The sequence below is a fragment of the Rhamphochromis longiceps genome, linkage group LG7 (genome assembly GCF_057381845.1).
Source record: "Rhamphochromis longiceps isolate RC_006_pf linkage group LG7, R_longiceps_female_GT1.1, whole genome shotgun sequence".
Lineage (NCBI taxonomy): Eukaryota > Metazoa > Chordata > Actinopteri > Cichliformes > Cichlidae > Rhamphochromis > Rhamphochromis longiceps.
Genome location: NC_140563.1, coordinates 41,811,356 through 41,942,660, shown reverse-complemented (window position 1 = coordinate 41,942,660; position 131,305 = coordinate 41,811,356). Strand labels below are relative to the sequence as shown.

The window sequence follows — 131,305 nt, the reverse complement described above, 5'->3', positions numbered from 1 at the left end:
ACTTACTATTTGTTGTTTACTGCTTGTTTTCAGACGTTTTCGCTCTATCTCCATGTAATTATGCACTTTATTCTCTTCATTTTAAGTAATTTATGCCCATGTTCTGATTAACAGGCTCTGTACAAACCATCATAATTCACTAATATTTATCAGTTTCCCTTCATATTAATCAGGTGTATTGTGGTAACACACACAAAAATTAAAGTCCAGAGCAACTTGTTCTCTTTGTAAGTACATTTTTTAAATAAAGCCTTCACTAATTATTTGATCATTTAATAGAAATCATATTGTCAGAGTGTATGTTTTTTTTCTCACCACCTAAGTAAATGGCGTTACAGTGCCTCAGGCTTTATTTTACCCTCAATGATAAGATTTTCATTTAATGATTAACACTAAAATTCTGCTGGTCTTTTCTCAGCTTAATGAAAGTGTTTCCACTCTTTTCTTCTGTCACGAACTTGTGCAAACTCTCTGACGACATTCATAAACAGAATGTGTAGATAAAGGGCAATTTTTGTTGGCAAAACTTCCTGGTTTCCTTTTTGTCTGTTTGTAGTCCTAGTGCCATTGACAAATCATGTTTCAGCAGGTTTTGGTTGATTGCAGATAAACAGTCTGTGGAAAGCAAATGAGGGGTGAAGTTCATTAGATACCTATCAGCTGTGTTCAGGTGATAATTTAGCTTTTTTAAATTTGTATTTATTTGTTTATTTATTGTCATTTGCAGACAATTACCAACTGACTGCTTATGCTAGACAGTCAGAAAATAGACAGTTGCCTTTGGAAGCTAAATCAAGAGACTGTCTGATGGGTTCCCATTGCATAGCATGACCTTGGGACTATGGTCTGTTAGCTTTTGCTTGCTCATCAATCTCACATTTCTACAGCAGTCTGAGTCAGATTGTTTCCAAAATCAGCATAAAATCCAACTTAAAATAAATCTACATAATCTTACAGGAGTAACAATATTTTATGTCTGCTCAAGGAAATGACAGGGGATTCAAACAGAGCAGAACTTCCCAGATGTGGGAACAATGAATCTCTGGTCATCAATGTTTTCTTTTGCTTTCCTTGGGAAGAGTTTTTAAGTTTCTTGTAAAAAAAGGAGAGGAAAAAAAGTTCCTTTCTTACATACAACGTATATGCTTTAGACCACAGCAACCTCGGACGGTGGAATTTTAAGTATTTTTTAACCTTTACTCAGATTTGAAGTTTACATAAAGACTTCAGCGAGAACCTTTCCAAAGGGAGATGATGATGCAGTTTGTGCTCCCCTTTCACTCCTCTCCTCTCCAGTTCCCACGCTGTCCTTTACCTGACTTACCACAATTTGAATCAAATCACTAGTGTCCAATTGGCTGCTGTGATCATGTGACCGGCATCAGCCCTAAAAGCACCGCCTATTGAGATTGGTCTAGGATTTTCCCATGGGAGCTGCATACAGAGCCAGTGCTGTGTGTGTGTTTGAGCACGTTAGGGGAAAAAGTCCCACCACCACCTCCACCACCACCTCCTCTCTGCTGTCCTCACTTTCTTTCCTCTTTTCTTTTTTTTCCCACCACATCCCGTCCTTTAAAACACAGTATCAGACTTTAGATGGCTTTGTTGTCCCAGCAAGGGACGTTCAGACTGTGAGAGTGCCTTAGATTCCCCGAAAAAACATGGAACAAAGGCCAGAGCAGCTCAGTGTAGTACCTGCCTAAAACTTTCTAGAGCTTTCAATTTAAAAAAAAATCTAAATTGTTTTAAAAAAAATTTTTATGAATTGCCAAATTCACTTTTGGTGGTCCTTTGATCATTAGTCACTCGTCTGGGTTTTAAGTAGAAGAGCCTAGTGGCATGCTAAAGCTAGTATTGAAATATTATTAGACATTGTACCAAAAAGCCCCCGACCTCCCAAAATATTTCCTCATTCCAGTTTAGTATAGCCAGTATTGTAGGGAGATTCTGATGATTTGCAGTAAGTGTCGAGCTTTTGCATCTTCACACCTTTTGTTTGAAAACCAAACAAGAAAATAAAGTCATGGTGTCTGACTAACCTGCAGAATAATGCCGTGTCTAAAACGAGCGTGTCCAAACGAGCAGAGTCAACTTTGTATGTTTTTGGCACCTTTTAAGGTTTCTTTATTGTGTATGTTTATTTACTGTGTGTCTGTCTGTGTTTTAAATACTGTCTGGCTTTAAGAATTTCGTTGTGTGACCGCACAGTGACAATAAAGAACCTTTTGAATTTTGTACTTGAAATGGTTTGATGAAGCCTATTCCCTGTGTGACAGCTGCATACCTGAAAATTCTGCTAGTTAAGTAATGATGTAGGATAAAGAAACACCAGCTGTCGGAGAGTCATTTTTCTTATCAGCACATCTGCTAATGTGACAAATTGAAAAAAGAAAATCACTTGTACTTAGCTCATTTGTCTAACAGAGCTCTGCAGGATCTCTGATTAATTATAGAATTATTTTCATCCAGGTTGCGTGTGTGTGAGACGATGTGCGTGTGTGCCTGCCCGTCCGTGGCTTAGCTTTGAGAGTTCAGAGCAGGTTCTGGCTTGCGCAACTCTGGGAAACTTTGAGCTGAGCAAATAGCTCGGTCTGTTTTCCTGGCTGCCGCCACAGTCGTATGTGTCAACCATGTGTATGTGCTGTTAGCATCTGTGTGCATGCGGTTTGTATGCTCAGTGTAGTGTAGCCTGTGCAAATTGTGAAGTATTTTATCTGTGCGGTTAATTTTTATCTGTGTGTGTGTGTGTGTGTGTGTGTGTGTGTGTGTGTGTGTGTGTGTGTGTGTGTGTGTGTGTGTGTGTGTGTGTGTGTGTGTGTGTGTGTGTGTGTGTGTGTTTTTGCATGTTACGTGGTTTTGTGTATGCGTGTAATTCAGCATACAAAGAGGAGTTCATGCATGCAGCCAGGGAGAAGTAAGCTTCATTCGCACAGACAAGACAGATGGTTACACCTCTACTATTCCCACACCTCCAGTGTTTCTTCCCCTCTTTTCCCTGCATGCCCTCTGTCACCACAAAGGCTAACACTGCTCTACATGTGCACACAAATGAGATGACTTGCTATTGTTTTGAGTGGGTGTATGGTCCTGAATTTTCCCAGGTGAAGAGAGGCAAACCTTAAGTGAACTAGTCAAGGAATGCTGTTTACTGGGCGGAGACCTGATGTATTGACAAGGCTTTTAGCACTGACATGCTGTCAGGATGTTTTACAGACAAATGTGTGCATGTGTCTGTCTTTGAGTTGGGGGCCGGCACACAAGAGGCCACTAATGTCTCTCCATTTATCAGGGAAGGACGTTATAATGCGAACACGTGAATGCTACTGAGGTGTTAACACTGTCTATACACACAAAGATCTGATCGTTCTGTAACACTTATGGCCTTTCACACCAAAGCAAGAACCTGAGAAAAATGTGTCTTTGCTGGTGTGCGAGTAGATCAACGCAAGTTATCAGACCTGTACTTTTCCCGTGTTTTAACATAGGTCTGCAACTTTGTGTTTTAAAGCCGGTTGTTAAGGTTAGCCATTTAAGAATTTACTGTGTACTCTGGTGGGTTTTTATTACTTTAGGTAAGGTGATGTTTTAAGTATTTTGGGTCATTACAATGTGAAGCCAACCTAGGTTGTAGTCTGTAATCATTATCCTGTGTCATATACTGGGTTAGGAGTGACATGGTACTGCACTGTACTTTTAGTTTATTTTTATGTCATCTGTCTGTATATTAAATGTATATCAACCTGTTAAGCCAAAAAAAAAAAAAAAAAGATCTAAATATCCTGACACCTAGAGTGAGGGGAGTAGATGTCTGTTATGTCTGTCATTTTTCTGTCAGAAATTGGCTCCACTTCTCTCAAAGGGAATAATCACTGTTAGTCAATAAAAAAAAAAGTTGTTTTTATTCAACCAGTTAATCAGATCTGTCAAGCTTCATTTACAAAGTATTTCTCATGCAGTGTAGTGCAGTTCCAGGTGTTTCTCAGATCACTGAGAAGCTGATTACAAGGCAATAACCATTAGTAATAAAGATGAATTCATATGTGATAATGAGCCATTTTAAATACTTAAAGACAAAACAGCAAGAAATAAATAAAAAATATAAATAGCTTATAATTGGAATAAAAGTGCAAATAACATTAAAGAAAAAATACACAGATAGAAAAATTTTAAATAGAGATAAGAAGATAAATAATTATAAAATAGAATCAAATGTACAATTTGAAAAAAAAAAACAGTCAGTGAATAAAAATAAAGTAATGTGATGGAAAGTAAACATCCAAAATGATAAAATGGTAAGAAAAAAAAGTTTGTGACATCAGTAGCACATGCTCAGTTAAAAGCCAGGCCTGTCTAGATAGGTAGGTCTATGTTTAAAGATTTCATGACTTCCACCTGCTCTCAGCTCCTCTGGCAGACTTTTCAGGTTGTGGAGGACCTGAGACCCTGTGCTGGTTCATATACACGAGTGAATCCATCAAGTAAAAGAAAATAATTTTGGAAATTGAGAGGCAGCCAGTGGATAGACTTCAGAACTGGTGTAATGTGCTTTGAATATTTCTCAATCAATTATAGGTGATGCAAAACATTTTTCTATCAGAGCATTACTGTAATCGAGCCTGCTACATAGCAAAGCATTTGTTTTTCTGCGTCACTCAGAGAGCCTATGGCCATAATTTTAGTTCCGTCCTGATTGTTGTCAACACATGTACATCTAAAGTGCTCAGTGATCCCTGGTTAGATGAGTGTGAGTCATACTGTGTCCTTAATCGCCACTATATGTTTTCTTTTTTTAACTGACATGTTGGTCAGAGCTCTCCTCCACCATCATAAAAATGTCAAATCCCTACAGCAGACACATTGTTCTCTATTGAATTTATTATGCGTGTTATTGTGTTGTTTTTGGAGATGGGTATGGAAATGTTAATGTCGTTTGTGGCGGCCGTTGCACTTTCTGACACATTTGCTCAGCCTACATTACACCCACTTAAATAACAGCAAAATGACAGCCGCCAGTCAGCTATCATGAAAATGAATATGAAAGTTTTTTTGTGATATTGTGCTAGTAAGGAGGTTTTTTTTGTCACGTCATCCATCAAGAATAAAGCTCAAAGCAAAAAAGATTTTTAATGGTGTCAGCATTTAGAGTACAAATGGCCACATTTGCAACAAGCTTGTAAACAGGCGAGAATATTTTCTTTTTTCCACATTTTTACATTTTTATATCTGCTGCTGGTGACTGTTTCTTTGTTTCTCCAGGCATGTAACAGTGATCAGTATGTGGCAGTGCCACGAGACGATATGGTCGGGATGCTTAAAAAGAAAGGTTTGTCAAACTCACACAGTATTATAGGAAAGGCTATACTTTCTAAAGCATTTAAGGATGAATCTACAGTCCATTATGTCTGCAGCTGTTTGTCTCACCATTGATAACCTCGCTTCCTTTTCCCTTTAAGAATAAAGAAATAATTTTTTTTTGTAGGACTCCTATCAGACCAGGACAACACTGACCTAATGCACCAGCAAGAGGAGAAGCACGATGACATTTTGACCCCAAAGCTCCCCAGGTATGCTCTTCAGTGTCGCTGGGCCTCCCTTTCAGGGCTGGACCCTGACACCCTGACCTTTCCCGGGGGCGCGCCTATTCAGCTTCACACCGTGCCCCCTACCCTCCTTCCAAGGATCCCTCTCTTCTACGTCTGCACCAGATGTGGCAAGGTGTTCTGGGAGGGCTCTCATTTTGGCCGTGTCCTCTCAATGTTTCAGGAGGTCTTGCACATTTCAGACGAGGACAATGAATCTGCTGCAGAGCCCATTACACCTGCTCAGCAGAATTGACTGTTGTAGAGTCAGTTTACATGAAGACTTTGGCATTCAGCTGTCTTATCCCGTAGGAACCCATGCCCCTCTGCACATGGAGGACAGTTCCTGTTCAAGTTTCAACACTGACTCTTCCATAGTTTTCCTGAAAGTAAAGTTGGGTCTGGGCTCTTAAAATACAGTAACATTTCCCCACATGTAATTAACTTTAAATAAATTAGTCAAAGTCAAATGGGAAACAATTCTTCTTTTTTTTATACACCTGGATCAACAGATTGCCTCTCAGTGAGCATTGAATGAAGGCTTTATTTTTGTTTTTAAGCCACCAATTTTTTTCAGATGGAAATATTTTGAAAATGTTTAAATATTTTGTATTTATAACAGTTTAAAAAATAATTTACATTTCAGACAGGCTATAGAGTGATCGCATTTAGACCTGACCATATTTGTTATAAACTGTACCTAAGAAATGGTTTGCATTGTAATACTTTGAAATCGAAAGAGTTAATTCTTTAAGAAAGTAAACATGTGCATCAATCCTAAGTTTGTTCCATTCAGCAGTTTATGAGGTCACATCCTGTGGAAACTGTTTTTTATTGTTTTGACTTGAACGCCCTGGTAGGTGGCGATAAGGTCAGTTCCTTGGCCGTTTTAGTACCCAGTGGTACGATACATTTTTATTCTCTGTGATTACATTCTTGTAATATTTAAATGTTTAAATGCGTGTTTCAATAAAGAGAGTTTTTTTTCCTCTCCTTTCTTAATGTGTAAGAATTTGCAGTTGTTTACTTTCACCAGATGTTTTTGTTTTCAATATGTTTCTAAATTCACAAAGCAGATGGTAAAGGACTGAGGGTGGACAGATTGATGGGATTATCCGAGCTTTAGTCGTGTCTGTCAGGTGTAGCATGTGTGTTGGGGTTTTTTTTTTTGTTTCGTTTTTTAGTGGGGTCACAGAGTAACCCGGCACATACCAGCAGAATCCCCTCACATTTTCTCATACTCCTTCCCACTGTGAATTTGTGTGATTCCAGACAATTAGATCTCCCAAAATGTTCAAATAGGTTTTGGAAACTGCAATTAAAGATTTTCTGATGTTTTTTTGCTGAGGAAAGTACATGAAGCTACACCAGAAGGCTTAGTTAGTCTTTTTACAGTCATACAATCTAAGAATCCCTAACTATAGCCAGATGTGCTCTTAATTTTACTGACAGTAATTTTCAAAGACGGGCCGTACTGTGAATCACTGAGGTAAATGTGTTTTCAGGAACAACGACAGCTGCAGAAGAAAAGTTGGAGGTTGGTATCTCAGGATGAAACTTGATGCTCCAGAACATGCGCGCTATAGCTTGGTTTATCATGCCATGAGTAACCACGCTGAGCTTTCAGATGTAAAGTGTTAAATTTGTGTTAGTTGAAACTCCTAGGACTTGACATGCTGGGAGTTTTCAGCGAGCTCAGCAGCCTAAATTTAACTGCAACAAATGCTGGAAATATACTCATGAGACACTTTATTAGGAACACCTTTCTAGTTTTGGATTGGACCCCTTTCGACTTTCAGAACTGTCTTAATTGTTCGTGACATGGATTCTACAAGGTGCTGGAATTCCATGGAGATTTTGCTCTATGCGAAAGCATCACATCCTAAAGGTGCTTGGATTGAGGATCTGGTGACTCTGGAGGCCATCTGAATACCGTGAACTCATTGACATGTTCAAGAGACCAATTTGAGCTTTTGGACATGTTAATGTGCTAGAAAAAGTGCACAAGATGATGAGTACACTGTGATCATGGCCAACAGCAATACTCAGATGTGACATTTAAACCACGGTCAGTTGGTACTAATGAGCCCAAAGTGTGACAGAAATACCCCCTGAACATTACCAGTTCATACAAGGCGGGATGGACCCGTGCTTGCATGCTGTTTACACCAAATTCTGACCCTACCATCCGAATGCCTCAGCAGAAATTGAAACTCATCAGCCAAAGTTTTTCCAGTCTTCTGTTGTCCATATTTGGTGTGAACATACAAATTGTACCCTCAATTTCCTGTATTTAGCTACAGAGTGGCACCCGTTCTGGTCTTGTGCTGCTGTAGACCATCTGCTTCATGTGGAGATGCTCTTCTGCATACTTTGGATGTGCCTTTCTATCAGCTCAATGCAGTTTGGTCATTCTGATACCAAAAAGGCCTTTTTGCTCAGAGAACTCACAGTCACTTTGTATTTTCTCTTTTTATTTTTTTACCCTTCTCTGGAAATCCTAGAGATGGTTATGTGGGAAAATCCAAGTAGGTCAGCATTTTTCTGAAATACTCAGGCTAACCCGTCTGGCACTAACAAAACCACATTCAGAGTCGCTTAAATTGCTTTTCTTCCCCATTCTGATGCTTGGTTTGACCTTCAGTGTGTCATCCTGATCGTCTCCATCCCTAAATGCACTGAGTTGCTGCCATGTGATTGGCTGATTAGATAGTTTCAGTTTAACAGGTATACCTTAAAAAAATTTCTGATGGTTTCTTTGGAAGCCTCGACCAGATGTCCCGTAACAGTCCTCTCTCAGATCCCCTAATTTCAGTTTTTTGGGGATTTAGTTTAGCTCACCTGGTTGAGCAGGTGACCATATGCTGCAAGGCTCAATGCACAAGTGCAGGTTTGATTCTGACCTAGACGCCTTTGCTACATATCTTCCACCATATTTCCTGTTTGAAAAATCTTCACTGTCCAATCAGATAAAGGCGAAAAGATTCACATAATTTAGAGAAAATTGACACTTTAGCTTTTCATGTGTGAATAACAGACCAGCTACATGACTTTAAAGGCCTGTGCAAAAATGTAGGCTTAGGGCTTTTGTTGCAGCAAGTAATCCTACACCATCCCTAATGCAGTCATCTGTAGGGACATTATAAGTGCCGTCACTTCTGAAGAATGTTACCAAAGTGGGTGTCTATGGCAGTGAGTGGGAAGTTAACCATTCATTGTTGTGAGTGCTGGGTGAGATGCTGGTCCACATCAGAATCTCCCTCCTCTGTGTCCTATGGGTGAATCTTATGGAAGAAAGTTAATATAGTTAACTAAAACTAAACCAAAAACTACATGAAAGAAATCATTTTAGACTGAAGATAAAACTAGACTTAATTTGTTAATTTGGTCACATTTGTCAAAACAAGAAGCCTGTGCACCTTTTAGTGCATGTGTTACTAAATCTGGGACGTCTAAGAAGGGACTTTGTGTCAAGTATTTGTTGTCACTGTTAATTTATTCTATTTTTCTGAGCATCTTAAAACAAATTATCCACGAGGTAAAGTCAAAAGTGAAATTTAATTTTTAAAAAGTAAGCTTAAAAATACTCTGTGGAAGCTACCTGAAGCTAAACTGAAGGTAAAAACACGTTGACACATTGCCAAACAGCATTTAATAGCAGGAATTTAATAGGTACGTTTGAAAGAGCTGTTTTTTTTTTTTTTATCAGTTTTTGTACTGCTTTCTCATAGAGGTTTTATTGGTGGTGTATATATGGGAAGGTCTGGACCTGTTCAAGCTACAGAAAAATTGCAACATGAAAATTAATTTGAAAGTCTAGTTCCCAAGAACAGTGCAATACTGATGAAAAGCGAAATGAAAATATTATCTGAGCATTTTATGCGTTTTCACATATGGAAACCAGCTCTAATAAATCATGTAAAACTTCACTTTAAGGTGTGGGGGGAAAGGGCTCGTGATAAACGCATAGCTGATGCTGCGTGAGACCTTCTCCAGAGGAAGCTGGATTAATCCACCTCTGTGACGTGTTAACAGTTTCGAAAAAGATCCACAATCAAGTGCTGCTGAACGAGACCGCTATGCTGGCAATGGTGTAGTTTAAAACGATAATAATATGACCTCTTCTTCTCGAGCCTCCTGGAGTCCAAGCATTTGTTGGCTTGTCGCCAAGCAGCCTGTGCAATAACTACAGTAACATTAAGCTTCCCCGAGGTGTATTTTATTGGTATGACTGAAGCAGACACCCTAACTTCCAAATAAACCCGGTGTGTGCTGTCCCGTCCTTGTCCGGGTGGTCGCAGCCCCTGCCTCTGCAGAGCGCGAGGTTTCTGCTGCAGCACCGTGTTATTTGATCCTTGCTCTTTCTTTGCTGGGAAGAAAAGCTCGCCTCTTTCCCACGCTCTGAGGACACGTGGTGCCCGGAATGAATTGGATGCAGAAGGCCCTCCCCTCCCGGTAAAACGTCACCCCTCTCGCTCTCTCTGTCTCTCTCTCTCTCTCTCTCTCTCTCTCTCTCTATTCTCATAAACTCAAGCACGCATGTTTTCAGGTATGAATGTAAAAACAGGTTTAAAAAAGAAATTATGTTTAAAAAAACCCCCAACTAAATTTAGATTTATGTTCCCTCCTGTTGTGTGATTTCCCCGTTTGGGCTCTTCTGCAACATGGAACCCAGAGGAGAGACTCCTCCCGGCTCGTCTGGCCCATTGCTGCCCCGGCGTCGGCGCCAAACTCGGGCACCGCGCAGCTACGAGGTCTTCGTTGCTCCTTTTGCGGTGCAGCACTTAAGCCTCTCTGTATTTCGGGGAGGGGGGTGTTATCTTGTTTATCATCGCACGAAAGCAGAGCAAAGACATGGCTGCACAAACAAAACCAGAACAGGCTTGCATTATCTCAATGCAACCGTTTTCCATTTAGGAGTTCTAGGAAAGCTGGCCTCATTGCACCCTCCGTGCCCAGCCGACCGCTCTTCATAGCTGTGCCCCCCACCAAAAAAAAAAACACCTAACAAAAAGTTTTTAAATTTTTAGTTATTTATTTAGTTGTTTTACCTGACGTCATATTAACTGAACGCGAGAAACTGGGGGGGGGGGAATCACAAGTATTTTATCTCAACTTACTCTGGCAACTTCCCAGGCACACATTACCACGAAAGATTCAAGAGAGAAGTGCATGTGTTGGGGAGGGTCTTCGGGGAGAAACTCATCCAATGGAAAACTTTTGGCTCCTGTAGTCTCTGCAAATGTTTTCCAAGTGTCCAGACGCATTGCAGCAAAAGCTCTGATAGCGGACAGATGTTCTTGATTTTCCAGAAATTGTTTTTCACCCTTCAGTAATCTGAGGAAAAAAATGCACACATGTACAGTAATGTGCAAACATTTTGCGCACTAAATGTAAAATGAGGAAAACAAACAAATACATAAATTCTTCACAATTCAGGAATTATGCAATAGAGCGTTTTCCAAGATATAATTATACCTTTGCAAGTGACGGACAACTTTATCCAAACGTTCTGGTTAATTGGCACAAGCCTTTTGTAGTTTGGGTTAAGTCTTTGCACAGCAAAAACACAAATAGGAAACAATTAAACCAACACTTGTATTTTTCTTAATTTATAATTTGAAAAACAACCCACAATCTAAATTTCCCCTCAATCTGATGGGATAGATTTGCTCTGCAAACGGCCATATGTACCCTCACTGACTAATTCAGTCATATACGGAGACAGCGAAGGGGAACACACGTCTGTTATTGCAGCCTACATCATCGACTTGACTTGGTTATTCACCACGTTTGAATACACCACATATGGGTGACTCAGAGCTGGCTTTGTTTTGGAGCATTTGCAGCTGTGGACCACTTGTAGGAGGTAAAAAAAAAAAGGCGCACAAATAGTCACCTGCACATGTCCCCAAAGACATTCTGAGTAGATGAAATTAGCTCGTTTTTGCTGTCATTTGAGCGTGACTGAAAGTCAGGTATCTCCATATCCATAAACATAGAAGAGAGTGGCCTAGAAGTCCTTTCTGAGTTGCTTCCAGAATATGCTGCAAAGTCAGCTTTACCTATATTGATAAAAAAAGGGACATATTTTCTTACATGTTCAGTGCAAGAATGTTCTCTTATGCCTAACTACACGATCCCTTAATCGTGTAACTAAACCCAATAAAATATTAGCCTGTTTCATATCCATACTGTGCATCATGCCGGCGTTAAAAGCCGGTTTGCACTAATGGAAGCAGTTAATGTGGTATGTGCAGCCGTGTAGGCTAACTGAAAGCACTACTCTGTGGTTATCTGTGGCTACTAAACTGTGACCCTCAGGTGCCTCATTCATGATTTTAAAGGACACCCTCCGGTCAGCTTAAAAGGGAGAGGAACGTCTGTATGCACCTAATAATCAGCCGCCTTTCCCAAGAATCGCTGTGTAGTCGTCTCCTTTAGATTAAACTGAGCAAGTCTGGGGCTTCATCTGTGGGACCTCTGTTGCTGTCTCTCCCACGGACTGCCGCTCCGACCCACAATAGCACGCTCATGCATGCAGATAGAGCCACAGACGTGCGCCAAATGTACAGTTCTGACTGTGGGAAAACCTGATAGTGCGAAAGCCGCCAAACCATCAGAGCGGAAAGCGGCTTGTAAAGTGTTACACAGATGACACGGAGAACGGGTCGCCAAACGGAGCAAACGGTCAGAGAAGGAAGCTGAGCTGCAGGTAGCCTACCTGGTGCGGTTTCTACATAACCCATTCTCTCCGTCTCTGCGTTTATCTAACCATCTGTGTCACCGTAACGCTTATTTATTTGTGCCGAGCCGTGTTTCTGTCAGTTAGTGGGATATCTATCGACACCTTTTTCTCTGCGCCACACACACACTCACAGGCGCCCAGTTCCCACGGTGGTGGGGGTAGCTGAGCGGCGGTGTCAGTCTGTGCAAAGCGTCACCTCTTTTCACTTGCAAAAAGGAAGTAGCGCGGGGCTTTTGTTATCTGAACTCTCACAGTCTAGTCATTTAAAAACAAGTGGACTATATCCGCCGTTTATGATTTAAACAGCCACCTATAATCTCCTCCTTTGAGGTGTTTTTATGCCGGTAGGTATGACGGCGACAATCCACCCGTTTGGGGTTTGTATTTAACTCTATGCCATTTGGTTTGGACGTAATATAGCGTACTTGTGTCGGCTTCTGGTAGAACGGCGTGTACAAATGTCTCCTTGTGCCTCAGTCTAGCATTTGGACGAATCTCATCTTCTTTCTTTGTTGTATTTCACATTTATCCACAAATTAACTGAGGCGTTTGTGTGGAGTCCCACACTCCGGAGAAAGTTGGAACACCAAAATCAACACATAGCCGTAATCCACTCCCTCTACGGAATAATTGTCATTATTTGGACGCTTAAAACCCCCAAATTCACAAGAAGTGATGCCAGTTTTTTCCCCCAGATTCAATATAGATTCACTTAACTGAGATTTAAAAAAAAAACAAAAAACAAAAAAACCCCATTTAACTTATACAATCCTCGATCCATGATAAGAAGTGAAATTCTATCGCCTTTCGAGAGATTTCACCTCCTTTGAAATTCGAAAGAAAATTAATATGAAGGTAAATGTAATAGACACTCCATTCTTTGAGATATTTTTTTGCGATTAAGACTCATTTGATGTTGTTTCTTAGTAACAATTTTCATCGAGCAGCAATTAATGATCAACTTTCACCGAGCAACACTTGTCAATTCCCTTCAGTGTCCAACACGCTGTCACTGACACCTGACTGACTTTTTGTCGCAAGTTCCTGCCGACGACAATCCAGTGGTGGACCTTTTACAGCGTGCCCGATTTCTCAGCAGTTTACAGCGCTGGCAGCACCGTGTCTGTGACTTTCAGTCCGCTTCACGGGGTGGGCTGCAGGAGATCGGATATAGAGATCACCGTAGGATTGCTGCGGGCGCCTTGTTTAATACTTTGCAGCAACATTTGGCTCCCCCTCGGAATACCACGCCCCCTCCCTACAGATTCACAGGACCCTCCCTCAAACCGAATCGGCAGCCTATAACCTCCCCGGATCTCCACCCATTCCTCCACAGTTGATTCTTTGGGAAGGTATTGTCATGCAAATGAAGGACGCGTAAAATATTCTCTCAGAGCGCAGCGGAGGGCAGAGACTCACACGGACCGCAAGGAGGACACAGATCGCGCCACTCGGTGGATTTCTATCGTTTGCGTCGCTAGGGACCCGTCTATCTGTCACAGGTAAGTCCCAAATCTGCAGCGGATTACAGTTCTCACATGTTTAGCGGTAAAATTCAACCAGTGTACCCGTGCGTAAACGTGTGCGCACGGTGGTTCCGCGCACTCATTCTTGGATGTGGCGGAATGTAGGGTCTCTCGCACTCTGTTGGTGAGGATTCTGGATTCATGCGGGCTCCTCTTGTCCTTTTTTGTCTTTCCCAGACACCCTGGCCACATGAGAAGCGACATATAGCCAGGGAACAGATCGAACCGTTCAAGGAAAACCGACGGGGATCCAACACACAGGAGGCTGCTCTGTGGAGATAGTGGCCATACTTCCAGTTTTCCCAAGTAAAGTCGGAGGTGTCTCTCTTCTCCATCCCCCTGTGCAGGCTACCTGCTGCTGCTACTGCTGCTACAGAAGGGGAACTATATTCTAAAGTCCCCTGGATCACTTGAGAGCACCCTTCTATTTTCTAGGGGATTTATGATCTCTCAAATATTTACACACCAAGTGTGCCATTTTCTCTCTTGTCCTTTTTGGGATATATGTACACACATATATATAAAGTGACCTTTTTCCGTTTTAGTGGGCTACTTTAAAGTGCCTTAGCTGGTTATAATCCAGTGTAACTGTGGCATTGCTACCAGACCAGAGACGCTCAACAGGGAGAAGACGATCATTATCAGCTTTAGAGTCCAGGCAGGATTACTTGTTCCCCACCCTCCAGCGAGTTGCAACCATGAGCCAGGCGGATGTGTCAACTTGCTCCGCGCCGCAAAGGGTTTTCCAGGAGGCGGTTAAGAAGGGCAACACCAAGGAGCTGCACTCTTTGCTGCAGAACATGACAAACTGCGAGTTCAACGTCAACTCCTTCGGGCCGGAAGGACAGACGGCCCTCCATCAGTCAGTAATTGACGGAAACCTGGAGCTGGTAAAACTGCTGGTGAAATTTGGTGCAGATATCAGACTGGCCAACCGGGAAGGGTGGAGCGCTTTACACATCGCCGCTTTCGGGGGCCACCAAGACATTGTGCTATACCTCATCACCAAGGCCAAGTATTCCTCTGGCGCCCGGTGATCAGACTCTGCTGTCAGGTAAAAAAGAAAAAAGGAAAAAGTAGAAAAATTAAAACAAACAAGCAAACAAATCAACTACAATTTAAATATAAAACTGCAACACAACACACGGGAAAGCCAGGCTCTTGTAAAAGCAAAATAAATAAATAAATAAAACAAAAAAACCAATAAAACAAACAAAAAACAACAACAAAAAAACAAAAACTGCCATTATTTACATAGTTGTGCCAAATCATATAAAAAAGGAGATAAAAAAAATAGGCCTGCACAATAATCTTTCCTCACTGTAAACCAAACGGGGTCCTCTCTGCACTCCCGAGTGAAGCACCGCATGGTTCATACACAGCGCCTCAACACGAATCTTTTAACAAAAGAAACCCATTTCCGTGAGTTTGTTGGTACTAAAGCTTTCCTCTTGAATGTTCGTATTAGATCGTGTCGTCCACTATAAAAGAAATCAAGTCTCTGTGTATCGCATGTGTGTGTTTGGACTCCAGAGAGCAGATGGCCCAGTTTTTTTCCCTGTCCCTTGAATAGTTTCTTTGTGGGAGCGCAGATTTGACCTGTTGCTCCTCATTGTTCTGTAAAACCCCCTTTTTAAGTTATTTTATATGAAACAGGCACTTGATGCTTTATGGCTGCATGCTGGAATATCTGAAAGGGAAGACACATGAACAAGAGAAGAAGGGTTGCCCTCTGTTGGTTACCAGAGGTCTTATTTTCTTTAATAAATTTTAGTGATTCTTCTTCATTCTTTTTTTTTTTTAACTCAAAGAGCGGCATTATGGCTATCCAACACATTTTCAGATGTGTAATCATTATGTAACAACAACTGACTTCATAATTGTTGTGAAGTACTGTACACAATAGCTTTACTTTGTTTCTGTTTCTTTTTTTTCTTTTTTTTTTTAAGGAAAAGAGCGATGAGAGCGCTCTGCAAGCAGATCTTGCCATGCTGGCGTCCAATTTTTCAGGCCAGTGCGACCACTTTGCCAATGGTCATTGTGTTACTAAAAACCGCTGCTTTCGCTTTGTATAAAAAAAGACGCATTTAATTTCACTTTATAATCTCCTTTCAGTATTTTATTAACATCCTAGTCATCACTGTGAAAGCAGGCTGGGGTTTTTTTTTTAATTTATGAAGGTACATTGAGAAGATGCATTTTTAAATATTTTGTGGTTCTTCTTAAAAACGATCTGTATTGTGTAAGGATATAATGGGTGACTCAAGCTGCTTCAGACTTTTTTGTGTAAACTGTCCCGTGTGGAGGTAAGACCTGCCACCCTCATCCTACTGGCCACAGTTCTAGATACCCCCACCCTCCAGTTATAGGCTGTCGACCCCTTCGGAGTGGACTTTCTCATCCTCCCATTAAAGTGACTCTGTTTGGTTGCCTTTTCCCAGCTACCTCGTCTGTAAAGTATTCTCAAGTCGTTCTGTTTTTCCTCACCACCGCCTTGTTTGGAGTCTGTGATCATCCGCATGCCGATGGGCTGTTTGTGTCTGCTAAAGTAACCTCACAGCCAGATGGACTTCAGTAAAGAAGATGCAATGAACCCATTTTTGCATCCTCCTTCGGGACAGTTTTCACACTACAACCAAACCAGTGCTGACAAGCAAAACATCATTTTGCCTTTTCTGCAAGAGAGTCTGTGGTTCTGTCTGTCTTTACACACACACACACACACACACACACACACACACACACACACACACACACACACACACACACGCACGCACGCACGCACGCACGCACACACACACGCACACACACACACACACACACACACACAGAGCCATTGTTGCATGTCTCCCCTATAATACTCCACTTTGCTCTCTCTCTCTGTGTCCTTATCAGCCTGTATGGTTGTTTTAGTTCCATTTATTTTCTCTCTTTTTTTTAGTCATACAAAAAATGGAATTGTATCGCATGACTTATAAATGCAGGGAGTTTTATTGCACAAAATCGGAGTCTTGAGCGCCCCCAGTGTTCGTATGGGGTAACTGCAAGAGCCAAGGCTTTGGAATAGTTACTACTACTGAGCAGGACCCTAATACTGTTGGACGATGAAGACTTAAAAATGATCAACAACACATGACTATTGCAGGATTTCACAGAAAAGGAAAATTAGGTCTCATAAATTTGCCTGCTGCATTTTGAAAGTCATGGCACCCTAACATTTGTAACGATGCTGCTTGTATGTTTCTTTTCTCGTTAATGTTGATGTTGTTATTTTATTATTATTATTTTTTGTTTGTTTTTAGAAAAAAAAATGCCTACTGCTCAAATGGCCAACAGAATTTTCACAGCAGCACTGGCTGACCTCATGAGAAGCTCTTGAGAAGGTGTGCACGAGTGTGTTTTCCCGTTAAGGTGTATGTGTTTATGTTTGTGTGTGTGCGTGTTGTGTGTGTCTTCTCATGAGGCACGTGTCCCATTTTCAACCTGGAACAACCGATAATTAACCGTAACAATAGTTCAACTACATTAAGGTATAGATTGGTATCAGGCAACAAATGAAATATGCATCGCTTGTCTTAAACTTGATTTTTTTTTTCTCTTTTGTTTGAATATTGCACTGATGACTGTTGTTGAAAAGTTGGCTTTTATGTGTCAACATTTAATTTTTTTTTCTGAATAGAAAAAAAAAGCAGACACAACAAAATACTATTGTATAAATATATGCTCCAGGTGATGATGTCCTAATGTGTGTATTACTTTGTGGAAAAAACATGATGTTTTTCAACAAAGACGTGTGTATCTCTGTGATTGGGTGTATGTATATATACATATGGATATATATATCGATGCTGAAGATGATGATATCTTGGGGCACTTTCTTTTCTGAAGTGCTGTCTTCCTGATTTTGTTTGAAAGGGGAATAATACATTTGATGGTAAGATCATTGTAACATAATAAAGAATTGCACGGTTGTGCAGTTATTTGGCTCGCTATGGTCATAACATTTATGACGTAAGGAGCCTGCTGCCGGATTGGTGTACACATTGAGATGATTTTTTTTCTATAAAAAAACAAAAAAGGAAAAAAAAGAAAGAGAAAAAAGAAAGAGAAAAAAGAATGAAAGAGTGCTGACTTCTTTGGGCCAACTTGTGTTTCTGGTCTTGCTTCATTGCAAGCAGGAGGAAACGGTTGATTTTTCATGTGTGATGCAGATGTTCCATCATCATGTCTGATTTTGGAGTTTTTTCGTGTGTTTGTTTGTATTCTTTTATTTTTGAACATTTGTAACACTGTGATGATGACATCATGTCATGTGGAGATGAGTGCTGTATTATTTTTGTACGTTTGTGTACAAGCCAGTAAAGAAATCATTAAACTTAAAATCCGCTGTGTATGCATACATTTCTTCCTTATGTCCCAAGCAAAAGCTACCCGCGCCCCCCTCTCTTCACATTTTTCATTGAAAAGATTGGTTTGGGAAACACCTCCCTCACCCCCACACTGCTCTCTCTCTCTCTCTCTCTCTCTCTCTCTCTCTCTCTCTCTCTCTCTCTCTCTCTCTCTCTCTCCCTCTTTCCCTCCCTGTCTTCCAAACAGGGCCCAACCCAGATGCCCATTCTCTCTTTTTGTCATTCATCTGGCCTCATCCTTTCACTGCCGGGATAAAGGAGCCCAGTGCATTGTGGGTAGGCTCAGTTTAAAGAAGGGTCCCCTCCCCTGTGTGTGTTGTGGGAGAGATGGTTTTATGTTACCCCCCCACACAAAAACGTTTCCAACACACTCTTCTCGTATGCTCTCTTCCTAATGATTAAGACCCAGGCTTTGCACCACACTTCAGCTCTCTGCTAACAACCAGGACTTTTGTGTGTGTTTGTTTTACCTTACTTAACAGTCTCTTACTCACTATTTATACTCCCTATCAAATTATCTTCTTCAAAGCAAAACTAATTGTGGAGTTAGACTTCTAAGAAGTAAGACAACTTCCAAGAAGTCCGACTTGCTTCAAAATCATCCACTTTGTTGAGGCATTTTCCATCTTTTTTGTGATTTTCTTGCAGCTTGTGTTCAAAATAATGTTGCATGAAATGGGCTTAAAAATGAATTGGCCATAAGTGTAAAAGGGGGAACTGTGCTATTCTGATATGTTGTCTCTTTTACAAGCAAAATGGTTATGAAAGAGTGTATTAGTGTGTGCATTATGCTCTGATTTCTATTTCAGTTTTTCTTTTTTGCATGTGTGCTTCATTTCATGTCAGCATTGGTTAAAATGCAAAATCTGTTTTTTCTCCTGTTCATTTGAGTGTTTGAGTGAGTCACATCAACATCAACATCTTTCTTAGAAATGATGACTCGCAACTGATATTGCATGGCTGTAAAGCGGTTGGTGGGAAAACAGAGGCAACGATACGTTTTTCAACATGTCAGACCTGTTCGTATTGCAACATTTTCTGGGTGTTGACCAGCTTCAACTGTAAACGTTTGAGTAAAAAGGGTTTCCCATGTGTTCGAAATAACGGTTGTGGTCTTAGAGTTGCAATTCTGAGAGGAAAAAAAAGCAGTAGTGTTATAAGCTTTTTACTGACAACTTTGTGCCATTGTTGAAGCAGCTGTTAAAATCGGTGTCTGCACCGCAGCTGAACCATAAATGACCTCAGCTCAAAGTTTCAGCACTGATCTGATGTATTTGAGTTCCTCTAGACACCAGCCCTTCTCTGTTGTGATCCCATGGCAGGCAGAGTGTGTTATCTCGCCTGCTGCTCGCTTGCACATTTCTCCCCAAGTCCCTGCCTCCCTCCCTCTCAGTCTCTCACTTCTGCAGGATGTTTTTGTTGAGCTGCGTTCCCATTGTTCACACACTGAGTTGGCTGGCCTCCCAGCGTTGATGCTGGCTGCTAGGCCCCCTAATAGGTTCTTCATGTGCCTTGGCTTTCCTTGCTCATCTTGGTCATTGCATGGAGAAGCTTGCATTAGTGAGCCAGACAACAGATTTTTGGAGGAATTTTTGCAGAGAAGGCAGAGAGGGAAATTGTGATGGATAAATTGTCGAGGGAATAACTGGAAGTCCAGAAAACATAGGGGAATCACATTAAAATTGCTTCACTAAAAAATAAACAGGCCACAGTGGTAAAGAAAAAAAAAAGGACAGCCTTGTGTCCTTTTGCTTGTATAGTTTTTGTATGAAACACATAGAGGAGACAGTGTTAAAAGCTGGTGGGGTGATGTTATAGCAGCTGCAAAAGTGCATCTGGGTGATTATTTGCCATCGCTATTCAAAAGCCCATTGTTCAGAGGCTCATAAAATATTCATATCTATGCTTCCACCCCTCATTTGAAGCGATGCACTTAATCTGAAACACGCAAGATTAACTGAACATCTTGTGATACATGTAAAATGCCATTTGACTGGTTTTGCAATGATAAATTCCTCTTTTTTTGTTTTGTTTAATCAGCACATGTTCAACATGTGTACAGTGTACACGAGAACTTCTGACTTCCTCAGAATACACTGATACAGGCTTGATTGCTCTCTGATTGGGTAGTAATGTACAACAAAGGGCTTCTCTGAATGAAACCTGTTGTATAATTAGGTTGAGAACACATATGAGGAACTTTTAAGAGTTACTGCAGGAGCACAATAACTCAGCCCTGTGTGACTGTCGAGCGATGACAGCCATACAAAGACAAACGCATTAAAATGTTTAATAGTGTTTCCACCATCTTGAATCAGACAACACAACATGTTGCAACTTAATTTCTTGTTGTCTACCCTGTGACAACAAATTGACTTCTTGCTCTATGCATAATCAGCATCAATTTTACTTGGCCAAGTTTGTGCACACAAACAAGGAATGTGACTCTCTGCACACAAAAAGAAACTTTTTAAACACAATTTTAAATGGACAGTTTATAAATAGGCAGCTCGACCCTGAAATAGCTGGAGACCTGATGGCTGAGTAACCATTACTGTTATGCTTCTTTGATATCTTCCACTTACTGTGATGTACTTGGTGCACCATAGTCTTAAGTTCTGCATAGACAAGTACGCGAGGTCAAAAAAAAGAAAAAGATGAAAATTGGCATCACTCAAACCGGAGTGGATCCCAGTGAACTTGCGGATAAAGAAATTATACCCAAGCCTTTACCCTTGCATCCAAATATTATCACCCCAGGCTCCAAAAACCTGCACAACAGCCATAATGCTAGAGTGGATGCCTAAAAATGGGACAAAGTCATGTTTATATCCATCTTTTATATACAGATATGTTTTTTTCTCAAATTGATGATGTAAAAAACTGATTCACCCTACCGTTTGCTCTATTTTTGGTCTGTCAGACAGTTTTTTTGGGCTGTACCTTCTTTACAGCTACAAGTTTAAAATAATTTTTAAAAAGTGAAGTCTCTTTGGTCTCCACACAGACTGTTTACTTGCATGCCACTGAAGCATACTAAATCAGGACTAGGACTCCAGGGGAAGCTACAAAAATGTCTTTTAAAGATAGATTCTAGATATTCATATGCAGATGCGTGTTTGTAGATACCCCTTAGTTTCTTAATGTGTCTGCTGTTTGGAGGAAGGACCCAGCATACAGAGATACTCTGTAGATACTGTATTCAGCCTGGATGGGTATTTCTCTAACAAGTAGGCTTGGTGATAAGATTGCTTATTGATTGCTTCCATCTCAGCTATTCTTACTTGTAACCATTATCATATTTTCATCCACTGTAAAACTATTATTGTGATATTTTTGATGTTTTTGATTTTTATATATATATATATATATATATATATATATATATATATATATATATATATATATATATATATATAGAGAGAGAGAGAGAGAGAGAGAAAGAGAGAGAGAGAGAAAGAGAGAGAATATCTTTTATAGCACACAATTCTTTGAACCACGGCCCACATGCAAGGAAATCAGCGCAGAGTCACAGATGACAGTGAGCTTTAAATCCTGCTGATACCGCACTTTCTTTCTCAAAACAAAAACACGCCTGTCGCTAAACTCAACCAGTGGACTCCCCCACCCTCGCCAAAGTCTGCCTGTGAGTAAGAAGTGGAGTAAAAGAAGTGAGAGAGAGTGAGGGAGAGAGACAGGTGGTCAGGCTGGTCTTTTCCTTGCCCTCCGCTCCTTTTTGAACTTTTCTTTCATTCTTCCAGTTCATTCTGTGCTTCTTTCCATAGCTCCAGTGACAAGGCTCTCCATTCACTGCCTCATTCTTCCACCCCTCCCTCCTCCCTCCATCTCCCTCACACACCCCGACCCTATCCCCTCCCTTCTTACTTCTTTGTCTAACTCATGGGGGCCTGCTTTAGCTACTATTCACCAGCCAGACGGGCCGCCATTGACTGGGCTCCCCCCACCCAATTCGCCTCCCGCCCCTCTGCAAAACACCCTCACACACATATGCACACAGCAACCTGGCCATTCTCCACCCTACGCCCTGTATCAGGCAGCTGCTATGCTAATAGGGAGGAAGGGATGGAGGGAGGGAGAGATGAGGAGGAGAGACAGAGCAGCCAGCCTATAGTAAAAGGACAGAGGGAGGGAGAGCAGGGAGATTGACCCCGCTCCACCATCTCCATAGCCATGCCAGAGCAGCAGCAGACCTCCTGTTACACAAAGGGAGTCCTCCCACCCTCCACCCCTCTGCCTTCACCCCTCTGTTCCCCTCTTTCTCATTTAAATCCATTTTATACCCCAGTGGTAAAGGGAGCTGTAAGTGCAGTATGTAAAGTAACCTTACTCCTGCCCTGCGGGCGTAACCATTCAGCACTCAAAACAGAGAGAACAGCCTCTGTGTGTGCTTGTGTGTGTGCGTGAGAGAGTGTGTGTCCATTCCCCTGCTTTGTTTAGGACTACAGCCCATACCTCCACACTGTGCTCACACACACACATGCACACGCTACCACCTGTCCTTTTAGTCTGGTTGCATCTCCCATTATAGTCAAGTAGTTGTAGACACATTAGAAACATGCATGCACTGGACTCACAAGAACAGAACGATTCCTATTTAGTGTAATTTATAGTCAGGTTGGCAACTGCTACTCCAGTCTGATACACCGACAAAGTTTCATGGCTATAATTTAACCTTATTTGAATTTTTGAGGGGCTGCTCAGATTTTAATCCACACACGGCTGAAACTACTTTTTTTTTTCAATATTAAGTTTGTCATGTATGACAAAGAAAATAAAAAGGGATACAATATCACACTCCAATTTTTGTAAAAAGAAAACAGGAAAAATGAAGACATTGTTAAAGTCTCTGAGACACAGGCAATGCCCATTTTTCACTGTTTCTGAATATTCAATACACAAACAAGTGATTGCTCATGTTGGGAAATAATTAGCACATTGATTGCTAAAGATAGCTGGAAGCAGAGAGTGTCTGAAAAGATCCTGAAAATGATTTTAAAAAATAGATTTATCTGCTAATTGATGCAATTCTAAATGAAATACACTGAGAGTGTTTTCTGACATTCTGCCTGCCACATTTACATCAGTGTGGTGGAACGTGTTGTAGTTATATAGCCACACTGAACAGAACAAAACACAGGGACGGACAATAGATGCAAGAGTCAAGTTCATGAAATCTTGACGAAAGTTTACCAACTATGAATAATGCACAGGTATTTCTAAAAAAAACATATATTACATTTGAAAATATAATTAAAATGAATTAAATAATGCTTCTCATATTTATTTTTCCAGGGGGCTTAAATATGTATGTCAGGAAACAAATGTAAATGTCGCTTAATCCGTGAGTTTTGTTTGTCACAGTGGCTGTAATGCTATGCAGCGGCCCTCCGCCTGTGTCGGCATGTTTGTGTGAGCTCAGCTTTTTTTTCCTGGTAGCATGTGCATGTCTTATTTGTTGTGTTTTGGTGGAGGGGGGAAAGGGGGGGGGGGTGTTGGCAAGAAGGCATTTCTCTCCCTCTCTGTACCTCCTGTTCTGTTATTTGCCCCTGTGCAGTGTGACCCTGTGCCCCATCACGGAGGCACGTCCCATTTGACATCTGCCTGTTTGCAGGAGGTGGGGTGGGGGGTGCCAGGGGTGGGTTGCCCATATGGAGCTTCAACCCACCCCCCCCCAAACTAGCCACACACACACACACACACACACACACACACACACACACACACACACACACACACACACACACACACACACACACACATACTTGCACTCCACCTCCAGCATCCTGTCTCCTGCTGCCTGCCCCATTTGACCCACCATGTACAGTTGAGGGTTTCTGTGTATAAAACCCCTATACCATAGTTTTGTTGTTGTTGTTTTTTTTCCTGTGCATAAATAGTTGTTTGTTGCTTTTTTTCATGATCTTACTGAAACAATAATCGCTATTGGTGCAAAAGTTAAGGCACTTTGCTTAGTGGACTTCCATCAAAAACGATTGACTTAACCTGATGCATCTTACCTTTATAAATATTACCTTTACCAGCTTCATTGTAGATCCCCAGTTAGTTACTTAGAGGATCCCATGCTTGTATCACCTCTGGAGTTGTCATCAGCTGACTCTTATTGACTTGCCAAGGATCAGTTAATGACTATTGAGTCTGGAAGGATGGATGGATAGTCCACATGTGTTCCATGAACAAGTGTACCAATTATCCTGTATGGATTACCCTCCTACACACCGATTCAGCTTGATGGATACACAATGAGGAGGCTGGTCACAGGACCAACTCTAGGCTAACAAGCTTGGTGGAGTTTAAATGGTCCTGTGTAACACTGTCAAAAACCGGCGCTGATATTGCACTCTGTGACAGCACTTGTTCTGTCAAGGTCTGCTGCCTTTGTTTAACAGGCCGTTTAAGATAATACCTCTTGTTATGGGCTTACAGTGAATTAGGCTGGTAACACATATTGTGATGCAGCTGGTGCAGCATTTTTCGCTATTACAGCACAGTAAATGAGAATTAAATGGTTTTGGAAATTAATCTCTATATACATTGGGCGAATTGTTACTTTCTAGGCTGATTGGGTGAATCCCATCCCATTTGAAAGCCACACAGATGGTGGATAAATCCAGTGTGGAAAAATGCATGCACTGTAGTTTTTATTCTGGGAACCAGTTAGCAAGTTCAGTAGTTAGCATGGGAAAGACAAAGATGTCGATGATAGTTCTTGAGCCATGCCTCATTTAAAAATTCATTTTGTCAGAAAAATGACAAATGACAAGTGATTCATTGACATATGTGCAAACATACACGGAAATACAGTACATAAGGCAAAAACAGAGTTTGTACAATGCTAGCAAGCTTGAAAGTCAATATGCTACGACCACCTTCATTCTCCAGCACATTTTGAACTCTCTTAGGCAGCTTTTTCTCAGTTTTTATTTAGTAGTCTTCAGGAATAGTTCGTCTTTAAGGACACTCAAAGTTCTTCTTTGGATATTGGCTGACTGTTGTTCCATTCTTTGTCAAGATGGTCCCACACTACTCCAAAAATGTCAAGCCATGGCTGAGTGTTCGACTGCATGTTTTCTTATATAGGTATGTTTTTACTGGCACTGTGTCATGGTGAAAAATGAAGTTTCCTACAGCTTGCTCTAATTTTTTTAAGTAGTCCCTATACATCATGCAGAAATATGGCAAGTTTCTTACTCCAATTGCTAATTTGGAATCACCTTGTTGGGACAAAAATCCTTTTTTTTATGTCTATCGAAATGTGTTGAATGTGTCCCATTCAAGAAATAGGATCAAAGTATGTATTTTTGTGACAGGCTGCTAACCTCTGTGCCATGTCTGAATAACTTTTTTTGTTTTTCAGCATACTGTCAGTAGACGAGGATCTTTGATTTGTCCACTACTGCAACTCTATAGCTCCTGGTTTTTTGTCAGTCACTAATGTTCCTGTATTTTTTTTTTTATCTTTGTAAAATCTTGCAATCATATTTTCAGTTTCCTTTATCAACTGTCAAGAAGCTGGAATACAGACATCATCGTCGACAGAACCCATAGGTACGTATTTCATCTCTGGCTCCTTTCATATGGGCAAAATACAGAATCACCAAAATCTGGGACTCTCCACCAGTTGCTCTTAGAACTGAAGCAGCTTCTCGGATGTGAGGTGAAATGTCTTCAAGGACGCTTTTCTTTCCAAGCTCCTTAGACTACGATGACCTGGATGACTGAGAACCTTCACAGACAATTACCAAAACTACTCCCAGTGCATTCATTGTTATATGCATGTGTGAATGGGTGAACGAGGTTTGTAGAAATGACTAGAAAAGAGCTATGAAAACTGGAGAATATTTAGCATAGGTATATAAATTTGTAAATAAATCTGGTGTTCACAGGTCAGTTTTTAACCATGGTCATGCAGCTGTTTTACTTTTGTTGCACTGTTTCTCTACAACCCCAACTGCAAAAAAGTTGTGTCATTGTGTCAACGATTTGCAAATCTCATAAACTCATATTTTATTCACAATAGAACACAGAAAACACATTAGATGTTTAAACTGAGACATTTTTACTGTTTCATGAAAAAAAATTAGCATGTTTTGAATTTGATGGCAACATGTCTCAAAAAGGCTGCAACAATGGAAACAAAAGCCTGGAAAAGTAAGTAGCACTAAGCATAAACAGTTAGAGGAACATTTCGCAACTAATTAGGTTAATTAGTAACAGGTCAGCAGTGTTGGGAAGGTTACTTTTTAAATGTATTTCACTACAGATTACAGAATACATGCCCCAAAATGTATTTTGTAACGTATTCCGTTACGTTACTTAATGACAGTAACGTATTCTGAATACTTTGGATTAGCTATTATATTATCGTACTACATGAATCTACTATTGTTGTGTGAATTTTTACTATTACTGAAGGTTACTCGCCATGCCAATACCGACTAGATTTTTAAATCTTAGTAACAGTAGGTGGACATTAGGTAAGGCTGCACTTTTTGCAGCGATCTCGTAGAGAAAACTATTCCGTGCATATATAAAACAGGTCAGCGGCTCCGAACCGTAGTAAAGGGACCTCTGGCTAATACGTCGGTTCCGTGTCGGGCTCGTAGCCGAAAACTAGCTTTACTTTGTTGTGTGGGTCAACTTTGCTTGCGAGAGACAGAGAGAGGCGTTGAAAGACTGCTCCAACGGAACTTATTGTTTTTGGAGGAAAACACGAACACAGAGTACAGTCGAGTCTTAATAACTTACAACTGGGCTCGTCAGACACTCTTCTTGGCTGCAGTGGTTATTATTATATTTACATGCTTCCAGCTCCCGTTTCTGCTCCGTGACAGCTCGTACTTTTCCTTTTTCTCCCTCCTCGCGCTCACAGACACATAACGGGTATGGCAGTCCATTCTCCCTGCAGCACGGACTACACTGCCCATGGGGCTACATTCTTTAGGGCTATGCCTGTAACACTCTGCCTATTGCCTTCATATTAAATCATTTTTGTGAATAATCTTTTTTAAAACATTTCTTCACGTCATTATGCGAGCCGCAAGTAGAGGTGACATGGAGATTGAGACAGACATTAGAGCCTCTTAATGCGTGTTTTGTTTGGGGCGTGGAAACCAAAAATAGAGAGGGCATAGCCGAACATATGAAACAGGAAAATACAGCTGTGTAATCCCTTTATTTCAGCAAAGTAACTGTATTCTGATTACCACCTTTTTAAATGGTAACCGTAATGGAGTACAGTTACTCATATTTTGTATTTTAAATACGTAACGGCGGTACATGTATTCCGTTACTCCCCAACACTGCAGGTAAGTAACATGATTGGGTATAAAAAGAGCTTATTAGAGAGGCAGAGTTTCTTAGAAGTTAAGATGGGCAAAAATTCAACAGGCTGGGAAAAAGGAAAAAAACCCCACCTCTGTTCACACACTGTGGAACAGTTCCAGTCATGTTCGTTAACTTAAAATTGTGAAGATTATATATACTGTATCATCTGCTACACATAATATCGCTCCAAAAATCTGGAGCAATTTCTGTGTGCGAGGGACGATGCCAAATAAATCAGTAACTAGATCAGGAAATCTGGGGCCTGATGTGCCACTGCATTAAAAACAAGGCATGATTCTGTCATGGAAATTATTGCCTGGGCTCAGGAACACTTCTAGAAATCACTGTCTGCTCCATCATGCAAAGAAGAAGAAGTCTTATGTGAACATAAGCCAGAAACATCACCATTGTCTCTGCTCATTTAAAATGGAGTGAGACAAAGAGGAAAACTGTTCTGTGGTTAGACAAATTGAAATTCTTTTTAGAAAATGTAGAAGCCATGAATGGCTTTTTGTCAGAGCTTAGTTCAAAAACATGCATCTCTGATGGTATAGGAGTGCATTAGTGTCTGTGGAATTGGCAGCTTACAGATATGGAAAGGCTCCATTGATGCTAAAAGGTATATACATGTTTTATAGTGACATTTGCACCCATCATAAAGACGTTTTTTTCAGGGAACGCCTTGCATATTTTAGCACAACAATGCTAAACTGCATACTGCATCTATCAACACAACATGGCTTCAAAGTAGATGAGTATGGGTGCTGAAGTGGCCTGCCTGCAGTCCAGACTTTTGGCCAACTGAAAACATTTAGAGCAACATGAAAAGAAAACCCAGGACTGCTGATGAGCTACAATCCTCAATCAGACAGGAATGGTAAAACATTCCTCTCCCAGATTCCAGTAACTAGCCGCTTCAGTTCCCAGATGTTTACGAGCTGATCTTTAAGGAAGAGCGGATGCTGCACAGTGGTAAACATGGCCCAAATTTCTGGAGACGTGTAGCTGCCTTCAGATTCAAAATGACCTTAGTTTTCTTAAATTTCACATTTCAGAATAACATTCAGGGGAGTCATTTGAACAACTTGCTTCTTGACAGTTTAATATGTCAGACTCCATCCAGAGTCCATATATATATTTCTGTATCTGTGTGTGTTTGTAAGCCTGTATGTATGCATCTATATGCATGTGTGCCTATGTATGTATATGTGTATCAGGGATTAATTATGGAGAATAAAGGTCTACTTGTACGCAGTGAAACTGTGGGTTTTGAAGTGAGATGGGAGATGATTTTCTGTTTGGCTGAGCAGGCTCAATGGTCCTATTCAACTAGCCCCCTTACTGCCCATTGTCCTACCACCACCAGCCCTTCACACACACACACACACACACACACACACACACACACACACACACACACACACACACACACACACACACACACACACACACGGCTGTAGTGGAATTGGAGAGGAGCCTGGGGGAGAAAGAGCGGTGAAGAGTTGGGGGATGAGGGAGGTCCAGCTGAAGCAGAGAGTGAAGTGAGTAGGTGCAAAGGAAGATTTCTGAATGAGGTACAGAAGTAGAAATAGTCTCATGATGCTTAAATTGTATCTCTGTAACACTCGCAAACTGTTATATATCAGTTGCTCTTGGATTTTATCCTTGTTTACACAATTTACCCTAATCAGCTGTCCTGACACATGGCTGCGAGCTGTCATCATTTGTTGTCACATTGGTATGTGGTCAGTTCTATCAATGTGTATATTTTAAAGACACAATTTGGAGCAGGTTAATATCCACTTTTCTCAGGTTAAGATTACATACACAATGAGCATGTCATACTCTAAGTTAGACCTCTTATCCAGTGGTTAACCAGTACTACATGACCCCTCCCAAAAAAGGCCCTCAGACAATACAAACACACGGTGGTCAGACAATAGTCTGGCAAGGAGAGAGAGGAACTCACACCCGTCAGGGGTTAATAATTGTCTGTCACTGGTTTGGAGCCTATTAGGACATTGATCTGACTGTGTCTTTTATGCCACCTGGGGAAAAGGAATGTGTCGGGTCTCCTATTGTGTCTGACTGTGTCTGGGAGAGCATCGAGTGGTCATACCCTCTGTGTGTGTGCGTGAGAGTCAAAGAGAGGTCAGTCAAAGTGGAATGGGCCAGAGCGTCACACTGTGCAGCGACAGTGGAGGGTTGGATATTCTTGAGGTCAGCTGGTCAAAGGTCATTCAGCCCTTATGTTGATTTCAAAGCAGAAATCACTGCATGTGGAAAATTGCATTTAAACATGTGAATACAATGCCATCATAGCAGGGATCGACACTGCAACTGACCAAGCAGGTTCTCTCATTTAGTTAGCAATAGCCAGGAAGTTAGCTAATGCTATGAAAAACCACCATTAGCAACCTGCATTTGGCTAACAGCGAACCTAATTGGATAATATATTTCTTATATTGCAAAAATTAATAATGACATACACTGACCAGCACATAAACACATGCATAAGCCCATTCAACATAACGCTCACTCTATCATCGAAGACATACAGCCTGAGCAGTTAAGTGCTAATAAAGACATGAGCACCTTTTGCAATAGCTTAACTTTTACACAAACAAATAACATCCACAAACCGAGTTTCAGTCGTAGCTTCTCCTGCTTGTTAGATAAATTCATCTCCTCCTCTTTTTGAAACATTATTTCATAATAAAATGTCTCAGTCAAACTCATTCCTTAATTCAGTTAAGCAATCGTTTACTTATCATAAGCAATGTCTGAGTAACCTGTAAACTTAGGAACAGTCACAATTTATTAGGAGTAGAGCCTTTAACACATAGTCTTTGTGGAGGATTGTGAAAACCAGGTGAGGAAGGAGAAACAAGGAAGGAGAAAAGTGTTAGTTGGAGGCAGTATAAAAATGCCACAAAACATGTCATTGTAAAATGACTGCATGTCAAAGAAAGCTGTTATAAATGCAAAATCCAAAATATTAAAGCATATGAATTAAAGCAAAGTTCTTACATGTTCAGTCAGCATTAACACTTTCACCAGACAGGCATATATGCATGTAGTAATTATGTTGAAGATAGTTTCTGTGTTCTATGTTTCTATGAGGCATTTGTCATACTGCTAAATAACATCTGGGAGATAGCACTGTGTTTTGGTTATGTTATATGAAATAAAAGAGATAAATAAATGAGATATGCTGAGCAATGTTTATAACTCTGTGAGTTAATATAGGTTTGGGGGACTGTAGGAAGACAAGCAAACCCTCCCCCCCCCCCCCAGTTCTGTCTTTTTGGGCAACCATCTGTTAGACCTCAGACTTAGTGAAAACACTCAGATGACACAGCTGGGGTTTAGAGGAGGGTATTTAAATGTTTGTGGCTGCCTGTTGGTTGGCCACGTAGTCAGAGTTGAACTTGAAGATGGAAAAAAAGGTGGTGAAGTTTTGGTTATAGGATAAGGGGAAGGCAAATATTGGTTATAGTTTGGATAAGATGTCCTCTGAAATGAAAATTAGGCAGTTTTGCATCCTCTGAAGTGAGAGAACGGCCGCTACGTGTGTGTGTGTGTGGAGGGGGTCCTCTGTTGGTAGGACAATGAGACAGTGGGAGCTGCAGCAGTTTGCTGAAAGATGACTCCTTTGCCGTCTTCCAAAATCACATTTCCTCCCACATCTGTCCTTCTTTTTGTCTCCTCATCCAAATGCTTTCTCTTTTGGGCAGCTTCTAACCCCCTTCTCTTCTTCTGCCGTCCCTCTTTGCTAAAAAATAATTGTGTGTTTCTCTTAGCAAACATTAGCTCATTTTAAGGTTTTAGCATAGGTTTTTATTATTTTTGGGGTAATAAATTTTAAATCTAGAATTCATGAGGACAGTTGGGTAGTACTGTGGGGCTCACTGTAACATAATCAGTGAGACTGAATCAATGTTTTGGTAATTAAAAATGACATTAGGCAAGAAAATCCCCCCAGCAGACTAGTAACTAGAAACTCAGAAAGGCTTTCAGTTAATATGAGGAACCAGCTGAATTGCAGTGGAAATTTCCTACCAAATTAGCTCAGACAATCTAACAGAAAGATTCCTGCATAATGAATTGAAGTTACTCCTATCTCTTTGTCTCTCCCATACTTCTGGAAAATAAACTGAAGCACAAAAATGTGTGATAAGCACTCTGAAATTACATTTGTGAATGCTCAAAAACAAAGCATTTGCCCCTTGGCAGGCTTATTTATGTTTGTGCTTATTTGGTAACTCTGGTCCAGGGAACACCAGGTGATCTGGCTTGGTACGGAAGGTCAGTTCTGTGATGTCACTTCCCCTTCCTCTCCGGATATTCCCAGCATTCTACTGCCAGCAGCCAGGAACTCTGGGAACTGAGAGCAGGAAGCCTGGCTCCTTTGGAAGAGTGAAAATTAAAAGAGGGCAAATAGCCTAGGATTAGTTGAGATATTATGTGATATTTCTGCAGCAGTGAATGACTCATAATTTTCTGCGAAATGTATTCAAATCTGTCTGAATGTAATTGAGATTGTGTGATATATCTGTGAAACACCAACAGAGAAATATTGCCCCCTCCTGGCTTTTCTTCATGTCTTTTTTGTCTGGATTATTTAGTCCTCATCCTTTTGAATGAGAGAGCACACCAAACCTTCTCCCCTTTAACTCCACCTAGTACATTAATCAAAGCCCACTATAGGCTATCTCAAAATACAGTGTAATAACAATGAAAGCATTAGAGGTTAAACTACTCTATAATACAGCTTAAGAATAAAAATAACTTTGCTGATCCCAAAGAGAAATTCATATGTTTGACATAGCTCGTCTGCTATTAACACGAGAGTTTAAAAGCCTGCTGGCTGTGGGTGCGAATGATTTCTCTGTTTTACAATGGTGAGAGAGGAGTCTTCCATTACTGATGTTTTTTGTTCCATCAAGATGCTGTAAAGTGTGTTATCAGAGTTATTCAAGATGGCATACACCCAGATAATAATGCGTAATTACAATGCAAGAAGTATATTGGGATACTCTGTAATACAGTTTGCACCCCTGATAATAAAGAAGTGAAGGTTAGGATTCTCTATAACAGAGCCTGCACATGGATAATAATGTGTAATTACAATTGAATGAAAAATTTATGGTGATAAAAATTAGACTGAAACAATTACATGATAAATGCCAGGAAATAGCCACTTAGGTCTGGGACTATATCATGAAGTGCTAATACACTATTCTTATCAAGGTCTAAGAATAGATCCTTTTATTACTGTAAGTATGCAAAACATCTATGTGACATGAAAATATCACATTCATATAAACTAGCACAGCCATGGCTATAATTATTAGCACATTATGGGATTAACAATGTAGGATCATACAATATAATTTATGGCCAGGATATTCTGAGGTCCATGCAATAAATAACAGAAGAATTTATTGATGATTGTTGTAGGGTGATCCTAATAGCATTTTCACCCTTACATGTCTCAAACAGTTTGTTTAATTATAATATTAGGAAACGTTTCTTATTTAGATTTGTTGATAGAGTCCCTGAGCACCGGAAAGTATACCATAAACATGCATACTGTGTCATTATTGATACTGTCACCAAGGAGAAGTATATTCTTTCAGCTGTAATCATTAGTGTATGCAATTCACATGTGTATGGTTGCATGTTGGTACTTTTTCTATGATGTTCACCGCAAAACACATTAAAGACTGTGCACAGTATTTGTTCTGTGAACCAGAAAGACTGCAACATCCGGAAGGAGGGAGGGGAACATGAGCATTTGGCTCTAAACCTTAAATGATGGGGACCTCTGCTGGTAACATTTCACATGATATTTTTTTGAGTAGGAAATACCACAAAGGCGTTATATTTTAGCACACAAAATTGTTTATAATGGTATTCATCTACCTGGTCTGTTCATTTTCACACATTGAGTCAGGGAAGGTGATTCAGTCTAAACTCTTAAGTGCTATAAAATTTTTGATTCAAGCAAAAATTCGAAACCACACAGAAAACACAGGTGTTGCTGTGATGTTATAACTGGTATTGCAAGAAGTAACAGTATGTGAATGTGTGTGTGAATGGGTGGATGACTGGATATGTAAAGCGCTTTGGGGTCCTTAGGGACTAGTAAAGCGCTGTATAAATACAGGCCATTTACCATTTACCAGTAACAAACAAGAAGCAACTGAAAAACTTTTTTTTTTTTATTGGTGATAACGCTGCTGAGACAAAGCCATATTTTGTTACTGTGGTGGTTTGTGTCGTATCCCTTTATGTTGACTGAGCAGCAGTGGTTCCTCATCTCAGTCAGTTTGCCTTGAGGAGCCCTTCATCTGTTAAAAAAAAGCATATATACATTGTTTGGACCAGCATGTATGGGGAACTTGATGCATTTGCAGGAATTGATTCAAACTGAGCTGTAACTTTTACTTGTATTTATCATGCATCAACAGTTTTTCCAGTGAGCAGAAGTGTTTTCCTTTATAGGTTTGCAAACTGGGATCGTGGCTCTGTTGCATGACCCAATTTGGGCTATTAGTTGTTGAACAAAAGACATAAGAGCATATTTTTCTGGAAACCTTAGTGAAATCATAATTTTTCTTTGGAAGCAGTAAGGGTGTAATTAGTTTTTTCACAGGTCTGCACAGAGTCCTGTGAAAAACCTTACTCACACGATTGTAATTTGTCCCTCCATAAAAATATCTTAAAAAAAAAAAAAAAATTCAACACAACGACAACAAATTAAAACTCTTCACACTTCTTGCTAATGATGTCATGTAAGTAACATTAGTCAATCAGTCCATCGTCACAGAATGGCATTGGTTGAGTTGAAGCTCAATATCAACAAACAATCAGAGAGAGATAGAGAAGGGCTGTTTATAAGAGGAGGAGGAGTAAGTTCATGCCTAACAACAGTAATTCCAAATGACATTTGAGCAGCTGTGACAGACTGTGTTCTTGCTCATGGAATGGCAACCAGATTGAAAAATGCCCCTTTCTGCAATCAATGTTTATGTTTTCCAGCACAAACACCCATTAAAGTGGCCCCTTTCACATTTTTTCTCATACAACATAATGTTCCCATTTAATCATTATAATTACACTGCATGAGAAACATGTGAAAGAAGCCACTTCCATGAGTAAATCCTAAGATGCAAGACGACCGGAGCTACGTGTTGTTAACATTGTTGTTTTTCCTTTTCTTTTCTTTTCTTTTCTTTTCTTTTCTTTTCTTTTCTTTTCTTTTCTTTTCTTTTCTTTTCTTTTCTTTTCTTTCCTTTTTTTTTGATGTAGTAGCATAATAGCAGTAATGTTTTTTTTCCGACTGGCCGTGTGTGTGTGTACGATCACTGGTTAAAACTGTTTTGATGTGATGATGTGGTTTAGCCATAAGGGTTAGAGGTTGTTTTTTTTTTTTTTTAAATGTTGTTTGAAAATTGGGTTTTGTGTTTACATATGAAGAAAAAACAAGGCTGGGAGATTTTTTTTTAAGTGCCTCAGCCATGGACTTGGAATCTGTGGGATTTCTATGAGATAAATGTGTCTTTGTGTTTATTTGCATCCTGCCACAGTTCTGCTCTGTTATACTTGTTTTATTTTCGCACCATCTTTCATCACCCCGCAGTACTCCTCACACTCTGCCTTGCTGTAGAACTTGTTGCCGTTGGCCTGGCAGAAGCCGCTTTTGTAGGCCACACACAGACCAGCGGTGGAGTCAAAAACCCAGATGGGAGGCTTCCCTGTGCAGGGCTGAGCATCCATAGGCAGACGGCACACAGCTGAAATGACAAAAGAGATACACACAATATAATATAGGTAATATTCATTCGTGGTGTGCCACAAGAGTCTCAAGTAGAACATGAATTGCACTTTGTAAAACAGTTGCAGTCCCTTTCTCTGTGGCTGTTATAAGGAGCCTCATTGAAAACAAACACAGTAGCTTCTCATAGAAAATAAGTGTTCTTCCGTTTACGCGTCATTTGGAAACCCCAGCTGAATCCATAATTAAATGTTGGACCAAACCCCCCAAAACCTGAATTTGCACGTGTGTTGCACGGACATCTATGCACATTAGCAAATGTCATGTTGTGTTTGTTTTTTCTTACCTTCGGTGCGGCAACTCTGCAAACAGTCCCTTTCATTTTCAAAGTTGTTCTGATTGCCCAAACATCCTCCATACTTGAAGAGCTCGCAGTTCATTGAAGAGGAGTTGTAGTAGTAACGCACGTGGATCCCGAAACACGGTCCTGTGTCTGGTGCTGCTTTACAGGCCTCTGTGGGAACAGCGAGGGAATATACATATGCATAAGAAAATATACAACATCAGAATCAGAACTTGATATTTGGCATAAACTGATATCCTACCAGTCCCATTGAACATAGCTGTATCATCACCAGAGCCCTCCACATCTGGAGCCAAAGAAGGCACTGCATTTCTCCTCACACGCTGTTTAACACAGACACACAGACTCAGAGATACAAAAATGACTCAACCACAAATAATCTGCATTATACTGATAAAATGATCTCCTATAATGTAACGTCTCACATGGATTATATGATGGCCTTGTAATTCATTTATGATGAATTCTACCATAAAACTCAAACTCCTGAGTACAAAGGACAACAGATGTTCTTTCATGCATTTTAAAGGAAATACAATTAAAGCATATGCATAAAATATTCAATGTTAAATAGATTGTAATACCTGAGGCTCAGGCTGAGCTGTGGCTGTTGCCACCTCCTCTCCAGGAACACAGTCACCTGCAGATCAAGTGAAGTAGTGTCATTTGTTCATATACTTCATCTATAGCCTAAAATGTCGTGTTAAGATGTTATGAATAACAGTTCCATTCTTCAAGTTTTTTATTTTATTGTGTGTGTGTGTGTGTGTGTGTGTGTGTGTGTGTGTGTGTGTGTGTGTGTGTGTGTGTGTGTGTGTGTGTGTGTGAGCCTGGATTTTCATGTCTTTTGTAAAGAGGTAGAACATACGCAAGGAAAGAAACCATGAAGATAGAGTGTAGATCTGGGTTGATTTCTTTAAAAAGTAAGAACTAGAGTACTGATCTCGGAGGAAGACTGTACGCTTATCACTCCATTTTAGAAGAGTGTTAGCGTGTGTGATAATCTGTCTATGTGTGTGTCTGTATGTGTGGGCTGTACCTTTGTTCTCTTTAATGATAATATTGGCATCACTCATTCCCTGGTCTTTAACCAGTCTTTTAAAGTCATCCAGGACAGTGTTTCTCACAGTCATAGTTCGACCTGAAGAACACAATCATTTGGAAAATAAAAACCTTAAAATGGCATTAAGACTTCAGGACTTCACCTAATAGTCACTATAACAACAATCAAGTGTATACTTAAGGACTGTCAAATGAATCCATTTTGGTTTACATTTTTAGGAAGCGTTTACTCACTGTAAAGCTTAACTGAGGTGGTCTTATTGCCTGATAACTTCTGCTTGCTCATTATTACTATGGCGTACTCATTGTAGTTTGTGTGAACCACGTATGCATCCACGTCTGCCCCCCACTCTGTGAGAGGGAGAGTACAGGGAGAGTCATAATATCGAAAAATCCGCTGTACAAAAGCTCACGTACAGCATTATTTACACAGATTAGAGACATACTTGCAACATGATAGAAGAATCGTCCTGGTGTGGTGGTCAGCTCATAATCCTCAATCCTCTCCATACATGTTCCTCGTCTTAACACACACACACACACACACACACACACACACACACACACACACACACACACACACACACACACACACACACACACACACACACACACAAAGAGGGGGGTTTAGAATATACTGGAGTTAAAAGCAGTTAATGTGTAGAGAGACTCATTTGAGGAAACGTTTAATACATCAGTGAGCAGATCGCATTAATGTTACAGCTGCTACTGGTATTTTACAGCTTGATAGCTTCTTTTACAGCAGATTCTCAGAATTTGGTAGCTTTCACAAATAAAATTCATCCAGCAAAATTAAATATTATGTTTGTTTTTTTTGCCAGATTTCTCTTAAATTTTGGTTAATCCAGTTTCCCTCAATATGTCTGCTAGAATGTTTAGAATGAGTACATTAGCAAAAACAAACAACAAAAAACATTTTTTGTAAAAACCCACACAGCTTGAAGGGAACACAATAGTGGACATTGTGTTTTGCTGTCAGAAATACATGCTTGCTGTACATTACTGTTTGTGTCCGCACACCCATGCGTTTTCTACTAACCTCAGTGAAGTTCGAGTCACCTTGAGTTTGCCTTCATTATCACCTCTCTGAAGTACCAGTTTTCCGATGGCTGCACCTGACTTATAACGTTGCATATAGGGACATGTGGATGCAATGGCAATATCATGCCATGTTCCCAAATACTGTCAGGAGAGGTAAACAAAAGGAAGATTTTCACAAATTGATATAAAACTCACAGACTGCTTAACCAAACATCTGGTATAAAAATAAAGATGTTACAAATATAGATTATTAAAAAAGTATATAGTTAAATGTTGTTTTAATGCTGGGTTTAAAGCAAAACGTCAACTTTAATTAAACTATTTTAAGTTTGTTTTAAAAATACAAGTTTGGAGAGGTCCTTGTGTTCTACATCTAAAGGAAACGTTTACTTTGGACGTTCTCAGTCCTGAGAATACAAGTGATTTGAAGCAGTCGTTTGACTGGATCATAAAGGATGTTTTGCAATGAGAAATAGATAAATATTACCTTAGGCTTGCTCTGTCATAGTTATCTATGAGCACTCAGTGGATTCATACCCGACCTTTGCACTGTGCAACTAACAGCTCTAGTTTCCATTATAAAAGCCCTCAGCATATAATCCTCATATTTTTAGGTTTCCTCTGCTTGAGATTAAGGCTTAAAGAAATTTTCAGTAAACACTAAAAGAAATAAAATGTTAGAATTTAAATACACAGGAAAAGGGCATACCAGCATCTCCTGCTTTTAACTTTTTGCATTTAACACTTCTCAGAATTATGCAATATGCACAATGTTAAAGAATATTAACCAGAGCGCAGAACTCGAGCACTTACCTGGGTTAAATCAAAGTTTTCCTGTGTGGGGTAAAGCGGGTCTGTGAGTACAGGGAGCCCCTCGAGGCTCCAGGTCCATCCCAGGACCAGCAGAGTAATCACAGTCGCTGCTTTCTGCATCTCACCAGCTTGTCTGTCCACGCGTTGGTAACAATGTCCCCTAAGTATAAAACATCAAAACAGCCCCCTCTCACCTCTTGATTAGGAGACAGTGCATTGAACTGCTATGGGCTATGTTTGCCGGGTCACCCTCATGTACCCAGCCCCCCCACAGCTGAGTAAAAAATAAACAAGTAAAAGAGCAAAGTTCAGATTTTGTGTATCTCACCTGACCACTGCAATGCAAACAAATCAATACTTGTCATGATTGGAGGGACTAATGAGTAACAATAGCATACTAGTTCATCCTAATGTGTATAAGTTATAGAAGTTATCTTTTCTGAACTACAGAGCCCACAATGCTTTGGGCGCATATACAAAAAGTTACGTATCTTGGCGAGTGAGCTGCCGTCTACAGCTCCACCCTTGTAATACCTAAATAACTATTGGTAGCTCAAGCTTGCACTTTGTACCAGTGGATGTACAGACCAGGACCCCAGCTCAAGATCACACTGGAACCTGAAAAATGTTATAATATTATTCACAGACAGGTTAGAGAGCAAAGAGGACCAGATGTGACTGGATAGTAGGTTAGCCAGAATCACATTTCTGAGGGCTTGGATTGGACTGATGTATGATTCCAGACATGTGTAAATTGTAACATTATAAAGTTACTAAATTGTAACTTTATAATGTGAAACCATGATGTTGGAGTAAATTTACAAGGTATCCACATGCATGCATGATTCTGTTTCAGCTCTCTCCCTCCATGTCCCGTTGGGGAGCGGTGCAGCCCATTTTGAAAATGATTCCTTGGGGCAGTGAAACATACAGGAAACATTTGTACATGAGATATTTTATTACCGTACACTTGCCATTTGGTGCTTTTTTTTTCTCAAATAGCATGGTCGCTTTATTTGAAATAATATTGGCAATAAAATATTATCTTTAAATAAATATTTGTCACATCTCTTAAACTTGCACAAATGCATATGATAAATAATTGTGGAAAGTATTAGCACACCATGCCATATATAGCAGGTGGTGCAGCTTTAAAAGGGCCTTAAAAGTTAAAGTCCTTTTTTTGTATTTAAACTTGTTTCACACATTAAAAAACAATTTGCATTTTGGACTATGTACCAGCTGTATATTAAAATATATAGCAAATATATATTTATTAAAACGCTCAAATTTGACAGAAACACAACATCCTTATTGCATTTTTTTTACATTTACATATTTTTATTTATATTAACAGTTAACAAGAGAGTGGAGGCAAAGTCGAGTGGGTGATTTGTGACAGATGGATAGCAGCAAGAGTAAAAGGAAGGTTTAAACGCTGGTAGTCATACCCGGTATGATGTTTGGTTTGGAGACAGTGGCACTGACAAAAAGACCTCGAGGTCTGCCAGCTCGAGGTTGAGCTCAAGGTGGTAGAGCTGAAGATGCTCAGGTTTTTATTGGGATTGACCAGAATAGAAAGGATTAGAAACGTGTACCACAGAGGGACAGCTCAGGTAGAGCAGTTCAGAAATAAAGTTAGAGTGGTAAGGCTGAGACGGTTTAGATATAAGCAAAGGAAGTATAGTGGATATACTTGGCAAAGGATGTTGAACGTGTAGCTGCCAGGCAGGAGTGAAAGAGGAGATCCATGGATATAGTGAAGGAGGACATGCAGAGGATTTATCTGACAGAGGAGGATGGTAAGGATAGGGTCAGATGGTAACAGTGAACTCTTCTTGGGGATGTGTCGTACGTGGAACCGCGTTTCTATTTAACCCTTTGGGAACAATAACCTGAAATAATGACATACAAGGTATTAAAATGCATTAAAGACTCATCACTTTAACATAGTTATAAATCTTGGGTTTTACAGTGTTATATGTTAGTGTGTTAGTGTGAAGCATGCACCTGAGTAGGTGTCTCTGTCATCTTTTCACCTGGAACACACTCACCTGTAAAGGCAGAAGGATTAGAGTTGATGACTTTCTAAAATGCAGTTAGTAATAGAAAACACTAAACATGCAAAACACAACCATGAAGATAATATTCAATAACAGGAGGGAAAAATCAATAACAGCAAGGGTGTCAAACATGGCTATCCCAGCGGGCAAATCTGTTCTGCTTGGGGGGGGGGGGGGGGCGACGATGACTATATTACAACAAATCAGAGGGTTCGCTCAGGTTGAACAGCATGTAAAGATGATTTGGACATGTGCAGAGGATAGTGAATATACTGGGCAAAAAATGTTAAAGATGGAGATGACGAGTGTAAACTCATCAATAGTTCTCAGGGAGAGTGTGCACCTTTGTCCTGATTCATGATGACAGCATCGTCTCTCATTCCATGCTCTCTGACCACTGTTTTAAAGTGATCCAGCACAGCGGGGCCTGCTTCCACAGTCCGACCTGAAGAGGACAGATTTTCTTTAGTATTTTATAACACTGACTGTTCATACTCTGTTAAATACTGGAAGGAAACAGAAAGGCAGTGTTAGAATCAGCACATTTAAAGTTCCTAAAATCTCTGTGAGAACAACAAATTTCTATGTTTTTATAATTTTATATTGAAAAACATTAAATAGTTCCAAATTAAAAGGCTAAATGTGAGATCTCATGATTTGAACAAGATTACAGTCAGATATAGAGACAATTAGATTTTATACAGTAGCCTCAGAAGCTTTGCAAGTTTTACCTGCTTTAAGTACACTGGATTAGGTGTTGGGAATATGAAGTCTATTATTAGCTTACTCATAATTAATATTGATTGATAAATTAAAGTACCTGACCCTTGTTTTAATTCAGACACAAAGAAATGCACTGCTAAAAAAAAATCAACACAGATATCTTGATAAATCAAAGGTAAAATGGCTGATGATCCAACAGTGGTCACTCACTGTAAAGTTTGGCTATGGTGGTTTTATTTCCTGATGGTTTCTCTGTGCTCAGCAGAAGCATTACAGCATACTCATCATAGGTGGTATGAACCACAAAGGCATCAACGTCGGCCCCGAGCCCTGTAGAAAATAAAGTGTTAACGCATCAGGTTTTCTGAGTATTATTTTAGCATCATGAGAATGTTTTTATTGTACACATGTCACAGGAAGGATGTACTATATATGCAGGAAAGCAGAAAACATACTTGCAGTGTGGTAGAAGAATCGCCCTGGAGTGTCCGTCAAACTGTAATCTGTTGAAGTCTCCGTACACAAGCTGTTCCTATATGCAGACACAAACACATGAAAGGTTATATTGAGTGTAGCATACTCATCCACTCCATGAGAAACAGCATGTGGGTGAATCTGACCTGAAAGCAGTGGCTGTCATGGTGAAGTTCTCCTCAGATGCAACATGTTTCAGCTCAAGTGCAACAATGACAGGGTTTCCCCTCTTACGCTGCATATAATGAGGGCAGGTAGACACCACTGCCACCTCATACCACTTTCCCATAAACTGCGAGGAACACGGCATGACATAAAACAGAACAGATACTAATATTATAAAATGGACCAGTCAAAACAAAACAGAACAGCTTAAAAATGTCATGAGCGCAGTTTTGAATTCTGTCAAGGAGTGTGCAGATGTGAGGGAGTAAAGTTTAGGTATTGCATAAGAGAAGGACCTGGCACCCAGATGAACACTGCAGGAAGTTTAAGTTTGGAGGAGATCAGTGAAATATGCAGGGCAGAGCCTGTGAAGAACTTCAAATGTTAATAGTCATGTTTTTAGGGTGAATTCATGGCAGTACAGGGAGCCAGTGTACTGTGGATGAATCAGCAGGGGTGTGACATGTTTAGCTGACTTCTGGATAAGCTGATGTTTCTCAGGAATTTGTGCCAAGATTGCTGAAGTCAAGGCGTGGTGCGACAAGACTCATAATTACTGTACATTAAAACATGTGGATTGACGTGCAGCAATAAAAACAACCTCAGATATTATTGAATGAAAAGAAGTGATAAACTTTGTTGTTGGGTGGGGTGGGAAATAACTAAAGAAATTTCATTTTTTAGTATTTTATCCACTCACCTGCTCCAGATCAAAGTTCTCCTGGGTCAGGGTAAAATTTTTTGGCTCCACAGGAGATACCTGGAAGGTCACGAGGGCCCACCCCATTACCAGCACAGACACAGGCCTGACCGCTCCCTGCATTTTGTTAGCCTGCCTGTCCAACCTGTCTCTTTCTGTCACCTCCCAGAAACTTTTGTCTGCTGCCTTTCTGGGTCAAACGGACACCCTGTGTATGTGGCTTTTGTGAATCCCCTCTCAAAACACAACCAAAAGAAGCAAGAAAAGACACAACTTAACGCGCAAAGTTCTGACGATCAGTGTGTCTGTGCACAGAGGTGTGTGCATGTCACTGTGTGTCCTTTGGTCCAAATAATCAGAAATGAATTGCTGGACTTCAGAGTTTGAAGCTAAAACAAACAACTGATCAATATACGTTAGTAATTAACAGATTGTGGGGAAATGTAGCATTAGTATCAGCTACAGAGACTTTTTGATGTTACCACAGACAGAAGTGTCCCTTCAACATACAGCTCATTTAATCTCATTTCTCATGGTATCATGATATCTGCATCATAAACTGTATGTCACATACTGGTGTGTATGTGCCACCTGGTGTTCACTGAGGGAAAAAACTTCCTTTCAGTGACCTTTAGACCACTTGTTTTGTGCCACAAATGCAGTAGAAACTGTAGATAATCTACTCAGAGATTTATTTATTATGTCCAGGCTGAATATTTATTTAATTATGTCAACAGTGTGAAAGAGCACAGCTGATATGGCTCAGGGCAGTCGATGAAGCAGCCAACTTTTATTTACATTTGTCTTTTCAGTGTGAACCTCTGCAGCAACACTTTATGCAAGAGAAAGTGTTTGTCCATATGCAGGTAAAATTTCTTAATTCAAGAAAAATGCAGCTGATCAGAAATATATTTATTGATATATGATGACTGTATCGCCAATATTATAGCTGGTAAAGGTAACTGTCAGGCGATGAACATATAGATCACAGTAAAACACAGAATTACATACTAACATATTTTACATGTAACCATAATAAGACAAAAAACCCACCCTCAAATTAGATTAATAAAAGTCTGGAGGTCAATGTTTATTTAACTATGTGAACTGTGAAAATAATGGAAAACGCTTCATAATCAAGGTTGATCTATAGGATAAATGTAATCAGCAATATCTGCTTCTTGTGCCATTTGCAGTCAGCATCATGTTTGCTGAAGTTTTTTTTAATAATAGTTTATAATACATAAATGCTGTCAGAAACTGGACACAGACACACAGCTGGAACAGCACGAAGAACACGTGATGCCACCCTCATCTCAGGCACAGCAGGGAACCTAGAAGGGGGAACAGAAAGGATTTTATACTAGCTGGACAGAAATCATTCGCACACGCAGATTTAAAATAACCACCTGTGTTTTTTATATATATTTTTCTTTAAAAAAAGAAAAAGAAAAAAAAAGAAATTGCCTTACCTAACGCCCAGACCCTGATGACGGGCAATTTTCTGTTCACCAGAAAACATACAGACCAAAATTATGACAATTTTTCTTCAACATGCGCGCAGATGTGTATATACTATGTGTATATATGGAGGCGTGTTCCCCCTTGCTTCACCTGCTGGAGGTGGAATCAGAATAGACTCTCTTGGTAAACCGCGAGACAAGGCAAAGGTTTTAAACTTCTGTACGACTTCAGGCCTGACGCTCAGAGTGCGAGCTGCAGACAAGTACAGAAACAGACATGTGGTGTATAGAAGACAGAATTGCAGTGGCCTGCATGTTCAGACGCATCTGTGAGCGTGTCTCACCATAAAGTGCCACCTGTGTGTACTCTCTGTTGAAAACCTTGTGCTTAAGGACCATGGCGTAGTCAGTGTAGTTTGTTTCCACCACAGTGATGTCCTTCACCATGTTATGGCCTGAGAGAAATCGTGACACAGAAGCGAGATTTTAGCACCCCTGCTAGTTGAACATTTAAAAGCAAATTGATAGGCAGATTAAATAAATGAATAAATAGACCAATACATTAAATCTGGATGAAACAGAATTGCCTGCACTAAACCCAAATGGGATGTATATGATTTTTCTATTAGGCCTGTATAGGTTACTTAAAATGCAAAAAGCTAAAAACAAAAAACAAAAAGAAAAAGAAAAAAACATGAACGTAAAACCCCCCCAATTGCATTTGGTAGAAGATAAAATTAATTTACAAGATATGTAATTTTTGTATTGACTTACTGGATGTTAATGAATCTTAATTCGATTAAGATTTAATTCTAAATTATTAAATTTAATAATATACATTTTGTTATTTAGACAGCAGACCTATATAAATAATAAAAAATACTTAAGTGTCGCATGAAAACTTAAACCTACTTAAAATATTCTCAAAATTGTAATGAAAATTTTATACATTGTTGAACAATTTACATTCATTTAAATGTTCATTACAATACAATTCTAACATAATCATAATTATACCACTGTAAAAATTATGCATTTTAAATTACTACATTTAATAATATACATTTTGTTATTTAGACAGCATGCTATATAAACAATAAAAAATACTTACATGTCACATGAAAACCGTAACTGTAAAAAATAATAAAAGTAAAAAAGAAAAATCCCCCAAATATATTTGGGTGTGTATTCTGCTCTTATTTCCTGTTCTCAGTCTTATGTCATTACTTTGTCACATGTGCCTGGACTGCACAGCTTCATCCTTGTGATCACTGTGTTTTTTTTGCTCATGACATGTTGCTGATCCTGAATGTCAACTCATGCTGTGAGCACCAGTCAAGTTTTTATTCTATGATGGAAAAAGTCAGTTGTCTTTAGAAAAAGACTCACGTGCACTGAAGTAGGTGAACTGTCCAGGTACACTCGCCCTCTCATACTGGTACTTTTTGATTACACAACCAAAGGATCTGAAAAAAGCAAAGAAAAATGAGTGTTTATCCACAAGTGTCACTTTCTTACTCCTCTCTGTTTAACTCTTTTCCTTGACTAGCACACATATGATAGCTTTGATGTTATTAATTCAATAAAGCCCAATATGTATTATTGTTGTATGCAAGTTTGCCACTCACCAGCCATCTTAAATAACTGTGAGAGCATATTGTGTAAATTACAAAGGTTACTGGAGCACATAAAGGGCATGGACACAATAACAAGTCAAATTTAATTAAAAGATCTTAAAAAGTGTCCTGACTTTGCCCCATAATAGAGTTTAAAAAAGCTCTGCCACAGTCTTTTCTCACACAGACTGAGCGGCATGTCCCTGCGTGTCCACATATGTCAACAGTGATCAAATGTGTCACCCCTGCAAAAACAGACTCACGTTGCCTCCCACATTGTGAGATTAGCATTGCCGTTTGGCAGCGGCGTGATGGTGCCCATGGAGGCCTTAATTATTCTTCGGAATGGGACGAAACGCGGAGAGTCATAGGCGACCCCCACGCGATACCATTTTCCTGCAAACTAAACACACACAAAACAAACAAAAACAGGACACAGTTTATTGGAACTTCTGAGCAGTCATGCACAGGCTACATGTGACCTGTCCGTCACAGTCCCAGACGCACTGGGTGACATAAACCAAATGGTTAAATGCACGTGCATTTAACCATTTGGTTAAATGGTTAAATGCAGGGCTCTTTATTTAAATAAAGAGGAAGAAGTATTTCCCTGAAACAATGAGGTTCTGTATTTTAAGGCACAAATAATGTGTTGGGAGTATTTTTAGTCGGGTAATTGGTGCACTAAGTATTTAAGGAAGCAAGGTGGGGTATGTGGGATTGACTCAAAATAAACTACAGTGCTTGTGTTGATCGGAATGAAAGAGCACATCTTGAAGTGAAATGGTGTGGCTCACATATTTATTTTATCATAGGCTGTAATGTGTACCCTGTTGCAAGCACTTGTGTAAAGCAGGGCATCCTTACCTATCTCAGATGTTCGATGTACATCAAAACCGATGAGCCACTTTCATTTTTCCTCATGTAAAACGGTGTTTACTTGACTTAATGTCAATGATTATAATTATATTGGGAAAGTGTTAACTTTTACTCTTATATAACAGACAATAGCCTACATTTAAAAAAAAAATCCTGGCGGGGAAAATAAAATCAGCACTACTTTGTGTCAAATAAACATTTTACTTTTAAAATAAAGAATAAAACGTTAAAAGGCTTACAGGCATAATATGGCTAAGAAGAAGTAAGTGCGGGACAATCCCACTTCATAGCCAGTCAAACACATTTCTTGTGGCACATATGCCAAAGAAAGTTAACCTCACACAGTCCATCAAACCAGGAAACGATTTACTTGTGCATTAATCTTGTTTATTGTAAGGTAGCAACTCATCGCAAACTGTGCGCACACATAAAACCACCAGCAGACAGTAGGTGGCGTCATGTAACAAACAAAGAACAGCTGTTCTCCTTTTAAAGAAACCCCGTTCTTAACAAAACGAATAAACGTGGTTTGAAACATAAAAAAATATATAAAAAGAAAAAAGCTTAAAAACCAAACACCCTCAATCCTACCTTCTGCAGGCTAAAATCTTTCTGCGGCTTCACATTTGCATGTACCATCATCATGCACAGCATCACCATGGCAACAGTCATCGTCATGGCTGAGGAAGAGAAGCCGCGAGGTGAGCTGGTGTCTGACCTGAGCCAAAAGTGAACTGTGCTGCCAAAGAGAGGTACAGAGTGGCAAAGCCTGGGGTGATGTTTACTTTCCCCCCCCTGCTGATCCACCCACCTGGTTGTCAGCCAATCATCGCCAAGGTTCAAGGAACAGTAGCCAAGTGTTGGAAATGTGCAAGTCTGAAAACAGCCACGGACTTAAACGCTTTATAGGTTCAGCTTGTGGTTTACCAGAATCAGCTGCGATTCATGAGCTGTCCTCAAAAGCAAAGACTTCACATGATTTCACAACTCCCTGTCCCGCACTGAAAGACACATGAGGAAAAACAAGTCGAGAGACCAGTAACCTGTTTCTCAGCTCTGATGGTTCATTTTTCCATGGAGTACCGCTGTGTTGGCTGCTGCCTCCAGCTTAACTTATATTCGCATTTAAAAGGACAAGTTTGCGCAACAGCAGGGTCAGTCATAAATATCACGCATGTCCCTACAAGAAAGCTGTTCATACCTTTCTGTTAGAGGAGTTTCTCAGATTTTGAAACACCTTCACCAGCCGGCTTGTGGAATTTGGGTCTTAAGATGTCCTTAGGAAATAGGAACAGAAAGCAGTTTCTCCCAAAGAGCCTCTGCTTTAGAGATTTACTGGTGTCACCTTGTTTTTCCATATATCTTTGAAAAACAGAGGTTAACAAAAACAAACAAATTTCAACAGCTAAAATAACATGGAAAATGGACAGTATGAGTTGTGGATTTAAATGTTAAATGTAGGACACAATTACACCAGATGTGTTTGTGGTGCACGCTCAACAGGTGACAGGTCACGTCTAAAAAGATTTGTCCTGGGTCTAAATTAGTGCACGTTTCCTGTACAAATCTGAGGCAGAGTCATAAACTATCTTAAAAACAAACAAACAAAACAAAACAAAACAAAATTCAGCAAAATCTGCAGGGACCAAGACATTCATTTGAATCAGCATTGTGAAGCTTTAGTAAACAAGGTGCACCTCTCTAGAAAATATCAACATGTACAAGTTTTTGCAGTGCTTTGATGAATATATGCATGTGGAAAAGAAATAATATTTTGCTTAAAATCTCTTTGAAATCAGTTTAATAGTTTATTACATTAAAGTTACCTTCACATTCCTTTTTTAGGACACACCTTGATCTAAAATGACCTGCTTAGCCCGATATTTGGTACAGCCATTAAGAGGAGCCTATCTCACTATCAGAATTCAAACTCGACAGTCTGCATCATCAGAAGAAAAAAAAAGTGTCATTGCAATCAGAGTCCAGTGAAGAGTTTAAATATTTTTTTATTAATAATGATGATTTTTCCATTTGCAGCTCTGCTTTTATCTCATTTTCTTGAGATGCATGATGTATACAATGAGCCTTCAGTGGACAAGGGGACATCAGTGTGTCACACACACAGCACACCTCACAGACCTCCTCTACGCACTCTGCACAGAACTGCTGTCTATGGAGTGAGACAATAAAATTATATATACTGAATTAAAAACAAACAACTAATCCTTTTCCACATATGTAGGCAGACATGTTTGAACCACGACAGGGAGGAACAAAGAAAAGTGCAACACAAAAAGATGTGTTATACATAAAACAGCCAGGCTGCGTGATCACCACTCAGTTTAACTTAACTGTGCCTTAAGAGGTGACTCGTCACTTGTATTTGAAGCGACATACATTGACCGATCTCATTATGAGCTGGGAAGACTGGTGACAGCTTGAAGCCTTTGAGGCTTTCCTCACCAAATTTGACCATTTCAGAAGTTTTGTTGATTTCTTAGTATGAGAGAAGCTGAATGGTCACACTGATCTCCATGTGTGAGTGTGTTAGGGACTCATGTTAAATCCAAACCGTACAACGATAATGTAAATGTATTCAGATGGTATGGGAACTTGGTTCCTCAGAGTCATTTTAATGACATGCTAAATGAAAGATCTGAATCAGTTTTAAACTTCTTAAACAAATTATCATGCGTGATCATGACCATGCCTAGTTTGTATAGTGTAGTTTCTGACTCAATATTTATTCTCTCAGACATCACAAAACAAAGAGCTCTGAGTAGATGCAAAAAAATCAAGTGTTTCCCTGAACCAACCCCCCCCGGCAGATCCTGCTAAGAGAAAAAACAAAAAGCCATTCGATTGTCTTTCAAAATGCATGAATCCTCTTTTCTTATATCAAAACCACAAAAAAGCTATGATTTCACACAAACAACAAAAAAGCAAACAGATGTAGCAGTAAAACAATCAAAGTTCAATTAACAGTTGTTCAAAAATAATAATTTAACTCATTAAAAATAATGGAAACATCCTCTTCAGAGTGCTCTTTGTGGGACTGTTTAATCACACGCCCCCTGGTGGTCAGGGTCGATGAATGCAACCCCTCAGTTAGAAGCATCATAACAGCCAAACTGAGTTCCCTTTGGATATACAAATCAGACTTTACCGAACATGATCACCATCACCATCACTTATTTTCTTTTTCATACATTCATGAGAACATTTCACACTCATCATTAAAGAATAAATACAAGTTAATGAGAGAGACGGAGGAAGCAGCAACAAATCTGTCGAAACAGTTTAAACATAAACTGCTGAAAAAGATAACTTGCTGTATTGTAGGCAACTTAGGATGTGATCAGTTGCAATGTAAGAAGAAAAACAAAAACACACACACACAAACAGGGTAATGGCAGACTACAAACAACACACTTTGGTAAACAATATTTGCAAAAAGGTTTTGAGCGTTTGTTTGGAACGTCATGTTACGAGACCTTCTGAACCATCTTAAAAGTCAACTACCGTAAATAAAACCATCAAGTTGCAATTAGGAACTTAGGAAATATGTGAGATGTATTCAGATTTTTTGTTTTGAACAAATGTCTGAATCAGTAATAACACGAAGCAGGAAATGAGTACCCGAGAGAAACGGATGGGATTGGAGGGAGAGGAGAACGGGGAAGAGATGAAGGGAAAGGAATGGGCCGGTTGGCAGAAAGTACAATAAAGGCTTAAAATAAAAGTGCTGAGCAAACAGAAACTCGGGTAAAATACTATATGACAACCCAAGAAAGAAATACAAAGCAAATAAAACTGTTAGCAGACATGTTAAAGTTACAATTAGGACTAAAAGAACAGAAGAGTTTAAAAACAAGAAGTATAGGTTGGTCATTGGAATTGCTATCACAGCAGCCTTGGGAAATTGGACCCTTGCCCAATGACAAAAACAAACCCTTCCTGCACCTGGCAGGATAAAGATGCCAGTCCAGTGGCTGCCGTGAATAGTTATCAGACAATTTTCAGGAAAATATTTGGAGCTCCTGTGATCCGCGCCAGATTTGCATGACTAGTATGTCAGGTAATTCGGAGACAGACAAAATTAGGTCATGGAAGACGGACACCAACAGAGAGTGAAAGATGAAGTCCAAAAAGGAAGCGTGTGGGCCAGGGCCTGTGAACCTGGGAGGTGAACTCACAGTAAGGCACAGTGCTCTGCTTGTGGTTGATGATGCTCATTCATGCTGCTACAACCTCAGAGAACATCTACTGCAAACAACAGACAATAACATTGATGACAAAGCATGTTGTCTTCTCTTCTTCTACTGCTCCATGTTGATGCACTCCTTCCAGTTCAAATGTTCCTGCTCCCGCCTTTGAATCTTTGGATCATTCAGCATTCCCTCAACTTGTAGAACATCCCTTTTAGCACCAGATGAACTCCTCACTGATCAGGTGCTTTTGCCACTTCACTCAAATTTATATAATATAAAAGAATATACACACCCTAATATAGGCAAAGTCTACCTTTCAGGACAAAACCTGCACAAAACAGCCACACAGCAATACTGGACTCATGCTCAGTATGTGAACAAGTCCTGTTTATGGAAATAGCTCCATGTATTTAGTCCAGGATTGAATCAGTCTGATCACATGACTTTGTGTTTTAACAGCTGATATAAGGAGGACTCCCCAAGCCATTGAAGCACAGATTTGGATACACACAAAGCAGAAAAAAGACAACAGAAAGACTAACAAAATAAATTAATGTCTGTATTTTCTTAAATATGTAGAAACTACAACTTAAATATATTTGGTGTATCTCAGACATTTAAATACAAAGCTTTGTTTTTCTTCATTTCCGATGTGGATAATTATTGCACTGCAATTGCTAGAGCCCTATTTACACCTTCAACCACTGGACTTTGTTTTTACTTCTGTTACAGGTCAAATATGTTGGTCTTTAAAAAGCAAAGAAAGAAAGAAAGCCTTTGGATTTGCTGTAATACAACAGGAATGGAAAAGAAAAGACAAAGAGCTGAGAGTTAAAGGAAATGCTTTGATACATTTGACCTAAAACAGGACGTATGTAGCTATTCCACATGTTTGTCACTTATGGCTAATTGTGCAGGTTAAGTCGACAGCAGTAGCTTCAGTCTGTCACAAAACAATCTCACTAACAGAACAATGAACAGAGAGATAGTTTAGGTCCAAGTAGGTCCCTCTGTTATCTCACATATTTAATGTACTTAATCCATGTTCTTCATCAGCATCCTTTAAGTCTGTGTTTATCTGGAGTGTCAAGTTTTTGCATCCTGGATGCTAGGCAGCCTATTCCTCTCCTCTTGTTCCTCCTTCATGCCAACAATAACCTGTGGTTTAATGGACCAGCGTTTACAGGTGGGAGTGTATGAGATCTGTTGGTGGGCGAGGGAGTGCGTGGTTATGAAGGGTGGCTTCAAGTCACCAAGCAGACCTGCTTTCTAGGTTTGTGCCTCTCTCTTTGTTTGCTGAGGTAGCGAGAGAAGTTGTTGAGGAGTATTCAGGAGCGACGGGCAGAGTGGAGTGTGTGTTTTTGAGCGTGACGTGCATCAATCTGTTATTAAGGATGTTAAAGAGCAAAGTGGTTTTGGGAATACGTGTGTGTGTGTTGGCCTGTATATGGCTATTCTCTTCTTTATTGTAATGTATTATTTTTGTGACTAAGGGGACAAAATCTTCTAATTTGGTCACACATATTGTCTTCTGTATTTGTGTGTGAAAGTGTGTGTGTGTGTGTGTGTGTGTGTGTGTGTGTGTGCAAGTATGTGTGTGTGTGTTGATGTAGTGGTCAGCCTGGTCATCACAATTTGCATTTCCCTGACAGAATGGAGCGGTACAGCTCCTCGTCCAGCTGCACGTAGCGCCCTTTGCTGGAATCCAGGAAGTACAGTCTGCCTGACACTGCGCTGGGATCAAAGCTGTCCCGACGCAACTCTGTCTTCTGAAACTTAAAAGTACCTAAGAGAGATACACAGAAAGAGAATGTGTAGAGAGATTCGCTTGCCAAACAATGCCCTTTAATCAAAGTACTCCAATCAATGCTAGTTTGTCTCTTATGAAATCTGCTGTATTTGTAAAATACATCAAATGTATGTTTTATAAAACTATAATACTATCTAAAGTTGAGATATACCTACTCTATTCTACACTGAAGAACAAAACTGGAGAAATTCAAAGTACTGAAAAACACAAATGGAGTTTTGTGATGAAAAGAAAAAAAAAGTGTCAACAAAGCAAAATATAATTTGTTGCATGGACTCAAAGAGATCAAAAACTTGCTGTAAGGTAGAAATTAGATTACAATATATAATTTCCCCATTGAAGACTAAGAGGGAGCAGAAAAAAACTAACTTCTACTTAACTGAAAAAACTATGGAAGTGGCTGAGAAAGTTTAAGACTCAGACGGCACTTCAAAAGCAATTGAAGCATTCTGTAAACTAAACAAAGAAATGCGCTTCCTTTCTTATGCAAGATATCAATATTTGGTTGAAGTCATTTTTACCTGTCTTGTTGACCTCTGGGAGGAAGCGGAGGAAGACAGGTCTGGCATATGGAGGGAGAGCCTTCTCCATGTCTTTCACAAACTTCTCCAGGTTAGTGGAGTGAGATGGATCGGCAATGGCTGCCATTCCAGCCTTTCCCTCTGCTCCTGTGCACACAGATGCAGGCAGGTCAGAGGAGGAATTCTAGCGCCAGCTGAGGTTGAAGTTCAGGTCATGTTTGTGCAATGAGACCAAAAGCCTTGTGGAGAACCTTTGTTTACACAGTATCCCACTTGTATTTCTCCCTTTCATATAGCACCAGAGCATCACAGAAGCTTCAGCTTTGTACAGTAGATGAGGCCTGCCTGGCAGTCAACATTCAGCTTTTATTATATTGACACCACTAACTGACTTTATGCATTGTCTTCCTGCACAAAAGTAACATCTCTTTGAAAAATAGCATGCTTATATGTTTGTGTTTTTACTGCTGTGGCAGTATAGTCTTCATATACCTTCTTTGTCACTGTGCAACAGGAACCTAACACATTTTGACTTTGGGGAAATATAACTGTATTAGAGTGAGTGGAAATTGGAGCCTCAGACTTGTTCAAAACACCAGTGGACCTCAACTACAACTCAGTCCTTTACAGCAAAACACACACACACATATATGTATATATGTATATATGTATGTATATATATATATATATATATATATATATATATATATATATATATATATATATATACACACATATATATATATATATATACACACATACATATATATATATATATATATATATATATATATATATATATATATATATATATATATATATATATATATATATACACACATACATATATATATATATATATATATATATATATATATATATATATATATATATATATATATATATATATATACACACATACATATATATATATATATATATATATACATATATATATATATATATATATATATATATATATATATATATATATATATATATATATATATATATACACATACATACATATATATACATACATACATATATACATACATACATACATACATATACATATATATATATATATATATATATATATATATACATATATATATACATATATACATATACATATATATACATATATACATATACATATATATACATATATATACATATATATACATATACATATATATACACATATACATATATATACATATATATACATATACATATACATATATATATACATATAAAAACACCCAGCACGCCCCTGCGGGCGGTTTATCCTTCAAGCTCGGGTCCTCTACCAGAGGCCTGGGAGCTTGAGGGTCCTGCGCAGTATCTTAGCTGTTCCCAGGACTGCGCTCTTCTGGACAGAGATCTCCGATGTTATTCCCGGGATCTGCTGGAGCCACTCGCCTAGCTTGGGAGTCACCGCACCTAGTGCTCCGATTACCACGGGGACCACCATTACCTTCACCCTCCACATCCTCTCGAGCTCTTCTCTGAGCCCTTGGTATTTCTCCAGCTTCTCGTGTTCCTTCTTCCTGATATTGCTGTCATTCGGAACCGCTACATCGATCACTACGGCCGTCTTCTTCTGTTTGTCTACCACCACTATGTCCGGTTGGTTACCCACCACCATTTTGTCCGTCTGTATCTGGAAGTCCCACAGGATCTTAGCTCGGTCATTCTCCACCACCCTTGGGGGCATCTCCCACTTTGACCTCGGGACTTCCAGGTTATACTCGGCACAGATGTTCCTGTACACTATGCCGGCCACTTGGTTATGGCGTTCCATGTATGCCTTGCCTGCTAGCATCTTGCACCCTGCTGTTATGTGCTGGATTGTCTCTGGGGCATCTTTACACAGCCTGCACCTGGGGTCTTGCCTGGTGTGATAGACCCCAGCCTCTATGGATCTTGTGCTCAGAGCTTGTTCTTGTGCTGCCATGATTAGTGCCTCTGTGCTGTCTTTCAGTCCAGCTTTGTCCAGCCACTGGTAGGATTTCTGGATATCAGCCACCTCCTCTATCTGCCGGTGGTACATACCGTGCAGGGGCCTGTCCTTCCATGATGGTTCCTCGTCTTCCTCCTCTTTCTTGGGTTTCTGCTGCCTGAGGTATTCACTGAGCACTCGGTCAGTTGGGGCCATCTTCCCAATGTATTCTTGGATGTTCCTTGTCTCATCCTGGACTGTGGTGCTGACACTCACCAGTCCCCGGCCCCCTTCCTTCCGCTTAGCGTACAGCCTCAGGGTGCTGGACTTGGGGTGAAACCCTCCATGCATGGTAAGGAGCTTTCTTGTCTTTATGTCAGTGGCTTCTATCTCCTCCTTTGGCCAGCCTATTACCCCAGCAGGGTACCTGATCACGGGCAGGGCGTACGTGTTGATGGCCCGGATCTTGTTCTTACCATTCAGCTGACTCCTCAGGACTTGCCTGACCCTCTGCAGGTACTTGGTGGTTGCAGCCTTTCTAGCGGCCTCTTCATGGTTCCCATTTGCCTGCGGGATCCCCAGGTACTTGTAACTGTCCTCTATGTCTGCAATGTTGCCTTCTGGTAGTTCAATCCCCTCAGTTCTGACTACCTTCCCTCTCTTTGTTACCATCCGACTACACTTCTCCAGTCCGAACGACATTCCAATGTCATTGCTGTATAGCCTGGTAGTGTGGATCAGTGAATCGATGTCTCGTTCACTCTTGGCATACAGCTTGATGTCATCCATGTACAGGAGGTGGCTGACAACTCCTTCTTGTTCCAGTAGCCCACTTTTCGTCAGGGTGCCCTGGTTCCTCAACACCTGACGCGGACCTTGTTGATCCGGGCGACGTCCGAGCCGGCATTCCTTCATATTTATCTGTCTCGCTCATGTCTGCGGTAGGCTCGCTTAGCATAGGGGGTCTAGCCTTAGGACCCTTACTGGATACAGACGCCCCAGGCAGGAATCGAACTTGCGATCCTGGGTTCCAAAGGCGTGTAGTCTAACCACTACGCTATCCAGCTGCGCATATATATATATATATATATATATATATATATATATATATATATATATATATATATATATATATATATATATATATATATATATATATATATATATATATATATATATATATATATATATATATATATATACATACACATACATACATACATACACACACACACACACACACATACATACATACATACATACATACGTGTGTGTGTGTGTGTATCTATCTATAATTTTAAGCCAAGAGCAAGCCAAGACATTACATCTGTGACAACTATAGAGCTAAGCACAGTGTGGTTCTTGCTTGAAAAAAAAACAAAAAACAAAACCTCATGGTGTTGCTCAGTATACTTAATTTATATACGCTGCACTTGTCTATTTCATTTACACATTTACTAATGAATTGAGACTTCATTTAAAACGTGAGATAATACTTGTTAATAAGAAATTGTGCACAAGAAACATGTTTTATTCTAAGAAATAAACTCAAAATGTTTACCATCCTGGGTTTGCTGGGCATTAAATTAAAAAAAAAAATCATCCTTGAATATCAAATATCAATATCAAAACCATCTGCTCTGCTGTAATTCATCTGCAATATGAAGTCCAGACGGTCCTGCGAATTCTGGAAACAACGGAGTCAGTTTATCCAGCAAGCGTAGCTCCAAGCAAAGATTTCTAAATTACTCTAAGCTTCCTTTTCGGTTAAAATTAAGGTATATCATATATCATATAAAAAGCCAGTGTGTATGATTAGCCAACATTTATATATTACCCAGGATGTTAATGACTATTAAAGTATTAAAAAAACAAACAAAAAAAACAAAACAAACAAAAAAACAGAAATTCCGAGATATTACCTGGTACTTCCACTCCATACACAACGACATCCTTCATATCTAGGAGTCTGCTTAGAGTTCCTTCCACCTCGGTTGTTGAGACATTCTCTCCTTTCCAGCGGAAAGTGTCTCCTGTTCGGTCTTTGAAGTACATGTGGCCATACTTATCCATGATCAGCACATCACCTAGTGAGAAGGAAATGATTCAGTATTCAGTTCATTCAGTCATAATGGCATACGGTAAACTACTCAATATGTGTGTGTGGCTAAGTGCTCCAACCTGACAGATAGGCACTATCTCCCTTCTTAAACACACTATGAGCAATCTTCTTGTCAGTTGCTGTTTGGCTGACGTAGCCGTCAAACCTACGTAGAGGGTCATTCTGAATGATTCTGCCAACAAGCTGTCCAGGCTCACCTTGAATGAGAAAGAGATAAGGAACATTAGTCTTTTTGGAGCCCCCAAGGATCTTAAATAAGACTGCTTATGCATATTATGTATTCTGGAAAGTCTAACACACAGATTATAAACACAGTGCCATACTATAATTCTGAGCGGTCACAGCCTTTCTGATGAGTAAACTACTCTAGCTTTGTTTTAACACTATCAGTCAGCTGACCCTTAGTGTTTAGAAACCTACAAAGTATTACTGCTAAAAATACAGATGACATGTTCATCTTTAGTTAATAAAGAAACATGCACCATTTTTATGGGAATGTATGAGCTGTGGATCTACACGAGGTGTTTATTACTACTTAAAAATAACATTGTAAACTTATTTTGAGCTTGTTAGGGTTAAAAGAGATGTTTGGTACAAGTAGACTGTAAACCCACCAGGTTTACAAGGAATACAGACACCATCAGGTCCCCTAATTAGCTCCATGGTCTCTTCATCAACCCTCACCAGTCTGATGGGGTAGATGAAGGGTAGAATCTGACTGTTGAAGCCGCACGCTCCCATCTGATGCAAAGACAAAGAGCAGCAACCACAAATCTATCAGTATGGTGAGGACAATGAAAGGCACACATACAGTTAGGTCCATAAATATTTTTCTCATTTTGGTTCTGTACGTTGACACAATTAATTTAAATGAAACATCTCAGATGCAGTTAAACTCGAGACATTCAGCTTTAATTCTGTGGGCTGCATATAAATATTGCATAAAAAAAATGTGAGGAACTAAAGCATTTTAACCCCCCCAAAAATCCCCTTCATTTAAGGGGCTCAAAAGTAATTAAACAAATAAATAACTGAAAATAAAATGTTCATTTCCAGTACTTGGTTAAAAACCCTTTGCTGGCAATGACAGCCTGAAATCTTGAAGTCACGGACATCACCAGATGCTGGGTTTCCTCCTCTTTAGTGCTCTGCCAGGCCTTTACTGTCATTTGTTTGTGGACCTTTCTGTCCAAAGTTTAGTCTTCAACAAGTGAATTGCATGCTCAACTGGATTAAGATCAGAATTGGCCATCCAAAAATATTCCACTTCTTTGGGTTGCTTTAGCTGTATGTTTTGGGTCACTGTCCATCTCTATTATGAAATAGGGCTGAACGATATATCGCATTTGCGATAATATCGCGACATGATCAAGTGCAATTTTCTAACCGCAAAGGCTGCGATTATACTCTGGACATGTCCAAATTCATGGGCTGCATCCTCCTGAGGCCGCATTTGTAGACCGATTACGTCACAGCGACGCGCCGAAGGCTGTCCAAATTACTACCATATCCCAGAATTCATAGCGCGGCCCAGCCAAACTCCAGTTTCCAGCAATGGCGGCCGCTACTAAGTTTTAAAATTACTCATACTAATCTTTCAGGGTCACAAAATAAACTTTTAACATATTTTCAGGCGAGAAAGTAGTTGTGTAAACATCAAATATCTGCTCGGTTTATCAAGATATCCCATATTTGCAAAAGTGCTTCGACGTTTTCAGAGGCGTCTGCTACCCACCAGCTCGACAGCTAGCCGGGAGCTCGAGGGTTACTGATGCGGCCGAGAACGGCACAACTCCCGGCACATCATTTTCAGATCACCGCGGAGTTTCGCTGCTCGGGTTAAACGTGATATATAAGTCACTTAGACGACCTAAAAATGTTATTGTTGGGCTTTTTTCAGTGTTTTGTTTGTTCGTGAGTAAATCGGTTTGGCTGAGATTAAAGTTATTAGATTAGATAAAATAAAACTTTATTAATCCCCCGGGTGGGTTCCTCCTTGGTTTTCACACAGCTGACTAAACGTCAAACAGAAAACTTATTAAACAGAAGTATGAGACAGTCGAGAATTTACACCAGTGTCTGGTTATATTTTAGATAGCAAGAAGCAGACGGCCGAGTTTATTAAACTCCACCGAGACAGCGGTGACGCTAATCAGAACTAGACCGTCCAATTTCACGCCTTTAAATTTTAAAGGCGTGTTTGTGTGTGTGTTTATACAATTGCTATTATGTTTGCACTTTATGTGTAATGTTACTGACTGCAGAGATCAGTAAGATGTGTGTATTTTTTATTTATTAGTTTTATTTATTTAATATTATTTTTTAATTTAATGACTGTCTAGTAGTTCACAGATGTCGAAAAACTGAGTGTGGTAAAGCCACTGATTTTTTTTTATGTATATTTCTGCAATCTGCACATTGTACTGACTTTCATTTTAATGTTTACACCAGGGTTCCTTGTCAGCACTTTATGCTCAGATGTTTGTAAGCTAAAAATAAACTGTTGTGTATGTTCAAATATACTGTTGTGATTGAAGAAGTTAAATAAAAATGTCAGTCATCAATTCATGCATCACCTCATGTCATCATAACAGAGGTCTGTCTTCCAGGAAAGAACAGTTTAAAATTAATGTAATATAGTATTGGCCATAGTATATGATGTATTGCTTGTCTTTGTTTAATAATACAGAAGACAAAGACCTTAAAAAATAATCGCATATCGCATCGCAATCGCAATATTGGGGCAAAAAATCGCAATTAGATTATTTTCCATAATCGTTCAGCCCTATTATGAAACACCACCCAATCAATTTTAGTGCATTTAGTGGGATTTGAGCAGAATTCATTTGGCTGCTTCTGTCCTGTGTCACATCATCACTAAACACTAGTGTCCCAGTGCCACTGGCAGCCATGCACGCCCAAGCCATCACACTGCCTCCGCTGTGTTTTACAGACGATGTGGTTGCTTTGGATCACGAGCTGTTCCAGGCCTTCTCCATACTTTCTTTTTGCCATCGTTCTGGTAGAGGTTGATCTTGGTTTCATCCTTCCAAAAAATATTTTTCCAGAACTCCGCTAGTTTTTAAAAAAAAGATTTTTTATTTAATTTTTTAGCAAAGTCCAATCTATTCTTGAGGTTTAAGAGTGGCTTGCACCTTGTAGTGAATCCTCTGTATTTACTTTCATGCAGTCTTCCATTTATGACTTGGATATTGATATGCCTACCTCCTGGAGAGTGTTGTTCACTTGGTTTGCTGTTGTGAAGGGATTTCTTTTCACCATGGAAATGATTCTGTCTTGTGTGTGTGTCCAGGTCTTTTTTGCATTGTTGAGTTCACCAGTGAATTATTTCTCAGGATGTATCAAACTGTAGATTTTGCTATTTCTAATATTGCAGCAATTTCTCCGATGTGTTTTTTCTGTTTTTGCCACTTACAGAAGGCTTGCATGGAGAGCACCTTTGACCACATGCTGTATGTTCACAGCAAAATCTCCCTAATGGAATCACCACACCTCAAATCAACTCCAAGCGTTTTATCTGCTTAATCGATAATGACATAACAAATACTATTTCATTGGCCCACACCTGTCAATGAACTAGCCTTTCAGTCAATTGTCCAGTTACTTTTGGTCCCTTTAAAAAGACAGTGGCTATGTGGAAATGTGGATACCCTCAAACGAAAGCTGGGAGTCTATAACTATAACTAACGATAATTTGAATATCTATTAGTAAACAGATAAAAATAACAAAGCTTGTGTCAGTGTCCAATTATATATAGACCTATCTGTATTACAGCAGCTTACAAGGTGCTGTTATGTTTAATATTGTGACCTTAGAGGATTAATGAAAACAAAAACCTCTGAATTATTTTTTTTAATTTATGCAACTTGATTGATTAAGCAGTCTTTGGGATTCTAAAAGACAATACTTTACCACAGTGATGCCATTTTAAACATTTGGATTCATAATGAAATAAAATTTTGCCAGTTCAACATCACCAGTTTTTTTGGGAGACATGTTCCTACCTTGTTATCAAAGTTGCCCAGACTGCAATTGCACTCTGTGGCTCCATAAAACTCTGCAATCTGTGAAATGTTGAAGCGGTTCATGAATTCCTCCCATATGGACTGACGCAGGCCGTTGCCCAGTGCCATGCGCACACGGTGCTGTCGCTCTGTGTCACGAACTGGCTGGTTCAATAGATACCGGCAGATTTCTCCAATGTACTGCACAATCTGGAGGACAATGGGAATAAAAACAATCAGTAATGAGACAAAAGTTAAAAAAAAAAAAAAAAAAAGACTGCTTAATGGCTTTACAGCAAGCATACAGTGGTTGGACAAAGAATTGAAAGAGCTACGGGGATAATATTAAATCTTTAAAGGATTTTTACTGAAAATGACATGATATAGAGACATATTCTCAAAAAGGAGATTGTAATGTGCCGCTGTGTTGTACCTAATAAATCAAATCTGTGACAGGGACACCCTGTTTCAGTTTTAAGGCTTCATGTAGCAGGAGATAACAATAGAAAATCTTCTTGTCCTAAGCAAATCTTCATATTAGCTTCATTTATTAAATAAAACATCAGATGGTCATCAACTCATTACCGTTTAACTTTATGTAACAAAAAACTAAGCAGTGCTGTGAAAAACTAAGTACGCCCTTATGTAAGAAGCAGCTGAGTGCTGCTAATCAAATGCACTTGATGAACTGGTCATCACCAAGTTTGAGCACCTCTATAAAAGTAGAAGTTTTAATATTTTCCTGGTCTGGAGCATTCAGGTATGTCTTAACACAAAGTCAAGGAGGAAAGACATGAAAAATGATCTTAGAGAAGCAATCGTTACCCACATATCAACCTGGGAATGGTTATAAGGCTATTTCTAAATAGTTTTCAGTCCATCATTATAAAGTAAGAAAGATTATAGTGGAAGACATTCATGACATTTGCCAATCTTTCCAGGAGTGGATGTTCCAGCAAATTCACTCAAAGGTCAGACTGTGAATGCTCAAAGTAACTGCAAAAAACCAAAGAGCTACATCTCAGACTCTACAAGCCTTGGTTAGCATGTGAAATATTAAAGGTCATGACAGTGCATTTCGAAAAAGACTGCGCCGTATGGCTTGTTTGGAAACATTGCCAGGAAAAAGTCTTTTCTCCCTGTAAAGAATATAGCAACACGGTTTAGTTTTGCAATGTTGCTTCTGAAAAATCATCAAAACTTCTTGACCAGTGTGCTTTAAACAGATGAGACCATCATGTCTCCAGTGTTTGGCCATAATGCCACAGCGACAAACACCTCACATTAATTTTTAAGGGATGACGAGATGTTGGCTTGTTTTGCAGCCACGGGACCTGAGCACCTTGCAGTCACTGACTCAGTCATGAACTCTTCTGTAAAGCAAAGTATTTTAGAGTCAAATATGAGACTAAATGTCTGAAAGCTAATGCTTTGCCAAAACTGGTTCAACCTGACTGAAATGCTGTGGTACGACCATAACAGAGCCGTACACGAATGCCTGCAAACCTCAATGAACTAAAGTAACGCTGTGAACAAGAGTGAGCCAAAATTCTTTCAGAACAATGTGGGAAACTAATAAAGTCATACAGAAAACGATTACTTTAAAGTTATTGCTGTTAAAGGTGGTTCTACAAGCTACTGAATCATGGTTAGTTTTTAAACTAACCTTTTGCATTTTAGCTAAGTTTCTGTTAAATAAATAATGTCATGGTGATGTGTCAATGTGTCCTGCGTTGTTATTCATCTCAGGTTGCATCTACATAATGATAAGACTTTGAAAGGAACAGATTTTTAAAAATTATTTTGTGGTATACAAAACTTTAGAAGTGAAAGAGGGTGCAGTTTGTTTTTCACCTGACTGTGCAACATGCTTACCGTGCAGTTATATTTGACACAGTCATCCCAGAACCGTGAGGCAGAGAACTTCTTTCTGATGACTACAGTCATGCCGTGTATTAGGCACTGGCCAACTCCCACAATGTTTCCTTTAGACAAAAAATAAAAAAATAAAAAAAAAAATAAGCAAAAACTGTTTAAACCAAAGCAATTATCAGATGAACGTAGATATCGCTATCTACGTTCCAGAAAACTGAACAATGATAGCTAAGAGTTAGAGACGGTTGACATATTAGCATTTGCAAACTGGCCTTTTATAATTAATCTTTCTATCTGCAAAAATTACAACACAACATTGTAGTAAGAAAACATGAACCAGTGAAGTCTCTCCAAGTTTGAAGAGTTATAATTAGTATCTTACTGTAATAGACAAAATTTACATCTATGTTTGTTTTTATTATCCACCAAGTCCTCCCACACAATCACAGGGTGATGAACCAAACTTGAAGCTTGGCACCGCCTGAAGGTTCTTATCAGATTTTATTTCATTAAGATGTTGTCATGTTGCCTAGCAACCACCTAGCAACAGGTTAAAATGACCTCCGTATACATGATATTACAATCATCATAGTCATGTTGTTTTGCAATCACCTAGCAATTTGCTGAAATTACCTTTTTAAATTTTTTTTTTTAACTTTAACACTTAAAAAAAATAAAAGCATCGTAACATTTTGATTTCATGGTCAAGAGCACAAACAGCGCAAATAATACTGTAAAGTGGGTGCTTGCTATTAAGAAGTATCCCACTAACAACTGATGGAAACATTACATACAAAATATTTTCCACTTTTAATGTACTTAAAAGCAAATAAACAGAGATGCAGCATAGTATTTGGCATTGACTCCTCTCACATTTTCCGCTGGATTACAGCAAAACTATTTTGATCAAACACCTCAGTCCTCAAACTAGCAGTAATATTATTGGCTGTTAAATTTAGTTTTGCTCACATTTGTTCATTTAGGATCTCGCCATGTGGTTGCCTTTTGTAGAACATCAATTTCTTACATTTATTTATATTTCATTATTTTGGGATGATTAAATGAAAATATTTGTTGGGGTTTGTTCTCTTTTATATGTTTATGGTCTTAAAACATTCCTCTTATCAGCTGTTTTAAACGATTACAGGTGGTGAATGAGTTTCTTCCTTTTTGGAGGTCTTTACTGACACAGTTTTGTTTAAACCAAGAAAAAAGCAACGATTTTCTGAATAATGTATTAATCAAACTTTGGAGGAAACACTCCAACTCATTCGTAGATTAAAACACCTCCTACCTTTTTATGTTCTTTTAACAGACATACCTGCAGAGTGGTAAAGTGGAAGGCAATCATACAATACATCGTCTGATGTCATCCTAAAGCCATAATACACCAAAGCTGCCATGCGATAGTACCTGAACACCAGGGCGGGGTGACGAACAAAAAGAGAAAAAAGTCAAATGAGCAAATACAAAAGCATTTAGTTTTATTTATTCCTCTCACTTTTTAACAACACTGCTTGTTCTTTAGATGAAAGCTACATGGATCAACAAAGAGAACAGCTGCATTCCTGTGTGTCTGTTTGCCTCCTTCCTACCTGCTGTGCACAACAATAGCTGCTTTAGGCATCCCAGTGGTTCCTGATGTGTAGATGTAGAACAGGCGATCTGAAAACAGCACAGAGAGAGTAAGACAATAGCAGAATCTGGTATGAGTGGGTTTATCATGTGCTTGAGTGCTTATACTTATACATGTATGCGTAGTTTAAATGTTTACTTTTAATTTACTGCTGAGTCCTCACTTTTGATTAGTTTTGCAGGAGGGTAAATACTCACCTTTCATTTCTATTTACAGGAATATTCACAGTTTTAATTATAAAGTCCTTTTTTAAGTTACAGAACTGAAGCATGGAGACAGAAAAAAGCAGTATGACATGACTTGATTGTGAACATTGTGGATTCCATTTGTTTTCCCTTTTGCACCGTCTTAAAAAGGCAATACTTTTAGTTGCCTCGTGACAAGTCATCAGTAAATCCCTAAATCTATCAAAATAAAACAAAGGGAGATGATTAATGATAGGTATAACTCTTATTTGCCTGTGCCCATCATATCATTAATTACACAAATTCTTCATTTAATGAACATATAGTGCATTATGTGAAGAAATAGTTAAAAGGGTGTGTCTTTTTTGTGGTAAGAAATATATCAAACAGAAAAAAGTGACATTCTTGACAATTCGCTTCAGTGGAAGTTGTTTTTTTTGTGTCAATATAAGTTTAGAAATTTGATTTCACATGACTGTGACTCATTCCTTGGATCCAAAAATATTACTCGACACCTGCCAAGTAGTCAGTGCAGCTAGAGAGACAAAAATGCAAACAAATAGTTTTCTGAAATTGGTATGTTGTTTTAGTTAGAGTTGGTGCTAGGATTTTTTCATAATTTTATGACTGATAACCAGAAAAATCATTATTCAGCATTGTTCAGTGACATTTTCCTTAACCTGCAAGAAGATATCACTTTAAACCAAAAAAAGAAAATTCCAGATCCTGAATGGTTGTAAGATCTCATGGACACGGTGCTTTTACCTACGAAGCTGCGATCTGGCCGAGGGGGTAGATGAGAAGGGGCACCAGCCACCAGGGGCTCGAGGCACTCTGTTCCCTGTGGGACTCGTTTGGGATCCCAGTCTCCAGAGCAAAACATCTGCACTGCCTTCCCCATTGAACTATGGACTTCAGACACAGCTGTGAGAACAGAAACAAATTCAAATACATCAAATACATGTCACGTATCCTTATCACAAGACAGCTGCACATTGTTCAACATTTAAATACAAGAAAGCTTGCATCCTTTGCAAACTTTAATCAGTGACAAAACAAAGAGTATAGAGAGTGGTGTAAAATACAATATATACAAATGGTTAAAGGTTAAAGGTACAGTGTCACAAAAAATATATATATGTAAAAGGAAGTGAATCAGGCAAAAAAGGGAAACAACAAATCGAAACGGCTCTCGTATTTCACCTGAGGGGAAAAAAGATCCAAAAGCCTTATGTCATGCCTAGGCACTAAAGCTAGTAGCTTGAATTTTGACCTATTCTGTAAAAGAGCTGTGTTTCCAATTACTTAAAGGCATAAAACACACTAAAAATCCATTACCCAGTACAGAGCCTATTCCCTCGATCTCAGAGTGACCAGCTCAAAAATCATTCACTCTTTATAGCTGTTGAGATCAGGGCTTTCCATATTGGGCAGGGACCCAAGAAGGCACCAAGAGGAGAGTGAATTACATCTACAAATAATACTTGACCATCCTACCGAGCTGTGGCAGTTTTAGATAATGAGAGTTCAAGCTCAGGTAATACAAAGGCATGTTTGCAGGTTTGTAGAGTGAGCAAAATGAGAGTTAATTCACGCAATGTCAAACATACAAAACACACAAATATGATGACATGGCATTTAACTTAATACTCACTACAATCCTAATCTTACTGGCAAGTGAAAATGACTTTTTCATTTGTTTTATCTATTTGACAGTATTTCAGATATAATGTCAAGGCTGGTGTAACCTAGGTGGAATATGCACAATTTACTTTTTTAGGTGCTGTAATTAATTTAATTGAAACAATATATTTGTTTCAATGATGATGTATAAAAACCAACATGATTTTAAAACAGTGTGTAATGGTTTGATCTAGCCCCTAACAAAAACCATAACCCTCAGTTGATTTGACCTGAACACTGTACTATCAGACGTGTCTATGTCACAGTGATTCTGCCTTTTATCTGCCTCCTATCATGCAACACATTTCTCTGCAGAGCTCAGACCTTGGACACTGCAGACTAGTGGCAGTCCCTCCCTCATTACCTTATCCCTTCTTTGTGTTTATCAGTCATTTAAAGCTTTACTGGCTGATACTGAAGAAACACCTCCTCCAAAACCCATTTGTCTTTATGACCTCTGTGGCTGTCTCACCTCACCACTCACCTCTCTTATTGCACAGGAACCAGAACAGCATTCATCAGCATATGACGATGCTGTACAGACTGTTATGCCTCAGCTTTCTCGTCTAACTTTCGAATCTATCCAACTTTCATCTGCCCTCTTTGCTCTTACCATCAGTTAGCTCTGAACCAAAGATCACAGCCTTGGCATTGGAGATGGTGACACAGTGGACCAAAGCATCTAGTCTTAAATTGAAGTTGATGAGAGCCGCTTCTACTCCAATTTTAGCCATGCCCAACCATATGCCCACGTACTGCGATCTGTTCTCCATGAAAAGGGCCACCACATCACCTTCCTAATGGCAGAAACAAAAACAAAAAAGACAGTAATATAACTTTAAAAAGATTTGCTTTTGCTTAATTGCTTTTAATGAAGCTTTATTGTGTTGTACATCTACCTTAAAGCCTCTTTCCAATAGCAGGTTAGCCACTCTGTTGGAGTATTCATCCAACTGTCGGAAAGTCCATCTCTCCCCAGTGCCCTCGAAGATGAGCGCTGTTTTGTCCCCATGACGGTGCACCGTTTCAGCAAAGATCTTGGGAATAGTGTTCTTCTCTCTGAGGTGGCGCCTGACGTTCAGTTTCACCCGCAGTAAAACACTGGCTGCACTGAAGGAGCAAAAGAAAACATTACTGTAAGAGAACAAATAACTTAATGATTCCCAGCAACATTAGCCATTTCACTGTTCATAATTTGCTGTTATTTTTTTGCACTTTTAAAAACAAACAAACATTAGCATTAACATTTGCAGCTCATCTGCTTAAATCCACACCATGTATCAATAGATCTGAGAAATGAACAAAGACAACTTGATGTATCCTGTCTTTTGGCAACAAACATTTGTCTAACGATCCACCAAATTCCCTTTTGCAAAAATACATAAACCACCTTTTAAAGAAGCTGTACTTGAATGTATTGCGAACTGTATCCAAACCACATTACAAAGCATAAAATATTTCAACAGATATGGCTTGGAGGCCCACAAGGTCAAATTATGCATGAATGGCAATTCTCAGCACTTTACATTTGTGGTACAAAGGTAGTGGTCAATCTCCTGAGCAGTGAATAATTACAGAAATGTCATAAAAAAAAACAATAAGCCAAAGTACTTCTTGGCTAGAGTGAGGTAGCGACAATATGCTTATCATTACATAAGAGAGTTATTTCATGATGGTCTAGATAAGCATTTATTGTTGCACAGCTAGTTGAGGCTAATTACTTTCTTTTGTCATGCCTTTTCTTACTCATACGGATCTATTGCTTAAGAACAGTACCCATTATAAAACTATAGCCTATTTATTTCTAATGCCTTAGTGACTCTTACAATGTATATACCTGAGCTTTGTCACACAAAAATGCCTCATCAACAGCTCGTGAGTCACTGTGTGAAATATATGATTCGTTAAGATCCAATGCTGTACAGAGTCTTTCTAACCTTGACACTTTAGACAATAATACAATTGATCAATAATACAACTTAACGTCATAATTCTAATCAAGCAGATGCCAGAAGCAAAGATAATAAAATGTATAAACAAGACTAAACATTAGATGTGGCTAGTACATTTTCTATGACAATTTAACAGAAAAGGAGGACAAACAGTAATATTTCGTTCTCTAATCATGAGAAAACTGGGTGACCTTTGTATATAATGGGTCCCTGAATGGCAGTAATCCCTAATGGGTAGATTATTGTGTCGCTGTTCCCCTAAAGAGATAATTTACAATTTCCTGTTTTAAGATTACTGCAGCTATTGAGGAAAAAAGGAAGTTAACCTCAAACCAACTACAATGCCAGTTTCCACTTGTAAATACTGGCTTTAGGTATGCCACTTAAAACATTTGCTCCTACCCTTCTCTCTGTCCTCTGGACCTTTTGTCTTAAATATTTGAGATTGCGTGTTTAGAAACAGGTACAGAAGGAATATCTAGCCAGCTCTTAACAAGGGCTTAGGAACTAACCCTTGTTCGTGACAATTATGTGGTGAAGATGAGAATTTATCTGCAACTGTGAAACAACTTGCATGGATTTCTCCTGTTTTTGCAGATTTAGCACTGTGTGACTATTGAGGTCACATTTAACTCTGTCTGAATTTCAGAGCCAAAACTACAGGAAATTGGCCACTGGGTCACAGTTAAAAGTGACATAGCTCATGCCAAATGATTTGGAAGACATAATGCATCTATGGTCCAATTTTATGATTTTGCATTTAGCAAACAAACATAATTCCAATGCTTACTGTAAGTCTCTGCCAACTGTTTTGGCAAAGATATCCAGGAAGTTCCATCCTCCACTTCCCAGATAGAAGATCAGGATGGCTGGAAGAACCTGGTACCAGGGCAAGCCCACCAGCAGCCTCAACACAAAAAGCAGGGCAGTGCAGCATGCTAGACGCATCATCCTGAAAGAATGCAAACACATATAAATAGATACAGAAGGGTCTGCCAGCCCCCTCTGTATCTACTGATCACAAACATTTCAGGCCAAATGACTGAAAGGTTACGTGCACGTTATATGAGCAAACAGAATTTTTGAATCCACTTCCTTAGAACTCAACACCTTAACAATGTTATGGTCTATGGTTTTGTTTACATATCTGCAGTCCATTTCAATCCACTGAGTCAGCTCTGGTAGACTGAAGTTGCGGTGAAGGGTTACCATTTGAAATAGCGGAAATTTAGAGTCTTGGGTGACCTCTGGGTATTCATGATTACAGATGAGATTGTAAAACATTTATAAAATGTGTTAAGCTGGGTGGAACCCTTAAATTTTCTCTTCTTGCTTGAAGGAGAAAACAAAAAGAAGCCTAAAGGCTCTGTTCGGAATTCACAGCAAACAGTCTAAAGTGACAGCAGACAGCACATGCTGACACAGTTTCCCAGTTGCCACCTGATACAGCCAGGAAGATAAGCCTAAACAGTAAATGATATCTTCACACCCATGTTTGTTATTTTTTAAATAGCCTTTAAGCACAATACATATAGAGATGATTGATTTCAGTTCATCATCATCATCAAAAGGCCATTTTATAACCCCCTCAATGCCTCCATACATCTGGCTGTAATTGTGATGATGTTAGCTCCATCATGCAAATTCAATAACTCCACTGCTAAAATATAAACAAGCACAGAGGAGAGCTCTGTGTGGACGATTACATTACCCTGAACCTCAAACAGATCGACGTGATGGGTTCGAGGGAAAGAGATGCATTAAGGGGAGAGGTGGCCACTTCCCGGTAAGAAAAGAGCTTCATCATTCGCTGATGCCGAACCCGGAAATTTTCATGGCGCGTAGCATTGCGGTAGAGGCTGTGGCAACGACAGGGGGAAGGCTCAACCCACTGTTGGCAAGGTTACACCTCACTAACCATGCCATGTGCATTTCAGACGAAGCCTTTTTTATTGCAACGACGTTGGCCAAAATCATCAAACTGATATAGGTTATCATGGTAACAGGCGCGCCAGGGAAACAGGATGCGCAGCGTATTGTGCGCATCGGCTTAAAGGAAGCGGACAGCGTGACACCATGAGCAGCTTCTTTCAGGAGATGAAGATGAGGCATATGGTGTAATCGCACGGTTTGCTTGTCGGGGACAAATGGCCGTCTCAAATGTAAACATCGGACACCCCGAGTCCCGTCAGCGGGTTAATCGCTGACAAGGAGATGACGAGCCGCCGCTGCTCCTCTCTCCTTTCTTCTGGCGAATAATAAACGGACCGGTCCCTCAAACACCACGCCGATCGATCTGGGCTGAGGCAGGGACCCATTTCCGTTTACATACCTTGCACCTCCTTCACAGCATGCAGGTACGCAGAAATCCCAAACGTGAAAGTCGTTGTGTGCAATTCCACCTTGATCGGCTTACAGGCTAGCCTGGTCGCCCCCCCCCCCACTCTCTCCCTCCCTCCCTCCGCTCTTCACCGCCGCTCGGTCGGCTTGACAGAGAAACGCACACGGGCTGACACAAGCACTGGGATCCCCCCCCTTTGTTAATATCACAACGACCCGCTGCTCCTTCTTCGAAATCGCCTGGCAGTCTCCGTCGACTTTGATCCCACGATCATCATCCGTTCATTGTCATAATCATCAATATTATCACTGGCTTCATTGTAGCCGATAAGCTCACTAGCAGGCGTAATTCAAATGACCTTATAATTTTCTTACTTGCGCCCGCCCACTGCCGTCAGCGTCAAATCAGTGAATCAGGAATAAGAGTTGACGGACGGGTGCAACAGCCAATCAAGAACATGAATGTACATCTTTTTCTACGTCACATCCAGCAGGAGGTTCAGGAAATGCGGTGTGGCCCAGCAAGCTCAGTTAACGAGGCCAGCACGCGCAGCAGTTTCAACGTGGTTGTGACAAGGCCCTGATGCAAAATGAGTACGCCTCTTTATGCCATTCACTCATTACTCTGCTGCGACCTGCTAGAAATTTTCTTTAAGCCTATGTATGTCAACACAGGAGCTCCCGGAGGACTGTGGAATTAGGAAGGGCAGGTTTTCGAACAATAGCGACAGGATTTAACCCGTCCTGTGTTCCAGAGAGGACTCGGATCTACTATAACATCTGTAACTTGCCATTTTTCAGTACAAAGGCTAGGTTGATTGAAAATAACATTAAGTTATTTGAACTCCTCGTAGATGTCACATACATTCTTAAATGTACGACTGCTGAGCCAGACAGAACTGCTCTCAAGTGTTGCAATAAAACTTTGGCACCAAACAATTTCTATACTACATGTTGGCTCATGAATAATTGTGAATAATTGTTTTTGCTTTACGGACTGCTGCAACTTCAAGCCAAGAAATGTCCTGTTGTCTACATTTACAGAACACAAGGACGTTGACATTTTACACAGTGCTTATACTAGCAACGTGACATCTCTTGAATTGCACTGCATAACCAGGGTGGATTACAAAAGTCTACGATAGCAGGCCGTTGAGAGCCACTGGTGCAGGTCAACAAAGGACGCGCTCCCAGTGGTCCCGGAGAGATCTGACAAGGAGAGACTTGTTTGGAAATTCTTGCAAAAAACATGTTAAGTGTAACCTTGGGTCAAATAGTGGACTCGATCTGTGGTAATACCAAGGAGTCACAAAAAGGTGATAAGTTTTACAACACAATTATCATACTGCTATCCCATACACACTAGTGTTTGAGATCTTAGCTGAATGATAAAGAGATGCAATTATCAGGGCAAGAAAATTTGACCAGCTTCGACCTGCCAGTGATAGATTTCCATTCAGTTTCACAAGCAGATACAGATGCCAATCAAGTTAATGAGAGTATCACAGGCGTTGTCAAACTCTTGATAGCAGATGACACTTATCACTGATTCTTAGATTGTATTATGCATGCTATGCTTTTTTTCGGTACATCAAGTCCACCAGAGCTTTTGTTTTTCAGAAGTTCAAGTGCTGACAGACAGAAAACTATAAATATCTGTGAAAGTTGCCCAGTACCCTTTCTTAAATTAGGTGAAGGATGTGAATTGAAACAAAAAGACGGTGTATCTTTATAAATTGTGATATTTAAGCATCTCATTTATTAAATTCATGTCACTTACTGGTAGTACAGTTTAACACTCCAGTATTCTTATCTTTTCTGTAAATAACAAACCAAACAAGCAAAGTTAGAAAACGACTGCCATTTGAGTAGCCAGTACAGACAGGCCTTTACTTTAGTTCTATTTAGGTAAGCTCAAACATTTAAATTAACCCTCAGCAGCATTTACATCCTTGTACACACAGACAGATCTTGAAAGACTGGAATGAACCCACTGAAAGGTTTGAATAGCTAGACTATTTTAAATACCATGCCAGCATAATGGAAAAATCCCAGTGTCCTTTCATTATCAAAATTGTTAACCAAGAAAAAAGGGGACATCAAATCTATTAATAAGTTTGTGGTCTTTAACTTTTTTTTCCTGCAGTTTTCTTTGTCAGAAGAACCGTCCTCACCATTTTATTTTCATTTTCTCTTTTTGTTCAGTCATCCAGTTCCAAACCAAAGTGAGCGTAGAGATCTCGTGTGGTGGTCCCTCTCAGAGCAGCTGCAAGACAGGTTACAGGGTCAACTCCCTCTAGCCTACATTTCAAACAAACCACAAAACACTGAACAGGCCAAGAGTACAGCACCGAATAATTAATCAGGCTAAAGACGAGGCTTGCACTTGGTAAAAGGGGTATGAACAGAAGTATTTAAAGGATATTGATAATCTACATTGTGTTTTATTACCAATATTTTAAAGATTTCCAGTTACTTAGCCCCGCTAGCTGAATCTTGGGGTCGTTAGTATTCTACAGAATCAAACTATGCTGAATTATGTCAGGTCCAGCCTGATAGATAAGTGCTTGGCAAAGAAAGGCAACTAACAAATATTAGACTTTTTATATGCCCTAACTGCCAAGGTCAGTACGAATCTGTTTATCCAACAGTCAAAAAATGAAAACACACACACGGCAAAAAAACCTGCAAATACTTTTTAATAAATTACCTATTAATATTGTTTCAAAGTGTTTTGTTAGTAAAAATGAAGTGAGAATGCTTTCAGGTAGATAAATTAAACTATGCAAAGTGGAATAAAAAAGTACAATCAACATTTGGCCTCACTATTCTTTTTTTGTCTTTAAAACAGAATCAGTCAATACACATGGCATTTAGGTTACTACAGTGACCTTGGAGCACTATGCATAGTTCTTTCAGTCTCAGGTGTTTCTGCCTCTTTATATAATCTAAGACCACCTGTGTGATGTTGACACCACAGTCGTGTGCTACAAAGCAAGCTCAACATAGCCAAGCTCTGATATGTCAGCTGACTTTTCTTTTTAAGGATCAGTTCAGTGCCGCCTATTTCAACAGAGACATCGGGACAGGAGAACAGCAGACAGAGGTCTATAAAGAAAAAGCTGTAAAAGTAGAAGAGTGATAGGTAACAATGCTAGGAGACAAAATGTTACTACACCTTTTACCATTTACTTTTTACATGAACACTCCACATTACAACATCAAAACGGATCCATTTAAAACAACGACAACAACGCATTTATGTCAGACACAATCCCATAACACGATGAAGAAGTTGTGGAAACCACTTTAGATTTTAGCTGGTCACAGTGAAGTTGATTTTCCTTAGTTGATATTCTCCTTGATAACTAGCCTACAAGTAGAGTGATATATTATCTGACCTATGTTGTGCGTATTTCCTGTAATTCCAGCAGTGTAAAACAGACTTGGTAGAAGATTAGGTTCAAGCATAAAACATGTAAACATTTTCTACATCACCAATTGAATGCATGCAAATTCCTGTGACCATGCAGCGCATGTTGCACTGCTGTAACTTTGCTGTGTGACTTTACTGCAGGCTTCCTTTGGAGGTATTAGTACAGTATAAACATATTCCTTAAGCAGAGAATCTAAAATCAAATTTGGAGCATGTTGTCTTGAAAAGAATCAGTTGAGATGTGGTGCCTACAGCAGATTTTAAATGGAATATAACTCTGAATCAGGTTATGTGTTTAGTTACTATGGTGACCTAACGCGGTAAAAGAGAGCCACCTTTATGGCTTTAGGCTTGTTACAACTCGCTAACTCATTTGTGCTTCACAGTACACCCCTCAGGGCTCAGTGGAGACAATGTTCTGTTGCAGGACTCGTTCTTATTTTAGCAACGGCTGTGGGGTGGATGCTGGATGTCACAATGAATGATAACTTTGGCACCTACCAGATCCGCCTTTAACGATACTGTATGACAGATTAAACTTAAATTCTTGGCATAGCGCCTGGTAATAATAATGATGATAATGATAATGCCAACATCTAATTTAAGCATTTACTAAGAAGGTGGAAGGAGGTTTTAGTAATTACGCATCCTGCTTGTTGTCTCTTAAGTCTCATGACATTTAATTTGAAATAAAATTTAAAAAACTCTCTCTGAATACTAAACTAATTTTGGGCTAAAGGGATAAATAAACTTTGCCATCGTTTGTTATAAGGAGTCTGTGTACCAGGAAAAATGGACAGACTAAAGTTTTGATTTAGAAAGTCTGCATGTTGAATATGTTCAAAATAATCATCTGAGAAGGTAAATGCTATATTTCCCTAATTGTGAAGCAGATAATATCAAATTAAATCCAAAATCATGCAATGGTGATGCAAACACCAAATTCGGTACAATTTGGCCCCTTGTATAATAATATTTTCTGATTAGCCACATGAAAATCACATTTTTCAAGAAGGCAGCCAATATGACCCATGAAAAAGTAGTTTTTGCATTTAATTGCTACATAATTTACTGATTTTCATTATCTTGTGTCAATTTCTATGTTTTGAAGCATGCAGCATTTGCTTACTTTTCTGGTATATTATTAGGCTAGTAGCGCTACTGCATGGGGTAAATGGGGCATGGAGGTAGGAGCAGTGCCTTTGTTTCAGCATTCAGCCACATCCCATGGATGAACTACTGACACTGGTCCTCACCACTATCTGTCATCTGTGACTCCCAAGAAGTTGCCTGTGCACAGCATACCCTGGTCAACAACATTGGTTCGTGGGCTAAACTAGGTGAGGGAAGCACACAGAAGATCCAGTTTATGTGATGAACTTCATTTATAGCTCTGACATTGATGGCATATAAAGTCATAGATAAACTTCTGTTTTCTCAGAGATGACGGCAATAAAACAGAGTTGTTCAAGTTGCTAGCCAACAAGGTTTGTGAATCTGACACAATCAGTAGTCCAGTGATTGCTACAAGAGGGCCTCTTGTAGCAATCACAAGTACCAAGTGCCTAGATGCTGTCTCAGCCAAGAGGTGGCTGACACTGGGGTATACGAGAGATGCAACTCTGACTAGACGTCAGTAGCTCATTCATTAACGCAAAGGGCACCAATGTGTTCATTATAGCATTGTAGACAGTGGGAAGGAAAAACTGAATTTTAACAGGAAGAAACCTCAGGCAGAACCAGGCTTAGAGAAGGGAAGCCATCTGCCGTGACCAGTTGGGAGTGATGGGAAGAAGACAGGACAAGAGACAAACTGTGGAAGCTCAGGGATCACCTGATCCAGCAATAACTATTAGCTTAATCAAAAAGAAAAGTTGTGAGCCTAATTTTATAAGTAGAGAGGGTGTCTATTTCCCAAATCCAGATTGAGAGCTGGTTTCACAGAAGAGGGGCCTGAAAGCTGAAGGCTCTGTCTCCCATTCTACTTTCAAATACCCTACGGACATAAGGACATGTGTGATGAAATTATTAAAACCTTTGTTAAACTTAGACTCCTTCTGAAGCGTCTGACGATGACCTGCATCATCTGAAGCACTTTGTCATAGTGATGTATGACTAAACAAGTTCATGAGTAAGAAGTGAGCCTTGCATGGAGAGAGAAGAGCTATTCCATCATCAAGTGCAGCCCTTAGGGACCATGCAAAGCATGCTGCCTACCAGGCAGGAATCATCTGGGGCTGGGCTAAGGCTGAGGAAGAAGTCTGTACAGTTTCATGGACCACACTCCCTATAATAGCTGCATGCTGCCAGGAACTGACCAAGTATGGATGTAAACATGAGTATAGAGGCAGATACTATCACCATGAACATTTTTGCTTTCTATGCTGTTTTTATTGCTGAAGTAGTTGTTAATAAAATGTTTGCAAAAATGTGTTGATCTACTAAAGACACAACAAAACTGACTGAACATTACTTTCAAAATAATATAATACATATGCATATATATCTTACAGCTAGGCTCTTGATAATGGGAAAAATGAATCTGAGATGTTTAAACTTGTATGTCTGATTTTCAATGATCTTGGTGTCCAATCAGCAATCTTAATTTTTCAAACAGCTAATCAAGTAATTGTGCCAAATTTGGTGCTTGTATCACAATCTGCACCATTTTTCTGTTATATTCTATGACCACCTTTTCAGCAATTTCAGAAGTGAAAACCTTAAAGTGGTGAATATATGCAAAAAAGGGAAAGATTTTAAGTAGCAACATGAACTCAGACAAACAGTCAGACAGACAGACAAATGGACATGAGACAAAGGACATTTGTCTTTAAAGGGTAATGCAGGGCATCTCCTCTTGTCTCCTCACTCCAGGGCCTGCCCACCCAACTCCTCCCTCTCAGAATAACAGCATACAGTACAACAGCAACTCATTGCGTTAAGTGTAGAGCTTTTGTGAAAGTGTGTGCTTGAGAGAAAGAAGGGAGAAGAAAGAATGACGGCACGTCTTTGTATTTGAATATATATGCACGTGTTACTGAATGCATGCATCTATAGACAGAGATTGTAATTGTGTGTCAGCCTGCGGGTGATGAGAAAGACAGCTATTGTGTCAGAGGGGAAATGCCATCTCCGTTCACTAAGAAGTCATTATCATCGTGACTCTTCACTGTACTGACAGAGAACTTGAAGAGAATGCTAATTTAACTCAGCACAGTTTTACTATGAGAGATCACCTAACTTTTCTACACAGACTGTTCATAGGTGGGAAATAAGTATATTGGTGCACTGTACATTTAAAATCACAGACTAAAATGGGAAGGGAACATCAAGATTTTATCTACAATAAAACACACACACCCTTAGGTAGTATGACATGACCGTGAATCACCAGAACTCCTTCCAGTATGAAAACTGAACTTCACCCTACTTACTCAACCTTGTGCAGCTGCAGAACAGGGATACAAAAAAACCCTTATGATTATGATAAATTACAATTACCCTTTTAGTAAAAAGGTGAAATTCCTTTTTTGGTCAGAAAACCTTTTGAACTCCACAAGAAGGGGAGAAATGTGTGGGCAGCATGCCAGTGATGTACAAGCATTATCTGATATGCAAGTTAATTAATTTAATTACTAAAAGTTAGTACCAAATTTGAAACCCATTCAATATTAGCCAATATAATCACTGAGCACAAAAACTACATGATTTTTAGTGGCTGACCTTTTAAAAAAAAAAAAAGGTCAGCCACTAAAAGTCAAGTCATTTGTTTTCTAAAGAGTTTTTATAAGCAATCCCATGTGCAGCATATTATTAATTACTGCATAAGGTTTACTAAAAATACTTCTGTTTCAACAGAGAAAAAAAAAAGCAGGCACACCCCTCTTTGCTGCCCTCCAGTGGCTGACTGAGGAGGTTAAATCTTCCATTATAATTCTTAGTTAGGGCTGAACGATATATCGCATTTGCGATAATATCGCGACATGATCAAGTGCAATTTTCTAACCGCAAAGGCTGCGATTATACTGCGATTATATTATACAATTCATGGGCTGCATCCTCCTGAGGCCGCATTTGTAGACCGATTACGTCACAGCGACGCGCCGAAGGCTGTCCAAATTACTACCATATCCCAGAATTCATAGCGCGGCCCAGCCAAACTCCAGTTTCCAGCAATGGCGGCCGCTACTAAGTTTTAAAATTACTCATACTAATCTTTCTGGGTCACAAAATAAACTTTTAACATATTTTCAGGCGAGAAAGTAGTTGTGTAAACATCAAATATCTGCTCGGTTTATCAAGATATCCCATATTTGCAAAAGTGCTTCGACGTTTTCAGAGGCGTCTGCTACCCACCAGCTCGACAGCTAGCCGGGAGCTCGAGGGTTACTGATGCGGCCGAGAACGGCACAACTCCCGGCACATCATTTTCAGATCACCGCGGAGTTTCGCTGCTCGGGTTAAACGTAATATATAAGTCACTTAGACAACCTAAAAATGTTATTGTTGGGCTTTTTTCAGTGTTTTGTTTGTTCGTGAGTAAATCGGTTTGGCTGAGATTAAAGTTATTAGATTAGATAAAAATAAAACTTTATTAATCCCCCGGGTGGGTTCCTCCTTGGTTTTCACACAGCTGACTAAACGTCAAACAGAAAACTTATTAAACAGAAGTGTGAGACAGTCGAGAATTTACACCAGTGTCTGGTTATATTTTAGATAGCAAGAAGCAGACGGCCGAGTTTATTAAACTCCACCGAGACAGCGGTGACGCTAATCAGAACTAGCCTTCTGATTCAGAAGGCTAGACCGTCCAATTTCACGCCTTTAAATTTTAAAGGCGTGTTTGTGTGTGTGTTTATACAATTGCTATTATGTTTGCACTTTATGTGTAATGTTACTGACTGCAGAGATCAGTAAGATGTGTGTATTTTTTATTTATTAGTTTTATTTATTTCATATTATTTTTTAATTGAATGACTGTCTAGTAGTTCACAGATGTCGAAAAACTGAGTGTGGTAAAGCCACTGATTTTTTTTATGTATATTTCTGCAATCTGCACATTGTACTGACTTTCATTTTAATGTTTACACCAGGGTTCCTTGTCAGCACTTTATGCTCAGATGTTTGTAAGCTAAAAATAAACTATTGTGTATGTTCAAATATACTGTTGTGATTGAAGAAGTTAAATAAAAATGTCAGTCATCAATTCATGCATCACCTCATGTCATCATAACAGAGGTCTGTCTTCCAGGAAAGAACAGTTTAAAATTAATGTAATATAGTATTGGCCATAGTATATGATGTATTGCTTGTCTTTGTTTAATAATACAGAAGACAAATACCTTAAAAAATAATCGCATATCGCATCGCAATCGCAATATTGGGGCAAAAAATCGCAATTAGATTATTTTCCATAATCGTTCAGCCCTATTCTTAGTTTACATTTTTTTTAATACTCTCACACTTCTCATCACAATGTACGTTTATGGTTATGCAGCAAATTAACCAACACTCATAGTTAAAATTTAATTCAAGTGGACTTCACATGTCATGGTTGTAAAGAAGGTGTAGTGGATAGAAAGATCCACACACCCCTGCTAAAATGCCCAGTTTTAGTGATGTTTAAAAACAAAAAAACAAAAACAATGACCTAAACAAAAGAATGACTTTAACATTTTTTGAAAGACCCAGCCAGACCTCAGACCCGAATGCAACCGAGTCTGTGGAGTGACCTGATAAGGGCTGTGCATAAGATAGCCTCATAATCTGACAGATTTTCCACAGAGTAGGAAAATATTGGTAAGTTTAGATGTGCCACCCTAAACGCCAGAATGCTCTATTAAAATTAAAGGTGTGATTAAGGGAACATGTCCATGACCCATCATCTAAAAAAAAATAAAGGTACTACTGCATTCATCCCTATATAAATATCAGTTTAGTCCATTAGATGATTGCCAGGTAACATTTGTGGAAATACAATTGATGTTACTGTTGTGAAATTAAATTGAAATGGTGGTTTTATAACGTTGTTGTGATGCATCAATGTTAAAAATGGGTCACTTAAGCCTGTTGATAGGTATGTGGCTGTTAGGCAACATGATGATGTATTAGTACCTCAGATAGATAAGAAGTGTCATGGGACAAACAGAGAGAAATTTGGTGTATTATAATAAGATAGTGTTAGTGACTGATAAACATTTTCATCACTTGAAGAAAATACTATGCCCAGTGTTTACAAGAGTTGATGCTCAGGGGGAATGTTAATTACTGAATCACAGTAATATTCACATCAGCAGTTATAACATCATTAATAATATACCTTTATAATTTTAATTTACCAAGCTTCACTTATTACTACATACATTGAATGCTACTTAAAGCTTGAACTGAAATTTCTTTTTCCTCTCTTACCTATACGACCCAGGAGTGACTGCCCAATGTCTTTGATGTCGTTGTATTCATGCAACTTATCAATATGATGCTCCAGCTCCTCTACTCTATAGCCCCTAAAAACATATACGCACGCATGGTCTCAGCAGATTTATGCAAAAGGTCATATGCAGGCAAAGGCACAAAATTATAAACATCTAAAAAAGATAAACTGCTATGTGCAGGTGGACGATTAAATCTGAGTTCTGTTCATCTAATGATTCAATGAACCATCACTACCCATAGCATTCAAGTTGGACCTCAAGACAGAAATACAGCAAGAACAACACAGCTGTACTTACTCAGCCTCCAGCTGTGCTATCTCTGTATCCAGCTGCTCTCTTCTCCTCTCTAGCTCCTCCACCTCCTCTGCAGGGCTGACTTTAGCACTCTCAAGTACTTGAAGCTGTGACAATCATAACAGAATAAGGCATGTGTGGCATGCTATGGGTGATTGTTTGTGTGTGTGTGTGTGTGTGTGTGTGTGTGTGTGTGTGTGTGTGTGTGTGTGTGTGTGAAAAAGAAGACAGGAAAGCTACTTACAGGTGACTTGAAGTGGGAATGTATTTTCTTAAACTTTGATAATGGAGTTCTACAAAAAGAAGGAATGAATTAATGATGAAAAAATATGGATACAATTAGATGCAATTATGTTAAGCCAACAACAGCAACAATAGCTTAGTTGCAGTAAAGGTACTCAAGATCGGACAATTGTTTAAGTACACAATAAACACATTATGTCACTTGTGTTTTAAGTTAAGTAAACTTCATCTTAAAACATTAAACTTGGACCTTTGGCTAGGTGACAGGAATTATATTTTACGATATGGCTAAAAATATAATACCTGCGAGTAAATTGCCTGTTTTTCTTTTACAGAAGCTTGCTGTTATTTTACAAATTATTTTATTTGATGTGTTAAGCAAAAAAGAAAAAGAAAAGAAAAAAAAGAAAGAAAACAACACGTAAAGTTTACATGTAAATCAAGCCTCAAAACGTGAACAGAATAAACGAAGCACCCAGATGAACCGCTCGGCTGCAAATACAAGTTGCTCTGTAGTTGGTGGCTGGCGTTAACGCTAACAACAATGGTAAGCTATCCTCACAGTTACCTTTTTAGCTGTCCTTTCTTTGAGTCATTTCCCTCCGGTGTCGAAACTGGGCAGTGACTTTCACAAATAGTTTCAACGGACTGCTCCGTGTTCATATTGCCTTAAGGAATTATATGTGTTAGTGTTGGTTTAATACAACATCGGACAGCTGAACACGGAAAAGGAAGTTTGCAGTTCGCGGCTAATGGTAAACAGATTGATAGCGTAATTTGATTGGTTGTTGAAAACGAGAGGCGGGATTTAGAGACTATTGGTCAACCCAGAGTTAACTCAAAGTCCTCACAGTTTCAGGTGATTTGTTGGGGTAATACCTTATATTTTATTGTTAATGACTGTCCACAGATACTGACGTGTTTAAGTATTTATAATTACATTGTTGCATTCTATACATTATTGTTTCATTTGACGTAAACTCCGCCTGGCAACCAAGGGGACACTGGACTCAGTTCATTTTGCAATTTCCTGTTTCATTGCAAAACAAACAAACAAGCAACAACAAAACATTAAAACAGGTCGTTGAACCAGTGTGCATATATGACCCTAAACACACAGTATGCTCAAATTTGTTTGCAATGTAATGTAATGTGGCTGTATTTCGAAAATGTTAAAATAATAACTCCCTGTATCTCGCAAAAAACACATTTTTGCACGCCTTTTTAAACTGATCCATGCTTAGACATTACTTTATCGGTTTCAAGTGCAAGTTACAAGTGATTATGACCTTTTTTTTTTTAGTCCAAAAGAGACTTAAAACAGGTCCACGTGCTCCAAAATCAGTCCGCTCCTCAGCCACCCTGCTCCAATTATTGCACCAATAACTTGCTGTTACTGTAACGACATTTTCATTAACAAATTGTATGACTTTATTTTACTTGTAGTTGTACAAGTATGTCAATAGAGTTCACCTGAGGGGTGCATAGTGAGTGACCAGGGCCAGTCCATAGTGACCCCATTGTGTATATTTTTAGAATTTCTTTTTTTATTGACTCTTTTTTTAAATATACATTCTCTTTGAGCTTTATATATATTCTAAAATGATATAGTCATTGGAGTAAAACAGTAGTTAATTAATGTTTCCAGTCACACGTCCAGCACAGATTCCACCACTATGTCTAAAAGGTTCGAAGAATAGTTTCCTTGAAACGCATTGGGCAGTTAATTTTCTCAAGTGGCCACATGAGAAACTGGGACTGTTGTGGCGGGCTGCACAATGGTGCTAAAATCAAAAACTTCAGCTGATTGTTGGGCCCTTCACAACAGTCCCAATCTCTCAAGTTCCCCCTTGAGAAAGTTAATTGTCCACCCCTGCTTTATGACCAAAAAATATTAATATTGCAACGATCCAATGTCTGCACTCACCATCAGATGGCGCTAAAGTACTGCTTAAGTTGACTCCATTATTTCCCTCTTTATCTCATCTCTCACTTGATTTCCTTTCACAGCACTTACAGGCTCTCTTTCATCCCCCTCGTCCCCTCCCATCCCCTGTCTGAAACAACCCACACACGTCTTGACTGAAAAGAATATTGCATAATCAGAGAGATATGCTGTGGCATATATTCATGGACTAATCTAAATAGAGTTTACTCTAGACGGCTCACCAAACAAGCTGCCTCTCAGATAGATTCAAAGCCACCAGAACTCTAAATCTAAATCTGTGGTAGATTATCAAAGCAAAAGGTCACGTTCAATCCAAAAACACACGCACACACAGACACACACTTTTCACCACATATTTGGGCCAGACTTTTTCCAGTTCAGTTCACTGGGTTAGTACAAAAGGACGAGGGATACATTAAAGGATTTAACTCTTAAAAAAACAAAACAAAAAAAAACATCAAATAGAAAAAGTCTTCACAGAGACAAAAAAGCAGGTGAAGCAGGAAGAGAAAGACAGACAAATTGTGTATCTAGGGGGAGCTGATGTTGGGGTGTGGTGGACATAAAATCCAGTCCATTTTGTGTTATGTCCTCGGGATTCATTGCTTATTTATTGGTTGTTATACAGAAACAGAGAGCATGGGGAATGAAAAATTCAGACAGGAGGAATGCCCTTTCCTCCTTTCAGAAATTGCAATATTACACACACTGGGCAGTAATGGCTCCAGCATGCAGTCGTGTCTGCGTGTGGGAAAGAGAGATTTATGGAGGATGTCTATTTCTGCCTATCTCTGACACAGCAGTAAAAATCAGAGAGTGATGTGTGTTTCTGTTCCCGACAAGATCATTTATCTCCAAGTCTAAGTTTTGTTAATTTAAGGGAATATATACAAATTACTGCATTAATGATAAATTGCTTGGATTTCATAGCAAGATAACAGTGGTAATGCCAGTGTATGTCTGTATGTTATAATTATACTTTGAGCAAAGTGTTTCATCAATTCATGGTTGGTTTTAAATGTAGGTTGTATTTCTAGCAGCCAGTGTGATGTCCACATTGGTAGCAGAGAGTCTTAGGGATGAAAATCCATCCATCCATCCATTCGCTTCCGCTTATCCTTTTCAGGGTCGCGGGGGGCGCTGGAGCCTATCCCAGCTGTCATAGGGCGAGAGGCAGGGTACACCCTGGACAGGTTGCCAGTCTGTCGCAGGGCTAACACACAAGGACAGACAACCATTCACACTCACATTGACTCGCACATTCACACCTAGTGGCAATTTGGATTATCCAATTAACCTATCCCCACAAGCTGCATGAAAATATAAAGGAATATTTACAAGAAATAATACCTTATGAGCAACCAGCTGTGCAATATTTGGTTACAGTTGCCACATTTGGTCATAGTGTCGATGTTTAAAACCAAAGAAAACATCTAAACTAGCTCAGGCAGGCAACTTGTACTGCACTGTATCATAAAAACGAATATGCCAGACTCTCCTCTCATCATGTACCAAATGCACCCTCCCAAATTGGCAGTGTAATGAAGCTGCAGAACTTCTCATCTCTCCCTCTGACACCATGCAGCGATGCAAGGGGTGCTGTTTCACTCCCTCAACCAACCCAGCATCCACCTGTGAGCACTGGGGTGGAGGGATATTTATTCATCTGTTTCTATGTGCATCTTATTTGTGGGGAGTGATGAGCTCAGTGCCTGGACACCAAACTCGAAGTGTAACCTATTGCTGTAATAAATCAACCATTTCAAATGTGAGTTGTTGGACCGAAGTGCACCTACACACTTCAAGAATACTGATGTGTGTGTGTGAATTTTATTGGAGACATACATGGGTGCATCATTTGATGCCGGCAGCTCCAACAGACTCTAACTAACTGCTTTCTTTCTAACTTTTTTCTGTCTAAATCTCATTTTCTTCAATCCAATATTTTCTTCAATCCTATAAGATACATAGAAGAAAGCATAGTGGAACAGGCCCCAAGAAAAGGAAGTATAAAAAAGGTCTGCCTGGAGAAGAAAAAGGAAATAGGAAGGTGAAGTGCAAGGAACATGACAGTTTGGGCAATGAGGAGGAAAAAGAGAAAAGGCAAGAAGCTTTGGGTTGGAATATTAGCTGGAAAATTTCCTATCTATCCTGTTCATAATTCATGGATTCCCAGCTCCTCCTGCTGGGGAATTAGGGTCAGGGACCGTAACATAGGCACAGAGTAAGAGAAATCTGCAGATATTCACTGGACAGACAGAGTACGTTAGAGTGAGCATACTGCTCCTGGTTGAAGTGGATGATGCAAAGCACACTATAAAACATCAATAAACTTTGAAAGGCCGTGCTACTTACGCTGCAGGTGATTATTCCTCTAAATAATTCATATAGCTTGCACAACCTCTCATTTACACAAATATAGCACAAGTACAGATGTAAATAAATAGCCTGAAGGGATCCATTCAAAAATAGATTTTTGGTATTTGATTAGAATAAATCTTAGAGGCAGCTTGCAGAAGGAGTGAAATCTGTTTATATTTAGCTTTTCAGACCATCATCCGTGCCTTTGTTGATTTCACTTTTGACAGAGCTGGGCTCATAGCTGATCTGTAATTATTCTTCCTTTCCATAAGCAGTAATGCTGACATGAAAATGAGATCAAATTTGATCAGACTCTAGCCTTTTTCCCTCTAGAAAATGTAAATGTATAACAAACCAACATAAATACACCATCACTGAACCTTTGCAAATCAAGCTTTTTGCTATCCAGCTGCCGTGCAACTTATGGTCCACTATTGTCTCTGTTGGTGCTAGTATCACTACATATAAATTATGCTGACTGTAAAGAGAAAAAAACACATCTCCTGCTAGTTTGTCTTGTGGGTGGAATGCTAGTGTGACAGTAATTCCCTGTTACAGTGCTGGCAATTCATGTAGAAATAAGTAGGAGTTTGAATATATATCCACATCAAAGGGAATCCATCACAATCTGAAAGGTTTTTCATGTCTGAAGCAGTTCTGTTGTGTTAATGCCATCACAAAATAGCTATTCATGTTTGAGCCAGGGAGCTCTGGATTGGAAATCAGCTATTCTACGCCTCCATCTGTCTGTGTGTTCTGTGGTATGTGCTATTTTTCATTCATGTCCTCTGACTCATCCTTCTAATAACTACCCCTATTTCCTCTCTGAAATAGTTTTCAGTTGTTTTCCCGTTGTATGATTACTTGCCATGCCTCTCTGACTCATTCAGTTTATTGCCCAAATAAAGATTTGCATTTTTTGTATCATTTAGCCTACATGTCTGAATGGTTTTTCATTAATCATCATCTCCTAGCCTCTAACTGTTTCTTTTTCATCTGACTGCTCCTGATTCTTGCTTGTTACCCTTCCCGTTAAGTTGTGTTTGCTGTCATGGCTTTCACCTTGTTGCCTAAGGGCAGACAGAACCTGTATATAAACAGACTTTATTGCTCCTGCCGTAGTCCAAGCCTCAGCAGGAATCACTGCTTTCTTATGTTATTGTTTGATCTGTTGCTGCATAGCTGAAATTGATATTGAAAAACAATATTAGTAAGTTCAGTGGTTCACCTTTAGATATATTTACACATGTAAGCTTTAGAGAGCACAATTTTCAGATGGTCCATGGCAATAACAATAATATCCCTCTTTGAGCCAATATAAGCCACAGATGTCAGCTCATTGAGTCCTTCAACAACAAACTGGCAACATACACACCCAATGAAACAGAATTAGATTGCTGTTTAAAAAAAAACAAAAAAACAACAACCATGAAATACAAAGAAAAAATTTTTTTCATTAGAGAGCAATCTCAACAAAACTATTCCTGTAAGACAAAATTAGTTACATTTATTGCTTGGAGAATTCTCCTCCACACGAAGCGCTTCGGCTTGCTGATATTTAACCTGCATTTAGAAGATCACATGCGATTAGTAGTGTCCAGTGTGCTATACACATTCTGATTACATTAATGCACGCTAATGAAATCTTTTTCTGAAAAGCCTCAATTTTGTATAAAAGTTCACCGACGCAAGCATCTTCATGCACAAATATGAATGCGGTAAATGACCCCTGAGGTTTGTGACTCATCTAGAAGATGAATGAGAATGAGAAAAAGGAAGATTTTCATACTGTTTTATTAGCAACAATGTGTCTGTCAGTTATATATTAGAAACAAGAACAGAAACATTTTCTGCAGTACTGTACCGAGTCTGAAAAACCAGCTGAATCATAAAATAAAGCAAGTAATTCAAATACTTCAAGGTAAAAGCAACACTGCATTTCAATATACACTTGTACACTTGTAATAATAATAATAATAATAATAATAATAATAATAATAATAATAATAATAATAATAATAATAATAATAATAAATTTCTTCTATACTTCCTTATGGCACTAAATTTCCTGTGCAACTGTCACATAGTTTTAGATTAAAAAATAAGAACATTGAGAACTATTGTGTGTGTCTGCATGTCTGCATGTGTGAGTGTACTTATATGGCTATCTTTGTGAGGACAAGTTTAAAATTGAGAGAGTACTGGGATGGACGTCATTTGTGCCCCTCACCGCTTTTTCAACTTTAACTTGTTGTTTTAACTTGGCTTTAAGGTTATGAGTTGAATGAGGTTCAGATTACACAGGTAAGGATTTGGCAGCTAGTTGTGACAGTTAGGATGAGGGACCGGGGAACGTAAATGAATGTCCTCGCAAAGTTAGATTTACAAACGTGTGTACTGTGGCTTAGTGTATTTGCATGAAAGCACATTTTACAAAGGAAAAAAAACTTAAAAAAACCCCCCAAATTACTCACTGTTTCACAGTTTGGAAAAAACAAATGAGTAATTTAAAAAAAAGACAGAAAAAGGGAGAAGAAGTACAACAGCATTTACCATCCATTTGCAAGAGAGTGGTAGGTGGGTCCAGAAAGAACAATCCAATCAACTTCAAGTCCCTCCCACAACCACGGGCATTTCCTCTTTTGAATTCAAGCAGTAAATGATTTAACTTATTATTAGTGTGTTCTCTGTCCATAAAAGTCACCAACTGCTCCTCCAGTCAGAAAATTAGCCCTCCAGCCAGGCCGGTCAGCCAAGCGCAGAAAATAAAAACAATCCCAAGAAGGAACACTGAGTACCTTGGAGCAAGAGCATATATTCCTCAGTCCAATGAATGGAAAAAGGGGAGAGACTACAGTGTATGTTATGGCCTCTTAAATATTTATAGATGTGCCTTTAAAGGTGAATCTTTAGCCCAGGAATCCATACATCAATAAATCAGACAGAACACAAAGAATGTAGTGAACGTTCACTAACTTCAGTGAAGAACTATAATCGGGTTCACATTGGAAGCTTACGGTGTTGCTGTAAAAATGTTTTGTGTTTCTGACTGAGTCAGTGTTATAGCATTAATTAGTAAAATAAACAGGTACAAAATAGTTGCAAATCCATTTTCTTTGTTATTTAATCTGTTTGGGTCATTCTTTGCATTAAGATAAATTTAGGTTAAAGAAATAATATAATCGCTTCACCCCTTACAATAAAATGTTATTGCAGCCCACCTCTGGGTTCATTGTACACATCGATGACCTGTTGTGTATAACTGGATGGAATAAAACTTGTTAACAATTAATTGAGACACACACACACACACACACACACACACACACACACACACACACACACACACACACACACACACACACACACGCTTGCCGGTATCTTCACATATATGCACACAAATGAAGATCAAAAACCTTTTTGGCACCTAGTCCACACTGCCTGCAAGAATGCAGAGATTTTTCTCTTCTGAAGTGTAAAATACTGTATATACACTGTGTTTTGATGCTCCAAGAAACCAGCCTTTCGTCAAACTATGCAACTCTATGAAAGGATGAGGGAAATCTTCTGTGAGCCCTTTACGTCTTAAAATGTTATGGCATAAGTTACGTCTGTCGAAAATGTCTGCGGGGTGGCAGCTAAACACAACAACCCGCTCCCTCCTCCACTGGCTGTGAGTGATATTTCATAACCTCTATAATCTGTGGATGGAGGACCAGACAGATAATCCCATCATAAGAGAGGGAAACACTGGACTTTTCCTAATCATATTTTGTTTGCAGCAGCTCTGGAAGAGAGAAATCCCTACTGAACATCATTTTGACACATCATGAATCTGCCTATCCTACAGGCCACGGTAGAGGAGCCCAGAGGAAGTAGGGCAACACAGACTTTATCAGATCATAAAAGAAATTAATTAATCTTTAAAAAAAAAAAAGATTCAAAACAAGTTTATGTTGTTGGTAATTTAACATTTTAAACACTTTGTCTTGGCCCAAGTGTGAGGACCTGAGCATAGTACCTTTGAAAAAACTGTCCTGAGAGCCAGCTGAGTCCTCCATTCTGCAAAAAGTGACTGGTAGAATGAGACCAGACTAGATCGGACTACACAGGTCAAGACGACAAAAACACAGTCTCACTCAAGCCCAGTCCAGCCCAGGCCATTCAGATGAATGTAAGAATCAGCTTAAACTGAGTTAAGCCTTACCCAGCTAAACATCAGTGCTGATGCTACAGCTGCGTGTGAACATGTCCCTCATGGTAACTGAACGGGCAAGGTTTGGTTTACGATAGTTTGAAATGTTTACAGGCACTGGCAGGTCCAGATCCTGCTGCTGGACACTGCGATAGCTGATCCGGTCCCCTCCGTTCCTCAACCCATCTGGTTGGTGGTGGAGCTGCGGCTGAGGTGGCTGGAGGTAGAAAGGCATCTCATAGTGTGTACAGGATGGGCAGAAGGTCTGCGATCGTGTCAGTTTCCTGGCCATTGGAGGGGTGGAAAAAAGGGCAGGGCCATTTGGGATGGAGGAGGCGGCGGCTGTAGCCGCCACAATGTTGTGATTGGAGTGAACCGGCGGGAGGTGAGATGTAACGGCAAAGTCTGGCTCCTCCTCCTCCGACTCAGACTCTTCCTTCTTGCAGCAATAATACTGATAGAAACAGAGGGACAAAAGTGGGAGATGGGCAAAGATGAAAAAAGTGGTGACGAGAGAAGAAAGAAGAAAAAGTACCAAATGATGTCAAATGTGCACGAGAAAGAGCTGTCTCAATGATCACTCAATTATCTCTTGAGGGGTTCTCTTGTGTTGTAAACAGACTCCAGTTTGCAGCTGAGGTATTATGGTTGTGGTATGACCTAGCTTTCAAATTAATTCCTGGCATCTTGCCATCTAATATCTGCTGTAATTTGGGGATTACTTTTGATCCAGAGAAATGTTGTCAGGAAAGGATCTTACAGTTTCCCTTCTAGCTATGTTACCTGGGTTCCCAGAGGATCACGGTAAATGGACTGCATTTATGTAGTGCTTTTATCTGAGAAGCTTTAAACCTTGCTTCTTATTCATCTTTTCACTCCCACAGCACACACACTAAGTTACTATTCATAGGCCCCTTCACTTTTTGTACACGTAATATGAATTTAACTAATTCACACTTAATAACAATGATTTTGGGGGCTATTTTCTTTTAAAGAGAGAAATGAAAACATATTTTTAATTAAAATGATTTTGCTACTGCACGACAAAACCGGTTCAGATAAATTAGAACCTGAGGGAAGTCTACCTGTGGCAAACTCCCACAGGTAATGCTGAATGTTAGCATGAAAATCGAGAAAACTGAGGAATTCTCTGTGAGACAAGGAGCAAATGTGTAAAACCATTTATAAAGCTTAGGCCTTAATAATTGTGATATGAAAGAAGAGTGGAACCACCAGGTATCCTCCTCGAGTTGATTGTTAGGGAGGCATCCAAGAGCTCAACCTTCACTTTAACAGCTCCTCAGCAGAGACGGGAAAGACAACTACCTCAGCAGCAACTCATCAACCACTGCTTAAAGATGTCCAAGTCAGTACATATGGCAAACACTTGGCCTTGTTTATTACCTTGCTAAAATGAGGCATGGTTGTTACTGTGCCAAAAATGACAGTCTCTACTTTCTGAAGGGAGAAAAGAAAGACGTGTCCCAACACATACTGTACTCCAAGGCTGTGGTTCACTACTGAAATCTTTGCCATTCTGCCTGCTGTCCACATCTTGCTCAGTTGCACAGGTGTGGAAATGAATGCCAGTATTGATGTGTGTCAGCAGCCAACAACGTTAGGTAGATTTTTAGCTCGCCTACAGACCGCTGAAAACTACTTTAGGTGATTGCTAAGATTCCTTTCCTGTTTTTCATACAATTTGTTTGGTAACAAAAAATGAAATAAGATTGTTCAAATTGTGATGAACTTACAATAATTGTAATGAGTTTCTAATCCTGGGCTGACAGAGCCGGGGGTCTTTGTCCTCTGTCCGTTTTATGTTTTGAATGATCAGTTGTGTAATTAAATTTTTTTTTTGAAAACCTTGCTCTCAATTGGTTTTCCGTTTCCACTAGAATCAGATACAATTGACAATGCATTAGCATAGTTTTACAGATTAAAGCAGCATAATTACTCAACTCAAAGTACAATCTCTTACCTGCAGTTCTGCAAAAAGTAAATAGAATGAACAAAACAGATGATGAAGTCTCACCTGCAGCCTACAGTAGCACAGTACTGCGATGATAAGGAGTAATATAACCGAAGCTAGAATTCCACCAGTGATGACCACAGTCCCGGCTGTCATTCGAATTGCTCTCCATCAACACCCTGCAAAGAGGAAGAGGAGGGAAGGAGGGGAAGAAAGGAAGAGACAGGGGGTGGTGGTGGGTGGAAAGAGTTGGAGCATAGAGGAGGGTACGGGGTGAAATGAAGGAGCAAAAAGGCACACAATTCATCAGTTCAGTAGCTTCATTAAGTAGATTATAACTGTGTGTCATCTCAGTGGTGCTTATTGAATTATCCAGCAGCTAGGAGACATGTAATAGAATCATCCCACAAGTGCTGCTTATAATATAGACAGCATCTCAGACTGAAACACGAAGTGTGTGAGTGAGGGGGAGAATCTGTTTAGCGGGAGGACGGAAAAAAAGGATGAATTGCAGAAATGTCGAGAGGAACGAGGTAAACGGTTGCACAGATAGATGAGGAGAGATGCAACTACAACAGGGTGCAGTCAGTTTGGAGAAATGATGCGGCAAGTAAAATTTGCAGTCAAGCTCACCGAGATATTCTTCATGCTGCTGTGGTTCAACAAAGAACTGATAGGAACCCGTCCAAAAACAATATAATGTGAGGTGGTGTGCAAAGCAGATCATCAAAAGATCAGTCAGCAGGACTGTTGCAAGTAAACAGCCGTGACCTGTGAATTCGGATATTAAGTCAAAGGTCATAGCAAAGAGAAATGCAAATGCAAACCCAGGAAATTTGAAAGTGGATTTATTAAGTTATAGCATATTACAGTGCTTCTTTTATGTGATTCACAGCTTCCAAGCCACAAGTCAGATTGGAGTATTTTTGATCGATACTTGTTGGCTGAAATTTCTTGGTTTACATTTCACATTAAGGTGGAAATTATGCAGCGGGAATTCTACAGAATATCATAAGAAGACAGGTCCATTAGCTCCGTGGTTCCATTTAAGACGCTAAAATAGTGAAAGTAATCACACAGTGGTGTATAATTCAAATGTTATTATTCAACCTCAGTGATATGTAATATTTTTGAAAAACCTTGAAGGCACTTATCAGATGAGGGCACAGACCTTTTCCCTTCATTATAGCCGCAATCTGGAAGTGTCATAGAACCACACCAACACACTACATTGTGGATAATTGCTTGAAACCAAAAATAGGCCAGCAGGCTTGTTGCTAAGCTATGACTCATTGGTGCAAGCCATTAACAGCAACAAGCACACTGCAGCATAGGTCTATGTTGTCAAGATCTAACTTGAATGTGACATGGGCAAACACTAAAAAGGAAATACTAAAAATAAACAGGACTGCCACCAAATCTTGCAGTATCCAGTTTACCCTGACTTCTGCTTTCATAACATGATGCGAGCAATGCTGAGCATCCATCAGCTTACTCACATTAAGTTTACTGTCAGCTGTGTGTCACTGGGCATTTGGTATTTAGTATGACACCTGACACAGTGACCTTCTCACACAGTCATTAGATTTAAGTGAAACTGTTTAAACCGTAGACTGTATAAAATAATCTCTCAGCATGATGTGAGATGCTTTATAAAGTCAGAATAGATGTCTCTATGGTAGCTACCAGCCCTATCGACAAACACAGCACAGCTTCTCCTCACTCAAGCTTCAATTCAGCTGGACTCTAATTCAATCTGCAGGCCGCACAGTGCACCAACCAAATCAATATGGAGGACAAGAAAGAACAGAGCGTTTTGGCCTTAAAGGCTTCTAGTTTAATTGATAGGGAAACGAGGTGATTCGATGGCAATATGGTTGCCAGGAAAATAAGAGAACAGGATGTTCAGGTGGCGCTAAGCAACGTTTGTGTATCAATGTTTTGCACCTTTATTTAGTAGAGTGCATAAGAAAAGTGACAGAACAATGACAGTGGCTAGGCTAAGCCTAGTAGTTTAATGATTTGCGTGCAGACTATCAGACCTTGAAATGTTTGAGTTTTATTTATTTATTGATGAGCTTAAAACTACACTAACATTTTGTTATTATTGTAAAATACTGTAAAAATATACCCTGTTTTATTTGATTTTATAACCTGCAACCTTACTTTTTTTTGGGCCACTCTTACTGCAGGAGCTCTTTTGGATGATTGCAAGCAGCTGTTTTAAAGACCAATTGTCTGCCACCTTCCAGCTTCAAGCAATAGATAAGCTGAATGAATAGCAAGTCAACAAAGTTAAATATTTATCATCTTTCTCCAGAATCTGTGGGCAATATCCTGGATGTTCATGGACAATATGAAGATGAAAGCCAATGTTGCTCTGACAAAAAAAAGTTTCTGCCTAAAATATGATATGCTGGTCTTTAATAATCAGTTATTATTAAAGTTAAAGACTTCTTAAATAATAAATATATAATAATAATGATGATAATAATAAAAAGATGGGCACATGAATTAAAAAGTTATATGTTTAGGGTGCTGGGGCAGTATAAATGAGTATTATTTAGTCTGCAGCATTTACCTGCATCCTTTTAAGACCACAGGGCACAGCTTTATAAAGGTGGAATTAGATTTAAGGACGACTGAAGACAACATCGCGTAACAGATGATCCCACTATGTGTGCAGACCTGTGTGGCCTCATTTAAGTAACCAACACAGATTCTCAAGCACCTAATAATTAGTGCTGCTTATACTCAGCAGTCTGAATCCCTTCAGTGCAAACTCATCATGAGACCAGATCATCAGTGTTGGGCTTTTAGACCTTAATATCAATTTTCAATCTGAAAACCTTGACTAGTGTCTTTTTTGTTTCACCAGCAGATGGTGACATAGAGCAGTACACGGCCTACAAAAACAGGTTTCAAAAGGAAATGATCAAAATTACATTTAAATTTTAAAATAAAATACTAGAAAGTTAGTTGTTTTTTTTGTTTGTTTTAGAAAATAACACTTGTCTACAGACAATTAAAAATGCATCCTCTAAATGTAAATGAATCTTAAAGCCAAACATTAAGCTCAAACAAGACTGAGATAAAATTCCAGTTATAGTGAGATAAATTTACAATGAAAAGAACAGAAAATAAAACATTCCAAAAGTATAAATAAATACCAGTGAAGGAAAAACTGAATAAAAGCTGTAATAAAGATTAAAAGAAGACAACACAAGTAAGTCAAAAAAAGAAGAAACCACTGACTCTGCATGTGGGATCTGCTCAGAGAGCATGCTCCAAAGTCAAGGAGCCCTGATCACAAAAGTACAGTCACAACCACTTTTATATATTACTAACTATTCTGCTAGAGTGTCTGTATAGGTCCTCTTTTTTTTATTTGTAGGACTTGTTTATATTTTATGAATAATTTTAAAAATCAAACCATAGAGCCACGCTCCAAACAGCTGCCTTGCGGTCATATGTCTTATCACCATCTGTCAGAGGTACCAGGGGGATCTGCCAGGTCCGGGATCCCCATCGTCAATCCTCGGCATCTCAACATTGTGTGAGATTCTCAGCAACACCTCACACATCAGCACACATCATATATAAGCATGAACAACGTAAGAGAAAAATTAGCTGGACTGCCAACATTAGACTGTTGCCCTTAATAGTCCATATGTGAAATCAAATGTTCCTTACATGTGTAGGTGCATTATACAAAAAAGTTCCTTTGTAAAAGACATTACTGTTGTGCCAGTTGCAGCTTGCTTAATTGAAGTGGTTTGTCAGGCACCAGGCCAAAAGAATGAGCACATGCATGATCAGGACTGCGTGCACATAATTCTGACTCGGTGTCATACAAATCCTTTTCTGTCTTGTCTCAAATGATGATTTGTGGACTGAGCTGATTTCTGACTTTTCTCACTGATATTCCTTCATGAAAGTTATTATGGTGTGCACAAAAACACACACACACGTGCATGTAGCATTTCTCATTCTGCAGGCTAGGCTGATGCTGTGTATCTCCTGGGGCTACATTAATCAGATCAGTGTGTGAGCGATGTGTTGCAGCAAGGCGACAAACAGTGTTAATTATTTAACCACGCACACTCACGCTCGTGCGCGCACAGACGCGTGCATATACGCAATCCAGACCCCATTGTGAAATAGTGAAATACTGGAGAGAGGCAATCTTGTCCACTCAGCTGCTTTTGCTGGTATTCGTCCACAGGAATGACAAGAGTTAGGGGCAAAAGAAGAATAGCCGTGTGCACACTCGCACACAAACACACACAAACACTCACATGCAATAATTTTAGTAGTAGCTAACATGCTCAGACAGAGGGCTTTGGAATAAAATGCCACGCTTCGATGAAACATGGCAGGGATCACAGCAAAAGGTCTTGCTTGGAATAATGGCTGCTGACAGGCTTTCAGTTCAGTGGGGAAGAAGTACGCAGTAGGTGGTGGATTCGAGTAACACACACAAGAGACAATAACATGCCCTGAGAACAATGGGAAGAGCTCTGTTATAATGGTAGCTGTCAAAGGGTGATTTTACACACATTTACAACGACAGAGTGTACCTACACATGGTTTTTTACGGAAATGACAAGATCCAAAGCCTCCTGAGAAGTATGCATTATTTAGCGAAAGAAGTGCTCACGTTTCTGCTCCAGTAGCTCCAGTTTTCAATCTCACAATCTTAACTGGTAACAAAGTTCCAAAATATGAATATAGGGACACGCAGAAAACAACAATGCCTCATCAACTCTGTCTGATTACAGTTTTTTGGCCCGTAATGAGTCCTTGCTCTTTAATAAGCTGTGCAATCAGGGAGCATTCAACTAGTATAAATGACATAATTTCAACCTGCAGGATGTATACTTTTATTGGAAGACATTATGTCATTTTGTTCGTCATTTCGTTTTGAGGCTTTGGTTTCTGTATTAATTTTGTAAAAAGCACATCTTGTGGCCTTACTTCTCCATTTTTGTACCTCTCTTCTGTCCTCCTGCCTGTGACCTGGAAAATGAGGTCAGAAACTCAATTCCTGAAGTGCATCTCAACGAGAGAGAAGTTTTACGGGAGAGTGGGGATGCATAGGTGTATCATTTGCAAACGTTTCTTTGAAACCTGTGATCTAACAGGCATGACACACACAGAGAAAATGTGTTCCTTTTGCATTCATAACTTTAATTAGTTATTTCAGATGATTCCACAGTCAAAATTTCTGCCGACCACACTGTGAACTTAATCAAAAGTAATGCTTCTAATGATGTCATGATATCAAAAAGTGAAATAGAGAGAAATGTAAAACTGGACAGCACATTGTGTTACTTTAAACTGGAAGCTTTGAATCAAGGATTTCTCATTTTGTTAAAATGAGTCTTGTCGTCGACTGCTCTGCTCATGTGGCAAAGGTAAGGATGGAAGGAAAAATGAGAAAAGAGAACAGGAACCTGTGTTTGTTGGCATTTGTTTTTTCCATGACATCTGTACTTTTGTCTTTTCATCTTTCATCTTAATCTTTTTGTGTTTTTATGCTAACGTGTCCCCTCGCTTGCATCACTCGTGTCTGTCTCTCAGATCACAACTCCTCCCAGCGTAGATGTGTGTGAGAGATGCGTGAACTGCGTGCTTCCACTGGATCAGATTTGAAGGATGTCAGACATTTTTCTTCCTATTATACAGTGTTTTACCACCATAGAGCAGCTCTTATTGATAGATAGATAGATGTTTGTGTATCTCTGTGAAATCTCTTTGAGCTGTATGTAGATTTGCATATAAATCATGTTTCACTAGCTGGGCCCACGTCCTCATTTTAGGTTTGACAGCGTTTTAGTAGCTTGCAGAACTGGGTGAACCTATATAGATGAAGGAGCGTGTTTGGAGGCGTGGTCCTGCTCCTGAAATTCTAATACAGCATCTCCAGAAATTGTTTGCATAATCAAAATAGATAATTACTTGTTATACATTTTCTTTATCATGTTTAAAATTTAGAGTCACATTGGGGCTAGGGCCTTTCCATTTGACAAAGGGGTAAAGGTGGGGTCACCAGTCCATACCCTCTTCTCAAAAATTCTGTCCTGGATGTAAATTTGTGAGAAAGTGCTGCAGATGCTACCCGGTTTATTTTTGAATTACTGACACAGCCAGATTGTCTGTGTCCCCCACTGCTTTCTCTATCAATTTTAAATAGGAAAGTCTTGTACTGCATAACCCCCCCCCCCAACAAAAAAAACCCCAACTGCAACAAGTTAACATGTCAGCTGAAACTGAAGACTACTTGTATTAGCAAAATATATACTCTGACTGAGCTGTGGGTAATGTTAATCTGGATTAATAATGCTCAGTATCAGTCCATCAGTGTTATAGGAATGCAGTGATTCTCTCAAGTCTATGAGTGTTGCATTAATCTTTTATCTATGGCAATCGATGAACCTTATTCCTACACTTCCAAGGTTAACTTCTGCAAGAGTATGGCTGTGTAGATTGTTGCAATCAAAGCCAGTTTTTTTGAGCAATAATCATAAAATTCAATGTGGCAATCAAATTTGAAATATTGAATTAAATTTAAAAAATTAACTAAAAACTACATGAAAAACTACAACTTAAGTTTCTAGTTTGTTTAACATGTGAAAGCACATGCAGGCAGTGACAAATGTTAAAAAATTCACATCCACTTTTCCTAATATGAGTTTGAAGTGCACTCTTTTTTCTTTTTCTTTCTTTCTTTCTTTCTTTCTTTTTTTAAAATGGCTTCTACTTTTTTCCTTTAGCCTTGTTAAATGAACCTGCTCTACATTATCCTCTCGGGTGGCACTGACCCTGACTGGCATTACTCAACTCTGTGTCCCTGACTCAGTCTATACCCGCATAAAATATCACCTGGTGCACAAAATATCTTTTGCCAGCATTTGTGTCCCTGCATCCACCTTCAAGGATAATGACAACACACACCTATCCTGAGGTAAAGCTCAGGATAACTGAGGTGCTTTTTTCTTTGGTAGACAGCAATCGTTTTCATCCATCCTGTGTGTCCTAGCATTACCTAGGCAACATGTCTGTAATTAGTGCCCCTCTATGAATGATATATCATAAAAATGGCTCTTGGCTTGTGTGAATATAGCACCATGAGGACATTTTAAGGACTTAACAGTGACCTGGGGGTCTCTCCATTTAATTATACAGCTTGCTAAATGTGTCTCATCTATCTAAATGACCTTGCTTAGTTGTTCTTCCAGTTCAAATTGCAAACTGAGGTAGAAGGTACTCCTATAACTTTAAATGTGTTGTGCAAGGACTAAAGTAATGGAGCATGACTTTCCTTCCTTGCTAATAGCATTTTTAGACATTGACTATTTGTTTTTTAACAGCAGTCCCAATTTATTTTAGGAGTATATATTTGGCGATGTCATGGTACAATATCATGATATTATAATACTAGTATGATAGTAATTATGCACATCTGTTCAACTGCTTGCTAAGGCAGATATCTAAACAGTCAGTCATATGGCAGCAACTCAGTGCATTCAGGCATGTAGTCATGGTCAAGACTCCAAAACTTCAAACTGAACATCAGAACATCAGAAGGGGGAAAAAGTGATTTTAAATGACTTTCAACATGGTTCGGTTGTTGGTACCAGGCAGGCTGGTCTGAATATTTCAGAAGCAGTTCTCTGGGAGAAAATGTCTTGTTGATGCCAGAGGTCAGAGGAGAATAGCCAGACTGCTTTGAGCTAATAGAAAGGCAACAATAACTCAAATAACAAAGTTATGCAGAAGAGCATCTCTGAATGCACAACACATAGAACCATGCTAAACCACTTTTATCATACCACAAAGCAATAAATCACATCTTGAGGTGGTTTCTTGAACATGACAATGAGTTCAGTGTACTCAAATGGCCTCCACAGTCACAAGATCTCAATCCAGTAGGGCCCCTTTGGAATTTGACAGCTGACAAATGTGCAATGACTGTGTAATGCTATCATGCAAATATTGACCAAATTCTCGGAGGAATATTTTCAACACCTTGTTGAATCTTTTTCATGAAGAATTAAGTCAGTTGTGCAGCCAAATGTTCACCCAGCCCTACTAAGCAATGTCCTGTGAGCATATATTACTCCAAGTGCTTTCAAAGCAGCACCATCCACTTCAGCATTTATCAACAAGAAAATGCTAGGTTTTGTCTCAGTGTTTGGAGAAATCCACTACAGATAACGACGAATAATAATAAAAAAAAGGATGCCAAAATGTTTGCATATCCCTATGCTGAAAACAACAAACTTCTCATTTGGAGACACTCAAATGGAATAAATAATATCACTTTTTGTTCTGATGAAGCTATAAACAGGCTATTTACCTGTTGGATACAAATCTCACTGATGATGTCCTTTTACATTTACAATCCACAGGAGGAAGCCATTAGTTCTAGTGATTTTATTATAGGTGTTCTCTTGTGAGTTGCTCAGGTAAAGTGTCTTAATCACATCAGTGTGGAAGAAGCACAGAAGTTAAAGTGCACGCAATTCTGAAAGATAGAGGCAGACACACTTATTCCCCACACTTCTCAGCAGGGTGTTCAAGGGTCTTGAACAGTGTAAAAGCTATAGTTTCCCTTTTCTATGTGGATAAAAATGGGACAAAAAAAGTACGACATCTATCTATCTGTCAGTTTATTGTTCTGCCCTCTCATATTAAAGGAAATTAGCTTTCATTTTCAAATCATTTTAAAATAATTGCATACAATCACGTTTTGTCAGCCTGCCACTGCACTTCCTACTCCTCCCCACAGCCCTACCCTGTTCTACCCTCCGCTGTGAAAATCATACCACTTGTCTGTGAATGACAGGCTGTAATCTTGATGCCACAGAGAGCTGAAGTCGACTAACAGATCTTACAGTCGGTTGAAATCATAGCTGATGAATTGAAAAGCAGTTGTTAGTCCCGCAAGTTAGAAAGCTTTAAGTTCCTGTCAAGAGAATGTATGGAGTACGTATGTGTGGAGAGAAGGGTTAAAGTCTTAGCACCAAGCAAAGCCCCTTAATCGAGGCGGGGTGCACATATAGATGCCTATTCAATTTGGGTCACTTGTTGGTTACACTGCTTCTGGTTTACTCCTAATTCATAAAAATGGCTTACAATCAATTTTGACTCTTTGTAGTTATGCATAGTTAGTAGTTATGCATAAAACCTTGCTTTGATCTTAAATTAAATTCTCCAGCTCATCATGCAGTGATATTACAAGTTGAAATGCTTTAAAGTCTGCAGTGAACTTTGCACATGCTTTATTAACAATGTGAGAGGAATTGATAATTAAAGATGTTAATTGCAAGGTGCAACCTGCTTTGAATTAAAAACAGGGTGCTAGTTTTATAGATTCAGTTATTTTCAGTTATTTCAGTTATTATTTTTTTCCACTGGGGAATTGCAATGACAACAGAGACAGTTTGCTGTAACACTCAGAGCTCTGTTAGGACATACAAACACACACACACACACACACACCTTCCTCAAGGCTACATAGTCTGTTCAGGTTATTATGCCTTTAAATACATATAATTCCATTTTCATTTCCCTTAATTAGCTAGGAAGCTATTAAATGACCTTTGCTCCTTGACACTCGGCAGTGAGAAATTTTATCCTACTCTGCTATGTCTTCCTGAGCAAACAGCATGATTCACTGAATTTTAGCTCTTGACCTGGGAGCCGGTTAGTTAGTTCTGGTTGGCTGGTGAGAAATGCATCCGTGCATCTCAGAGAGGCCGTCTACTGACACGTATGCTCTAACACATAAGCCGTGATGTCAAACAACCATTTCCAATCTGTTGGAAATGGTTCAAACTTTCTGCTTGAAGTCCCTTCACAGCTCAGAGGTAATCGTAAGTTTGGGCTTCAGTTTTGTTAGGTGCGGTGCATGCAAACCCCATGCTGTGTAAGGTTTTCTTGCATGTTTACGCCCAGTATGTGACAGGTTGTCAGTTTGTCAAAAAGAAGCGTGTGGTGAACAAAAGCACATGCCCACATTGATCAGTCCAAGGTCCTGAAAGCATGAGTGACACAAGTAGGATTATATGAGTGTATAGTTTTTGTGGCATTGCAGTACTTTTGACTTTAACTTAAGTTGAAGCAACCTGAAACGCTTCACTTTTACCAGCATAAATCTCCTCTCTTTGAAATCTTTTCAACAGCCCATGCAACACTTTCCATGTATTTTTCCCTCTTTTCTCTAAAAGGTATTCTCTTAAATTCAAAAACAGTCATCTGTGTGGTCCTTGTGTGAGAGAAGGGAGGGAGGGAGGTTGTTGTTACAGTCTGAGTCCTCAACTTTTCTTCAGCCAAGGACAGGCAACCCGATCGCAATGTCCTCACACTGGATAATAGATATTTCATCTGATATTTCATCTAAATGTATGCATTAAATGTACCATGCAGCGTCTGAGGGACACACACATTCACATACATCTAGCCAGATACCACGGTAAATGTAGTGAAACAAGAGGTAATGAAGGTCAATTCACATTATAACAGCATACTCTGATCATCATAGCGCTAAGTTCTCCAAAACCCCAGCTGTTGCTGTTGATGCCAACATATGGTTTGTGAGTAGAAGAGAAGAGAATCGGTGTTGAAAGAAGGCCCAGTAATCCCCTGCTAGTGTTCCAATGTTTTTGTTATTAGTGCATGTCTTCACAGTGACTGGGTTGTAGCTCAACTTTAAATAGGCTAAACTGGGCTGTGTATACATTTTTATTTTCTGTGCTTACCAGGAAGCTTTCTCTAAGGTCAGCTCTTCTCCTTCATTAGTTTATATCCCCATTACTCCTCTTTCCTTTTTTTTGCTTTCCACTATTTCTGTCTTCCTCCACCTGCTCCTTCTGCCCATTCTTTGAATCTTTAGCTTTTTCTTCCATTTACCATGCTCCCTTTGTCTCCCTCTCTACTCTGTGCTCAGCTGGTATACACTGCCTTGCAGTGGTGTGGCCTGTTTTAAGCATCACTTTGAACAATAGTGCCATTTACAGGCAAATACACTGCAGCTGACACGGAGATGGATAGATCCTGCTGTGCAACACTTTGCACATTCTGAGTCTGTCAAACAACCACATTTACAAGAAGTTACGTAACTCGGAAAATTCTTGGGAGGATCGCTAGTTACTACACATCTGAAGCACGGGTGAATTCATCACACAGCTGTGGCAAATGGGGGGGAAAAATGCCCTATGGGGGCTCATATCCACCAGATACACACAAAAATATACACAGTCACAAAAAAATTAAACTGTGACTCACATGAATATTTTGCATTGACACAAAGTTCCTCTGCTTTTTCTTCCTCCTGAACATGCCGCTTTAGAAACAATATACTGCTCACATCTGTGTGATTGTAGCATCAAGCTTCTTTCATTAAAAAAAAAAAACTTGCGTTTTTTTTATGCATCTACTGCAGCATTGATCTTTTCTAAAAATTACGTCACAGAGGTGCATGTGAGAATGCAAATGTCTTAAGCAGCTGGATCAACCTTCCAGCTCCCTACTTCAAAAATCCATGCACCAAAGTAAATTCAATGGAGAAATTAGCAGAAGCAGTAATTTCGGGGGAAAGGCACAAGCAAAAGGAGGGTGTTGAAATACAGAAATAAGCAGAGAACAAAGAAGAGACATACAAAGGTTGCATAGGGCGCTGTCAGAGGCTGAGACGAATGCCCACGTCTAGTGGAACGTAAAGATGGACGGTTGAAGGAAATGTGCTAAGCTTAAGATTGGTGATGGCTTGATTGTTAGTGCTAATGGTCAGCGCTCCAGAAGCAGTGTGTCTAAAAGTATGAATGGGTCTCCAGTTACTATGGCGACGGGGCTATTACAGAGTGACATTTTAGCATCGCCTATTTCATTTTTTGAGTGGGTGGTTTACTGCTAAAAGTTTCAACCTGACTGTACCTGAATTGACTTCACCCAGTTCACTCTCTGTATGTAAATCTCCAAGCAGATCAAAATGAAGCACAGAATAATGAAAAAAAAGAGTAATACAATACAACACATTGGAAAGAGAGAACAAGATTTATGAATAAGATACTCTCTTCTAATGTCTACTTTTGTCTTGTTTAATAACTTTTATGGTAACGCAATTCACGACATTGCTGAGCTTGCTTGTCTTTCCTTTTCGCGTCATCAATTTCCAAAGGAGTGTGCAGACATTTGGCACTTTTTAGTTTCAGATTTAACATTAACAGCAATGCTTGCATGCTCCAGTGATGAGCGTAGAGGCTTGGGAAAGAGCTTTGGACCATGAAGCCTGTAATGAGAACGCCCCGAGGCTCCCTTGCAATGAATACTGTAGATTACAGATGCAATGCAAATTGTAAACTTAGTCTGAGCAATGTGCCGCTTACCATTAGGTTTCTTATGTAATATACATACAGTGCTGAAGGGCATAGACAGGCCACTAGCCCAACAGTTGAAAAATGTTGTCTCTTTACAGAATGGATCTTATTTTTGTAGCTCGGGTCTTCCAGCTGAGTCATCAACACTGATTTTTAGCTGGTAAATTATCAGGGAGATTCCCCATTTTTCCTTTGTTATCGTTCCCTTTTAGGTTTTCAAACTGAAGACAGTAATAGAAGTATCTCTGAACAACTGCTGCCAGTATCAACTATGATCTTGCCTACAAAACCTACTTAACTGGTGTTTACGAGTTTGTAGATATAATATACTGGAATTTGTTTTAGGTAAACAACTGTTTGTTTACAACTTGTCTGACTAAAATTGACACATTTGTGAAGTAAATGTAGTGATGCTCCCTAGATGCTACTGGATTTTTGTGTAAGAATGCCACATTAATAATTTATACATATATACTTATATTTACACACAGTAAAAACTTGGTGAAATTATTTGTGCTTGTCCTTTATTTATATCTTTTCTCATATGTTCCCCCTTTTTATTTTACTCATTCTCTTTCGCTTTCCTTTTTCCCCCCCGTTTCTTTCTCTTTTTTCTTCCACCTGTCATTTCTGGCTTTGCTACCCTGTGCCTATATAAATGAGGCATATGGTAAAGGAGAAATTGGCGAACACATTTGCTTTGCCTCTTGGCAAAGCAAATGTGTTTGGCACAGCAGTGCATTCAGACCATGATTGCTGCCTTCTAAACCTCGCTGAAGATGATTTTGCCAGATATCTAAGCAACACTGAGACTTGATTCAAAAGTCAAAGGTGAAAGGTGCCTCTTCAGTCTTTGAAAAAACATGGATAAAAAGATAATCATGTGTGTTTAAATAGTGAGAGGACATCGCGTCCTCTTCAATGTAACCTCTTCAGATGACCAGCAGATTCAAACCCAGATCCCTCTTGCTGTGAAATAAAAGTGCTAACCACTGCAGCACCCTTGTATGGAAGAACAGTAAGTTATGACTCTCCAAAGGCATGCACAAATATAATAGACAGGGATTGTCATAAAAGAAGCACAGGATTTTTTTTTATTTCTCCACACCCTTTTCATGTTCTCTTTCCACACCTCCCTCACATTTCGTCTTCTCTTTTGAATGAGCTTCAGTTTTTTACAAATCACTCACAGGGATGAGTCCAGCTGACCAACAGCCCGTGTGCACGTATGTGCCTGTGTCTGAATGTGTGTTGGCCACACTGTGGCTCTGTGTTGGAACACATCTGTGCCTGAGTGGGATGTGTGAGCATGTCAGGGTGTAGCTGAAAGGGGAGAGCAGAATGTGATGCTGAGGGGGAGGGGACGAGTGATGCATGGAGGAAGGGCGGAACGGGTGGTGACTGTTTAATATGATCAGTGAACAGCAATATTCCCTTCCCCCGGCCTCAACCCATCCACTCCAATCCCCCTCTCCATGTCAGCCAAAGCATAGCCATAATGATTCCCTTTCCCAATATAATGCATTTTAACAGTAATTAAGCTGATATGTGAATACACTTGAAAAAGCCCACGAAAAAGTAGACGTGCCTCTGTAACTGCATTCAGACTTGTCTATTCAAGCCTTCCCTGCTCCTTCTTCTCTGCTTCGCCATTCCTTTTGCTCTGTATTCTATATGCTCTTCTCTCTACACCTTTCCTCCTCTTTTTTCATCACCTGTTTGTCTTTGAAATTTGCTTTTCCATCCTACTCATCCTGCTTGTCCTTCAGCTCCCTCTGTCCTCCTCATCTTGCTGCTGCTGTGAAAACTATAAGGCTTGTAGAGCAGCAGAAGACAGACAAGTCTCTTATGCTCAGAGGGGGACTTCAGTGTGTTTGAATGTGTGTTTGTGTGTGCACACATGCTGGAATATAACACCTCTCCCTGGGGGCCAAGGTTAATCTGAGGGCCATTGAGGAGGTCGCTATGGGAACACAAGCCCCACCTTATTGTTGATTGTTTCAGGCCCTCTAAAATGACAATCTATATTTTTTTTCTTGTAAGAAACTGACTAGCTTAAAGTAATATGGTAACATGTGACAGTAACAGTCTCAGATTCACAGAAGTACCAGTGAACTGCCATGTAGGCAAGGTCTGCAAGTTATAACTCTAAGTAAGTGTCCAACCATCACTGTTATAGCAAAGCTGAAGTGCAGCAAGTGCAGGTGAAAGTAAGACATTTGGAAATATGAGCTCAAGTAAACAAACACACACAAGCAGTGACTTCAAGTTAATTCTGCGGATATAGCAAGACAGTAGAGAACAGTGATTATTGCTTCGTGGGTAGTTAAAGCATCCAATAGAGCTTAACATAAGACTGAATAACTTTTCCTTACACTCCTCTGATCCCTCCAACCATCCACTTAACAGCAAAAACATGAAAAAATATGGAATGAAAGTGATTTTAAAAAGTTTTAAAAAATACTAAAATAATTTCTATTATTAGACCAAAACACTGTTAAAGCTTGCCCAAATTCACTGGTTAGTTGACATTTTAGCTGGCTAATTGCTACTACAGGCACCATAGTGTTTCCAAAACAATCACTAGAGGGTGGGTTGCGTCATGTGCGCCATTCCCTAAGGAATTTTGTCATTTTAACTCCATGTAGTGAGATATTTTAGCATTGCGGGGCTTTTATGCTGCTGGAGATCCATTTGCACCAAGCCTAAAAATATCTGCATACAACAGTTTGGATATGACCATAGCTAACAGTTGGTGACAGTAGCTGTGGCTCACAAGCCATGCTGTTTTGTCAGCTTGTGGCAAACCAGCCAGCCAGCATGTGTTTTATACAAAGCACTGAAGCTGCCCTCTGCCTTTACCCTTTATACTGTGTCTGTACATACAGGCATCTCTCTGTGTTAAATTACTTAAAGATTTTGAAAAACACTCCACATGTACACAGTGCATGTAAACAACTTTCAAGTTTTGAAATGTGGAAAAGAGTAGACTTCTCCCAACCTAACATATGGAAAGTATCTGCCTCTCTCCGTGGTGCTGAAATTAGAATCTATCTATCTATCTATCTATCTATCTATCTATCTATCTATCTATCTATCTATCTATCTCCATGTCTAAAACAAAAACAACATGCATGACTTGATAATCACAGTCGATAAAGAAACACAAAGGAAACATCGTGGTACAACACAATCTTTCTTCCTTCAAGGGTAAAGCATTACCTTCAGAGATAAGAGGAATTCCCCGGGTCACATTGAGGGTAGGGGTGGCTCCTTGGGGCTCAGGTCCCGACCTCGGCAGGCTGTAGTCTGTCAACCTCAGTGACGAATAATGACACCGGTGAATACGCCGAGAAAAAAAAAAGCCTCCAATGTCGGTAAAGATATGAACTAAACGCTGAAGTGCCTGCGATCAAAGTGGAGCTGGAGTTCGACTCAGGTCAAAATAAAACCCACCGGGCCTGGTTCCTCTTTAGTTGATAATTAAAAACTAGCAGATACGCCCTTTGCAAACAAACAAACAAAAAATGTCCACCTTTAACATTCGTATTCTTTGTACTGAAGACTACTTCTCCACGCACAGCGTTGCCATGCAAAACATTTTCTTTCCAGTTCCCGACTTGCAGAGAGACCACTGAAAAGCACTCCGGTAACAATGGTATGATGTGATCTGTGGAAGATGCTTTTGAAGCAGGCAGGCAGCAGCACACAATTCCATCCACCGATTGTCTGGAGTTGTTTGAACGGTTCCTACTGGTTAACCGAAGCTGTCCGCAAAATAAAACACTCCTACGCAAACATCATCATCAGCCTCGGCAGCATGTGTGTTGGAGGAGGAGACGGGGTGATGCGAAATCTCGCCATCTCTATTTCAACATCCAGTTCAGTACCGTCCAGGGAGGTCGAGGTCAGATATTTGTTGTTGTGCTACTCCAGGTTCCGCCGGATTTTCCCCCTTTCTTCCTCTTCACAGTATGATCCGCATGTGAACGTTCTCGCTTAAAAAAATGCGACTAAGCAGCAGAAAGCCACAAAGTCTCTGCAGATAAGTGGTCACAAAGAGTATTGGTAGCTGTTGGATTTCCGTACGTTTGCTGATTCTTTCAGAGCGATGTCCGGAACTGCGCGGAAACGAGTAAACTGCGCTTTAAATCCAGAGGTGGCTCAGTGCCTGCACACCCAGAGACTACTAAATGCAGCCTGGAGTGTACAGTCTGGGAGATGGCGCTTTAGTCACAGGCTCAGATTGGCTGTGGGTGCTTAGAGAGAAGGGGGGATTTAAAAGAGAGAAACAACATGCTGTTGATTTTCGCCTTCCAAGTTGACGTGCGTGAGGTGAGGCATGCAAAGCTCCTCTGTTAAAAGATGTCACCAAAATTTCTGAAGCCCACTTACAAACATGCACTGATACACAACTGCATTGGATATAAAATTAGTTGCATTATCACTTGTCCAACCCCCCCCCCCCCCAAACCCCCCCCAGCAACAAAAAAACTAACAGCTGACAAGAGCATGGTGAGGAGGTGGCGAGAAGTAACCTTCACTATGTACACTGGGACCCTGAAACTCCTGCCACATTCAGGGGAGGAGATTAATTAAGATTCCCACTTACAGTGACCGCAGTTAATCATTCATGCTATACGCTTATGCTGCAGCCAAATCTATAAAGATAATTTAAAAAATTACACGTGTCCTATCCCCATGGTTCAGCCAAGTTGGAAAAACAAACCGTTCCTCTGTCGGGAACGAAGCATTCATTAAACTCCACTCTTTTCTATCATCGTTGTATTATACTCAATTGATATAGCATTTGTATTTTATTTTATTCTATTCTATTTTATTCTATTGTATATAGTATTTCATTTTATTCTGTTCTATTGTGTACAGTTGTGTACATTATCTTTTTCTTATCTTATTCCAGTGTTTTTCTAATTTTTCTATGTAACTTTGCACTATCTACTTTCTGCTGTAACAAAACAAATTTCCCTCGTGTGGAAGTAATAAAGGTTATCTTATCTTATCTTATCTTATCTTGTCTTAGAATCCCACAACTGTCCTGAGAAAAGTCCTTCTTTATGTGTCCCTCTGTAAAATTCTCCTTATTCAGTCCCTAACAAATCCTCAAGACTAGAGGACATATTAGGACATATCTGTGGATGAGAAAGACTGTATGAGATCCATATGTGCCACAATATTCTCTATGTTGATCCGCCTCTGAATCTAAATTGTTTCACCTCTTATTCCCTCCACTTCTTTCTCTCGTTTCCTACCTCGTAGTCCAGCCTCTCTTCCAATTATCCAATTCACCCTAAAGCTGCTGGCTTCATTCGTTTTGATCAGACAAGAGGTAGTTTGCTATCATATTAAGGATAGCAGTGTGACTTTTTATTGCATTCATTTTTCTAAACTGAAAGCATTGGAGATTAGTACACTTTGAGAGTCTGCCGTGTTGAAATATTTATACAAGCAGAGAATGAGATGGCTGCTTGGAGTGGTCACGTCAAGGTGAATTTGGCTTTTATCCATTTCTCCCTCTCTCTCTCTTTCTCTCTCTCTCTCTGTGCATGTGTGTGTGTGTGTGTGTGTGTGTGTGTGTGTGTGTGTGTGTGTGTGTGTGTGTGTGTGTGTGTGTGTGTGTGTGTGTATACACACTTGCAAACAAGGTGATGTGTGTCAGAGTGGCCAGTCTGTGAAAGCTTCTGCTTCTGATTCAGTAGCAGAATTTAATAAAAGTGCACTAAGTAACATCAGTTTTGTTGGAGTTTAATTCCACATCTTAGTACAGTCCTCTTCCCCCCTCAAAGCTGGATTAGCAAACAGACAGGCAAAAGTGGGCTACTGCCTTGGAGCCCCACACCCTTAGGGGCCCCGAATCACAGGATCACTGCGTGAGCATTTGAAGTCTAAGTGACACTATATGTAACTTTAGAAAGAAGAAGTAAAAGAATCCTCGTTGAGTAACAGAAAATTGAAATTCACAATCAATAAAACAATCTTTCTCACTTCGCTACACTCTGGGGCTTGATGCTCCAGTTTTGCTTACTCTGGTAGCTCATTGTGACTAACATTAGCTAACTTTAACACAGTCAGTATGTGCCAGTTACACAGCCTTTCCCTCATTGTCACTTGTTGTTGTAACAGTCATTGTTCAGCAAATATTGCATTACTTTAAATACTTCAAGTATGATATAACTCAAAAACAGATCCCATGCCAACAGTAGAACAAATGTATTCATTTGATTTATTGATATTAATATGATCTAGTTTAATTTCCCATCCAGGGAATGAAATTCCCTATAGTCACAGCTCATTAAATCACAGCAACAGAAGATGATGATGCAAGACAATGACATGATTAAAAGACTACATGTCAAATCTTAAAAGTTGCACTGATGTAGAAAACTGAAAATATTCTCATATATTCATAAAGACTAGAGTAGAATAGAGTAGAGTAGAGTAGAGTAGAATAGAATAGAATAGAATAGAATAGAATAGTCCTTGATTGTCACTGTACATGTACAGTGAAATTGTGGGTGCTCCACACCAACTGTGCAGGAAACATAAATAATAAGACAACAGGAATACATAACAAACTAGAAAAATAGATGTAATACAACAGAAAGGCAGACATTAAAAGGACAGGTAGCAAAGTGAATGTAGTGAATGCAGTACAAACAGATGTCACTCAAAAGAAAAAGTCTATTGTGAGATGCAGGGCTGTTTTCCATTGCATTTCTGCTTTAATTAACTTTTCCACTGTAGTGAAGTACAAAACTCATTTTTCTATAATCTTTCATTCATTGTGCTTCCACACAGGCTTTTGTGTGCTTAACCCATGAGAAAAGCTGGTGGAGGGAAACACATTTAAAGCCTTTTGTGATTTTTTATTATATAGTCTTACATTGGTAAATGCCCGTGTTAGTAATGGACAAAGTTTTGTATAATAAAGTCATCTTCTGTATAATTAGTCCCTGCGAGGCCAAAAGGCTTCAGTATGCTCTCAATGCTGATCAAACCTTTTATCGACAAAGGGCAGTCAATGAGGGGAGAGTTGGCTTAAAGTGACGATGTCCTTAAAGAGCGGCGAGCTAAAATGGCTAGACCAAACCAGAGGCATATGGAACCAGGACAACCACACCATCCACAGCCCCCAAGAGTACCAAAGACCCAAGGCGACACATCTTGGCAACACCTGCAACATCCATCCAAGCAGGAGAAAGAGGGAGGCCCCAGATGGGGTGTCCACGGCCAAAGGGTGAGAGTCCCAGAGAACAATAGCAAATGGGCAGTCAACCTTACTAGAGGCCAGCCACCCTGGTACGAGTTGAGAACCAAAAAGGACCTGCATCTCAGGGAGGGGCAGAAGCATCCAGCAGGGAGTGGTGACCATGTCCCAGGGATGAAGGCTCAGCAAGCCCCAGACCCAGCCATGCACACATACACTCATACAGACCCTTTGCTCATTCACCCACTCTCATCCACCCACTAATGACACACAGAGAGACATAAAAACACATGCACACACACTCACCCTCTACTTTCAAGGTGTCAGCAAGCAGATGTGCCCTGAACCAGCAGCAAAGTTGGAGCTTTATTGTTTGGGAGATGCTGCAGGGCTTCTGAAAAAGATAAATCCAGAGCCAAAATGTCTTCATCATTTAGTTTTTAGAAAATCATTGCATGGTGCAGAGGTGTTGGAGGCAATATGCGCATTGATCTAGACATGACATAGACTAAAAACCTCATTTTTTTTTCAAAGCAAACATAATCAGACAAAGAAGCCTAATTTATTCTAAATCTGTTCCCCACTCCCCTCGCCCTTTCCTTCCAGATCCCAGCTGACTTTATGGCGTCTCATCTTGTTTTTGTTTCCTGACACATCAGTAGTGGCAGCAGAAAGATAAGTGCGCATGTATGAGATATGAGAAGCCAAGAAGTGATGGGAACAGAGTGATCAGTAGTGAATACAGAGCAGTGTAATGGAGCAGAAACAGGAGGCTGAAAAGTGGTGGTGTGAAAGATAAAAAAGAGACAATTATTTTACAGAAAGAGAGAGATGTAAAGAGAAAGAGAGAGAGGATTACTGAGCCTCAAATGAAGGCCAGAGACACTAAAAGGACACACAGATCTTTTTTGCCTCAGGGAGTAACAGAGTTTATTACATTAACCAGCCTTTCTCATCTGCTGTCCGTTGTCTGCTCTGATCTAAACCTTTCTCATAATGAGTCTCTTCTGGGAAAAAAAACGTAGTCAGACATCATGTGCAATATTGAATACACAAAATCTGCATATTGATTGAAGACAACTAGCCCCTGATATTTAGGGAAAGTGATTTAATTACGTCTATAGAAAAGATAGACGTGCGCTGAACCAATGTGGAACAGAAATTGCATTTCCTGTAAAATGCCCATCCATCCGAATAGCCGGAAACCAGACTAAAAGTCAGTACTTTAATATTTTTTGTTTTTTTTGGGGGTGTGTACAGTCAGAAGGGTGCACCTGTACCCGAAACCTGAAAGTACAGCCACTGGGTTCTGGATTACACCCGTATAGCTCACCAGTGGCTCGTTGAAATGTAAAAGGTCATATATAAGGGGAATACGTGCCCGGCATTTTCCTGTAAATCTTGCCAGCAGTAACTTCCAGCTAGCCTGACAATCCTTCTCAAATATCAACCCATTATTTCCTTATCTGATGCAAAAATACTCAAATATATGCAGAAGGTAGAAATACTGTGATAGCAGTCTTTCATTCTTCCAATTCGTCCTCTATTTTGCCACATGCAAACACAGACATACACGACACACAAACAGGTTTCCGCAGAGACTTTTCTAACCTTTAAAACCATGTCCTTTCTGCTTTTGAACCCCATAATTGACAGCTTGATTAGGTCTTCTGCAGCCTCAGGCAGTGGCTTAAGGAATGGGCCTAATAAGTTAATGCCCTGTTTACTCCTCCCGAACCGTTTGCTGCCCCCTAAATCTGCTTTTTTAAATACCCAAAAAAGCTAGGTATAAAACAAAATTTTAATATGATACATGTTTACCGAGCAAAAAGACAAAGCGACAAAGATGGAGTCAGCAATAAAGTTTGGTTAGCTGAAGCTGATTGTCGCTGATAATGTCCATGGTTGAATTTGGATCAATTAGGGTCTGGCAGATGTGCAGAATCATGGTTGACCCCAGGGCCTAAAGAATACAATCCAATTTTCCTCAACAAATGTAATACCATTAGGCTGGATAAAAACAGACAAATCACTAGGGAGGAGTCTCTTAAAAACCAGAGAGGTGGATGAGACAGACAGAGACCGGGCAGTTGCTCAGAGACAATACCCAAAAAGGTTTGGAGACAGAGAAACCTAAACACTGGGAAACTGGTGGTTTTTAAAAGAAAGTCAAACTTTTCAGAAAACGAGAGCCTGAGAGGATAGAAAATATGTGAAGAAAAAACAACAATCCTCGAATGACCACTGAAAGGGATTCTGCCGTGGCCAGAATGCAAAGAAGAGAAACACAGTGAGTGCTTGAGTTTGGAGAATTTTACAGCTCTGGAGAAAAAGTTTCCACAAAACATTTTGGATTGAACTCCAGTTCAACTTTGGTTAAAGAGAAAGAAAATAAATAGAGGTGGAAAGAAAACCTGAGAGACTCTGTTCGCTGTTTTACTGAAGCTCATTACGATCTGTCGTTGGGGATGCGGATCTTCAGCAAAAACCTTCGCCTTCAGGACATAACCATCATGTATTTTACTGCCCTGGCTGCTCTAATGGTCATCTTGGTGGCTTCTTACCAGGCGCCCAACAATGCTGTTGAAGTGTCCAGCCTTAAACCGAACCCCTCTCGCCCTCTCCCACCTCTCCCCATGCCTTTCCGGGTGCCCCTTGATCCACGTGGGGAGCTCCAGCTGGCTTGGAACGTCAGCTACACCAACCAGGAGATTTATATGGAGCTGAGGGTTGCAGAGCTCAGACACGGGGTGGTCCTGGGGATGTCCGATCGGGGAGAGCTGACCAATGCTGACCTGTTGGTACTGTGGGACTCTGGAACCCAGAGCTACTTTGGAGTAAGTAAACCCTAGATGTGTGTATTTTATCTTCATAAGACTCTGTAAAAAGGACTTTAATTTTAGTAGGTAAAAGAGTCTATCGTGCCCCCTTTGCCAATTTTTATTGCAAGTTAGCTTGCCATATTCATAAATGCTCAGGGATTACACAGAAGTCCTTAAAGAGGTGAGATTTTCCTCTTTCTCAGAAATCATCTGCCTGTGGTCCTTGGAGTGTGAGATTGGTGTTTTTCCAGAAGGAGCCGGCGGATGGTGTGCTTCATGATCACATAGTCACAAAGGATGCAGGCGGTCTGCACTAATTGGAAATCACTCAAACAGCACTAATAGCTAAAATTCATCTGGGAATTATTAGCAGATATTAGCATATCAAAGTTGAATCCTGTGCTGATTAAGATGTGTATGTATATTACCTCATTTTCTTTTTGCCAGACTTGAGCCTTTAAACAAAATCCAACTTTTTCTCTAATACGCTGTCCTTAAAAATAATATACATAGCTATAAAAATGTTTGGATTTACACTTTCCCCCCTCTTTTAGTATTCCTAAAGAGTTTATGTGGAAATATTAACGAAAGCACCAGAATGTGTTTAGATTCTCATTCCTTCTCCTTTAGATATTTTTCTTTAATATTTTATAATAGTAACATAAGAACAGAGTCTAAGTGGTGTAGTTATCAAAATATGGAATATCACTTATTTTTCAGCTACAGGCAACACATGTGGTGCTAATACGTTCCAATAATCCATATCTATTACAGACAATTTTCTTGTTTCCTTCAATAAGATGGGGAAAAAAATTAAGTACAATACATTTATTTTACATATATATCAACAAGCTGCATGCTTTTGGATCTTGACATGGAATTGTCCAGTTTAAAATGGGGATACATGTAATAAGAATGTTTATGAATTAATAAGGAGTAGTGTAAAATTTAAACAATTTGTATAATTTATACTTAATTTCAAAGATATGCCTTCATTTAATTCTGAAATATTTCCATAAATGTCGGTGTCTAGCATTCCCACCTTTTAAAAGCATCTACAATCTACATGTAACACTCGCATCATTGTAAGTCTTTTCTTGTTCAATCGATTGCCTCCTGTCGGACTTTCTTTCTTCTCCAGTTCCATCGTTCTTCCCTCAGGAGGCCAAAATTACCCACAGAAGAAAGGTCACTGCTGTTCCACTGTCTCCCTCCCTCCCTCCCTCTCTTTCTTGCTCCCTCTCAGGCACATACTCACACACACACGCGTACACGCACGCACACACACACATACACACACACACACGCACATATATTCACACACTTTTCAGTGACTGGCTACTCAAGCTTGAACCATTTCTGTACAATCAGGAACTCAGAAACTCCGGACTTTCAATAGATTGATGAAAAAAAAAAATCTCTGCTATGATCTTCACAGCAGTGTGTATGGAAGATGAAATAAACACACAATAGAACTTAAAGCTAAAAGAAAGAAAACAATAAGACATTTAAAAAGCTAAAAAACATAATAAATAAGATTTCAAAGTCCACAGAACTCAAAACTTGTGGGTCCAGCAGTATGACAGTTATGAACAGTTGTTAATGCAAAGCCATTTACAGCTGCTATATTAGATATAGTAACATTAAATAACATAAAACAAATGCAAGTACCGGTAGTTTGGAATTTTTTTCAAGAGTATTAAAGCAAATATAAACAATAAAAAAATTTTGATAATGGTCTGTACCAGATGACGATGTGTAAAGAGTCCTTGGAAATGATAAAACTACAGAGAATTATCAGTTTAGTCTCAATAGCTCTTCATCTGTATCAAGCCTGTCATTCTTTGGTTGTCTGTTCTGAAATGTTATCTTTTTTTTTGTTTACTCTCATTCCTTGTGTAGGATCATTCTCACCTGCGCTTGGATGGAAGCTCTAAAATCCCACCTACCTGCTCAGGGGGAAAAGAGGATGTTAGAAAGTGTTGCCTACCTTGTGCACACACTGGAGCATTCAGCAGCTAAAAAAAAAGCTAGCAAAAGTCTCAAGTCTTAATTTCTTTATATGACACTAGGAAAAAACCCTCACAATCAACATTAATTTTACCCACTGCATTTACCAACATGTTTATTGTGTGACCCAGGACTGAAAGACCTCTATCATAACTTATACACTGATCTGTGCTTTTTCAGAGGGCAGGGACAAAAGATTCCTCCACTCATTCACACGCAGCGGAGATTCCTTTAAAAACAACAACAACAACAAATAAATAAAAAGATTAGATAACACATAAACTGTGGCTTCAACACTTTTTAAAATAGTTGTATAACTCTGTGTCTCAGCCATCTGTAGAGCTCACAGCTTGTGAATTCCATACATGCATACATAGCACATATTGTTTAATGTGAACATTTTCCCCCTGATTTGTACATACTGTATGTTTTCAGAATTGCTGGCTTTAAAGTCTATGAAGTGTGTGCAGAACAGTTATATAAGAGCGACAGAGAGGGAGACGGAAATAAAGAAAGAGATCTTAGGTGCTATTCTGGCCAGGTATGAATGTGAGAAACATAACAGAAGTGGATAGAGCGAGCTGAGCTGCTGCAAAGCCCCCTGGCAGAGAAATAGAATATCGTGTACACCAGGCTTGGATGGCTCTAAAAAACAAACTGGCACACTTTCAATGATTTCTCTAACTGGATTATAATTACTTGCCAAACAACTCCAAAACTTTTTCACCACTTAAGAAACAAGCAGCTACATGCTTTGCACACACTCGTAACTCTCCCGAAATTTGTTCATTAATGGCAGAATAATGAAATTCCCTGAAAGAATGTAACCTAGACTAACCCTCAGTTAAGAATAGGTTGCTCAGTGTTGACTCTAACTTATCGCTGTGTTCTCAAATGTTTTGCTTTGCTATTTGTTGCGTGTTATTCAAAACCTAACCAGACTTATTCTGTCTTCTCCTGCAGGATGCTTGGAGTGACAGCAAGGGTCATGTATCACTAGACAGCCAACAAGACTACGACCTGATTGAAGCCAAACAGAAAGCTGAAGGATATTACCTGCTCTTCAAAAGACCATTCAGTACCTGCGATCCCAGAGACTACGTCATAGAGGTGTGAAGAGTTTATATTCTTAGTGTATGTCACTGCTCTTTAAAGCTCTGGTACTCAGGAGAAACCTAGTAAGAGACTCTTTCTTTAGGTGGTTTATTTATGAATTTGATGGTGCAGTTCTTTTTCCTTCTGCTTTCCTTTTTAAAACCAAAGATTATTAAAATATTGCTCACACTGTTAATTACAGTTTTCAGAAAGAGAGGCTGGCTATCGTCACGGCTATCCCACTAGAATGCAGTGAATAAATAAATGCATAAAACTCCCCAAAGCAACAATTTATCTTACAAACTGCTAAATCTGAACTGCTCCCCCAAGTAAAGGTGAACGGAGGAAAAAGAGTGCACGCCAGAAGTCATCAGATAAACTCAGTTAGGAAATTAGCAGGTAAGTTACCTATTACTGAAGAACCGCATAGTTATGGGTGTTGTTCAAACTGAAAAAACCTCCCAGTGGTTTTCAGCAAGCCCTCAAATTCTTAAGCAACACAAAACTGATTGCACATACTATAAAAGCATTTTAAATGACAAACAAGGTTTTAAAAAGGCAGTGAAGTCCTCATGTAAGCCAGGATATTTAATAGTCTGTAATTTGTAAATCTAAAAACCTTCCCGTTGGTTTAGTCTCTTTTGACTGGCGCCTCTTCACATTGAAAGGAGATGTTGGCAATTCAGCAGACGTGTAATGTGTCATTTAAATTCAGACAAAGATGCATGCTGATGCTAATTTGCCGCTCATCACTTTATTTACTGTAAAACCTTGTTTGTCATATGTAGGCTAGAGGTATGCTAATTACCTCCTGTGATGGCTAGATACCATCTTGACCACATTGGAGGATTGGAGGAGAAAATTCCTGTCTGTGGAACAATGCCAGAAAAGAATAATTGATTCAATGAAATCTGTTTAACTCCCTGTCGAAACTTACTTGAAGACGGCTACGCTGTAAGAATAAATGCATTTTAAATATTGTTTAAAAGACAGCGCCTCTAAACTCTTCTATATATTTTTTAATTTATATGTGTCCCTTCTAAGGAGCACTCTAAACAAAAACAATTGTGTGGTATCGCAAGAAATAAGTGGTTATATAAATATATGAGTATACATAATAGTTATTATTCATAGATACCTACATCCTAAGTTCCTGTTATTCTTCTGAAAGAAACAGAATGAATGTGTTGTTACAATGGTAATGCCAGGAGAGGCAGTATTAGTTCTGTGTTACATTAATGTGTAAGGAAGTGGAAGAAGAGTGTGTCCTGTAGGAGGCAGTAGAAAATGGATGCTCATGTTCTGTACATGCCCTGAAAGTAAGGTTCAGTAAACCAGTGCAACGATACTCCGGTGTAAGGCTCAGTTATTGTATTTTTATTTTTTGAAGATGCAACAAATTGAAATCCAGGAAGTGCTTTAAATATTCTTCAAATTAAGGGCGTTGTTTTATTCTGAGAGCACACATTTTCTTTTTGTTTGTTTAATTGCCTTTAATGACTAAGTTGAAAAATTATTTACTGTAACCCCAGTACTGTAGTGTTTATCTTTTTGCTGTCTTTTTGATTTTTCACCTCTAAATCACTTTGTATGGCAATAATCTGTATGACAAGGTGCTACACAGATCACGTCTGACTGAACTACAGCATGATTTTACTTGCTGGTTTTGGCCTCAAGCCAAAACAACAAGAAGGTGATGAAGAAGGAGGAAAAATCATGAGTGTCAGACAGAAAGTATTTGAGTTAGCGCATCAATGTAACACATTGTCTTTGCACTGTGCATGCTAATGAGAAAGGGCCTATGTGCATGCGTCTGCACGTGCCTGCACTTTTGCAGTATTTTCATTGCTGTGAACCTGATTAATTTAAGGTGTGAATATAAAACACTCTGAACATTATAATGATTATAGTTTCCATGGCACCACATTAGATTTTTAAGTCAGATGCACCAAAGCAAGGCTCATCACTATGACAACATAATGAAAAGTTTGCTGTGCTTGCCTCAGAAGGCATTAAAGCCTAATAAAAATGAAGGGACGCTTAAGTAGAAATGCACATCATGGAGGTTCATATTCTCCTATTGTGGCCATTAAACACTCTTTCTTTTGTGATTGCTCTAATTTGTCAGGAGGGGACTGTGCACATCATCTACGGCTTCTTGGATAAACCACTTGCCTCACTGGATAAGCTGAACCTGTCCGAGATCCGCACCGGCGTACAGAGAGTCCTGATGTTGCGTCCCGACACGCCGCCACCTACCCTGCCTCCAGACGTACAAATGTTAGATGTAGTGGCACCAAATGTCATCATACCAAATCAAGAGACCACCTACTGGTGCTACATCCACAACCTGCCGGAAAATTTGGCCAAGAACCACATTGTTATGGTAAAAAAGAAAGGAAAAAAAGCTTGTAAAAACAGAAATATTCAGCGAATAGTCTTTTTACACACAGCTGAGGGGGTGTTTCAGATGATTGTGCACAGGCAGCTGTTATTCTCCATGTCTACAAGCTAGATCAAACAAAATACCCAGCATGGCCACAAAGCAGAAGTGTCAACACAAAAAATAACCCTTTTCACAGGAATTTTTAGTGACATAGATTACTAAGAAATCCTCGGCACATATGGGAACGTAATGCCTTTAATGTTACATGACAGCAGAAAAAAACAGATACATTTCAGCCTGTGACTTCCTGCCACAGCAGTATTGACATGTCTTGCAACAATAAAAATACATATACGGTTTCTTTTTTTCTTTCAGTACGAGTCGGCGATAACTCCAGGGAACGAGGCCATCGTGCATCACATAGAAGTGTTTGAGTGTTCTCCGGATGTCCCTGCAGTTCCAGGGTACAGCGGCTCCTGTGATGACAAAATGAAGCCGAAAAAGCTCAACTTTTGCCGACACGTGCTAGCTGCATGGGCTATGGGGGCTGAGGTATGATGGGAAATACTGACCTTCCTACTCCTGTCTGAATGACATTACCTTGCCTCAGTATGAAATACAAATAAGCTTAAATTCCTAACCCAAATGTCTTCAATTTGCAAAACAGATAAGCCACAAAGGGAAAATAATTTAAAAAAGACTGACACCCACATAAACATTATTTTTAAAAACTTTTTTTTTTCAATACATATAGCAAGTGCTTAATTGAAACACAGAGTTGGGAAAGTTTTTGGTCCAAAGCTTGTACCAATAATAGGAGATAAACAAAAACTCCTACGCAAGTGATATCCAAGCCTAGAATTGCCAGCATAAAATCTTGTATAGATGAGCCCACACGCAGCACATATCTATTAAGAGCTTGGAGACAGTCTGCATGTGGGATGCACACTCACACAGAAATATTCATGCTTACATGGAAGCACAAATATCGTCATAGGAGACACAAATTAAAACTGCAGTGAGGAGGTAAGGAGAAGGTGTCAGAAAAGTTGAAACAGGAATAACTTGGCTTGCTGCAGCGAGCCGTTTATAGCAGTGCCACTTTTCTACCCTTTAACGCTGGCTCTTCCTATCATTGTGAGGCTGAATTCTCCAAGTGTTTGCTACTAGAGAACATGGGTTGGGATGGCTTTTTAAGAAGCAGAAAAATACAGATGCAACCCAAACAGTACTTAGATTCTTGTTGTTAGTGATTTGTTTTTCTTTTCAATCACAAAACTGCTACCTTATTCTGAGGCTTGCCTCCCCTCTACGAAAACTTGCTTGCCTTTTTTTTTTCTCATTGCTTTCACTTCCCTGTCCACAGTTTTTACCTTCAACAAATTCATTGCCAGCTGTAGAAGACAGCTGTTTTCAGAGCAAAGAAGTCAGTGTGGAACATTTAGCACCTAAAAAGTTTGAGGTTTGGTAGCGAACAAACCAAAGTTAAAAAGGAGTTCTGCTCAGAGCTCTGCTGTCCCCCATTGCCAAGGTCACACTGTACACCAAGTGCCGTAGGCAGCTGAAGACACACAGTGATGAGGAACAGGAAGACGAACTATAGTGGAGGACTAAGTCCCTGCATAAGATGTACCACTGACTGAAGTGACTGACATTAAAAAAATCCTGCTAGTGGCTACAAAATGTCGGCCTAAAGGACATTACAGAGCTCTGATTATACCAGCACAAGAACAGGCCCTAAGGACCACATCCATAGAGACAGGAGTCTGCCACACACTGCGCATAGATGTCCCAGAGTCTATTCACCACATAGTAGCAGGATGTAAGATGCTTACACGGAGGCACGAGTAAGTGGCTGGCATTGTGTACAGGAACATCAATGGGAGGCACCACCAAAGGTGGCTGAGAACTTTAAGAGATGGGGCCCCCAACCCAAGGAGAGCTAAACTGTCTGGTTTCAGACAGCAGACGAACTAGAGGGGATGATGTAAGGTCCAGTATATGATAAATAAGGACTAAACTATGAATCCCACAAACACCAAGTATAAAAATACAGAGTTACAAATGAGCGTAAATCAGCATCTTTAATGCCATTAAGCTTTTCATTCATCTTTAATTATTATGTAGTGAAATCTAATAATAATTATAACATTTAGAAGTTTTCTTTGTGGCATCTGGTTGCAGAGTTTTGGAGTCATGTCCTTATTACCTCTGAAAGTCACTAAAAGATTGCATAGCAGTGATAAAACATCATCATATCGCCAGTTTGTTTTATTTTTAACCAGGTTCCACGATTTGTGTCGTTTTCTTTGGGAGATTTACATTTTTGAAAGGACCTCTCATAAACAGGGGAGGTGACGCTTGTTATGAAGTAGTCAGCTACATAGTCAGTCGGTCATCTATCAGCTATTAATCTACCATACTTTGGTAGCCTACTGCTGGCCACAAGAAGCAAAGCAGACAAGGAATGGTGAGGCTGTCAACATATTTGTCTGCACTACTCCCCACTGTATCACAGGCAGCCTGGCCCCTCTCCGATTGGATTATCTGCCAGCTAAACAAAAACAAGCAGGATGCCTTCTGTGAGCTGTGAGCTGTGGAGACAAGATTAGGTGGGAAATATTCAGGCCTCTTTCATCACCTCTTAATAGTGTTGTTTCATTCTCCTCGGCACCGCATCAGAAGGGAAACATGGCCATGCAAAACAAGAGAAAAAGAGAAAAATAGAGTGAAGGAAGTTCTGAAGTGAAGAAAATCAATAATGAATGATGCTATCAGAATGCAAAAAGGGAGAATAGCACCGAAGAAAAAGGTGCGTTTGTGTGCAAGGGACATGTTTCAGAGGATTTAATGTTATGACATGAGAGCAAGATTAAAGCTTAACGTGGATTTCTCTATGTAATCGATGAAGGCAGTGGCTCTGATATGATCCCGAAGAATACAGCCTTTTTTGTTTGTAGTATTTTTTTTTCTTTTTTGTAAAAAAATATTTCTTTTTCTATAAGAAAAATATAGATACACATGATTTAAGTCATAATTATACATGACATGACAAAAAAAATTCTCAGTTGTCAGTAATAACCTGTGCTAAGTAAATTAATTTACAGATTTAAACTATGTACTTGGTTGTGCATAGGTATCCCTGTTTCTTTGCGGGCTTCAGCAAGAATTCTATTGAACAGGACAAGGAGAGCTTGCTTTGACGAAGCGATCACATGTTCAGAGAACAGAAGAATGATGCTTATGGATAAATGGAACAATATATTGCAAGCATATAAAAAAATTATTAAAGGAAACCCGAAAACGTTTTTGCCGTTACACAGGATATGTGAAAAAAACCTGTGACATGATCTTAAAAAAAAAAACTAATCATACATATGTGTGTATTTGTGTGCATTTATGTGTATTTGCAGGCTTTCTACTATCCCCCTGATGCAGGCTTGGCTATGGGTGGACCAGGTTCCTCAAGATTCCTCCGTCTGGAGGTCCATTACCACAACCCTCTCCTTATATCCGGTACATACAGTATATATGTGAACATACAAACTTCAGGCGCATGCCTCTAAGAATGTTTTTCACTTTCTTTGACACACACACACACACACACACACACACACACACACACACACACACACACACACACACACACACACACACACACACACACACACACACACAGCAGCAGCAGCAGCAGCAGGACTCTCTGTGCAGTATCTCTCTCCAAGATCCACAGGGTTGTCTTGAACTCTGTCAGTGCAGACTCACTTTGTCTTCCTTATCCCAATCAAACCTTGAAATACACAGATATCTTCCAAGTATTTCTTACTTTTTCAGCCCTGGCTCTTATAATACAGTATTTCTGCGATTTAAAATAATTTAGAAACCACAGGTCTTCAATAACAGGAAACAAGGAAGCGAGGGGTGGAGGATGACATTCAACAAAGGTCCCCAGCTGGACCCCTGGACCAAGAGGGTTCCTCTTGAATTATTAAATTAATTTCAGAAATATCACCAAGATCACCTTTTAATATCTTATGCTAACAAATTGCACATAGCAAGCGTTTTAGAGGTTGTTATACTGTGTTGTCTAAACAGTTGACAGAAAATAGGAGGAGTCATATTTACCTGGGCCAAACATACATACTACATATTACAGTATATAATTACATATTAACTAGACCTTACCTTATAATCCTCTTTTTATGTTTCTGTTAATCTCCTTCCAAGATCTGTTGCTGTAGCACACAAACAGCACCTGAAATAAATTCCTTATGTGTATTCTTAGTCTGGTATAATACAAGACTATTCTGGCTATCAAATGTTTTAAAATGATCTAAAAGTAAGTAGTTAACTTAAGATATGCTAAATGTGTTCTAATATTTTAATATTCTTCACGCAGGCCGGCGTGACTCATCAGGGATACGACTGTATTACACCCCGAGCCTGAGGCGCTACGATGCAGGGATCATGGAGCTGGGCCTCGTTTACACTCCTGTAATGGCTATCCCACCTAAACAACACACCTTTTACCTCAGTGGATACTGCACCTCCAAGTGTACCCAAACAGTATGTACAGATTTACTTCATTATTTATAGTTAAAATGCTGGGGGGGATATTTTGGCTGACATGTCTTTCTTTTCCCAAGTTTTTTCTCTTTGTCTCTATGGTAAAAAAAAAGTTTTACTTGGAGCTTGACTCTTTCTCTGTCTACCCAGGCTTTGCCTTCAGGTGGAATCTATGTATTTGCTTCCCAGCTGCACACCCACTTGGCGGGGCGTGGGGTGAGGACGATTTTGGTGAGGGGAGGCAAAGAGCTGGAGGTGGTACAGGAAGACCAGCATTTCAGTACGCACTACCAGGTGGGAGATAGCAGGGCTCTGTTTACGCAGAGGAACTCCACCTTTGCACACTGTGTCTAAAATTAGACTGGGTTAAGGTGGCCTTTATTTTAGATCTCAAAGAGATGTGTGTTTCAAAGCTTATTGACAACAAATATTTGGTAAATTAAGTCTTTTTCTACCCTTTTACTACTTTCTCCAACATTTAAAAAAAAGAAGCTGTTTTACTGCCGTAAAGTCTGATTGGACTGTGGTAAAGTGACCCGTGTACACTATACACAGGCCATAAGATACACAGACAAGCTAGAGAGGCAAAAAACAGCTAAAAATGCAAATAAATATGCAATCATGCATGTTGTTAATGATGTACACAACGTGTTTGTGAGTCAATCACAGTACTTCTTCATCATTTACTTACTAATTTCCTGTGGTTAATGCTGAGTAATTTAATAATGTTCTGTTAAAATAGGAATAAATCACATACTTTTACAGTATATTTTCACTGGCTGGTTAATAACATGTTGGGTTTAATATTAAAAAGCACTTGGGACACATTGGATGGCACAGTGTTGTACAAATTAGCACTCCTGTCTCTCAGCAAGTTCCAACTTACTGATCAGCTGAAATCTTTCAGTATGAAAGTACTGCACATCATCCCTGTGCCTGCTCCACCCACAGTCCAAAATATGAAGGTTGGGTTAACTGGCGATTCTAAATTGGCTGTAGGCATCGGGTAGCTTTTCATTTTTGGGGAGCAAAGGCTCAACAAGTTTTGACATGTGCTTTAGAAAAACTATTTCAAAATAGAGTCAATATGTAACTGAAAAAGATTCTTATTCTTAAAAAACAAAAAAGTGTATCTAGTGATGAAGGTCAGAAGTCACTTCTGTCCAAAAAACAGGAGCAAAAGAGAAGCTCACACTTAGAACACTTAACATTTTTATACATCTAAAGACCATCAGCAACCTTGTATAAGCACTGACATCAGTATTGACGTCACTAGATAGTGATGTAGTCTTCAGCTTCAGCAGCATCCTGGTTTTGAATAGTTCCCTTTACAGGAGCTTTGCAGCAGCAAAGAGACACAATTTGTCTCCATTTCCGGCTTTATATTAGAGAAAAGCATTGATGAATGAGTGAAGGTGCAGTTCAGGTAATAGATGGATGCCTTATATAATGCCTTATATGCAAAGACCTATCAACTAAACATCTAATCAGTTGTCGACATCTGCTGTGTTTTATTTATGCACACTATCCTGAGGCAAATACACACACACAGCTGGACACAGACTCTCAAATAAAACGTCCAGCTGCTGCTGATGTCCGATTAAGTTTCACCTGCAGCCTTATTGAGCAATAAGAACCGCATTAAACCAGTCTCAGCCAAGCTAATAGACCTTTTAACAGAGAAAGCTAATAACTGTGAAAGGTGCCTCCAAGGAAAGCAGCCACTGGTTTTTCTTACTGCATTTGTGCTGTACACAGAGTATCCAGTTATATCTAAAATTAAGATGCTATGCAGAGTATTGCATTTTGCAGTGGTAAATGTGAACTCTTTTATCAATACATACATCCATGCATGCATCCATCCATCCAGGGGACTATCCTACGCCTGTCATAGGTTGAACAGCAGACTGCTTTTTAGGTTATAGCACCAATCTATTGTTGGGCTAACACATAGAGACAAACACCCATTCACCATCACATCATCACTTACAGCCCAGAAGCTTCTTAAACCCAGAAGCTTCTTGCAGGACTTATTATTAATTTTGAAAAACTTTGTCTTTCTTTTTGTCTTTGTTTTCATACAGACAATCCGAGTTCTTAGGAAAATGGTGAACATTTTGCCTGTAAGTATCCAACAAATGGCTGTATTTTCAACAGAAATTACAAAAGGCAATAACATGTTTTTGTTTACTTCACGACAGTGCTTGTTCTACGAACAGATTCCGATTACTGTCTTCCAAAATTGTTTTTTTTAATGCTAGAGCCCTGTAGATATGATTTCCCCTTCGCCTATGAAGTTTTTAATTAGAGTAGCTTACTACTGTAGAAAGCGTTTAAACAGAAGTCCAACAGGAAGAGGCAGCTTGGCCCATCTCTTGGGAATAGCAGCAGCAGACCTCTGACTGGACACTGCATGGATTTTCTGGCAGTAATCTTAAAGTATCATCAGTGTTGTTTGCTAAATATAAAATGTGGTGGAATGTCTTCATATCTGTGCTTAATCCCACAGGGTGACGTACTTATAACAAAGTGTACTTATAACACAGAAGATAGGAGCAAGCCTACAGTGGTGAGCAGCGCACTCTGAATATATAAAAACTCTTTTCTTGTTGCTGGATTTCACCCTGATCATTGTGAATAACAGAAGGATAACCACGAGCAGCTTCTTTAATCTCCTTCCATCTTTCTCCTTCAAAACTCAACATATTTCTTTTGTTCTCGCTGTCTTGGCAACCCTGTATCTGCTCTGTGTACTATATTTTCACTGTCTGAAATATCTTTGTCTCCTCAGGGTGGTTTTGGCATCATGGAGGAAATGTGTGTCAACTACATTCACTACTACCCCCGTACCCAGCTGGAGCTCTGCAAGAGCCACGTTGACCAAGGATACCTGCAGAAATATTTTAACTTCATTAACAGGTAGTGCAGGCACACAACATTTCCCGCTCCCTAAAACGATTAGCTACTCTTTCTCCTTTCCCTCTTCCTCTCACATGTGACTAAGCCATTTTTGTTCTCAGCTCATCTCCTCCTGGGGACGCGTGGTGATTACATTGTCCAAAAGTAAAACTGTGTCCTGATAACTCAGATTCCTAATCCTTTCTCAATCTCACTCTGCCTCCTTCTTTTATTGACTTTCCTTCAAATCTCTCTTCCCCCTCTCCATCCTACCCTCCTTCCCTGCAGGTTCCACGGAAATGACCAGTGTGTGTGTGGTGAGGTTAGTGTGACGGAGCAGTTTTCTCAACTAGAGTGGGATGAATTCACCGGAGAAGTGCTGGACTCGCTTTATAACACAGCCCCCATCTCGATGCACTGCAATCAGTCGACTGCACGCCTTTTTCCTGTAAGTCCCCAGTCACACACACATACACCCGCTACAATAGACTGCCAAGCCACCAATTAGGCCAGTTCAAAAGAAGACATCAGTGGGACAGTGAGTCAGAGCAGCTGAACAGACAGCTTGTTAACTTGTAAAATCAACTCAGATGCACACAAGCTGTTTGGATCAGAGAGAATAAATCAATTACAAACTGCGAAGAAGCCTCGATCAAGGTTTTCTGTCAGAAATTTTGCTTTAGTCTTTAAGTTTAACTTAACTTGTGCAGTTAGTGAAAAGCAGTTACATATACCATACTGCAGCGTTTCGGTGGATACACGAACAGAGCATGACTAAGACAAGTAAAGGATAAACGGATTTTAGGTGATCTAGGTTTGGAAACAGCACACAATTTAAAATTCAGGCCAAATACGTCACATAAAAATCCAGATTAAAATCAGGACTGCTTATGAAAGAAACCCACAAGGTACACAGCTACAGTTCTGAATCAGCTAAATGTACAGAAAATCTGTCTGCTGTGAGGATTTGTTTAGTTAATCCATTAAGGCCAAAGCTGTTGATTGATTTTTTTTACCTGAAAAATCCCCACATTTTGTCAGGAGCATCCGCAAAACTTTTACATCAAAATGAAAAGCTTGTGCTCTAGTAATGAAAGTCACTTGCCTGTGATCCAGAAAAAAATGTGTCGATAACACAGACGCTCTACATCTGATGTTCTCAAATTATATTGTGTATTCTCATAGCAGTAGTCAGTAGCCCCGTCAGCGAATATACTGTGGTTAGCAACTTTGGAAAAATGGCACCAGCAGCATTTTTCTATCTAATCTTATGATTTAAAATACGGAAGTATTATCAATTCTGTCTCTCTAGAAATAAGGTATATCTGTACATCTCTTCTTTAACTAGTTTGACACCTTTTTATCTGGCATATTTCAGTAATGGTGCCAAAACTGCAAATATATATATATATATATATATATATATATATATATATTTTTTTTTTTTTTTTTTTTTTTTTTTTTTCGGGGAATCCGTAATGAGTGAAATTAACCCAGTAATTCAACAATTGCACTTATAGTCAGGCTCACGGTTTTAGTATTTGAGCTGCCAGCACTCTGTATGGCAGAGTACATACAGCAGATGTTGTTTGGCACTTGAAAACTTTGCAAGAGATAATGAGCAGTGGAGCCAATTTAGGGATGAGCTCATGCAAAATATCCAAGTTTTGTTTTTAACAAAACATGAATCAAACATGTGAAGCTCAACAAAGAAAAACCAAAGCTCAACAGCACCTGCTTTAAGCACTGTGCAAGGCATTGCATACAGAACACAAATTACTCTTTAAACTTGGCATACTTGTTGCTGGTCTGAGTATTTCAGGAACTGCCAACCTACTGGGATTTTCCAACACAACCATCACTAAGGTTTACAGAAAATTGTATGGCTGAGATGACCACTTGTTAAACACTTACAAAAAAAGACATGCAAAAGAGCATCTCTGAACACACGGCACACTGAATCTTGAAACAGGCGAGCTACTGTAAAGCACAAAATTGAGGCTGCAGTTCATTCAGGCTCACCATAAGTGGACAAAAGAAGATTGGAAACATGTTGCTTGGCCTGACAGGTCTCAATTTCTGCTGATACAAACATGAAAACATGGATCCATTCTGCCTTGTATCAGTGGTTCAGGCTGGTAGTAGTCTAATGGTGTAGGGGATGTTTTCTTGGCACACTTTGGGCCCTTTTGTACCAACTGGGCATCATTTAAATGCAACAGCCTATCTGAGTATTTCTGCTGACCATGGCCTTCTCTTGTGACCCGATAATAGCAAGATGTAGTTAAAGGCCACTGAACATATTTAAATGTATCAGAGTCACACCAGCTTCTTTTTCTGAAAAGTAGTAGTACATAGTCACAGTGTTTCCTGTAAATCACAGGTGTAGAACTCTAGGCCTCGAGGGCCGGCGTCCTGCAGGTTTTAGATCTCACCCTGGGTCAACACACCTGAATCAAATGATTAGTTCATTACCAGGCCTCTGGAGAACTGCAAGACATGTTGAAGAGGTAATTTCTCCATTTAAATCAGCTGTGATGGATCATGGACACATCTAAAACCTCCAGGACACTGGCCCTCGAGGCCTGGAGTTGCCTACCCCTGGTTTAGCTTAACAGTATTTAGCATTTTCAGTCTTAAAGCTATGTCCCAAAGCTTCATGTGCGTTTCATAATTTTGTGAATTTGAGGAATGTGTGACAGTGGCGGCAATGTTAATACTTCAATAAAATCTGTCTAAACCGTCTGGCTATTATTTTAAAGCACCGAGAACTAAATAATACATTTGATTTTAAGAACATATCACGTGTGTTTCCAGGGTGACTGGGACAAACAGCCCATACCAGCGGTGACCTCCGTCCTTGAAAAACCTCAGTACACCTGTAAGCGAGGCACGCTTCGCACCAACTGATGCCTTACACCTTCAATATGAGCAGCAGGGGGTTCGCAGGATGTTTCAGCCCGAGGAAAAGGGAGACCTCAAGAGTGGAAACCCAAACAAGTTCCCACAATTTTATTCAGTTTGCCTTGGTTTTTATGTGTTTGTTATCTACTTGCTGTAACTATATACTTATATAAATTCCTGCAGTCTGTGTTATCGTTAGTACATATAAATTCTGTTAGTAACAATCACATTTTTTCCCCCCATTGAAACCATTTAAAACTCTACAAATTGGGAATGGCAGGTATCAAACTAAATTAAAATAATGCTGGCAGTTTTTTTTGTAGCTGTTATCAACAGACATGTTACGTTTGTGCAGAGACATAACATATCTGCATGTTTGTTCCCTGTGATCCTGTTGACCAACTCAAAACATTTGGGCTGGAAACATGATGTCATTTGGTAAATAATTACAATCTGTACTAAACACAGCATAATAAGTGACTTGAGTGTTATTCAAAGGCAAGAAATTAAATAATAATTAAAAATAAACACATTTTTATCCTTTCCTTAGTTAAAGTAAATGGATGGATGAATAATGAATGTCACAAAGTGTTGAATGTTAAATAGACATTTATTAATACACAAATCGCTTTGGACAGAAGAAATGAATGAGGGTTAACATCTGCTTTATAATTTGACTGGCCGCCACATCTTTCCACCTCTCATTTTTTATTCATTTTAAACTGGTCAAGTTTTTCCTCTCTAAGCATTAATAATAAACGCACAGTCCAAATGTACATCCAAACATCCAATAACAAGATAAATTTTAACAACAAGCCAGTTTTCCATCGAGAGGTTTTCAGTGTTTAATCATATTACAGGAAGAAGCTAAAAAACAAACAAAAGAAACAGAAACTCTACCTACAATGTGATAAAAGAGCTGCAGTGTTTTATCAGCATGTTTCAAATTTCCCACATAAATCTCGTTATTAACCTAGACTGCTCCTGAGAACAACCATTGCAATGATTAATGGCCTTGTGAGCAGAATC

At 39.5% G+C, this 131,305-nt stretch overlaps 9 protein-coding genes across 12 annotated transcripts in view; 3 read left to right on the top strand and 6 right to left on the bottom strand.

Moving 5' to 3' along the window:
• exd3 (exonuclease 3'-5' domain containing 3) overlaps positions 1-6,383 on the top strand; it is a 48,233-nt gene extending 41,850 nt beyond the window's left edge. The window contains exons 20-21 of the mRNA XM_085413694.1: positions 5,257-5,323; positions 5,480-6,383. Coding sequence (XP_085269820.1) covers positions 5,257-5,323; positions 5,480-5,835 — 423 coding nt within the window. The 3' untranslated portion in view covers positions 5,836-6,383. The remainder of the gene's footprint in view (positions 1-5,256; positions 5,324-5,479) is intronic.
• A 7,269-nt stretch (positions 6,384-13,652) lies between these two features.
• Positions 13,653-16,653, top strand: nrarpa (NOTCH regulated ankyrin repeat protein a). Its single transcript, XM_085413693.1, has 2 exons — positions 13,653-13,829; positions 14,031-16,653. The coding sequence occupies exon 2, from the start codon at positions 14,552-14,554 to the stop codon at positions 14,888-14,890; it is 339 nt and encodes a 112-aa protein (XP_085269819.1). The 5' UTR covers positions 13,653-13,829; positions 14,031-14,551; the 3' UTR covers positions 14,891-16,653.
• Positions 16,654-33,699: 17,046 nt separating this feature from the next.
• On the bottom strand, positions 33,700-38,939 carry LOC146665901 (protein AMBP-like). Its single transcript, XM_085413690.1, has 10 exons — positions 38,713-38,939; positions 37,898-38,040; positions 37,284-37,360; positions 37,072-37,188; positions 36,815-36,916; positions 36,360-36,415; positions 36,017-36,098; positions 35,758-35,925; positions 35,257-35,430; positions 33,700-33,984 (listed from the first exon to the last, which is right to left on the bottom strand). Exons 1-10 carry the CDS (start codon positions 38,830-38,832, stop codon positions 33,959-33,961), a joined length of 1,065 nt encoding a protein of 354 aa, XP_085269816.1. The 5' UTR covers positions 38,833-38,939; the 3' UTR covers positions 33,700-33,958.
• A 959-nt stretch (positions 38,940-39,898) lies between these two features.
• On the bottom strand, positions 39,899-43,182 carry LOC146665900 (protein AMBP-like). 2 transcript variants are annotated; one of them, XM_085413691.1, is made up of 7 exons: positions 42,838-43,182; positions 42,119-42,264; positions 41,954-42,030; positions 41,709-41,828; positions 41,119-41,220; positions 40,723-40,766; positions 39,902-40,607 (listed from the first exon to the last, which is right to left on the bottom strand). In XM_085413691.1, the coding sequence occupies exons 1-7, from the start codon at positions 42,958-42,960 to the stop codon at positions 40,527-40,529; spliced, it is 693 nt and encodes a 230-aa protein (XP_085269817.1). In that variant the 5' UTR covers positions 42,961-43,182; the 3' UTR covers positions 39,902-40,526. The 2 variants fall into 2 exon arrangements, with proteins under 2 accessions (XP_085269818.1, XP_085269817.1); XM_085413692.1 differs by lacking the exon at positions 40,723-40,766 and having other exon boundaries at positions 39,899-40,607.
• Positions 43,183-43,529: 347 nt separating this feature from the next.
• ptgdsa (prostaglandin D2 synthase a) lies at positions 43,530-47,872 on the bottom strand. The gene is made up of 7 exons (XM_085413689.1): positions 47,387-47,872; positions 46,180-46,319; positions 45,690-45,766; positions 44,645-44,755; positions 44,452-44,553; positions 44,310-44,341; positions 43,530-44,171 (listed from the first exon to the last, which is right to left on the bottom strand). Exons 1-6 carry the CDS (start codon positions 47,471-47,473, stop codon positions 44,310-44,312), a joined length of 549 nt encoding a protein of 182 aa, XP_085269815.1. The 5' UTR covers positions 47,474-47,872; the 3' UTR covers positions 43,530-44,171.
• Positions 47,873-49,581: 1,709 nt separating this feature from the next.
• On the bottom strand, positions 49,582-73,370 carry slc27a4 (solute carrier family 27 member 4). Of its 3 annotated transcripts, none has more exons than XM_085413685.1 (14): positions 73,279-73,370; positions 69,555-69,716; positions 67,712-67,922; positions 67,426-67,609; positions 65,895-66,053; positions 64,904-64,973; positions 64,630-64,721; positions 63,309-63,418; positions 61,434-61,643; positions 58,022-58,148; positions 57,467-57,604; positions 57,208-57,372; positions 53,338-53,484; positions 49,582-52,792 (listed from the first exon to the last, which is right to left on the bottom strand). In XM_085413685.1, exons 1-14 carry the CDS (start codon positions 73,311-73,313, stop codon positions 52,635-52,637), a joined length of 1,968 nt encoding a protein of 655 aa, XP_085269811.1. In that variant the 5' UTR covers positions 73,314-73,370; the 3' UTR covers positions 49,582-52,634. The 3 variants fall into 3 exon arrangements, with proteins under 3 accessions (XP_085269811.1, XP_085269812.1, XP_085269813.1); XM_085413686.1 differs by lacking the exon at positions 73,279-73,370 and adding an exon at positions 71,097-71,504; XM_085413687.1 differs by lacking the exon at positions 73,279-73,370 and adding an exon at positions 70,476-71,052.
• swi5 (SWI5 homologous recombination repair protein) lies at positions 72,881-82,253 on the bottom strand. The gene is made up of 5 exons (XM_085413688.1): positions 82,080-82,253; positions 81,513-81,561; positions 81,272-81,375; positions 80,952-81,046; positions 72,881-73,370 (listed from the first exon to the last, which is right to left on the bottom strand). The coding sequence occupies exons 1-5, from the start codon at positions 82,172-82,174 to the stop codon at positions 73,306-73,308; spliced, it is 408 nt and encodes a 135-aa protein (XP_085269814.1). The 5' UTR covers positions 82,175-82,253; the 3' UTR covers positions 72,881-73,305.
• A 6,837-nt stretch (positions 82,254-89,090) lies between these two features.
• LOC146665896 (protein FAM163B-like) lies at positions 89,091-108,683 on the bottom strand. The gene is made up of 3 exons (XM_085411237.1): positions 107,593-108,683; positions 92,051-92,166; positions 89,091-90,469 (listed from the first exon to the last, which is right to left on the bottom strand). The coding sequence occupies exons 2-3, from the start codon at positions 92,141-92,143 to the stop codon at positions 90,032-90,034; spliced, it is 531 nt and encodes a 176-aa protein (XP_085267363.1). The 5' UTR covers positions 92,144-92,166; positions 107,593-108,683; the 3' UTR covers positions 89,091-90,031.
• Positions 108,684-113,637: 4,954 nt separating this feature from the next.
• On the top strand, positions 113,638-131,030 carry dbh (dopamine beta-hydroxylase (dopamine beta-monooxygenase)). The gene is made up of 12 exons (XM_085413684.1): positions 113,638-114,432; positions 117,391-117,537; positions 119,651-119,908; positions 120,284-120,460; positions 123,322-123,424; positions 124,308-124,474; positions 124,625-124,768; positions 126,559-126,597; positions 126,984-127,043; positions 127,266-127,393; positions 127,661-127,820; positions 130,190-131,030. The coding sequence occupies exons 1-12, from the start codon at positions 114,064-114,066 to the stop codon at positions 130,280-130,282; spliced, it is 1,845 nt and encodes a 614-aa protein (XP_085269810.1). The 5' UTR covers positions 113,638-114,063; the 3' UTR covers positions 130,283-131,030.
• The last annotated feature ends 275 nt before the right edge of the window (positions 131,031-131,305 follow it).

Excerpts from the sequence above, each read along its gene's own strand:
- dbh (XM_085413684.1), top strand. The coding sequence starts at position 114,064 with ATGCGGATCTTCAGCAAAAACCTTCGCCTTCAGGACATAACCATCATG. Across the intron at positions 119,909-120,283 it reads CCAAGAACCACATTGTTATG|TACGAGTCGGCGATAACTCC; the intron begins GTAAAAAAGAAA and ends TTTTTCTTTCAG. Across the intron at positions 127,821-130,189 it reads CGACTGCACGCCTTTTTCCT|GGTGACTGGGACAAACAGCC; the intron begins GTAAGTCCCCAG and ends GTGTGTTTCCAG.
- slc27a4 (XM_085413685.1), bottom strand. The coding sequence starts at position 73,313 with ATGACTGAACAAAAAGAGAAAATGAAAATAAAATG. Across the intron at positions 58,149-61,433 it reads TGGGCAACTTTGATAACAAG|ATGGGAGCGTGCGGCTTCAA; the intron begins GTAGGAACATGT and ends TCTTTGCATCAG. Across the intron at positions 52,793-53,337 it reads CCCAGAGGTCAACAAGACAG|GTACTTTTAAGTTTCAGAAG; the intron begins GTAAAAATGACT and ends TATCTCTCTTAG.
- ptgdsa (XM_085413689.1), bottom strand. The coding sequence starts at position 47,473 with ATGACGATGACTGTTGCCATGGTGATGCTGTGCATGATGATGGTACAT. Across the intron at positions 46,320-47,386 it reads AAGATTTTAGCCTGCAGAAG|TTTGCAGGAAAATGGTATCG; the intron begins GTAGGATTGAGG and ends GTGTGTGTTTAG. Across the intron at positions 45,767-46,179 it reads CTCACAATGTGGGAGGCAAC|ATCCTTTGGTTGTGTAATCA; the intron begins GTGAGTCTGTTT and ends TGCTTTTTTCAG.
- swi5 (XM_085413688.1), bottom strand. The coding sequence starts at position 82,174 with ATGAACACGGAGCAGTCCGTTGAAACTATTTGTGAAAGTCACTGCCCA. Across the intron at positions 81,562-82,079 it reads AAGAAAGGACAGCTAAAAAG|AACTCCATTATCAAAGTTTA; the intron begins GTAACTGTGAGG and ends TTCTTTTTGTAG. Across the intron at positions 73,371-80,951 it reads GTCACTCCTGGGTCGTATAG|CTGCTCTGAGAGGGACCACC; the intron begins GTAAGAGAGGAA and ends CCTGTCTTGCAG.
- LOC146665900 (XM_085413691.1), bottom strand. The coding sequence starts at position 42,960 with ATGCAGGGAGCGGTCAGGCCTGTGTCTGTGCTGGTAATGGGGTGGGCC. Across the intron at positions 42,031-42,118 it reads ATGACAGCCACTGCTTTCAG|GAACAGCTTGTGTACGGAGA; the intron begins GTCAGATTCACC and ends GTCTGCATATAG. Across the intron at positions 41,829-41,953 it reads ATTCTTCTACCACACTGCAA|GGCTCGGGGCCGACGTTGAT; the intron begins GTATGTTTTCTG and ends TATTTTCTACAG.
- LOC146665896 (XM_085411237.1), bottom strand. The coding sequence starts at position 92,143 with ATGACAGCCGGGACTGTGGTCATCACTGGTGGAATTCTAGCTTCGGTT. Across the intron at positions 90,470-92,050 it reads TGTGCTACTGTAGGCTGCAG|TATTATTGCTGCAAGAAGGA; the intron begins GTGAGACTTCAT and ends TGTTTCTATCAG.
- LOC146665901 (XM_085413690.1), bottom strand. The coding sequence starts at position 38,832 with ATGCAGAAAGCAGCGACTGTGATTACTCTGCTGGTCCTGGGATGGACC. Across the intron at positions 37,189-37,283 it reads ATTCTTCTATCATGTTGCAA|AGTGGGGGGCAGACGTGGAT; the intron begins GTATGTCTCTAA and ends TCCCTCTCACAG. Across the intron at positions 35,926-36,016 it reads AGCTATGTTCAATGGGACTG|AGGCCTGTAAAGCAGCACCA; the intron begins GTAGGATATCAG and ends CTGTTCCCACAG.
- nrarpa (XM_085413693.1), top strand. The coding sequence starts at position 14,552 with ATGAGCCAGGCGGATGTGTCAACTTGCTCCGCGCCGCAAAGGGTTTTC.